At 37.8% G+C, this 144,179-nt stretch overlaps 1 protein-coding gene, 1 non-coding gene and 1 pseudogene across 7 annotated transcripts; all 3 read left to right on the forward strand.

Moving 5' to 3' along the window:
• The first annotated feature begins 2,778 nt into the window (after window positions 1–2,778).
• On the forward strand, window positions 2,779–48,590 carry IL33 (interleukin 33). 6 transcript variants are annotated; one of them, XM_037156758.2, is made up of 11 exons: window positions 2,780–2,822; window positions 3,427–3,542; window positions 18,369–18,521; window positions 33,089–33,192; window positions 33,416–33,522; window positions 39,352–39,462; window positions 40,207–40,317; window positions 41,620–41,727; window positions 42,480–42,530; window positions 43,398–43,495; window positions 44,881–48,590. In XM_037156758.2, the coding sequence occupies exons 5-11, from the start codon at window positions 33,438–33,440 to the stop codon at window positions 45,082–45,084; spliced, it is 768 nt and encodes a 255-aa protein (XP_037012653.1). In that variant the 5' UTR covers window positions 2,780–2,822; window positions 3,427–3,542; window positions 18,369–18,521; window positions 33,089–33,192; window positions 33,416–33,437; the 3' UTR covers window positions 45,085–48,590. The 6 variants fall into 6 exon arrangements, with proteins under 6 accessions (XP_053512508.1, XP_037012653.1, XP_053512507.1 ...); XM_053656532.1 differs by lacking the exon at window positions 33,089–33,192 and adding an exon at window positions 12,734–12,870 and having other exon boundaries at window positions 2,781–2,822; window positions 44,881–48,589; XM_037156756.2 differs by lacking the exon at window positions 33,089–33,192 and having other exon boundaries at window positions 2,781–2,822; window positions 44,881–48,589.
• Window positions 48,591–50,144: 1,554 nt separating this feature from the next.
• On the forward strand, window positions 50,145–50,271 carry LOC119057851 (small nucleolar RNA SNORA25). The gene has a single exon (XR_005084151.2). It is a non-coding gene; the product is annotated as a small nucleolar RNA SNORA25 (small nucleolar RNA).
• Window positions 50,272–82,544: 32,273 nt separating this feature from the next.
• Window positions 82,545–83,446, forward strand: LOC119057842 (aurora kinase C-like; annotated as a pseudogene).
• Window positions 83,447–144,179: the final 60,733 nt, after the last annotated feature.

Below are 144,179 nucleotides of genomic sequence, written 5' to 3' on the forward strand. Positions count from 1 at the left end.
GGACCTCTCTTAAGGCACTCATCTTCATCATCACCCCTGAGACTCAACCATTTGGCTGAACTAAGTGATTGGGTTAGTGAAGGGTTGGGGCTGTCTGTGGGCTTCACTTTAAAACTGACTTTCCCTTTTTTATCTTGATGGCTTGTACAGAAAGGGCCCAGAAATCTGAAAGGAAGGAAATCCTAAAATATTCCCCTCAGCTCAAAGAAAGTATAGTGGGCCACAAGGGTTTTGGATAGGTGCAGCATGCCTTATACACCTTCCTCCAGATAAACCATTCTTTACTTAAGTCCCTGCCTTCATCATTTAGTGGTCATGATTTAATTGTGTCTTCCAACTCTCTTGCCAAATCAGTCACCTCCAGAATATGACAAAGTTGCCAACTGTCCAGTAATGTCAGCTTTTGGACATCAAGCCTGCAACTTCCTAGCAGCAGTCAACTGACCTGGATTCTGGAAGGTCCTTCCCCTTACAGTAAGGACACCCACTATGCTGCCTGCCCAACTCTTTCAGGGAGCCCCTGACTGAAAGGTAAGTAGGATGACAGCCATGTCCAGCCTGAAGTAGATACAAAAAGATGAGACCTTTGCCCATTGTCTTTTATATTATTATAAAGGGGTTGTGTATTGGAAAGGGGAGATTTGTGCAGCCAGCGCTGCACCCCTGCAACAAAGAGGGATTTGTAATGGGGTCCAGAACTCAGGGTGTTCAGGAAATATTAAAAATATAGGATGTCCTCACTCCCATAAGTCTGAACTGGGGGATGGGACACATGGAGTAGGGCCATTGAGTTATTTCATATTCAACAGTTTTGTAAATAATCTTAAGAATAGTCATTTAACATATCTATAACTTTTGCCTAGTTTCATGGATATGTTAAGAAGCTGTGCTTGTGCTTTGAGCCAGGGAGATGACAGTGACTTCTACCCAGGATGTAGCTGGGAGGCAACTCCCCCTGGTTACAGTGCCTATGTGAAAGCTTGAAAATCGTTCTCTCTATGCCCAGAAAGGCTGGAAAAATATGGGAATACTGGTGAGTGGAACTGATTATGGGAGGAGTTGGAGATGAGGGTGCAGAGAAAGATTTGCACTGGGATTTAAACCCAGGTGCAGCAACCATACAGGTCAGAATCATGTGGCTATCTCGAGGTTTAAAACCACGTGGCTTTGGGGCTCCCTCTGCTACATGGCTTAGGAAGCAGGAGAGACCTTGCAGGGAAGGAAAGGGGTGAAAAGACTTGTTGGTAGGCCAGGAGAAGGTGCCATGTGGTTTTGGATTAAGAACTGGAGATTGCAGCAGTGACATAGCCAATGGTGCTGGGAACTGTGGGAGGCCTGCCAGCCAAGTACAGATTACTGGGAGGAACTAGGGGCCACTTCAGCCACAGACTTCTATCTCTTTTCCTGAGATACAGTACTCCAGACTGGGCAAAGGGGGGAAGGAAGGACTGTGTGCATTTGTGGGTGTTTTAAGGGACTTAGGGATTTTAACAAAGACATTAAGTCACTACTCTAAGTCTGTGTAACTTCTGAATAAATAGTTCCTTTCCTTTTCACCAATCTCTGGTACTGAGAGCTATAATTCCCTGGTGGCAGGCAAGGTGAACCTAGTACAGGGGTACCCCAGGAGAAGGGGTGGTCCATTTGATAATAGTATCTTGTCCCCCCCCCCATGGGTCTGTTCTGTATCAAAGCCACACTATTATTTTTTGTAATCTCAGGATTTATAAGAATTCTCGGAGTAGAGTAAGCTGACATTCCCTTGGTTGTTAATCATTACCTTTCCCTCCCATTTACCTCACCATTCAATTCTCTATCAACACTAGTCATCTTGACCTCCTGCCTGCTTTCCTTCTATCTTCATTGCTCTGTCCCCAGTGTAGACACAGCCCTCTTCCTTCATTTCTTGGAAACACTTAGGGGTTGAAACAGGATTGAAAGTAATGGAGGAAGTTGAGAAATGGGAGCTGCCACTCCTGGCCAGGGTCTATAGAAAGTTAAAGAAGCAGAGATGGCAACTAACTTTGGGGAATTTGCCTGAGCTTCAGTGGTAAGAAGTTCTAATCCATGGATGAATTAAATCATTTTAAGAAAATACTGCAGGGGTGGGAGGATGTGGCTGGGAGGCTGGTGCAGGGGTGTAGGAGAGTGGGATTTGCCAGCAGTATCAGGGGAAGAAAAAATATACATCAGGGAAATGTTATGCTAGTAAATCTGATATCATGAGGTCTTTTTTGAAGAGAAAAGTGTGACTGTGTCAAACACAACACTGTGGTGTGTAGGAGATAATTTCTCAGGTTTGGGGTTTCAGAAGAACATGACTACACAGAACAGGAAACAGCTGTAAACTGAATAAAAGACTGCAGTGTTCTTCAGTTCCTCAGTTAATTTTCCCACAGGGTATTCTGCCACAGTCTCCCAATTCCTGCCCGGTTACTTGTTGCTATCAAATCTTCACTTTTCCATGGATTCCAGAAGCCTAAGTTTCTATTTCTTGGTATGCCAGGAGTCAAACTAAAAGATTCCTGTTATTTAACTTTACAGAACATTTTTTCTACCCCTTTGTTTTAAGTCCACCCTTTTAAATGTGTGGGTTGGACGGTTGTGGGGGCTTGCTAAGCCTATGTGTATTTAACAAACAGCCCCATTACAATATCTACCTAAGTACAAGAGCAATCTTCCTTCTGATGTGTGATTTTATGATGCAGAAACAGCTCAAGTTTTTTAAAAAACATCTTTTCACCCCTTTGTTTTCTGCTATGGTTATATTACAGATGCCAAAAGAGGGAGAGAGGGCATGTAGGAGCAAAATTTCTCACAAGGTAAGAAGAGCTGGAATCTATAGTTTAGAATTTGCTTTGGCAACAAAAAGCAGTATCTCCTGTGATATTTTTGGGATAAGTGGAAGAATGGGGGGGACAATGGGGAGCAGAGAGGCAGGTCAGGTGTACTGAAATGCATGGAGTGTCTGAGAACTTTTATTTGCAAATGAGCTGCATATTTCTGATTTGTAGTTGAGGCTGATTCTGTATAAAGGTGTTTGAAAGAATAAACTGACCTCTTAGTGAAGGTTGTAAATACAGAAGCTGATTGCCAAAAGTGAAAATACAAATGACAAAGAGTTTCAAAGTAAACATCCTGAATATGATGTTGTGAAGTTTAACTCTGAAGCGAGCCAAGTTGAAATGTGGGAATGTGGGGGGAAAGAGGAAGGTTGTGAATTGGAGATGGGGTGTGGGTTACATGTGAGATGATTTTGATGTGAGCTGAAAGAAAAAATATCCCACAGAATATAAAATCCATTATTTGCTGGAGTAATTTTAAGATGAAGGTGGGGAGAAAGCCGGGCTTCTCAGTTGTTGACAGAATTGTCCATTCTATTGCCTCTTTACATGTAATTCAAAACCAAAAATCTCGCCCACTCAGATATCCTCTTTGCAGCCGTTTGGTTCTCATCCAAATGTTGAGTAATAAATAGAAGATGCAAGCCCTGAATACAGAGCTGCAACTTTTCAGGGGAAAAATCAAAACGAGATTACAAGGTAAGAATAAAATCACTATTCTAACAGACTTTTGTCAGGTTTTGCAAAATAAGACCTTGGAAATCATGAAGAACTGTTTTTTATTTGATAGAATAAATTAAGCTGATTTGATATTATTATTGCAAATCACAGTATAAATTGTTGATGATAGTTACTACTAACTTACACTTTTATTTTAGTTTTCTCTAGATGGTTTGGAAAATAAACTAGTTGCTAAAGTAGAGTCTAATAGTTTTTATAGTAAATGTCTCTCCCCTGCATCATAAAACTTCACAAAGGAAGTTGATAATTCTATTTCATACTCCTAAATCTCATCTAAGACAAACTTACAACTGTTTCGGTGCTATTCCCTCAAAACCATCTGCTAAAAAATAAACCATTTGTGGAAAAAAAATAAGCAATTGAAATCCAAAATGGGTAAATGTAAAAATTCATTACTTTTGCTGCTTTTCTTAAAGATTTTCTTTTAAAGTTCTTATAGCCCGCTTTATTTCTTGCTATCTCATAGCATTCTTTTTCTTCTTGACATTTTCTCTGCCTTATCTTTCCATGCATGAATATATGCCTCCAGACTATTTTAATAAAGAAGATGGCACAAAATCCCAAAGTGTGGTGGCTGCACACAAAGACCTGCAGAAGGTCTTTGGAGACTTGAGAGTGGAATGTTGAGGAGGAGAACCAGATGAATCTTTCTGACTCCCTCCTCAGCACTGTGCTTCCACTTGAATCATACCTGTACGCCACCATGGATGCTGTTCCCAACATCCTAGCCTATTGCTTTTCACTTCATCTTTCAAACACTTGATGTTTCTTTTTAATTTCAAACCTGAAAAGGCACAGCTCTGTGTTCAGAAAAATTCAGAATTCTCTGCTTCCAAAAGTTTGAGGTGCTAGAACTGAATCACATATTTTGGTAGAATACTTTAAATAATGAAGAACTCTGCACATGTATCACTCTCTGCTGCTCAAATTTTACGTTTTGTGTGTTTTTTGAAAGAGTCCTGGATTTTTTACTAATCCTTGACTGGTGGCTGAATAATTCATTTTCTCAGCAATGCATTGACCTAGTTATTTCTCTCTTTCCCATCATTAACTCACAATATCGACAGCAGAATGTATCAATTTCCCTTTCCCATTTATACCCAGGGAAGAATTCTGAGGGAAACTTTCACTTAGGGGTTGAAATAGGATTGAAAGTAATGGAGGAAGTTGAGAAATGGGAGCTGCCACTCCTGGCCAGGGTCTATAGAAAGTTAAAGAAGCAGAGATGGCAACTAACTTCAGGGAATCTGCCTGAGCTTCAGTGGTAAGAAGTTCTGATCCATGGATGAATTAAATCATTTTAAGAAAATACTGCAGGGGTGGGAGGATGTGGCTGGGAGGCTGGTGCAGGGGTGTAGGAGAGTGGGATTTGCCAGCAGCATCAGGGGAAGAAAAAATACACATCAGGGAAATGTTATGCTAGTAAATCTGATATCATGAGGTCTTTTTTGAAGAGAAAAGTGTGACTATGTCAATATCAATGTATCTCGCATTTAACAAGTTGAAATTTTGGCACACACAGTGGAAACTGAGAATGTTAGTCATTATTTACCTTTATTATATCAGTTAGCAGTAGGGGCATTTAGAAACATTAAGACCAAAAATAATCTTGAACAACAGAAAGAAACCTTAATTCTGTCCAAAACTAAAAGGATGCTTGGTTCAAGAACTTTAGCAAATCATGGAGCCTGTATCCTCTTTTTGGTTTCCTTCTGGGTCCTCTGGTGCTGGCATTTACATGCAAGAGGAACCTTTAAAGGGACATGCATGGCCTTAGAGGACAGGCAAAGTTCATTGGGGGGTGGGTAATGGGAAGTAAGGAGGTTGGGGTACTTCCTCTCTGTAGCAGACTCCTGACAAGATTCATATAATGGCCTTGTTGTTTTTGATAGATCATGCTATATCTGTGAAGGGTTTTGTTTTGTTGTTGCTTTAAGTGAAGAGTGCAATGTAGCATAACAGTAAAAGCACAAATTTTTAGAGTCAGACAGTCCTCAAATCCATCATCTATCATTGCCTAGCTAGATCATTTCAGTTTTACTTAACTTTCCTGAGCCTGAAGTTTTTTCTCTGGTGCTAAATGTAGAACAAATAAAACAATAACAAACCACCTGCACTAGGGGGTGCTGTGATGATTATGAAGGTAAAGCAAGTCAGAAGCAGTCATTAATAGTAACTGTTATTAATCACTGAACAGGTACTAAATGTGAGATACATTTCCCACATTATCCCATTTAATTTTTACAGAACCTCAGTGAGATAAATATTGTTTTCTCCATTTATAAAATTAAACAGTGAAATTTGGAAAGATTGTACTAACCCAAGATGATATAATCAATTAATTGTAGACCAGAGAGTAAAACCCAGATTCTAGTTCCATGAAGGAAAAAGAACCATAAAGAGGGAAGATCCAAGATGTGGTGGAGTAGGCAGAAGCTACAATAACTTCTTTGCAGGACCAAATTAGAATTACAAGTAAATTAAAGAAAAATCATATGGGATGACCATTTGAACACTAGCTGGAGAGAAGCCTTGTAACCAAGGATGTATGGAAGAAACCACATCACCACAACAAGACTAGTAGGAAGTACAGAGGTACAAATAGGTTAGCTGGGCTCCCACCGGTGGCAGCTGAAGTTCCAGAGGAATATTTCAGTGGCCAAGTGTGGGGGGTTCCCCCTAAAATGTGTGGGTTCTACACCCCAAGCTAGGCTCCACAGACTAGAGCACTAGAACAGAGAAAGGAACCTAAATAACATCCAGCTTTAAAAAGTAGCAGACTTTTTGTCTGCCAGGGAGAGATGGCTAGGGACACAGAGAGCCTCTTAAAGGGCCAACATACACAATTTTGTTTGTAGACACCTAGCCTGGGCTCTAGCAGAGGGAGGGCAGAGCAGACTAGAGCCATGTGAGGAGAGTGGGATTGGTGGCTTTGGGGAGAGAGCTAACAGGACAGCCATGATGATTCCTATGCTCAGTCATTCCCCATGCTGCAAGTCATCTTTCTCAGGCAGAGCACTCCCCTCCACAGAGAATCAGCTGTGGGGTGGGGAGCACTAGCACTTGCAAACTATAGAAATCTCTCTTTGGAGAGGTGTCTATTCATATTGTTTGTTCATTTTTTAATTAGATTGTTTGTTTTATTGTTGTTGAGTTTTATAAGCTCATTATAGATTTTGAATATCAACCCCTTCTCAGGTGTTTTGGCAAATATAATCTCCCACTCTGTGGCTTGTCTTTTTATTGTTGATGATTTCCTTTGCTGTGCAAAAACTTTTTTCTATGATGAAGTCCCATTTGTTTATTTTTTCTTTTGTTTCCCTTGCCTGGGGAGATATATCTGGTAAAATATTGCTGTGAGCAATGTCTGAGATTTTACTGGTTGTTTTCTTCTAGGATTTATATGGTTTTTGATATAATATTTGTCTTTAATCTATTTCGAGTTTAACAGCACAAGTGTCCATCAATAGATGAGTGGAGAAAACAACTATGTGTACTCTGAGACCAAAGCATTCAAAATGACTGAGCCAGTAGAGCAACAAATCTACATCAAATATTGCATTAAGCTGGAACAGTCCTCCATGAAAATTATTTGGAAGACTCAGAAGGCTGTAGCTCTGGGCAACTGGTGACTGGCAGCTTCATCATAACAATGTACCTGATCATGCACCATGTCTCATGCAGAGTTTTGTGGTGAAACATGAAATCACCCAAATGACTCAGCACCTCTACAGCTCAAATTTGGCAACCTGCAACTTCTGGCTGTTCCCAAAACTAAAATCACCTTTGAAAGGGAAGAGGGATTAGACTGCCAGTGAGATGCAGGATAATAAGACAGGGCACATGCTAGCAATTGGGAGAACTGTGGGAGATCCCATGGTGTCTTCTTGGAAGGAGACTGAGGAATCATTGTTCTATGCACAATATTTCTTGTATTTTATATTTTTTCAATAAATGCTTATTTTTCATATTAAAAAAAAAAAAAGAAATCTCTCTTGCCCTACACTGTGGAGCTTAACTCCAGCTGCTAAGGATTACACCTAGACACTTTCAGTGATAAAGCCTAGCAAAAAGCCTGCAGGTGGAGGCAGATCTGTGGGAGCTCTGAGACTTTAGCTAATCTTCCCCCAGGCCTAAAGTTGGTAAAAGCCAGCCATGATGCACGGCCCTACTCTTTCTGAACATACCCAGGCCCAGCAGAGAGAGCCACAAGCTGTGGAACACAGATAGCTCTAAAAGGTTATCCAGGGCCAGTCACAGGCAGCATCTGAAATAGGACTGCCCCAGAGTCTTTGCAGATCTACTTAATAAATAGAAACAAAACCAAAGAGGCAGCCAAAGCAATTTATCAGATAGAGTTTAAAGTAATGATTTTAAGGATGCTCAACAGCAAGAAAAGAGACAGAAATCATTAAAAAATGATCAGTCACAAATAAAGAATGAAATATCTGAAATAAATAATACACTAGAAGAAATAAACAGTGGGTTAGATGAAGTAGAGGATCAAACCAGTGATTTGGCAGACAAGGTAAAAAAAAAAAAAAGCACTCAAGCAGAGCAGCAAAAAGAAAAAAGAATTTTGAGAAATGAAAAGAGTTTAAGGAAACTTTGGGAAAACATAAAGCAAAATAACATCTCCATCATAAGAATACTAGAGGGAGAAAGAGTGAACAAGGGATTGGTACCTATTTGAAAAAATAATGACTGAAAACTTCCTTAGCCTAGTGAAGGAAAAAGACACACAAGTTCAGGGAATATAGAGAATTCCAAACAAGATGGATCCAAAGAAGCCCACACCAAGACACAGCATATTAAAATGGCAAAGCTTAAAGAAGAGAGAGTCTTAAAAGCTTCATGAGAAAAGTAGTTACCTACAAGGTAGTTCCCATTTAGACTGTCATCTGACTTCTCAACAGAAACATTTCAGGCCAGAAGGGAGTGGCATGAAATATTCAAAGTGATGAAAAGCGAGGACCTGCAACCAAGAAATAACTGTCAACAAAAAAAAATACAAAGGATTGTAAGAAAATATTATGAACAACTATATGCCAACAAATTGAACAACCTGGATGAAATGGATAAATTCCTAGAAACATACATCTTCCAAAACGAAAGCAGAAATTGTAATGAAATCTGAATGCAGATTACACCTATTTGTAAAAAAGTCTGTACTCAGAAAATTATGATACTGAAGAAATTGAAGAAGATACAAATAGGTGGAAGCATATAACATGTCCATAGATAGGAGGAATTAATATTACTAAAATATCCATACTACCCAAAGTAATCTATAGATTCAATGCAATTCCTACCAAAGGTGTATCTCAGAGAACTAGAACAAATATTTAAAAAATTTATAGAGAACCACAAAAGACACTGAATAGCAATAGCAATCTTAAGAACAAAGTTGGAGGCCTCATGCTACTTGATATCAAACTACACTATAAGACCATAGTAGTCAAAACAACATGGTACACGTATAAAAACAGACACACAGATCAATGAAACAGAATAGAGAGCTTGCAAAAGAAAACATCAGCAAAATAAAAAGACAACCAACTAAATAGGGGAATGTACTTGCTGATAAATCTAATATGGGGTTAATACTGAAAATTTATAAAGAACTTATAAAACTCAACACCCCCCAAAAAATCCAATTAAAAAAATGGGCAAAGGACCTGAATAAACACTTATTCAAAGTAGACATACAGATGACTAATAGACATATAAAATGATGCTCAACCTCACTAATCAGCAGAGAAATGCAAATTAAAACCACAATGAGATAATATCTCACACCTGTCTGAATGACTATAATCAGTAAATCAGAAAACATCAAGTACTGGGGAGGGTTTGGAGAAAGAGAAACCTTTTTGCACTGTTGGGAATGCAGACTGATGCAGCTACTGTGGAAAGTACTGTGGAAAGCACTATGGAGCTCCCTCAAAAAATCAGATATGGAACTGCCTTATGACTCAGAGATTCCACTTCTGGGAATATATATAAAGAAACCTGAGACACTAAGTTGAAAGAATATAAGCAACCTTAAGTTCATTGCAGCACTATTTACAAATGCCAAGATATGGAAGCAACTCAAGTATCCATCAGTAGATGAGTGGATAAAACAACTATGTTACATTTACACAGCAAAATACTACTTGGCTGTAAAAAAAAAAAAAAGAGAGAAGAAAATTTTATCCTTTGTAACAGCATGGATGAACCTGGAAAACATTATGCTAAGCGAAATAAGCCATTCAGAGAAAGACAAATACCATATAATTTCCCTAATATGCTCGATTTAATGAACAAACTGAACTACCAAGGGAAGGGGAGACAGACTCATAGACTTATGGAAAGAGAACAGGCTGATAACTTTTGGAGGAGCAGGATTGGGGGTGGAGGGATTGAGCAAAAAAGAAAAAGAACTCATGGACATGGACAACAGTGGTGATTATGGGGGGAGAGGGGTGGGTGAAGTTGGAAGAGGGTATAGGGTAGGGGTGTCAAACTCATTTTCACTGGGGGCCACGTCAGCCTTGCAGTTGCCTTCAAAGGACCGAAATAATTTTAGAACTGTATAAATGTAACTACCCCTTAACTGTTAAGGAGTTGTAATTACATTCAGCCCTTTGAAGGCAACCGCAAGGCTAATGTGGTCCCCAGTGAAAATGAGTTTGACACCTCTGGTATAGGGGATAAAGAGTAATAGGAAAAAATAAAATAAAAATGGTTAAACTAAAAATAAATAAATAAATAAATAAATAAATAAATAAATAAATAAATATTTAATAAACTCAAAGAAGAGAACCATGAAGAGAGATAAATTCCAAACAACTTCATTTGGTGCATCTTTGATCCTCTTTGAGAAGCTATTTTCCATTCAAAGTTTTCATTATTCTTAAATATAAAAATATTAGTGAGATGACATTAAAACAAGATACCTATTTTCTTTAGGGCTACATTCATTGCCATTTGAGGGAAACTGTGCCCTGCCAGCCCATTTTCATGAGTAACTTTAATTTGCCATTTCCACTGATATTGCCAGAACCAAAGGGAGTGCACCCATGAAATTGGCTGGATGCTTCACTTTAATTAGCATACTAGTTTACATCTAACATCTAATTCCCCTTCACTTTCAACACCTGATAAATTGGATAATCATCACAATTTCCCTAGCAGCTCCAGTGTATCTGAGACCTTTTGCAATTATAAGAACATTTTGCTCATTACTTCTCTTGGATTTCCTAGCAAAGACTCAATACTTTCTTAAAGAGTTTGACTGAACTTTATAGTTTTGCATATCTGCTATGTTCAAATCTAAACCAATCTAACTTCTTAGCCTGCTAGCTCTATCAATGGCAGTTAAGAAATGCTATTTTACCTCCTGAAATGAGGCTCCCCAGATTAACTGAACTGACTTATTCTCAGGACTGAATGAAATATGGAGCTGTCTACCAATTTATCTTCTGAAATGTAAAACTTATTTATAATTTCAAAGGTAGGACTGAAGGAAACCAAAATTTTGCCACACTGAAGCTGCTCTTTGATATTGATCTTAATATCCCAAGTCAGGGCACATGCTTGGGTGGTGGGCCAGGTCCCCAGTTGGGGGCATGCAGGAGGCAACTGATGAATGTTTTTCTTCCTCTCCTCCCCCTTCTCTTCTCTCTAAAAATAAATAAATAAAATCCTAAATTAACTGTAACAGAGTGCAGCCAAGAGGTGGGCCCCAAAAAGGGATTTGAAATGGGGTCCAGAACTCAAGTTATTCAGGAAATATTAGGATGTCCTCACCCCTTCCCCCCACAGGTGTGAATTGGGGGAAGGAACAAATGGAGCAGAGCCATTGAGAGCTGTTTTGTACAGCAACAGCTTTGCAGCTAACCTCTGGCATGGTCATTTAATAACCTTTAACTGGTTGCATAGATATGTTAAATAGCTGTGGCCATACTTTGAGCCAGGGGGATGGAAGTGACTTCCACCTAAGATGTCACTGGGAGGTAGGCCCCTGAGTTACAGTGCCAGCATGAGAGCTTGGAAATGATTGGCTCCATGACATGGGGCAATGCCTGCCCAGACTCACAATGGCAGCCCAATAAAGCTAGAAGCATATGGGAATGCTGGCAAGTGTAGCTGATTGTGGGAGGAGTTGGAAATGGGGCTGAAAAGGAAGATTGGCGTGGGGATTTAAACCGAGACTCAGCAGGCATTTGAAGGGGAACCACACGGCTGTGGGAGTAAGGAGAACCATGCAGCTTTGGCAGAATGGGGGCTCTCACAGCCATGTGAGAGAGAATCACCATGAGGCTTTAGCAGAGAAGCACAACTCTGCTTGGGCAGAGTGGTGACTGCCCCACCTCCCCACAGCTTTGGTGGAGAGAAAAGAGAGCCATGCAGTTTGGCCAGAGTGCAGACCCCCGAGGCTTTGGTGGAGAGAAGAACCATGCAGTTTTGGCCAGAGTAGGGACTCCTCCAGCTTTGGTAGAAGAAGACCACATGGCTTTGGGGTACTCCCTTTGGCCAAGTGGCCTGGGAAGCAGGAGAGACTTTGCCTGGAAGAAGGGTGAAAGAACACTTGCCAGTAGGCCATGAGAAGGTGCCACATGACTTTGGAGTAATTAGAGATCCTGCCTGGATGGCAACACAGCTGACGGTGCCAGTGGCCTGAAACATGGATGTCTGCTTCTTTTCTGGAGTTACAGTACCCCAGATTAGGGCAGGGGGAGAAGGAAGTACTGTGGGCATCTATGGGTATCCAAAAGGACTCTGATATTTTAATGAAGACATTAAGTCACTACTTTAAGTCTGTATAGCTTTAAATAAACATTTCCTTTCCTTTTCACAAATCTCTGGCATTGAGAGACCTTTTTTTCCCTAACGCAGCAGACTAATGAACCTGGTAGGGGGTCCTTTTGGTAATAGTATATGGTCACCTGCCTCGGTGCCTGTGTTCTGTAACATAACTATGAAGTTACCTTGGAATACCAAAATTTTAATTAAAAAAAAAAAAGAATGCCCAAGCTTGTAGAAAATTTTTTTTAATTGATTGATTTTAGAGAGAGAGGGGAAAGTAGAGAGAAACGTTGTTTGTTATTCCACTTATTTATGCATTCATTGGTTGATTATTGTATGTGCCCTGACCCCTGCAGAAAATATAAGAATTTACTTCAGTCAAACACAACAATCTCGAAGAGAAGCAAGATCTCAAATGCTCTGAAGAATTAGTTTTGCAGTTTCCTTTATACCTTTGGAATTAAGGAGGGAACATAAGGAAGATTACATAAAGGTGAAAGAAAGCAGGTGGGGATTAAAGTACAGGATAGTTTAAAAGATTATGTACTCTCTCTCCAAGGGGTAATACCCCTTGAGAGGGGTATTACTTCTGGCATTTCAAAGGTGTGTTAATCTTGATGCACAAGAATAATGTACAGGGCTGGCTTAAAGCCTTTTGGAAAAGAAGTTATAGGCCCCGGGTGAGATTACCCACTTTAACTTGATGGTTAGGAATGTATTATCACCTCACCCTGTGAGATTACTTTCGGTTAGCTTTCTTACAGCTCCTGGTTTTTTTTTGTCCATACCCCTGCATTCTTTCACTTAGGAGCTTATTATACCCAAACATGAATTTCCCTCTAACCTGAATATATTAGTTCCACAATTTTGCCTCCTGAGGTTTTCTCTTTTTTCCATTATCTTTTGTACATAAATTATGTATTACTTGTCCACATTCTTTAACAATCTTGTTTAAACAATATCACAGTAAAAGATTAAAGGTCAGCAAGCCTATTACCATATTTTGCCATGTATAATGCCCACATTTTTGAGGGAAAAATCTGTTCTTGTGTTTTGTAATTATTTGTTACATAAAATTTCTTGTACCATAATATGTTCAAAAATAAGTGCTAAAATTTCTTTATAATACAAAAATAAGTTTTTAAATATAAATAAATAATTGAATTAAAAATTAAAATGAGAGATTTTTTTCCCTCCAAGTTTGGGCTAAAAATGTGGGTGTGCATTATACATGGCAAAATATGGGTCGTATGTAAGCCAAGTTTATTAGTGATACATTTTCATAGAAGAGAACAGGCCTACCTGAGGTGAGTGAGAAAGGCATAGGCACTTGGTCTCTTTGTCCTGAGGATTTACATAATTTATGGGGTGGGGTAAGGGAATTACATATCAATTTGGTGAGAGAAGGTGGTGCATACTTCTCTAAGGGAGGGCATGACCTCCTAAATGTAAGCATGAGTGGAGGTCTATTAATTCAGTTTTTTATCTTGCTCCAGACCACCTCTTGTTATTCTGTTATAAGCAGATACCTGGCTGGAGGCAGTTAATCAAAATTATTTATAAGCTTTTTCTCATAATAATTTCTCATAAATTAGCTTATTTATGCAAGTACTATGGACCCCCTTCCATCCCTCTTCGTTCTCCAAAACTTCTGTCTAACAATATCATAGTGGACAAATTTCCAGACCTCTGAGCTCTCTTTTCTGTTCAATGTGCCACAATTTATTTATTATAATGTAGATAGACATTTGTATTGTTTCCAGTTTAGAAGTACATAACTAAAACTTCTATAAACATTCCCTTACATGTCTTTTGGTGACATATTAATGCCTTTCTATAGAGCATATACCTTCAAGTAGAATTGCTGGGCCAAAGACAGCTTTAGTGGATACAACCAAATTATTTTCCAAAGTGGTTGTAGCAATTTACACTCTCATCAGCCATGTATACAAATTCTAGGTGTCCTGAATCCTTGCAAATCCTTCTTTTTTTCCTGTTTTCCTCATTTTAGCCATTCTGACAGGTGTGCCTTGTATAGGCATTGTGGTTCTCTTCAACTTTAATGTATACATTTTCTTTACCCTTTTCTAGAAATATATTTTGTCAGACTGGGGCAACTAGTATTTTTCCCCAGACTTGAATTAGCTAGCAAATACACTTTATAAAATTTTTTCCCTAGGATTGTAATTTTGGAGCTGAGGCCCTCCTCTGGCAAGCCCCAGTTGAAGGCGACATTAATTATAGAAGAAAACAAGCCATTATATTGTATTTGGGTTTCAAAATAATAGTCAGGAATCACTTTTTTAAAAATGTTATACAGTCTTGGCTGGTGTGGCTCATGGATTGAGCACCAGCCTGTGAACCAAAAGGTGACTGGTTCAGTTCCTAATCAGGGCACATGCCTAGGTTTTGGCCAGGTCCCCAGTTGGAGGCATTAAGCAACAAATTAATATTTCTTTCCCTCTCTTTCTCCCTCCCTTCTCCTCTCATTAAAAATAAATAAATAGAATTTTAAAAATTAAAAAAATGTTATACTATAGTAGAACAAAAAGGATTATTTTCTTAACTCATGGTCACAAATTGACTTTTTATACAATTTTAATGCAACATACTTTAAGAAAATTTAGTCAAGTTATTGTTGAATCATTATGAGCTAATAATAATCCATCCTCATTAATTTTCTTAAATAAAACACTGTTCAAATAACATACTTAACAAAGTATACACTTTGTGAGATGTATCACAAGCATTTGATTAACTTGATCATCTAGAGGTTCTACATGTGACATCAAAGTACTGAATGCTGATTGGTTGACTATTTTTTTAAAGCACAAAGATAATTCTTTTTATTTATTTATTTTATTAATTTTTGTGTTCAGTTATAGTTGTTCTCATTTTTCCCCCATTGCTCTCCCCTGTTCTGCCCATCCCTGCTCTCCCATATTCAATATACCCCCACCTCGTAGTCCTTGACCCTACTTCTTCTTTCCCTGATTATTCCCCCCCCTCCTCCCTGTCACTGTCAATTTGTTCTTTATTTCCATATCTCTGGTTGTATTTTGCTCGCTTGTTTGTTTTGTTGATTAGGTTCCACTTATAGGTGAGATCATATGGTATTTGTCTTTCACTGTCTGGCTTATTTCACTTAGCATAATAATCTTCAGTTCTATCCACACTTTCCTGAAAGGTAGGACTTCTTTCTTTCTGCTGCATAGTATTTCATTGTGTAAATGTACCATCGTTTTTTGATCCACTCATTTACTGATGGGCACTTAGGCTGTTTCCACACTTGGCTATTGTATTAAGCACAAAGATGATTCTTATCTTCTGGCTGAGTGTCTGAAGCCTCTAAATAGAAAGTCCAGGCAAAGCAAAGTGCATTTTTGAAACTTATTTTTAGTCTTCATAGTATAGCTAAGCAATTTACAAACCCAAAGCAGTTGACTCCCATTCTTATGGAGAAAAGTTTTTTTTAATGTTGTTTTTAAAGCTGGTACATTTATCTTATACCTAAATTGATACTATGGTCTCCCTTTTCTTGGTACTAGATTTTAGAGACTAAGAGTCCATCTTTTCCATTTCCATAAACATCTTTCTCATTCTTTTAGAAATTCTTCTTGTTATTTCCTGGTTTTTTAAAGCTGCCTTCAAATGAAATCTACTAGTTCCCAGGATGAATCCAGAAGTATCTAGTGACATCCCTACGTACTGGGAATGAAAATTGATATACTTTCACTGGCTTTAAAATATATGTGTGAAATCTGGAATTAATTTCTTTGTATCAGTGTTTCAGGTGGTTGATAAATATACCCAAGTCAGCCTTCCTCTTTACAAATGAGCTAATTTAAAGTTATATGTATCACTCTACCTTGAAGATAATCTTCCACATCTAAAGATCAGTCTGAAATCTCTTATTTCTCTTAAAAAATGAACAGTAAATCACCTGATAGAATTTAGGATAGGCATTTTGTTAGGATTTGGAATTGTGCCAGTATCAAACCATTTTAGGCTTTGGAATGTGGGCACCGTTCCCAGAGTCAAAGCTGACATTAATGGGCAAGTTCTGATCCTCAGTTAAGCAATCTGGTTTGATGGATTGTATTGCTGCCAATAGCAGATGCCCTCACATTTGTTGGCCTATATTTGCTGAAAATTAGAAAAAATCCAGAAGTAATTCTTATATACATACAGATACCCACCTACCTACAAATATACATATACACACATGGATGCAATTTCTATCTGTTCATGAATAAACAGAGATGATACATTTGGATATATCAGTGTTGCCTGCCCTGGCATGTTGTCTTCTTTTGTGGATCTAGGTATAAACATTTTAGGTAGCAAAGCATCCAAGTCTAAAGCAGTAAATTAAGTTAAAACTGTAGATTTTATCTCCAGTTTTGCTGATTTATGACCTATGACTCAGATGTATATATACATGCTCTGGCTTGGCACCTGCTTTTTCCTGGTCTATTTTTCAGCAAAGCTTTTACCCAAGGTGAGAATTTCCCTCCAAGCTTTGTTCTGCTGCCTCCTTCTACTGTGGCAGAATGCTGTGCCAGAACTATTTGCTGGGACTCAGTTTTAATCCCATCTTCTAAAACCTTTCTACCTTCATGTTATCTGACAAGATAGAAGGAACGAATCAAGTCTATACTCCTTACCCCATGCCCCAAAGTGAGCAGTTTCATTGATTCCTAGAGATGGGACACTGTACTATATAACAATGTATTCAAACAGTTATTAAATTCTATACATGGGACATAAAGACAATACCAAAAAATTCCCCGATAAACTGAAACTGTTCCCTGTATTTTCTTCACATTTTGTTTCTCTTTGCTGTTGTATAATATTTTAAAGAAAAGTAGCACGATACAGGTTAAAAAGCAGTCACAGCTACCACCCTGGAATTTGGGAGACTTGAGTTCTGGTCCTGGCTTTACCCTGTACCCCCTCACTATGTGATTTGAGTAAGATCTCCTCTGAGTGTTACTTCCCTCATCTGTAAAATAAGGAGTTTTAAGCCGCTACACAGTTTTTAATGGTACTCAGTGGACTACCAAGGGGCTTTACTAGTTTTGCAAATAGCTGATGTTCATTTCACAGGTTCTGGGGCTCCTATAACACTTAAATATCCATCCATATGCCCAGTAAAGCTTTCCTTTTTGCTTATCCAAATAGTTTTATTGTCCTCAGTGACCGATGTTACAATCTTCTCTCTCTTTTTAAAATGTTCTGCAATTTCATACTTAATATATCAAGATGTGGGTTTCTTTCTTTCTTTTTTAAACCTGATTGAAATTTAGTGGGTTTCTTGGATCTGAGGGTGGGGTCTTCAATAATTCTGAAAAGTTCTCAGCCTTTATATTTTCAAATATTGTTTTTTATTCTACCATGTCCTTCTAAAATTCTGAATAGATACATATTAGACTGTCTTATTCTGTTCTCCATATCTCTCATTCCCTTTTACATATTTGCCATCTATATGTGTCTCTGGATTGTATTCCAAACAGTGCCTTCAGATATATTTTCTAGCTCACTGACTCTTTGTCTATGTGTGATCTGCTGTTTAGTCAATCCATATGGAGCTTTAATTTCAATAATGTATTTTCACTTCTAGATAGTTTATTTGAATTTTTTTAAATCCACTTGTTCTTTGTTGATATTTTAAATCTTCTTAGAACCCTAACCAAACATATTAAAATCAGTTAATTTATATGTTCTTTCTGATTGTTCTAACATAGGAAGCCTTTGCAGATTAGCTTCTACTATCTGTTTCCTCTGTGGGCTCTCATTATGGAACTTAGTATTCTTGTTTGCTTTATGAATTGTGACTGAAAAGTAACTGCTCATTTGGCCTGGAAATTTTATTGTGTAAATACTTTGTGAGTTGGTCTGCACCTCAAGGTAAGATTTGTGTTTGTCCTTCTCATTTGTCTTGGAACTCTACCAAACTATAATCACTTTATATTAAATTCTCTATTTCAGGCTTTTGAAAGCACACTGGTAGTGTGATTTCAGACTGCAGCCCCGCGTGGGAGCTGACTTTTCAAGAGAATATCAAGTCTCAGAGGAATAGTCTTCTTTCTACCTAGTGCCAGAGTTAAGACAAACAAACTTCCTAGCAGTCCCCTCCTGCAGGTGGGTTGATTTATGTCAATCACTCTCACATTGTGAGTTTAGTCCTTTGGGTATCCAGGTTTATGCAGCAGTTTCCTATTAAAATCCCCATCTTAGCCATAACCTGGGGCTTACCTCCTGGCCCCTGCACTTCACGTGCTTGTCTGCCCTGTCTCTAGCACTTAGCAGACAACTTTAGGGAAAAGCCCAAAGTGCTTGCCTCCCAGTGTTTTAGACACTGCATTCTTTTTTAAAAAAAATAATTTTATTTAGTTATTTTTCAAGTACAGTTTTTTTGTCTATTTCTTCCATCCCAGCCCCCCAACCCTATGCTCCCCACCTCCCTCCCATTTCCACCCCCCTTAGTTCTTGTCCCTGTGTCCTTCATACTTGTTTTTCCAAATCCCTCCCCCTTTTTCCCCTTAAATTCCCTTCCCTCTCCCCTCTGGTCACTGCCCACTTGTTCTCTATTTCAGTGTCTTTGTTTTTATTCTGCTTGCTTATTTGTTTTGTTGTTTAGCTGCCTGTTAAAATGAGATCATATTGTATTTGTCTTTCAATACCTGGCCTATTTCACTCAGCATAATGCTTTCCAGTTCCATCCATGTTGTTGCAAAGGGTAGTAGCTCCTTCTTTCTCTCTGCTGCATAGAATTCCATTGTGTATATATACCACAATTTTTTGATCCATTCATTTACTAATGGGCACCTAGGTTGCTTCCAACTCTTGGCTATTGTAAATTGTGCTGCTATGAACATTGGGGTGCATAGGTTCTTTGAAATTGATGTTTTAGGATTCTTAGGATATAATCCTAGCAGTGAAATTGCTGGGTCAAAAAGCAGGTCGATTTTTATTTTTCTGAGAAAATTCCATACTGTTTTCCATAATGATTGTATCAGTCTGCAATCCCACCAACAGTGAACTAAGGACCCCTTTTCCCCACAACCTCTCCAACATTTGTTGTTTGTTGCTTTATTTATGATAGCCATCCTGACCAGTGTAAAGTGGTATCTCATTGTGGTTTTAATTTGCATCTCTCTGATAGCTAACGATATTGAGCATCTCTTCATGTGTCTCTGGATATTCTGTATGTCCTCCTTGGAGAAGTGTCTGTTCAAGTCCTTTTTCCATTTTTTAATTGGGTTAGATATCTTCTTAGAGTGGAGTCGTGTAAGTTCTTTGTATATTTTGGAGATTAAACCTTTTAGACACTGCATTCTTCACTTTCATGCCAGTTCAACAGTAAGTTTGAAAGGATGTTTTTAAAATATTTTTCTCAGCATTTTAGTTATTTTTGTCAGGAGGGTTGGTATGGTAACTAACATACTATTATGCTTAAAACAGAATTTTTTGGTTAATAAAGTTTATAATGAACAAATGTTAAAATGTTTAAAATTAAACCATACTATCAATTAATAATTTTTCTATCTCTTAGGGTTTTATGTAACATTTGTTTTCAGAAAAGGATTCAACTTCTTTAAAGTTTAAAAAATTTCTTCTACCAACAAGAAAGTATAATGATTTTGGCTTATAATGCTACTAAATCTACTCAGGAGCTAGAAGCCACCACTGATGGTATCTGAACTGGGCCTCTGTCTCACTCTCCCTAACAGTGTCATATAATCCGGGAGGCATGGGCCCATGACATGTTTTCAAATATTTAATTTTGCTTTCTTAGTAGCAAAATCTTTCTGTCCTCTAAAAGTTTAAGCAGAAGCCTGCCATGGATAAAGAAGTACTTCTCTGGGTGTTGGTGTAGAAAGGAAAGTCTGAAGCCCAGTAGGTTTGGATTCCTTCACCCCTTTTCAGGAGCACCTCATGAATTTAAAAAATGTTTGCTTGAGATTTTAGCTATGGGAACTTGGGCAAATTACTTGATCTCTCTGTGCCTCAGTTTCCTCATTTGTAAAACAAGGAACATAAGAGTGCCCCCTACAAAGTTGTTATGACAATTGAATGAGTTAAATATATTTAGAACTAAGTACAGTACTTGGCACAGAGTTAATACTATATAATGGTTAATTTTTAAAAACCACAAAACTTTTAACTCAGCGCACTCCTATTGATTTTTTCACACTCTTCTAATTTTTTTTGCAAAATTCATCATTTGAATATTGTCTAGTCTTAATTAAAAAGAATTTTAAAAATTCACCCTGGCCAGTATGGCTCACTTGGTTGGAGTGTCATCGAAAGGTCAAAGGTTCAATTTCTGGTTAGGGCACATGCCTGCACTGCTGGTTCAGTGCACAGTCAGGGCACATACTAGAGGCAATTGATCAATGTTTCCCTCCCTCTTCTTTCTCTTCTCTTCCCCCTCTCTAAAATCAATAAGCATGTCCTCAGGTAGGGATTTTTTTTAAAGCACAACTAGCAACAACTGAATCTAAAAAACCAAACTAAGCAAACAAGCAGAGCAATTTCAGAACCATAGATATGAAGATCATTTGGAGGGTTATCAGCTGGGAAGGGGAAGGAGGAGAATGAGATAAAAGGTGCAGGGATTAAGAAGTACAAACTGGTAGGTACAAAAATAGACAGGGGGAGGTTAAGAACAGTATAGGAAATGGAGAAGTCAAAGAACTTATATGCATGATCCATGGGCATGAACTAAGGGAGGGATTACTGGAGAAAATGGGGGTACCCAGTGGAGGGTGGGTGACAAAGGGAAAAAATTGGACAACTGTAATAGCAAAATCAATAAATATATTTTAAAAAAGAAAAATTTATCTCAACTTTAAATTTTAGACTTAAACTAAAGCCAAAGACCTATGTGTTCCATGTTATTTCTTTCCTACACATTGTTTTCATCTAGCACTTACATCTTTCTGAACACACACACACACACACACACACACACACACACACACACTCATCCATAGGATTTCCTTGTCCCTGTAGTTTTTCTTAAGGCAAAATGCAGCCAAGTCCTTGGTTTATCTAGATTTCAGATCCTCCTCCTAAAACATGACTACGGGTTATTTAATTCTACCTTTATTCACCTGTTGTAAGATTAGTGAAATAAGAGGAGGAGACCACAGGACTGAGGCAAAGCTCATACATTTCTTTAAGGGTGGCATCTTTTGAGCTGGCGAGCAGCTGGTGCAGCTGCTTGTATTGAAGTGCTCCCAGGGAGCAGGGATGGGCTTAACTGGGAGCCCATATAGTAGCACAAGGAAGAGAGTCAAAGAAATAAGGAGACTCTGTCTTTCATGCTTCCAGTTCATTTTTGGAATAAGGAGACTGAGACCTGCAGAGATCCTGGTCCAAGCTTAGGAATGGAGGGTCAGTTACTGTACCTCTGCTTCTTTGACATCACTAAAGACTTGGTCCAAAACACAGTTGAGTCTCCAAAGTATGTGAGGCATGAGAAGGGGCACTGGAAGGGAATAAAACAACACATTGAAATGAATAATTCAAAATGTTTAGTTGCTTTAGACTAAAACTACAGGTCCATAGGCCAAACAGAAAATCAGCTTCTTTAAATGTTTTAAAAACAGCATTGACTCAAGAATGAGAAGACCTGGATTCAACTAGGCTGATTTACATAAAATCACCATTTTTGTAGTTAAAATGAAGTAATGACAATTATAAAGTCCAGCTCCATCAATCTGTACATCTTTGTGATTTGGACAGGGTGTCCACATCTGTCCAGTGATACTAGCCTTATCCAGTTTTCAGGGCTTTGGAAAGAACTGATCTAAATCACACAACTTCTACAGAGTGCCTGTTATGAATAATTGCTTGGGAAACAAAGAAGATGAAGGTACAACCCTTGTTCCCAAGTTGCTAGCAGTCCAGCAGAGGAGACAGAGAACCAAGCAGAATTGGATATGATAAGCAACTATGATAGGAAGCAATAAATCCTGCTTGATTTTAGTTGTTGAGGAGACAAAGGCATTTGAATTGTGCTATAAGGGTTGACTGGCAGCTTTTCAAGCAAAGGACAAGAGTTATCTATAGCAAGAGGAGCAGCCTGAACAAAGTTATGGAGATGTGAACGTGTGTGATGAGTTGATGAATAGTAAGCATTCCAGTGGCTCTAAAATGTACAGAGTATGGAAGGAGTGGTGTGTGGAGGTAGAGAGGTATGAAGGGTCAGGTAGTGCCATTCTATAAAAATGACTGGGTAAGACTGCTTCCAGAAAAATAGAAAAGCATAGAAGTGCTTTACAAATGCTAACTAAGTGTTTTTGACCCTGAAGATGTACAAGGAACTTTCTCTAAAAATTCATACCCTCCTCTCACAGGAGGGCTTGCATCATAGATCGATTTGCCAGATTTCTTTTTTCAGTGTTTCCTCTCCCTAGCAGAACGTTCTATCCTGGGTCTAGGTTAGTGACACATAGGAACTTCCAGAGTGCTGAAGAGTGGGGGGACAGGAAGTGATTCAGTTTGGGTAGGGAGAGTAGTATTTCATTGCTGCCCAAACTTCAACCTGCCCTTCTTCCATATCACTTATTCTGATCTCCCCCAAGGAAGAAGTGAAACCACTACACCCAAGGAAGCAGAGGATCAGTGTGAGCACCCTCTCCTCGCACCCTCACCTTTCTGCTTCCCTGAAAAATCTCCCAGAATGAAGTCATATAGTATTGCCAAGCTTAGCCACATATCTCATTTCCTCTCCCTCCTACCAGCCAAGACCAGTTTGGAGGTGCTGTCTTCTTCCAGTAAATTTTTAGTACCCACACAGTTTTGTACAATCCTATCATACCCTCATAGATCCTTTGCCCCTGCCAGAGCACACAACCTCAACAAGGCAGTGAATGAAATTTAAAGCCCAGGAATTCAATTCCATTTCATTCTTCTAATGGCACCATAAAGTAATTGAAAGAACCAGATAAGTGTTGAGTTCAGAGTCTAGCTTTGCTACTTATTAACTACGTGGCCTTTTGCAACACACTTCATCTCATCTCAAAAATAGAGATGATCATATGCAAATACCAAGGTCATGGTGACAGTTAGAGATAATGTATATAAAGCAAATAACCAACAAAAGAGGCCCAAGACACAGTCATTGCTATCACCATTATCATCACCACCAACACCATTATTTAGAATGTGAATTAATGTGGATTCCTTGATGGTTTTATTTCTTCCCTCTTACCACCCTTCATGTATTCCTCACATGGCAGCCAGAGTACTCTCTTAAAAACCTCCTATATTACTTAAAACCCTTCTTTGGATTCCCATTGCATTTTCAGTAAAATCCAAGCTCCTTCTCCTAGCCTCCAGGAAGCAGCCTCCCCCACCTCCCCTTTCATCTCTACCTTCATTACATTATACTCTCCCCATTGCCCACTCTGCTCCAGCCACACTGGCCCTTTTAGTTCCCTAAACACTAAGTTCTGTCAGGACCTTTCTCCTCCGCCCTGAGGTTTTCTCTGCCCAGGAGCCACTCTCTGTCCCTTCCCTTCTGTATGTTCTTTGAGTACAGCTTAAAATGCTACCTTTGGGTACAGCTTAAATGCCACGCTACCTTAGTATGCTCTACTATATCTTTTTTTTTTACCAGCCTAATACTTATTTATCATTCACTGTTCATAAATGATTTATTTGTATGATTATTTACTCAATATCTATATCTATCTCCCCCAAAGAGAATAAACTCTAGGAGGGCAGGAAACAATTAGCTATGTAACTTCAACCTCTAGCCCAGCATGAGACATGTTTTGGTGTATTATTGTGGTTATTGTAGGACAGTACTCTGTGCTGGGGTACAAGCAAGTACAAATCCAGTATCATTTGTGACTGCAGGATCTCAGGGAGGTTAGGTTTTCCTTACAATGGTATGAGTCATGTTTCTTTCCTAAGCACTAAACTACTTATGAGGGTGGTGATTTTCCACCTTTTTCATCTCATGACACGCATAAGCTAATGACTAAAATTCTGCAGAACACCAAAAAATATTTGTTTCCTGAGCTGACAAAAAACAGGTATGATTTTGATGAATTCACACTGGAAGGCTATTGCTGTATTGGCTGTTATCATTTCTTTACTTCACAATCCAAGAGAAAAGAGGTTAGTGCCCCTGACTCAGTAGTCAGGTACTGCATGTTTTGAAAATCTTTGTGGCACACGGGGTGAAAATCTCTGTACTGGGGCATCAAAGGTTGAACTTCCAATTTTCCATATTATCCAAAATGTCCATAAGAAGATGTATTTTTAATAAAAATATCTTATAAAGTATGTATTAACCAGACTCTTCACAGGAAACCAATCTGATTAATTAAATGAATTTGTTTTAAAATTCACTAAAATTCACAGTAAGGAAAGAAAGACCAACAACCAACTTAACATTCTTATGGGTATCACTATTTTAAAAGAGACATTATCTCAATATAAGAGAAGGTCAGTGATTCAATAAATTATTTTCCAGTTGGTCAAATGTATGTAAAAACATACACAAAGTGAAGTGAAAATTTTCATACAGTGTCTCCTGAGTTAATGCTGATGGAATACCTAGTCCCTGGCAAATAATGAGTACTCAATATTTGTTCAACATAAGTTCCCTGAAGCATTTTCCAGCCACAAAGGCAACCACATATACTGCAACTTATAGTCCTTTGGAAAGGACCATACATTTTTCTTGTTGTTACACAGAGGCGCATTGCCAATCACTGAATTTCTATTTAAAATGCTAGTTCTTGATCGATTAAAACCTTCTTTCAGGTTTAAAAATAATAATTTAAATGTATGTCATTTCCTCTGCAATGTTTCCCTCCACACACATGCACACTTCTTACCCTATCCTTTTTTTTTTCTTAAAAAGCTATTTCCTTTTATTATCTAAAATGCATCTTTCTCCTGGTGACACCACTATTCTCAAAATCCTCACTTTCCTTGTGTGCTCAGAAACCAGGGCCAATAGAGAAAATGACACATTTCTCATTTTCCATTACCCTTTTTAATCCCAGGGCCTAGCCTTGGGCCCAATTACCTATGTTAATTTCTTGACATTCTGGTCACCAGGGATCTTGATGTTCTTTTCTATTCCATGGTGTTTCTGCTGCCACCAGCCTTCATCACTTGAGTGTCTATTTTGATGATTCTTTTATACTTTCCAGCTCACTCACAAAAGCTCATCCTAACTACCATTATCATCAGAACATCTCCATCTCTAGGATAAGGAACATTGGAATGTCCAGTTTATAAACAACTCCACTGCCCTTCATATCTTTGTACTTCTCTCACTCCCATTTCTAAAAATCCTTTTAGAAATATATTTCAAAATTATAGTAAAATAAAAGTTAAGATTTATCATATTAACCATCTTTGAATGTACAGTGCAGTGACAGAAAGTACTTCATATTGTTGACCAACCACCTCTAAAACTTTTTTCATCTAATTAAACTGAAACTCAATATCCATGAACAGTAGCCCCCCATTTCTTAGTTATTTTTCTAATCCTCACCCAAAGATATATTTTAATTGGTTTTTAGAGAGAGAAGGTAGAGGCAGGGAGAGAGAGAGAAACATTGATGTGAGAGAGAAAAATCAATAGGTTGCCTTGAACCTGCAACCTAAATATGTGCCCTGACCTGGAATCAAACTTTCAACCTTTTGGTGTATAGGATAATGCTCCAACCAACTGAGCCACCGAGCCAGGGCCCTTACTTTTTTTAATACATTCTCCAAGAAGCTACTTTAGGCCTTTCCCACTTATTCTCAAAAAGTCAAACTCATGTGTATTTCTCTTAATCTCTAATATTTTTCTCACTATCTATATTATGAAGAAGATTCAGGCATCCTATAAGACCCTCAAGTTCATGTTCCTAGACCTTGAAATTTCACCTCTCTCATTCTTTCTCTTTTCTTCATCTCCTACAAAAAGATGTATGCCTCTTCCTTTTCTTTTTTTTTTAATTTTTAAAGATTTTATTCATTTATTTGTAGAGAGAGGTGAAAAGAGGGAGAAAAACATCCAACATGAAAAATATCATTTGGATGACTCTCCTACGCACCCCGAATCCAAAACCCATGCACATGTCCTGACTAGAAATCATATCAGCAACCCTTTGTTTTCCGGGAGAATGCCCAATCAATTGAGCCATGTCGGTCAGGGCTGCTTCCTCCTTTTCAAAGCTGACTCTTCCACTACAGTTATTTCCCCTCTCTCTTTGTCTCCTATACAACTTCATTATATAAATATCAGTTTTCTCCTTTTCATTGGTTCCTTTCTCTTTGCATTAAAACATTCACAAGAGTCCCAGATCACAATGAAAAAAAACACAATATTAACAATAATAATAAAAACTTGTATTAAATACCTACTTCGTGTCAGCTACTGGGCTAAGTGCTTAAAATATACCTTCTCATATAATTCTAACAAACCCAACAAGTTCAAACTATGAGGAAAATTATCATTATGGAGAAACTGAGGCTTCAGAGACTAATTTGCCCAAGATCATCTAGCTAGTAAGCAGCATCTTCTCTTCTACATATACTCTGTTGATATACCACTTCACTACTATAATTCTTTTAAAAAGCTTTACGTCCTTCTTCTTCACACTGTGCAGTCCACTGCAACTTCTTGGAGAGCCCACCATGCTTAAAGGACTCTCTCCAAGGTCTCTAATCTCCAGCTGGGTCTCTGTGGTGCTCACCACCAAATACTCTTTGAGATCTTCTCCCCTAGCCTTCATAATATGAGATTTTTTTTCCTGATCTTCTTTACTAACTCTTTTCTTGCTCCTTATGTAAGAATCCTCATAGTTCCATGTTGACAAAGCTTCCTCTTCCTGCACCACTCCCAGTGGTGACAATCTTATTATTTATTCCCACATCAACACCTACGCTTTCAGAAATGAAGATTAAATCTTCATGGCTAATTTTGGCCTCCCCCGACCATAACACAGTTCTAGCTTCCTGCTGAAATTTCCATATAATTGTGCTTTATGAACTTCAAACACCACCTGCCTGACATCACACTCATTAACTATCCCTGCCAAGGAACAGGACACTGGAGTTTCCTACACTGAACTGCTGTCACTACTTTCACTTCCCTTCATCTCTCATCTCTCCCAGTCCAGAGCTGATTCACCCACACCCAAAAGGAGTTGTGGAGGCTCTCTGGCAGACACCACCCTGCACTGGGAGTGAAAGTTTGGTTCTAACCTTACCTAGCCACTGGGAACTCTGCGACTCAGTGGAGCTGCAACAGACATTATTGAGACCCTTTCTCATGCTAATTTCTAGTGCAACAGGCTAATAAGCCAAAACAAGGGGAATATGGAAACTGAGGCAGATAGTTAAATGGCTAAGCTATTTACAGCCACCTAGTAAATCCCAAAATTCTATCTTTTCTTACCAACGACACCAGAATAAATGATTTACTCTTGTCAACCAGAGAATAAATAACTTAAGTCACCTTATTCAGGGAGATAGATAACAAAAATCCAATTATTGCCATCTGTGCCAGCTATATCCAAGGATGGATGAAATTAAGGGAATAAATCTCATTTTGGTTCATTAGCATAAAGCTGATGAATATTGTATTGAAATCCTCCCTTAAGATCTCCCCGAAACTCCCAGGCTTTAAAGCCATCAAGATGAAGGACCCACAGTATACTGTGTCCCTCAGAAGTACAACTGTGCCTTTCCTTTTCCCATTTTCTTCTCCCACAGACTTGTACCTCGTAAACTCTAACAGACCCCATGAAACTTGAAACCAGGGGAGCAATGGGCAGCGACAGCTTTTTCTGGACTAACCTCCTAAACCTGTTTCCAAGGCCCCTTTTCTCTGACTTTCCTTTGAGCTGACTGACAGCAGCCCCGCCTTGGCTTACTTCTTTCACTGTGACTTTTATTTCTCAGTGAACCAAAATAGCCCTGCCAAGGTTCTCTCTTGTTTCTTCCTCTGTCGTAAGCCCTTTCTTATTTCACTGTCCTTGGCTTTAATGAACACACTCATAAAATCAATTGGACCCATGTTGTGAATTTTTTCTGCATGAAGTCAAGAACCTACGTACTACCAGCCTGCCAGAGGCAGACCAGCTTTGGCCTGATACTTTTCTGGTAAGACTAGGGCTATATGAAATGCCTGCAGCACTCATTACCTTCAACATCTCCTTACTAGTCTCACTAACTTGCTTTAGATCTGTCCTCTCTGATTTTGGCCAGGCTGTTTTAATTGGCCTCCTAACTAGCCTTCTTTCCTCTTTCCTTTCTTTTCTTCCTTCAGATGGTCCTTCACACAGCTATAAAACTACATTCACAATACGCAAACTTGCTTTACAAACTTTCAAAAGGTTCCCGCTAGCTATTGAATAAAATTCAAACTTCTTACTTTTGCACTAACAACCCTTTGCGTGGTGGTCCCTATATAAATTTGGTTACATATGTGGTTGGTATAAGCACTTGGTGGAAAAAAATCTCTTACTTATTCTTTATACTAAAGGTAATTGTGAATCAAACATTTAGGTATTAATAACTATAAATGTTTTAGAAAATGGCATAATAAACTGTTTTTGTAATCTTGGAGGGAGTTCTTTTGAAGCAGGACACAAAACCCAGAAGCTCTACAACACTGATTAAATTTAAGCACATAATATTTGAAAATGTATGTATGAAAAAGAAATGCCATTAACAAATTCTAAAGATAAGAGGTAGTGGGGAAAATTTTTCAACACATCATAGGCTGGGGTTTTATTTCTTAATTTACAAAGAGTGCACATACATCAATAATTTACAGAAATTGACAACAGACATGTTTTTAAAAAGATGCTCAACTCACTAAGTAGTAAGAAGAATAAAATTTGAAGCTGTGAGATATTTCTGCTAAGGCAATAGAGAAAAGGCATGAACCTTGATTGTTGAAACAATTATAAATTAATACAAACTAATAGAAGTCAATTGGGTAATATCTATTAAAATAGAAGATGCACATACTGTTTGATTCAGCAATTCCACAGCTAGGAATTTATACTACCAACAAATTTTAAAGATTTACCAAGAATCACAATGCACACACACACACAGCTGTCAGTTGCAACACTGGTAATACTAGAAAAAGAAAAGAAAGGAAAAACTGGACATGGCTAAAGTGCTAATCAATAAAAGATTAGTTATGTATATCTATATGATTGAATACTATTAATATAATAATGCTTCCTATAAAAGAATATTTCTGACATGTTAAGTATTCATGATGTAGTGTTCACTGAAAATTAGAGAAGGCAGTTTACAAGATATTTGCAGCATAATTCCACTTTTTCATAAAAAGTAGATATGCATAGTATTTCTACATCGAAAAAATGTCAGGCTCTATAACATATATGCTTCCCGGTCATTTACATATTTTATGAGTACATGTACATCATTTTTATAAATAGAAAAAATACTTTAAAAGTTATCAACTTTGTAGAAAAGAGAAAGGCAATTAAATAATCTATGCCTTTATATACTCTATATTAAGTTAAAATACTAACTAGAGTCCATTTCATGAAGGTTTGATAAAACTTAATAATTAACTAAGAACTCATTGAAAGTACTCCAACTTAAATAATGTAAAAGCTCTGTTTAGAATTTGCCTGTGGGAACAAGATATGCTCCCACTCTTCTAACTGCCTCAACTGGCTCTATTTGCATCACCTCATTCACCAAATGCTGTCATTCAGTGTTGCCTAATTCAAGTGTGTGTGTATAAATATAGTTAAAATATAACTACATCAACTACTACCAAGTGGTAACAGCAGGAAACCTCATCACTTGAAACCAGTCCTTGATGTTTATAACTTAGGTGAGTATCATGCCAGTGTACAAGAATATTTGCTATTTGTTATGGAAAAAGCAGTGCAAAAGAACCAACAATCTTTATATTGCTAGATAGTCTGAAATATTTTTATTTTAAAGTAGGAGAGTAAAGAGTAAATTTTTAATTCTGAAAAACTATTGAAAGGAGTGATCATATTTTTTAAGGTAAGAGATTTGTAGATTGTTTACAGAAAATGCTTTGTTTTACAATAGGATTTGGAAATATTTCCTGACTATGTTTTTGAATTGTCACGTGATTCTTAAAAAACAGCCAACATTCTGTGTCAATGACTATCAAAAATGTGGTACTTTGGTTTTTTATCTACCTTGTTTAACTCTGCAAGCTAATGTTTGAGACCGGAGTTCCTCCGAGTATGTTCTCTTAAACTAGTCCTTGAGGGTTTTAATAGAAAGGGTGGGGGAGTTTACAAGATCAAATAATTACTGGAAATAATTAGTTCAAGGTATCCATGACTCTTGAGTGATGGACACTCAACACCTTTACTATGCAAATGTTAAGTACTGACTTCCTGAGAGATGGGATATAAATTGAAACATTTCCCACATTTATTTGAAAAAGCAACTTTATCTCTCAAGTCCTCACCCTAGAACATATTTTTACAGAGAGGACAGAGAGAGGAAGAGAGAGAAAGAAATACCCACCACCTAGTATGTGTCCTGACTGGGAATCAAACCCGCAACATTTTGGTGTACGGGACAAGGCTCCCACCAACTGAGCCACGCAGCCAGGGCTTTTTTTCCCTTTAATGTCTATCCAGGAAAGTTTTTTTCTAGGATAAAAGGATCCTTGGATAAAAGTCAAAACAAAAAATCCAGCAGTGCAATTTTCATGGTATCACTAAAGTGTAATCTAAATACCTACTATGTGCAGGGTAGTAGGTACCTTCTTTGACTTATTTTTTATACAATTTAAAATTCAACTACAATAAGGTACAACCCATGGACATAAACTAGGGGGAACTAAGGAGGGGAGAATGCTGGAATGTTGGGGGGTACAGGGCAGAGGGGGGATAAAGGGGGAAAAGTGGGGAAAACTGTAATAGCATAATCAATAAAGTATACTTAAAAAAAAAGAACCAGACCTTCTAACTCACATATCACAAATAATTAAATCTAGATTTTCAAACATGAAGCATATTCAAATATATTGCTCTTAATAAAAATAATGATTATTAGTTTTAAAAATTAACTACAATAAATTTACCAACCTGCACTATTACACATTAGGCTTAAAAAATATCTATCATATTCAGAAACTTATTATTTTAAAGAAGTTGGACAACCAGCTAAGCATTTCCAGTTAAATTCCTAGTTCTGATTACTTTTCTTCCTACGTTTGGGTGGGGGGAAGAGGAGACAGGGTGGTGATGCTCTGGCATAACAAATAGAAGTCAGGAGACTTGATTCTGGTTCCAGTTCTCCTTTTGAAGACTGAGCAAGGCACTTAAGCTTTCAGTCTTACTTAACCCACTCATCAATAAAGTTAGGAGTTCAGTAAAATGATGTCTAAGGTTCTCTACTTCTAAATGTTCTTGATCAGTAAAGGTGAGAGAATCAGAGGAAGAAGATAAGGATTTATGTGAAGCCCTCAAGCTCTGTGAGGATAACATTCACTCCCATGGGCAGAAGAGGGAGTCCTCAACTGCCCTACTGTTGAAGGGTTTTGCTCATGAGACTGGCTATATGTAGGATGGCTGCATGGAAGACTCTAGTTTCATCTAGACAAGAAAATTTCAGCCTATTTGGGGTTGTCCAGGGACAAACATAAAGATGCATAAAGTTTATCTTCCAGTGAGTCTTTTGGCCCAGGAACTAAATGTTGCTTCCTCACTCAGCTAGAAGAGCTGGGCAATATGAAGTTTATAAGAGATTTAAATGGTAACCACTCCTGGAATAATTTGATTTTATTTTATAGAAAAAAAGAGGATAATACTCAATAAAAGAAACAATAAATACTAGTAGAATTCAGCAATATCAGGGAGATTTTAAGACTAGAGAAGAAGTCCCCCTCGCCCCCACAAACCACCACATCACTACCTTACCTTGATGATGAAGCCAGGTTGCAGTACTAACAAAATAATGGAAAAATATGGAATTTTCTACAGTTTATGACAGAAAACTCCATAATCTTTCAGTAGGTTAGACAACCCAGCTTGATTGTCAAGGTCTACCATTCACTGATGATCCTTGCCTGAATCAAGTATTAAATGGGGGACTGTGAGATGGTTATTTTTCTAATTTTATCATTCCCTCTGTAATAAATGAATTCCTCATCCATTCTTTCTTGAGAAATGCTATGGACTTGTGGGTTTCTTTTTTCATCAAATGCGTTATAGTCAATTGCCATTATTATTCTTTTTGATGCTCAAATTGTGCCAAATTTGCCCAGCAGGAGACCCTTCATATGTTCTTTTGATACAACCTCACTAATTTTTAAATGACTCACTGCTGCCCTGGCTGGTGTTGTTCAGTGGATTGAGTGCTGGCCTGAAAACAAGTCACCAGTTCAGTTCCCAATCAGGGCATGTGCCTGGGTTGCAGGCCAGGTCCCTGTTTGGGCACATGTGAAAGGCAATGTTTCTTTGTAGAAATTTTTTTAAAAAGCTTTAAATAACTCACTGCTTTCCAGCACCACAGGATATTCCATGCTCACTTCTATTTTCCCAGTTCGTATCTAGTCCCAGTTCCCTTTAGCACAAAAAAGTACTTAAAAACTAAGATATGAGCATGCCAATGTTACTGATTCAAATTTAACATCCCAGGAATTTGCCCTTAGCCTTTTTAAATTTTATATTTGTATCTCCCTTTCCCTACAGCGAAAATCCTATGATATTAATGCATCTACTTATTTGCTGTATCCTGTAGTAAAGGAAACAGTGTCAGAATGCCAATACCAATATTACCATTAATAACAAAACCAGTAAGTAAAGCTTAAGATTTCTTTGCGATCCTTTTTGTTCTATGACTATATTCTAGCAGATATATATTCAGAATACTGTGTTCAAATATTACTGAAATAATTATTTCTCTTGGTGTTATCACCAATGAGAAATGTTATCAATTTTATATTGAGTTAGCCATAGTTGTTTCTGTCTGTTTTCAAGTTGAGACAATTGAACTAATACTATATTTTAACCCAACAGAAGCCTGAAAAAAAAGCCTGAAATGAAGCATTCAAGCACCAGAATTTCCCCAGCAAAGGTGAACAACTTAGCAGGAAAAGCCTTGGTAAAATCTCCCAGGTTGAGAAGTAAGGACTTAAGCATTTCTGATTGTTTTACACACTATTTTTTAAAAATCTATTCTCAAACCTTTATTATCCAATGTTTATATGTGTTATCTTACCAAAATTACTAAGAACACAAGAGCTGAAATTGAAAGGAAGACTCCTAAGTGTGCAATCTGGCAGCATTCGGTTTTAAACAAACGACATACAGCCAACTTTTACTTATTTGATGCATCTCAAGACAGGAATGGCTCAGCTAATTTAAACCTGCTAATAATAATAAACATAAGTATAGCCCTTTATATCAAATTCTTCTTTCCACCCACACCTCCTGCCACCAAATCCCAATTTCTTTCCCAGATTAATTAACAAAATATAAACTGATCCATTTTCATTCAACAAACATTTATTAAGACCTTTGGTGTATCAAACTTATGGTCTTAACTTGCAATTTCTGATAAAGGAGAGAATGCATATAAAGATGTTTGAATAATCCAGGCCCCAAATAAAGCAGAATTCACCAAATGATGCTGAAGTCTGTCCAGTTACAAACTCAAAGGGTTTGGAATAAGCTGAAGGGTAAAAAGAATCAGGTAGTAGTCATAGCTTTAAGATAAATGGGCAATATACCTCTCTGATCTTTGTATTATCTATCCTGGACAATAATTATACAAATCTATACTCAGATTTTTCATACAGGAACAGTTACACAGACCCCTGGTAGACTAGAGCAAAAACAGGATGAGGAATGATGATGGGGACTACATATCCTTGTCCTTTGGGTTCCTTTCCATTTTCCTGAACATCTTTAAGGCTAGAAGAGAAAGCATTGTTAAAGTGTACCATTTCTGTCCTCCTTAAGGCCCAAGCCCACCCACAGTGTTCTTTGGTCACCAGGGAACACATTGATTTGAGTGCAATTTCTAAATGGCCAGGAAATCACAGTCGTTAGTTTTCTTATCTGAGTCTGAGTCAAAATGCCCTGTACAGAAGCAGTGACTCAGTGAAGTGCCTCTGCATCCCCAAATACCCTCCTAATAGTGAATGTATTATCTTTGTACCTCAGGAAATGTGGGCTGTTTTTTTTTTATCCTCACCCAAAGATACAGCTCTACCTTATTTTATCTTACCTTATTTTATCTTAAGAGAAGACATTAATATGAAAGAGAAACAATGATCTGTTGCCTTCCCTACACACCCAGACCAGTGATCAAATATACAACCTAGGTATGTGCTCTGACAAGGAATGGAACCTTCAACTTTTGGGTGTATAGAATGACATTCCAACCAACTGAGCCACCCAGCCAGGGATATGATGTGGGTTCTCTAAGATACTGGAATAAGGAAGCAGACTGGAGTTTACATCAGAGTTACTGGCATTGATGCAAAAATTAAAATGTAACTTCGCCTTTAATGGTGCAGTGCCTAATTTGCACCATTTAGAAAAACAGTAATAAAGATAACCCCAAATCTCTTATATGACTTTGAAATGCATCACATTATTTTTATTGCCCTTTAACAGATCTTCCTTTCCAAAAGTATTGGCTCAGTTTAATACCAAATTGTCATTATTTAAACACTCCTGGTCAAAAAATTTAATAGATGGATGTGAAGTGTGTGACAGGTATGAACCACTTCTCAAAACTCAAGTTGCACTCTGGCCAGGTAACTCATCCCAGAATGTCATCCCAATACACCAAGGATTAGTTTGATCCCTGGTCAGGGCACATACAAGAATCAAACAATGAATGCATAAATAAATGTAACAAAAAATTGATGTCTATCCCCCTTCCTTCCTCTCTCTAAAATAAATAAATTTTTAAAAAATTTTAAACTCAAGGTGCAAGAAATGTCATCTATCTTTAAAAGAAAATGCTCTGAGCTCCCAAGAAAGAAAACAAGAAAGCTCATTTTAATTCCTTTTCCTCCCTCAGGCTAGCAGAATCTAACGCAATCCACAGCTCACAAAGCCACAAAACTCATTACTCACTGCTACAGGTATCCACACAGTCAGGCCATTTGTGGTGCCACCAGAGTATAGGAGGACTTCATGAGCAGGAGGAAAGCCTTTCCTGAAAATCATCCCATTCCCAGTTTCCAGAAAGTCTATTCTTTTCTGCTACTTCTTCTTCCCCACATCCATCAATTTTTTTCCTTCCCTGACAATTTAGCTTTCTTATGTATGTAGGCAGAAGTCACAACATGGGAACCTTGAGACATATCCACCCAACAGAACTATTTTATTTGTCCTGAACACTATTAGTGATGGTATTTTTTAATTGAGGCCACAATTCAAAAATAGGAAATTTTGCATAAAATTCTGAATGTGTGGTTTGAAAAAATCTAAAGATCTCGTAACACTGGCTTATATTCTTATATGGCAACATTTGGGGATAGAACTGAGAAGAGATCATACTCTTTAATTTGGGTCTGTCCATGGAAAAATCTTCTGTTACAGTGAAGGAGGTTGTGGACAGTAGGGGACTACTGAAAATGTATAATTGGGGAAATTATAAGATTTTTTTTAGAGAAGTCACATTGAGGATAGAACTGAGTAGAGATTACACCCTTTAGTTTGGGTCTGTCCATGGAAAATCTTCTGTTACGGTGAAGGAGGTTGTGGACAGTAGGGAATCACTAAAAACGTATAATTGGAGAAATTACAAAATATTTTTACTTTAGAGAGGTCACACTGAGGATGGTGTGAAGAGAGAGCTAGGGGGGAAGAGTAGAAACTAAAACTGGTCAGAATTCTACTAAAAACATTCATCTAGGGGACTGATAATGAGAGCATGACCTAAAATAACAGAAAGGAAAGGAAGCACTAAATTTCTCATACATTTAGGAAATGAAATCATGAGGATTTAATGACAGATTGAATAAATTGAGGGATGGGAGAAGGAAAAATTGATGATTCTCAACTTTCTGATTTAAGAATTGGATAGACAACGGTAGATAGTGGCACTATCTTTCAAGACAGGAAATTCTGGAAGATTATTTTTGGTAAGGAAAGGTTAATTTTTTAAATGAGTACATTTGAATTTGAAGGAGGTGTAGGTCATCCAGGTAGAGATGTCCAGAACTCAGGAGTCTCTACATAGATAGAGATAGAGATGCTTTAATGTAGCTGAAGTCAAAATGCCCTGTGGAGGAGGAGCAACAGATACACAGCCCAGGAGAGAGACTAAAGGAAGAGTTTCAGCTTGAGAAGTCACCAGCATCCAGAAAGATGACTGAAGTCAGTGGAATAAGCAAGACTGCTCAGAAAGGGTGTCCGACCTGCGGCCTGCAAATTCAGCCCAACACAAAATCATAAATTTACCTAAAACTTTGAGATTTTTTTTGTGATTTCATGTCACAGTGTATTTAATGTGTGGCCCAAGACAACTCTTCTTCTTCCAGTATGGCACTGATATTCAAAAAGGTTGGGCACCCCTGGTAGAGTGAGGAAAAAAAACCCCAGAGGACAAAATCCTGAGGACATCAACATTTTAGGAGCAGGTAAAGGAGGAAGGGCTAACAGAGAGTGAGACAGAGATGAGCTGATCAGAGAGAAATAAGGAGACTGGTGACATGACAGTAAAGGAATAAGGGTTCAAAGAAGAATGTGGTCCCCAAAGTCAAATGCCGTAGACAGGTAAAAGCTGGTAAGCCATGAGAAGACACTTGGTGAAATAAGTGTTTGGGGAAGAAGTGAAAGATGAAGTGATTTACTTCTGTAGTTCATGTCAGCCACAGACTGGCTTTCCAAGTGGCAAAACTACAGGTAGCTTTCTAGCCCCCTTCCCAGGAATGCCTGGGAATGCCAGAACTCACCAGAAATGCCTGAGGGAATTTCATTGTGCTATTGCTATAATGAAATTAGTTATTTACTTAAAAGCCATAGTTAGATACTGCCCTCGGACAGCAAACATAATGGAGACTGGGGAAGTGGCAACAGTCTTATGTAGGCTTGGGCTAGCCCTTGAGCCCCAGTGAAGCACTCTCTCCAACAATCTCCATGGCTCTGCCAGATTTGTGCTTTCCTTCTGAGAACACAACCCTCACATCACATTTCCAGCTGCCCTGACTACCAAAGTATACCTTCTTTCAAATACTCCCAATGTAAAGTATCTTTAGTCCTTCAACTGAAAGCACCAAAGGAATTATAGCCAGGGTTTGTCCCACCAGATACTAGCCTGCACATCCACATCTTTAGCTCATCTCTCCTTTTACATCCACAATTCTTCCTCAGTATTATGACCCTCACTTCTAACTACCCAAGGCCCATAGCCCAGTCTCCACAGAGTCCACTCTTAATATTAGACATACCTGTCTTGTCCCCATGGGGACTGATAAACATATAAGGAATGAGTATGCTTACAGTATCATATTACAGCATTTAGCTTTGAAGAGAGAGTGTGATATAATAAATAAAGTGTTGTATTATATTAGTTTTCAGGAGACAAAGTCCCATGCTGGCTCTAGCACAGCTTTGTAAATTATCCTTCTAACTCTAAAAACGCAGTATAAGCATGAGACACCATAGTTGGTATTTCTGAATTATTAAGCAGTGTTAAGGATTCCAAGATGAATGTGAGCATAATTAAGTGGCCTTGTCCCTTAATTGCCCCATTCAGACAGTTGAAGATACTTAAAGGTAGACACCCATCTAAATTAGAGGCAAGATATAAATAATTCAAAATAGTAGCTTATAGATGTTCATCCCACTTAACTTTGAAAAGCATACTAGGAAGGCAAATCTTCTAGAAAGAAAAACAATTGAATGGATCCTAAAGTCACAAGGAATTATTTTTATTTTCTGAATTACTGCAAATAATGGAAATTTGGCTATATTATAAAAATTATTTGAAAGCTTACTTACTATAATGTTGAAAGTTGAGATCCTATGACTCAAGTGTTACAACTTTCTTTTCTAGTTGACTCTGATAATCTCTTTATGATTTCCAGGTAGCAAATTTAATTTTTTTATTTGAGACTTTAATTTTTCTTTGGCTAATTAAATTAAATTTTAATGAAATTAGAATTATTGAACAATTATTTTTTTACTTCATCTGATTTATGAGTTGGTATTTTGTCAGCCCCTAATATTGCAGTGCAGTACTTTCCCATATGGAGGTAGATGGAAGGAGTAGCTTTGATATTAGACACATGAGTCAGAACTTCTCACCAGACCTGAAACCTTGGGCAAGTGTCATGACTGCTAGATCATCATCTGTAAAGTGAGGAGAATAATACCTTTCTTGCTATATTGTTGCAAAGGATTAAATGACATAGTATGTAAAATTATTAGCACAGTGGTTGGTCCACTGTAGACATTTAGTAAATGACGGCTATTTCTAAAATCAATAACCTTTATAGACTACAGCTATGGCTCCAAAATTACTAAAAGTATATTCTAAATAAGAAAAAAATATTATAGGCTTCATATGACTATAAGAGTTTCCCTCAGGCGAAGACTGATGTATGTTAGATATAGACCCCCAATCATTTCATAGCAAAATATGACCTGAGCTCACCGGACAGTTAAAACCTGACCTGAACCACCATGAGGACTTTATTCCACTTTATACAAAATTTCCTATGTTTCACTATAACATTATTAATTTTTGAATTTTATTAATTTTTGAACTGCCCTAGTTCCTGCTGGGATCACTAAATATATACCATGTATCTTCTACATGACAATACTAAAATCTAAAAAACTCTGAATCTTGAAACACAACTGACTCTAGAATTTCTGATAAAGTACTATAGATCTGTGGTTGCTTTCTTGATCTGCTACACTCAGGGTTTGTAAAAGGATAAAAATGGTTGGAATGAAACAGTATCATAAATTTTTTATTTGTTTAGCACCCCAACAGAAGGTCGAAGAAGTTCGCCAGATGTATTTTATGAGGCTACGCTCTGGCCATATCATAGAATACAGGGGAAAAACCATCAAAAGGCATCCACCAAAAACAGGTAAGTGGAAACTACATTTCCTGGTAATTCTTCAATATACTGATGAGCATCTATTTGTCTTCAGTTACTACATCTAGATATATAATTTTTTCCCCTCACCCAAGTTTTTCTTCTGGAAAAAAATAAAGATGATAAACTATTTTAAGCCATTTTTAAAAAGGTATATATGCATTTTTAATATAATGGAGAAAATGGTTATTTCATAACATTAAATAAAACAGAGGATATAAAATTATATATACAGGCATACCTCAGAGACAAGTGAGTTAGGTTCCAGACCACCACAACAAAGTGAGTATCACACTCAAGTGAGTCTCAATCTTTTGCTGGTAGAAGGTCTTGCCCTTGATTTGTAATAACATTTGTAAAAAACACAATTAAGCAAAGTGCAATAAGGTGAGGTATGTCTATATATTTATAATAGCTTTTAAGTGATTTTTTCATTTAAAAGAAGTAAACTAAAATGTTAATCATGGTTTCCTTTTGGATGTTGAGACATGGGTGACTAGTTTTCTTCCACCTAGAATCCAACAGGCTTGTTCTTCTGGGGTATAAGTGTATCGGGAAGCATTGATCTCTTCAGACTATGGAGCAGCTGAAGCCCCAAGGCCAGCCACCACTTTGCAAGCAGAAGTCAGCAAGCAGCTTTGACTGGGACTCCAAAGCAGGGGTTAGGGGGTGGACAGGGGATCTAGGCAGAATGGGGACTGATAGTCCACTCCTAACCCCACCCCTGTCCTACAGCTGGAAAGTACAACAAGCAACATCTGGTATTCACTCCCTGTCAGCAGCCCCTTGAAAGGTCTTCAAAGAACATTGCCTTTGATGTACGGCCACGTAACAGAAGTTCTTCAGGTACCCGAGTGTGACTGGTCACAGGGGAGGCGTGAGAGTGAGGAGGGAGATAAGATGCAGGACCCTGGCAATTGCTACTCCAGGAAGCAGTCCCAAGTCTATGTCTTCTTGTATATTAGACACTCCTGTCCATTTTCTATTGACATGCTCATTTGTGGTATCTAAAACAGGTGCAAGGTAGCTGCTCTAACAATGCATGCACATTTTATAGTAAACACTCCATCATAATTTTGAAATATTTGCTATGGATTGGAATCCCATATACATTATTCCTGGGGAAAATACATTATCCTTTTCAGAAAAAAAAATACATGATCCTCCCAAATTTCAACATTTTGACAATGAAAGAAAAGGAGGTGCTATTATATTTCTTAAGAATAATTTCAACTCAGACATTTTAAATAGTTGTTAAAATGTTTTTAAATTGTATCACCTACTTGAGCAAATAATGTCCAAGTTGATGGTTACTACCAAGAAGTGGAGAGATCATTAAGAAACTTAATTAGGACTTGCATGTTGCCATTGCAAGCATTATTTCTGACACAAATGTCTTAAGTTCCCAAGAGCACACTGAAACATTTTACTTCAGAAGTTCACATACAGATTCAATTATTTAACATCTCCTTAATGTTTATATATTTTCTTAGCATAAGCCTATAATGTAAAGAAAATGTAATAATTTTTTCTCTAGGATCCCTATAGGTAATTCCTAAATCTGCTTCAGTTTACCCCAGCATGCCGTTTTGAAATATTATCATTTTCTATGTGTTTTGGAACATTTTTAAAAAATTGGGAGTACTACTCTAAGTGTCTCCATTATTTAGCCAGAGGACAGAATAGAGCTCACACCTGTATTTTCCAGGACTATTGGAAGTCCTGGAGTAACTCCACACCTTACAGATGCTTATTTACTTATCTCATGTCTATTCAAATACTGCCCCTTCTTGCCCACAATCCCATAGTCCATGGGGAGCCAAGAAGCAGAGGTTTCCTCAGGCACTGTCACTTTCCAGCTTCTTTCTTCCCACCAAAACTTCCCATAAACATAAAAGCATGGCCTCCCATGGCCTTCATGCAGTAAATTAGCATCTTTAATCCCATTCAGTTGGTGACTTCAGCCTTCGAGCTAAGCTTAACTTACACAGAAGGCTTTCATCTGTCCAACAATAATGGACAAAGTACAGCTCAAATTGAAAAACAAACAAACAAAACTTTGAGGAGGCATTTTTTTAAAAATTGCTAAAAGATCATTTATGAAAACAAGTTTTGAATTCTTAATGATGAGATTTTTACTTATTACAGAGGATTCTTATTCCCTGAGCACCTACAATGATCAATGTGTTACCTTTGCTTTTGCGGATGGAAGTTATGAGATCTACGTTGAAGATCTTGGAAAAAAACAAGAAAAAGGTAGAATATTTCCTTTTGTCTGTAATGATATAATGACAACTAATAAGTAAACAATCAATTAACCAAACCATAAACCATGGATTAACTCAGACAGGGCAAATAGATTTCTTGCTGTGTGCTAACTTTAATATATTGATAATGGATGCCTGAATATCACTGTGTTGAGGATACAGAAGCTTAGTTAGAGTTTATCAGGAAAGAACACTAATATTTGGAAGTGGTATTAGTTGTGAAAGATGGAAGGAAGACCATACTTATATATTTGACATCCTAACTTACCTACTAGGTCTTTCCAACCTTATCAATACCACTAAAGTAAAAACTCCAGGAGTCCTGGCTAGTGTGACTCAGTTGGTTGGAGTATCGTCCTATGAACCAAAAGATCATGGGTTTGATTCCTGGTCAGTGCATGTGCCTAGGTTTTGGGTTCAGTCCCGATTTGGGGCATGACTGAGAGGCAACTGATGGATGTTTCCCTCTCTCTCTCTTCCTTCATTCTACTCTCTCTAAAATTGGTAAGTGTGTCTTCAGGTGAGGATTAAAAAAAGAGTATACCAGTGTTGTGAACAATTATTTTAAATATTTTATGGAGAATTCATCAGAGCATACATTTTGAGATCTTCCTCAAAGCCATAAAAGTTTAGCTTTTGCTAATATAAAATAAAAGAGGAGCATATTTTCTGACATTATGTATATGTTGGAACTGAAACCTTTTGATAATCACCAAAGGAATTTTATGCATTCTCTTTCAGACAAGGTGTTATTCCGTTACCACGGCTCACAATCACCTATAAGTCCAAGAGGTAATTTGGAGTAGCTGTAAGCTTGAATTTTTAAATTTGGGTAAAGTCAATTTTAAAAATGCTCCATATGGGAAATGGTTCTCTCCAGCCCAAGCTCCTAGTAAAATCTTAGATTCTTAGAGCATTTACTCCATCCCAACTATTTTGAAGTTTAATAGAATGTTTGGCCATATTTAATAGAGACCTATAATAATAGTGGCTTAAGCTACAAAAACCCTATTTCTGTCTTAGCCAGGGCTGGAATGGCAGCTCTGTTGAACAGGTTGTCCAGGGACCCAGCTCTTTCTCTCTTTGTGGTTCTGCCAATATCTGCATATTTCAAGATTACTTGCCACCATGACAAAGTCCAATTAACAAAACAGAAGAACATGGGTACATAAATTCTCTTTCCCATTAAGGATATAACCTGGAAGTTGTATCTGATACTTCTACTTGGCTCACATTAGTCAGAACTTAGTCACATTTCTACACTTAGCTACAAAAAATAAATAAATAATTTTTTTAAAACCCCACAGGCTGGAAAATATCCTGCTATAATACAAGAATAGAAGTTAAATATTGGGGGACAATTATGTATGGCTTTACGTGCAGACAGAGAAGCTGACAGCCAGAGAAATACTCATTAGAGTCCTAATTCTACAATTCAAAAGCATGTGAGAAAACTAATCTCTCTTTTTCAAGGGGTTCAGGATTATCCCTTACTTGTCCAATGACACTTTAGTTTCATTTGGGTACAAATATTTGTAAGAGACATGTTGCTGAATGAAGTAGATATTTTATGACATCTTAGACTCATTTTCTGGATGTTAAATTCATTTCAATTAAAACGAGTCACAACTTTATAATGTATGTATTTGTAATTGCAAGGTGATGATGTTGATGGTGAGAGATTAATGGTAAGCCTGAGTCCTTCAAAAGACAAAGACTTCTTGCTGCATGCCAACAACCAGGAGCACTCTGTGGAGGTAACGGAAATATGCACTTAACTGTCTTGATTGATACCACTCATTTGTGCAGATTTGGATATTTGAGGTATTTTGAAGGAGAAATTTTGTTTGTGCTATTGTATTGTACAGAAAACATAATCAGTTACTACCAATAACTTGCTTCTGGAGTAGGAAAGGGAGGGAAATGGTATGTATAGCCTTGCTACTAAAATTCTGGTCTCTGCCAGCAGTACTGCATCACCTGGAAGCATATTATTATAAAAATACAGAATTTCAGGCTCCCTCACAACTGAAATAAAATCAGCATTTTAATGAATCTCCAGGAGATTCATATGCACATTAAAGTTGGAGAAGCGCCACTATATGGGATGATCTCAAATTCTTCTTATTTGGCTTTAGAAACTACCATGCTCTTCCAAGAAGGGTTTCTTTGTAACATACAGTTTTCTTAGGAAAATGCAAAAAAAAAAACAAAAAAAACCCCTATATATTCTAAGCCTTTTAAAAGGAAGGTCATAAACATTTCCATATGCCAAGATTTAGAGATAGCATATCAATCTACATTCTAATCATAGGATTCACTGCATAGTCTTTTTCAGTTAGTAAATTAGAGAATTATATTGGTCGTGATCAAGAATTATAAACACCTTAGAGAACAAAGAAGCCAAAGGAAGAGAAAGAAAGAAAATATGAGAGTGTAATATAGAAGATAAATTATATAAATACACAAAATTATTAAGCTAATTCATTCAGCCATGCAAGGTATTAGCATAAACACTAGATAGTAACCAGCATCTCTTAACAATACTGTGTTTGACATATATAAGTACTCAATAATAAGAGATGACCAATACTGAGCTCTATTAAATACCAAGCACTAAATATTTTACAACTACTATCTCATTTAATTCTCATAGTAACTCTATAATAGAGTTATTGTGTTGGTCAGGTATTGCTGTGTAACAAACCCCCCCCCCAACACTTAGTGACTTAAAATAATAATCATTTATATCACTCACATGTCTGTGGGTAAGTTAGGGTGACTGATTTAAAAAATTGGTTAGACAAAAAACCTGAGGCTTAAGAAGTAAAGCAATATGCTCAGGTCTCAGGGAAAATATGTGGCAAAAGAGGGGTAAAAATCCAGAACTGTTGCATCTAGATCCAGTCATTCTAAGCCACATGTCTCTCAAAGTATACAATCAGTGAATCAAATCAAATCCTCCCACTTTGACCCTCTACTTCTTTCCCCTTCTGTCCTCTTCCATCCCCTACTCAGTAAGCAGCTTTGCTAAAAATACCAAATTATAAATAACTATTCCCCTTTCGTTTCTAACAGAGGGATATGAAGCTGTCTCTGGAATTCCTATTCATGTATTGGTTGCTCTCTCTCGTTTCCTCAGCTACAAAAATGTGAAAATCCATTGCCGGACCAGACCTTCTTTTTCCTTCATACGGAGCCTGGGCCCTCTTCATGTGTTTCGTTTGAATGTAAGAGCAATCCTGGAGTGTTTATAGGAGTAAAGGATAATCAACTCGCTCTAATTCAATTAAAGGACCAAAGTGAGCATTCAAGAAGAGAGAATATCAAATTTAAGCTCTCTTAAAGTTAATGTGATGAAAAGCTATGAATCCTGGGTTGGGTAGCCCAAATAGCTACCATTGAAGAGATTGTCAAGAAAAAAAGAAAGAGAAGGGGAGAGAGAGAGAGAATTTAAAGGAAATACTGCTTAGCATGCTGTGGAATGTTTCTCTTATTATGTTAAAAATGCATACTTTTTGTAATCCTCAGTTCTGTTTTTATTCCCCTGTGTATCACTGCATATTTAATACAAGTCTTGGTATATTAAGTAGGGTATTGGTGAAGGGACCTGAAAATATTCTGGAGACATATAGACCTTCACTTTTCTCTACATTCAGCCCAGAGAGAACTTCATATTATAACTGAGACCTCTGGGGAGAAACAAGAGCCTTAGTCCAAGTCTCATTTTAGACAGAGATCCATTTTAAAGAGCTACATATGGACAAAATTTTCTCTGGTTCCAAACAATGGGCTCGATTACTATGCTAGTAAAAACCTAGACTGACTATTTCACAAACACCAGATTTGTAGATGCCCAAAACTTCAGATGCCTACATGGCTAAGGAGATAATATAAATATGGTAAAAAGGAAAAGATAATTTACAAATTAAGAAAAATAAATGCAGTATTTGTAAAGTGAATAATTTCGCCTCTAATTATTTCATTTTTTAAATTCTAATTTTTATAGATCAAGTTAATTTAAGTAAGGCATTCTTATATTAGGAAGTGAAATAAATTTTAGCACAAATATAGAATTGGAATCATTAAAAATATCTAACAAACTTAAAACTCTTTTTTTTTTTTTTTCCAGAAAAAGCATTGAGCCACAACATAGATTAGGGCATCCAAGTATCATGGTGGGGGTCAGAAATCTAAGATGGGATACAAGATTAATATTACAATTTCAATAACTGGTTATCCCTTATGTTTGTGACATACCATGTCCTTCTGACCTGGGCTTCCAGAGATCAGTGATTTTGCATATACTAGTCACCTTGGACACAATTTTTCTAATCCTTTCTTCCTACATGCACAAGTCTTTTTGTTGTCCAGCATGTCAATGATCCTGTTTACTATGAAATATTCATTTGATTTATTTTCTGCCTTCATTTCTTTTGACCGTGTTCTTGATACACTTTTGGCATCCCTGAGCTTCACTCCCAAATCACCTGACATCTTAATGCTAACACCTTTATTCTGCTTTGTCTACCTGGTGTTATAAAATTTTACATAAATCTATTGATAACAATATTTTTATTAAATATCTTTGTGTTTTACTACTAAGGTAGTAAAATAATTTATACTCAACCATAATGATAACATTTTCAACTACTAATGAAATAGTTTTTACTTATCTTAAGGCCTTAGCAATTTCTACTGCAATTTTTCATAGCTTAACACTGACAATAAATGATAAACATAATAGAATAATTATGAAATATAACTTTTTCTGAAATTGTAGGCTTTTTGATTTCTAATTTGTTAAGCTCCATTGGATATAATTGCTGGTGAACATAAGATAAACAAAGCTGAGAATAACCATATAGACGCAAACAAGTATAGAGCAATATATCTTTGTTTCATTACTTTGTCAATAATTTTACTATAAAGACAAAAATAAAAACAGAATTTATATCATCCCTTCTGAGAAACACTAGATGTTAATCATGTGCATCTGTATGAAATACTTAAAATGATTATTATTAGCCAAATATATATTATATTGCTTGTATTCTGGAATAAACTGTATTTCTCAAGACTATATAAGGCCATAATGATTTTATCATAAATGGCTCAATATTATGAAATTCTTAAGTGAAGGTAAGCATATCTCAACCAATATTAGTATCTGGACTAGGTCATTTGTCTGAGACTTTTGGTGATTCAAAACTAAGTAAGATTTGCTCTGCTTCCGCCAAGATGGAGGCATAGGTGGAAATACCTTGTGTCTGCACACAACCAAATCTAAAAACAAAGTTTTAACAACAATAAACACAACCAAACCACACAGAAAATCGACAATATGGAGTCCAAAGACAACGAAATGCTCAGCTAAACCGGTAAAAGGAGCGAAGCCAGCAGCAGAGCGGGTTGGCAAAAAAGATCCCCAACGGGGTGGTGCTCAAGCAGCAAAAGGCGCTGATCCCAGGTGTGGGCTAGCTACAGGTGGACATAGGGAAGAGGCGTGGCTGGCTGGCTGTCTGCGAGATCAGTTGAGCATTTGCGTGCAGATAAACCAGTGAAGAGGCTAGCATTGAGACCACACGGCACAGGGTGGCTGGCTCGCACATTTCTGCTCAGATAAACAGGCAGGCGCAAGCGGTGGGACAAACTGGGCGAGTGGTGGGATAGACTGGGCGAGCAGAGGACCGCCATTGCTCCCTCTCCGACCCCACCCCCACATACAGCATCACAAACCAGCCACCTGGGTGGCCCCGCCCTGGTAAACAACTAAGGCTCTGCTCCTCATACTTAAATGGGCACAAACAGGCCAAAAATGGCTCAAGAACAACTCAGAGCCCCAGAGATGATAAATCTAAGTGATGAGGAAATAGCTAAACTTTCAGATGCACAGTTCAAAACACAGGTGATCAGGATGCTCACGGAACTGGTTGATTTTAGTCACAAATTAGAGAAACATATCAAAGCTAAACTAATTGAAATGAATGGTAATGCACAGGAAACCAACAGTAATGGAAAGGACACTGGGACTCAAATCAAAGGAGAGGACCAGAAGGAAGGAAAAAATGACCAAACAGAAAAGAATGAAGAAACAAGAATTCAAAAAAATGAGGAGAAGCTTAGGAACCTCCAGGACATCTTTAAACATTCCAACATCCGAATTATAGGGGTACCATAAGGGGAAGAGGAACAGTCACGAGTGGAAACCTTATTTGAACAAATAATAAAAGAGAACTTCCCTATTCTGGCAAAGGAAATAGACTTCCAGGAAATCCAGGAAGCTCAGAGAGTCCCAAAGAAGTTGGACCCAAGAAGGAACACACCAAGGCACATCATCATTACATTAGCCAAGATTAAAATGAAGGAGAGAATTCTAGAAGCAGCAAGAGATAAGGGGACAGTCACCTACAAAGGAGTTCCCATCAGACTGTCAGCTGATTTCTCAAAAGAGACCTTACAGGCAAGAAGGGGCTGGAAAGAGGTATTCCAAGTCATGAAAATCAAAGACCTACAACCAAGATTGCTCTATCCAGCAAAGTTTTCATTTAGAATGGAAGGACAGATAAAGTGCTTCTCAGATAAGACCAAGTTCAAGGAGTTCATCATCACCAAGCCCTTATTATATGAAATGTTAAAGGGACTTACCTAAGAAAAAGAAGATAAAAGAAGATGAATAGTGAAAGGACAGCAAACTCACAGTTATCAACAACCACACCTAAAACAAAAGCAAATTAAGAGGACAGCTAGATCAGGAGTGAACCATAGAAATGAAGATCTCATGGAGGTTAGCAACAGGGGAGTGGGAGGAGGAGAAGGGGGGAGAAGGTACAGAAAATAAGTAGTATAGACAGTAGATAGAAAATAGATAGGGGGAGGGTAAGAATAGTAGGGGAAATACAGAATCTAAAGAACTTGAGACATGTGGTCATGAACTAAAGGGGGGGATGGTGGGAGAGGGGTGTGAAGGGTGGAGGGGAAAGGAGGGGGGGGAATAGAACAAATGTAATGGCATAATCAATAAAAAATGTTAAAAAAAAAACTAAGTAAGATTTTTCAGACTTCTAGTCAAGATGGTGGCATAGATAAACATGGTACTTACCTCCTCACACAACCACTAAAAAATTACAGCTAAATTATAGAACAATCATCATTCAGAACTGTCAGAAATGGAGATGAATGGAAGTCCTACAACTACAAAATTAAAGAAGAAACTACATCACAACTGGCAGGAGGGGCAGAATGGGCTGGTCCCATACCCTATGTGGTAGATAAAAATAGGGAGAGATATCTAAGGAGCAACGGATCCCAGCCCCATACTAGGCCCCTCAGCCCAGGGTTTTAGTGGCAGGAAGACAAGTCCCCATAACTTCTGGCCATAAAAACCATGCGGTATTAAGACTGTGGTGGAATACAGAAACTGCTAGATTCCCTAGCAGTTCCTCTTAAAAAGCCCATGCACGGACTTACTCAGACTCACTCCCTCCGAGCTCTAGCACCAGGGCAGCAGCTCGAAAGGCATTGCGGACATTTGGGAAGGAACTGTCCAGCATCAGGGTGAAAGCTGGGTGACAGTTTTCTCCTAAAAAGAAGTGCTGACAGAGGCAACTGTTTCATTTCTGAGCCCTCCCCCAACAGAGCCACAGAGCCAGCAGGCGGGTGCCATATCTGAGACTCCATCAACCTGCCTCACACTGTCAGCCTACTCTGGTAGTTCCCTGAGGTTCTTCCCCACCCAATTTTCAGGCCCACCCAAGCTAATTCCAGGGGCTTTTCCACATGAATAGCTAGTCTTGGCTCATGCTTCAGATTTTCCTAACTTATCTCAAACAAGCAGCATCTGCGTTCAGCAAGCACTGTACCTCTTGCTAAGTTGCCCCAGGCCTGGCACTAGCAGCAGCCACCCTTGGTTCACAGATTGGCCTTGCCTGGGTACCTCCAAACCCAGCACAAGTAGCAGCCTTTTGCAGATCATTTTGTAGCTTATGCTGTGTGACCCTGGAGAGAACACAGGTGGTAGCTGACCTTGGATGTGTCAATAGCAATCAAGGCTTAATTACAACAAGAGGGAGTGCCAGCCCACACAGTGGGTACACCTCAAGTATCTAGCTAGCTTGGGTGATAGGGGAGGCTGTGCCAGTGGACCCCATAGGATACCTACATTAGGCCACTCTATCAAGCTTGGGAGATGTAGCAGCTGTACTTAATACATAGAAACAAACACAGGGAGGCTGTCATAATGAGGTGACAAAGAAACATCTCAGAAAGAACAGAACAAAACTCCAGAAAAAGAACTAAACAAAATGGAGACAAGCAAGCCACTAGATGCAGAGTACCAAACACTGGTCATAAAGATGCTCAGTGAACTTAGTGAGAACTTCAACAGCATAAAAAAAGATCATGGATAGGTCATTTCAAAGAGAGCTTATGTGAGCAAAACCAGGAGCTCTTAACGCTGTGACCTAAGATTGAAGTTCTCCATAAGATGTGATAGACACTTAATAGTGCTATACTTTCTTATGGCAATATAAAATTAAGCTAACAAAAAAAAAGCATGGAAACCATAAAAAAGAACCAGTCAGAAATGAAGGATACACTAATTAAAATAAAGAACAATTTACAGGGAATCAACAGTATAGTGGATGAAGCTGAGAATCAAATTAGTGATTTGAAATATAAGAAAGTGAAAATTACCCAATCAAAACAGAAAAGAAGAATACAAAAATAACAAGGACAGTGTAAGGAGCCTCTGGGACAACTTCAAGTATACTAACATTTGCATCACAGAGGTGCTAGAAGGTGGAGAGAAAGGGCGAGAAATTGGAAACCTATCTGAAAAACATAATGACAGAAAACTTCCCTAACTTGGTGAAGTAAACAGACATACAAGTCCATGAAATGCAGAGAGTTCCAAACAAGATGAACGCAAACAGGCCCATCCCAACACACATCATAATTAAAATGCCAAAGGTTAAAGACAAAGAATCTTAAAAGCAAAAAGAGAAAAGAATTTAGTTACCTAACAGGGAGCTCCCATAAGACTTTCAGGTGATTTCTCAAAAGAAACTTTTCAGGCAAGAAATATTCAAAGTAATGAAAAGCAGGGACCTACAATGAAGATTGTACTCTACCTAGCAAAGCTATCATTTAGAGCTGAAGGACAGATAAAGAGCTTCCTAGAAAAGAAAAAAAACTAAAGGAGAATATCACCACCAAACCAGCATTATATGAAATGTTAAAGGGTCTTCTGTAAGAAAAGGAAGAAGATGAAAAATATGAATAATAAAATGGTGACAATATCTGTCAACAATTGAATAATAAACAAACAAGCAGAAAAGAAACACAATCACAAATACAGAGAACATTTTGATGGTTGTCAGATAGGAAGGGCGTAGGGAAATAGATGAAAAAAGTGAAGGGATTAAGAACTACAAATTGGTAGTTACAGAATAGTCATGGGGATGTAAAGTACAGCATAGGAATTAGAGTATTCAAAGAACACATATGCGTGACCTATGGACATGGACAATGGTGTGGGGATTGCTTGAGGGAGTGGGTAGAGGCTGGGTGGAGGGGGACAAGAGGGGAAATTTGGGACAACTGTAATAGCATAATAAAATATAATTAAAAAATAAAAGATAAAAATTTGGGTTAAAAAAACTAAAGATTTTTCCTAGTGGGGATTGTGCTTTTTTTCACCTTTGTACTTTCAGTGCCCATCATGGTGACTAACACATAGGAGGTATTCAGTGACTTTAATCCAAAATTAAATGCCCAACATGTACCTGCAATAGAACCTTAACCTGAGACTTCTGACCCCATATTTAGATACCTTTCAACCTGGCTACCTTATTTTCAATGTTTCATTTTTCTGTCATGTTTTAAAATAATTTCTATCACCACTATGGTCAGTATTATTTGATTAAAATGTCAAATGTATGGTGGCCTTTGTCACTTACCTGAATGTGTTCTGATGGTTCATAATACATTACCGGAATGGGTCTGTCCATTGTATTATACCAGAAATGACAATTATGTCCAAACTTATTTTCCCTCATTGTATTCTTACTATTTGAATTTTCATGTATTTATTGAATATGTTGAAATAGTGTCAAGAGAATTTTATTTGAATGAGTAAAGTTACTTGGAATTGGAAAAGAAAACAGAGTTGAGATTTGAGGGATTTAGAAAGAAAATTGCTAATTTAATTAAGATACAACAGTTTTATTAAAGTCTTAAGAGATTGATTCATATCCTCCACATCTGCAGCACAAAACAAGTGAAAAAAATTACAATGTCAACTTTGTACCTAACGCTGCAAAATTTTACAGTAGATAGAGAAATCTCAAGCTGCAGTACTCCAATTGGAGTTGGGAAAGACTTTTCCCGAAATTCATTTTCTTCTCATACTATCACCTATATAGTCCAGAAATCTCATCGTCTATCAGTTAAGTACATGCCATGTTTGCTAGACTCTGCTACACCCTGTGAAGCACACACACACACACACACAAAAACCCCTAGCTATGCTTCTTGTCCATGTGGAACTTAAAACACATACAATATTAAAACTCTAAATCTGCAGTACACAGTTACACAAAAATGAGAGAGATCAGTATCAGTTTCTCAAAAGGGAAAGAAATAGGACTGAATTCTCTATCCACGTAACCTAGTATCCACCTCTGATCTATTCATATATTAACTTGAAGATCATATTAAAGAGGTTCCTTCTGCAGATCTCAGACAAAAGGGAGTAAATTCAGTTGTTCCAAATCTTAACAGGCAGTCTTTAGGTTAGGGGGCCTAGGAATCTGAGGAATGAATTCAAGAAATGAGATGAAAGCCATTTGGTAGAGACAAAACCAATGAGCTATTTATTGTTTAGGTGCCAACATGATGAAATACTTGTCCAAGTCCAATTACAGTCCCTAGCTCAGATGACACTCCCATAAAGAGAATGCATGAAACACTGCCCAGCATATTACACAAGCTTGATTTACAACTTACAGTCTGCACAGCTTGAGCAAATTATGTAAACTCTCTCGATCTCTGTTTATCCTCTGTAAAATGAGTAGGTACCAAATGTCGTAGTAGCTTACCTAATATCCATTGTTGGGAACTGCCCTGCCTGGTTTGAGAAGATGTAATCCTCTGTGGCTAAGGCAGAGTAAAAAAAATTTGGGATCATAAGCCACTTGGGAGACAAAGCTTATCTTCCTTATAGGGGTGCCACTTCTGGCTTGGCTTGGCCTCACCTCACCTGGCTTGGCACTGGTGGATGACTGGTTAGCTAATGACAGCTAAGATTCCTCAAAGGATGGACAACCTAAGACAGGCATGGTCACAAATGGGGCCCTCAGGGAAGGAGTTGGGGAGCAATAGCAAAAGCAGGTGATGGACCCTTGCCCCATGGCTTGACATAGCCCGAGTCCTCATTCTATCTGAAAGAAGTCTCCTAATCTCTTGGCTGCCTTACTTCCCCTATCTGACTTAAGCCTGAAATAATGCTGGAGGTAGGTGCGGCCCTGTGCTGAAAAAGGCGGGTTCCCTAGGGCAATCAGGCCTAAGAAAGAATGCATAAAATCCTATACATTTTGCTAATGTATAGGATTAGCAAAAGTATAGGATTAGCCTACTTTTCTAATACCCTCAATTTAAATAAGGGCCCAAGCATGAAAAGAGCTTGTTCTCTAAAGTTTTATGGCCCTTTAACTATCTGACCCTGACTCAGAATAAGCCCTCAGAGTTCTTTGAATGTTATCTATTGTTTAATCATTTCTGCCGGACAATGATTGATGAGCTTTACATATACACCCTGTATTTCTGCACAAATTGAACTCAATAAAAGCCTGTCAAGGCAAGGATCTGGCTCCCTCTTCTTGAAAGAGTGGCTGTGCCATCCCTTTTCCTCCACAGGACTTCAGTTGTCTGCGTGAATTTGTCTCGTCTCATCCATAACACCATGGACACTGCAGGCAGGTGTCCACAACAATCCATTGCCACTAACCCCACTTTCTTACCAACAGATCCTCATTTTTGTCCTGGGAAGCAATATGCCCAACTGAAAATACACTCTTTCCCAGGCTCCCATGAAGAAACCATTTGACATTGTTCTGGACAATAAAATGTAGGCAAGATAATGGTTTAAGGAAAACTTTTTAAAAGGAGACATATTCAACAGGCATGCTTGTTTTTTTTTTCAGTCTTTCACTTTCTCCCCTTCTTCCTAGACCATAGATATTGGGTTGAACATAGAACAGCCAACTTCTTCTGACCATGAGGCAATAAGCATGGGGACAAAGCTTACACATTAAAAAATGGCAGGAGGAAAAAATGGAAGAAAACTCTGGTGTAGTGAACAATATTGGTATTCTGTTCAAGTACCTTTTGATGCTTTTATAGTAGATTCTTTGATAATATTTATATGTATATCCCATATCCACACCACCACTGCTGCCACCACCACCATCTTCTATGTGCTTTTGATATCCATTACTTGAAGCTCTTCTTACAAGGGTTGCTCTTATATACTGATGCTGCTTTGCCCTCTTACATAGAAAAGTGAAGGTTTCTGTGAGTCTGCAGTTTTCCCTCAGCCTCACAAGGTTTTTGAAAGCTCAGTTCCTTTGTTTCAGGTGAATAAACTCCTAAATTTTACTCAGAAATTTCCCTCCAGGATCCATGCTGCAGCTACTCTTTGCTAGACTTCAGTATAAGATCACATTCTTATCTTGGTCCTGTCCATTTGTGCCCTATCCCACTTCCTTAGCAGTCCTTCTTGGGAAAGTTCCTTTGTAAATCATATACTGATAAATCCCTAACTCAGGGTCTAATTCTAGGGAATCTAATGTAAGACACTATATCATATATGATACTGTTTTGCTGCTGTACTAGTCTTGCAGTATTAATTCCAGACTTTCTTGTTGAGAAACAAAAATTAAGCCCAGGTGTGTTTATGTTAGTGTTGGGTTTTCTGTTGAAAGTGCCTTATAGCAAACTTCACCCATAGAAGACAGAATGGTAATAACTGCTTATTAGGCACTGATAAGAATTGCCTTGCACATAGCAAGTACTCAGTGAAGGTGAACTTAGAAGTACAGGCAAACAAGATTGGCATTAAATCAGAACAATTTTTCTTAAGTACGATTAGAACATAGAAAGACACAAGCAAATTCCTCTATGACTTTATGAGAAGTTACCTTGTAGAAGATAAAGTGAGGGAAAAGTCAGGATAGATGAAATCTAACAGGTATAAAAGTAACACACCAAGTTAATGGGTGTTTATTTGATTATATTTTAAGCTATAAATAAATTATATATATGTATCAAGTCTTTTATATGTATCAAACATTACATTATAAATACAAAAAGATTTAATAGTAAGAACAGAAAAATGACAAATAGTCCTTCAAAAGATCATTGGACATATGAAAATAGTCATTGGGATGTAAAGTTCATCATAGAGAATATAGTCAATAATATTGTAATAACTCAGTATGGTGTCAGATGGGTACTGGACTTATTAGGGTGATTACTATGTCTAATCACTATATTGTACACCTGAAACTAATATAATATTGTATGCCAACTGTAATTGAAAAACAAATTTAAGATTTTTTTAAAGATTATTGGATAAAAGTAAAGCTGTTCCAAAATATACAAATGGGATAACTAAAAAAATATGTAATAATTTATTATTATTCAATAGGTCAGAAAAACAATAGAGAAACAGTGAAACCAAAAGATGAGTATTGGAGAAAGCTCATTAAAATTGACACACCTTTAGCCAGACTTATCAAGAAAAAAAGTCTGTTGAATGTGCCAATATTAATAATAAGAGTTATCAATATTAGCAATAAGAGAGTGGGAACCACCATAGATCCTAAAAATATTAAAAGGATAAAAAGAGACTATTCTGGACAATATTTTAGCAATTTTAATGAAAATAAGACAAACCCCTAGAAAGACACAAATGATCAAGAACTCATTCAGGAATAGACAATATAAAAAAGAATAGAAAATATGAATAGCCTTATATTCATTTTTAATGTAAATTTGTCATTTAAAATCTTAAAAAACTCTAGTCTTATTGGTGAATTCTTTTAAACATTTAAGGAAAAAAATGATATAAATTCTAAACAAACTATCAAAACTCTGAAGAGGAGTAAATTCTATTGAACTCATTCTATGAGGCAAGCATTACACTGATATCAAAACTAGACATTACAAGAAAACTACAAACCAATATTTTTCACAAACATAGATACAAGAATTCTAAAACCTTTAGCAAATGAAACCCAACAATATAGAAAAGGATATATAATATTTATAAAGAATATGTATGTTTAAATGATATAAAAATACATCATGACCAAGTGGGGTTTGTCCCAAGAACACAAGGTTGATCTAATATTCAAATATCAATCAAAGTAATTTACTATTTTAACAACATTATTTTCTCATATAGGTGTAGAAAGGTGATTGACAAAAATCTAACATCTATTCCTGATAGAAATACTCAATAAACTAAGATTAGAAGGGAACTTTCTCAACCTGATAAAGGGCATAGGCCAAAGCAAACTGATAGCTAACATCATAAGTAATAATGAAAGTCTAACTAGGAAAAGACTGAATAGATCAAGAACAATAAAAGAATCTCTACTCTCACTACTTCTATCTAGTATTTTACTGGAAGGTCTAGTCATTGATACAAGGCAAGACAAAAAAGTAAATAATCCAGATTGGAAAATAAGAAGTAAAATTTGGGTGGAGACTTCTGGCCAAGATGGATGCGTAGCCAGACACACTGTGCCTCCTCACACAACCAAAAGGACAACAACAATTTAAAAACAAAAACAACCAGAATGAACAGAAAACCAAACTGTGTGGAAGTCTGACAACTAAGGAGATAAAGAAGAAATATTCACCCAGACGGGTAGAAGGGGCAGAGACAGGCTGGGTGGAGAGGACTCACGGCAATGTGGTGGCTGGAGAACCAGGGTGGGTGAGGTGGCGGTGGGCGGACCCAGTGAGGTGGTGGATTGTGGAGCAGGGTGTGCAAGGCAGCAGCTGGCAGACCTGACCAGGCAGCGGACTATGGACTGGGCAGCCTGGCCCCACATTTGAGTGAAGACAAACCAGGAGAAATAATGGGGCAGCAAAACAGACTGTGCAACCCAGGGCTCCAGTGTGGGGAAATAAAGCCTCAAACCAATGATTGAAAACACCTGTGGGGGCTGAGGCAGTGTGAGAAACTCCCAGCCTCACAGGAGAATTTGTTGGATAGACCCACAAGGTCCTAGAACATATGGAAGCCCACCCACACTGGAATCAACACCAGAAGGGCCCGACTTGCTTGTGGGAAGTGGGGGAAGTGAATGAAATCCAGCAGAGAGCAGAGCAAGTGTCATTGTTCCCTCTTGCACCCCTCCTCACTTACAGCATCACAACATTGCAACATGGGTTACCCCGCCCTGGTGAACACCTAAGGCTCCGCCACTTACTATGTAATAGGCACATCTGTAGCAGACCCTGTCCAGCAGAGTCCACCTGTTGTGGCTTATGATGAGAATCAATGCACAGGTGACAGCAATCCTGTGTGGAAAAAGGGAACAGGCACATACTGTCTCAAGGGGAGAGTGCCTATGGGTGACTCAGCCACTCCCTCAAGAGGGGAGTGCCTTGACCCTTGCCTAAATAGGCTTTTATTATTTTCCTGGGGTCTTACATCAAAGAAAGATTTATTATCTATCACATAGAATATTATTATTTACATTCTAGTTACAATCAAGGAAATGAAAATAACATGCAGAGGGGGATGGCAATGAGCTGATTAGCTCTGTCCTTAGGACAGCTCACACAGGCCTTAGAAATGATCTTGGAGATAGACAATACACATCTGTTGCTTTAGACCAGGGTGAGGGAGTTTCAGCAAGAGCAAGTTATAACAATCTGTAAGCATTTTCAAGGCCTGATTCCCACAGGAAAACTCGGTTTGAAGATCTGGCTCCTGCCCACCACTTAACATCTGTAGGTTTTCCATACAGAGCTGACTCACATTTGCCAGGCCAAGACAAACTGGTCCCCTACACACATCAAGACAAAAAAAATGGCCCAAATGCAAGAAGAGATCACAGCTTCAGAAAAAATACAACTCAGCTATAAAAAGATAGCCAACCTATCAGATTCACAGTTCAAAACACTAGTAATCAGGATTCTCATAGAATTGGTTGAATCTGGTCACAAATTAGATGAAAAAATGAAGGCTACACTAAGTGAAATAAAGTAAAATGTACAGGGAACCCATAGTGATGGGAAGGAAACTGGGGCTCAAATCAATGGAGTGGACCAGAAAAAAGAAAGAAACATCTGATCAGAAAAGAATGAAGAAGTAAGAATTCAAAAAAATGAGGAGAGGTTTAGGAACCTCTAGGACATCTTTAAACATTCCAACATCTGATAGGAGTACCAGAAAAAGACAAAGAAGAGCAACAAGTGGAAAAGTTATTTGAACAACTAATAAAGGAAAACTTCCCCAATCTGGCAAAGGAAATAGACTTCCAGGAACTCCAGGAAGCTCAGAGAGTCCCAAAAAAGGTGGACCCAAGGAGGAACACATCAAGGCATATCATAATTACATTACCCAAGATTAAAAATAAGAAGAGAATCCTAGAAGCAGCAAGAGAACAGCCACCTACAAAGGAGTTCCCATCAGACTGTCAGCGGATTTCTCAAAAGAGACCTTACAGGCAAGAAGGGACTGGAATGAAGTGTTCCAAGTCATGAAAGGCAAGGACCTATATCCAAGATTGTTTTATCCAGCAAAGCTTTCATTTAGAATGGAAGGGCAGACAAAGTGTTTCTCAGATAAGATCAAGTGCAAGGAGTTCATCATCACCAAGCCCTTATCATATGAAATGTTAAAGGGACTTATCTAAGAAAAAGAAGATAAAAAATATGAACAGTAAAATGGTAATGAGCTCACAATTAATAACAACCACACCTAAACCAAAACCAAAAGCAAACTAAGCAAACAAATACAACAGAAACAGAAATACAGAAATAGAGATCACATGGAGGGTTAACAACAAGGGAGTGGGTGGGGAAGAGAAGGTGAAATGGTACAGACAATAAGTAGCATAGATGGTGGGTAGAAAATAGAAAGGGGGAGGGAGAATAGTATAGGAAATGTAGAAGCCAAAGAACTTATATGTATGACCCATGGTCATGAACTAAAGGGCGGGGGAATATGTGGATGGGAGGGGATGTGCAGGGCAGAGGGGAGTGAAGAAGGAAAAATGGGACACCTGTAATAGCAGAATCAATAAGATATATATTTTTTAAAAGAAGTAAATTTGCTTTTATTTCAAAACAGCATGAAGATCATGTTGAAAATTCAGTGGAATCTACAAAGAAGAGGATAGAATTAATAAGTGTGCTGGAAAGCAGGATGCTACAAGATTAATGCACAAAAACAATTATATTTCTATATAATAACAAAAGACAATTGGAAATTAAAAACATTAAATACCATTTATAATACACCTATTTTTTTAATATTTAGCAAGAAATCTGACAAAAACATACAAGACCTATACATTGAAAGCTACTCAACACAACTCACAGAAATTAAAGGAGAACCAAAAAAATTGGAGAAACATAACTTGTTTACAGATCAGAAGATCCAATATGGTTAAGATGTCTGTATTCCCCATTAGACATCTCCAGCCCCTTCTTGCCTATAAGGTCTCTTTTGAGAAATCCGCTGACAGTCTGATGGGGACTCCTTTGTAGGTGACTGTCCCCTTATCTCTTGCTGCTTCTAGAATTCTCTCCTTCATTTTAATCTTGGCTAATATAATTATGATGTGCCTTGATGTGTTCCTTCCTGGGTCCAACTTCTTTGGGACTCTCTGAGCTTCCTGGAGTTCCTGGAAGTCTATTTCCTTTGCCAGATTGGGGAAGTTCTCCTTTATTAGTTGTTCAAATAACTTTTCCACTCATGGCTGTTCCTCTTCCCCTTCTGGTATCCCTATAATTCGGATGTTGGAGTGTTTAAAGATATCCTGGAGGTTCCTAAGCCTCTCCTCATTTTTTTGAATTCTTGTTTCTTCATTCTTTTCTGTTTGGTCATTTTTTTCTTCCTTCTGGTCCACTCCCTTAATTTGAGTCCCAGTTTCTTTTCCATTACTATTGGTTTCCTGTGCGTTTCCCTTTATTTCAATTAGTTTAGCCTTCATATGTTCCTCCAATTTGTGACTAAAATCAACCAGTTCTGTGAGCATCCTGATCACCAGTGTTTTGAACTGTGCATCTGAAAGTCTGACTATTTTATCATCGCTTAGAGTTATTGGCTCTGGGACTTTGAGCTGTTCTTCTTGAGCCATAATGTTTTGCCCTGTTTGCACCTGTTAGGTATGAGGAGCAGAGCCTTAGGTGTTCACCAGGGCGGGGCCACCCAGGTGGCTGGTTTGTAATGCTGTATGTGGGGGCGGGGTCAGAGAGGGACAATAACGGTCCCCTCTGCTACTTCCTGCCACTGGGGCCTGCGAGGTCTGTCTCAGTCTCACTGCACGCTCCTTTTCCAGTTATCTACACAAGAATGTGTGACCACGGTAAGCCCTCAGTGAGTCCGCCTGTTCCTACTCCACACCTGGAATCTGCCCATGGCTGCCAGCATGCCTGGGTTGCATGCCTGGGTCAGTCTGCTGGATCTTTCCTGCCTGGCCCCGCTCTGCTGCTGGCTCTGCCCCTCTTACCCATTTGGCTGAAGGGTTCATTGTTGTCAGACTTCCATATAGTTCAATTTTCTATGGTTTGGCTGTGTTTTTGTTGCTAAAATTTTGTTGTTTTTAAACTTGGTTGTGAGAGAGGGCAGAGTGTTTCCACCTACACCTCCATCTTGGTGGAAGTCTCTCTTACATTCCAAAACAATTTTTTAAAAGAACAACACTAGCAGTCTCTAGTACTTGTTTTCAAGATTTAGTAAAAAGCTACATATATGTAGACAGTGTGGTATTTCCAGGAAGATAGACAAATACAGGAGTAGAACAGCTTAGAGAGTTCAGAAAGAGACTCAATAATATACAATAAATGATTACTTACAAAGGTGTAAAGGCAATTCAATAAAAAGAATAGTCTTTTCAACAAATGGTGATGAAACAATTAGATATCTGCATGAAAAAAGAAACTCAAAGCAAACAAAAAACTGAACTTCAATTCTTATCTTGCTTCCCATATAAATAATAACTCAAGTTGTATCACAGACCTAAAAAGTAAAAGCTAAAACTATATATCTTCTAAGTGAAAACAGGAGAAAATCTTTGCGACATTGGGTTGGGCAAAGATTTTTTACATATGACATCAAAAACATGATCCATTAAAAAAAAATCAATAAATAGGAATTCATCAAAATTAAAAACTTCTCCTTTTAGAAAGGCCTGTTAAAAGAGTAAAAAGACAATCCACAGACTGTGAGAAAATACAGGAGTGGGCAAAAATAGGTTTATAGTTGTTCATATGGAAAATAATACAATCATTAATAAATAATACAATAAAAACTCTAAGTTTCACGTACTCAAAACTGTAAATCTACTTTTTCATAGCTCTGTATGTGCAAAATATATATCTGATGAAAGACCTGGTATGTATCCAGAAAGATTTTATGTATCTAAAACACATAAAGAACCCTCAAAAGTTATTAGTAAAAAAACTGACTTTTTTCACATTGTTTTTTATTGCTGTTCAAGTACAGTTCAATTTTCCCAACATCATTTAGAGAATAAACTATCTTCAGCTCACTGTATGTGCTTGCTTCTTCCTTCAAATATTAACTGAGTATAAAGGTATAAGTTTATTTCTGGGCTCTCTATTCTGTTCCATTGACTCTGTGTCTGTTTTTATGCCATTAACTAAAACAGAACATGCTGTTTTAATTACTATGTATTTATAGTATCATGTCATATTAGGTAGCACAATTCCTCCAACTTTGTTCTTTCTCAGGATCCCTGTTGCTATGCAGGGCTTTTAATGGTTCCATGTAAATTTTTGAAATATTTTTTCTAGTTCTGTGAAATATATCATTGTAATCTTGAAAAAATTTTGTTGAATCTACATATTGCTTTGGGTAGTAGAAACATTATAATGATATTAATACTTCCTATCCATGAGCATGGTATGTGCTTCCACTTATTTGTGTCTTCGTCAATTTCTTTCTTCAGTGTCTCATAATTTTCTGAGTATAGGTTTTTTTACATTCTTGATTAAACTTATTCCTAGGTATTTTATTCTTTTGAAGCAATTGTGAATGAGAATGTTCTCTTAATCTTCCTTTCTGATGGTAATCATTGACATATGAAAATGCAACTAATTTCTAGATATTAATTTTGTATCCTGCTACTTTACTGAATTTATCAATTCTGATAGTTTCTTGGTAGAATCTTAAGAGTCCTCTATAAACAGTATTATGTCATCTGCTAATAATGACAGTTTTACACCTTCCTTTCCAATTTGGATGATTTTTACTTCTTCTTGTGTGATTGCTATAGCTAGGACTTCCAGTAGTATGTTGAATAAAAGAGGTGAAAAGGGACATCCCTGTCTTGTTTCTGACCTTAATTGGAATGCTTATAGTTTTTGCGCATTGAGTATGATGCTGGCAGAGGGTTTGTCATATATAATTTATATTATGTTTTGATATGTTCCCTCTATTCCCACTTTGCTGAGCATTTTGATCATGAATGGGTGCTAGATTTATCAAAAGCTTTTTCTGGAGCTATTGATATGATCATGTGGTTTTTATCTTTCATTTTGGTTTTGTGGTGAATCACACTCTGATTTGCAAATGTTGTACCAACCTTGCATTCCTAGAATAAATCCCACTTGATCACAGTGTATGACATTTTTGATGCATTACTGTATCCATTTTGCTAATATTTTGTTGAGGATTTTAGCATCTATGTTCATCAGGAATAGTGACCTACAATTTCTTTCTTTTTAGTGTTTTTATCTGGTTTTAGAATTAGGATAATGCTGGCCTTATAAAATGAGCTTGGGAGTCCTACGTTGTCTTGAATTTTTTGAAATAGTTTGAGAAGGAGGGTGTTAGTTCCTTTTTTTCATCAAAAATGATACCAGTTTTATTGAGATACAGTTGTCAAAATAATAAAGTCATTTGTAATACAATGATAAATGTGCTTTTTTGCAGCTTATGGACCTTTATTTTATTTTACTTTATTGTATTTTTAGAGTTTTGGTTAATTTGGGGGAGGGAGAAAGTGGTGGTGAGCAAGTGGAGACAACTGTACTTGCACAACAATAAAAATTTTTTAAAAAGAAAAAAGAGAGGAGTTAGTCCTTCTTAGAATGTTTGGTAAAATTCACCTGTGAAGCCTTCTGGTCTAGGGTTCTTGTTTGTGGAGAGTTTTTTGTTACTGTTTCAATATCATTGGGAATAATTTGTCTACTCAGATTCTCTGATTCTTCCTGATTTAGTTTTGGAAGACTGAAGGTTTGTAGAAACTTATCCAGTTTGTCCAGGTTGCCCAATTTGTTGGCATATAGTTGCTCATAATGTGCCACGTCCACTGCCGCGTCCACTGTTGGATCCCTCTCTCCGTGACAAGGTCCTGAGAGGGGGTGTAAGACTACAAGGAAGCAGTTTCCAACCTGGTGGACGTGGCATGGAAGGCCTTGCAATACCTATTGTGATTGTGCTTGCTTTGGGGATCATGACCCTTTTTGCTTTAATCATTATGAATACCCTGGCAGTGATTCAGATAGTGTGCCTGGACCTTTCCCGGCTCAATGAACAGAATAATAATATCATACTAGAACGTCAGGGAATATAGGCACAAGGAAACAACCAGAACAATCTGAGAATTCAAGCTTAATCAATAACAGATCATTGGAAAAACACCCAAGATAAGATAGAATACTCTAGGAAATCAGGAGATGATCTCACTACTTTCTTAGAGGGTATCAAAGTACAAAACATGTCTATAAAAGAACTCCTAGAGAAACTTAAAAGAAGTACCCTTAAAAGCCCCCTGCAACATAGGAATAGCCCCTCCTTTACCTTGAATAAGAATATATATCAACTAGACAGGCAAAGAAATAACAAAAGCTAGTTAGTTATTACAAACTAAACAGTCACTAGGGAGTCAGAATTTATAGTACACAGAAAAACATTTTAAGCAAAAAAAAAGGTAGATAGCTAAGTTAGACATCACAAGGGCCTTATAATAAATCTCCTATTTTCTCTACTCAATTTAGCGTATCCTTATGCCCTATACCAAATTCTGAGAAACTTTAATATACAATAAGATATTTCTAATTGTCTGATTAATGGCTCTCCTAGTTAAAATAATCTTTAACTAAATCTATGGGAACTTTTGTACTTTTACTGATTACCTTTGTATTGATTTTTCTGCTTAAATGATCATGTTATACTGCAAATATTAATCACTACCTGAAATGAAAATATAAAAACCTGCTTGTACTTGCAATAAACGGAACAGAGCTTCACTGTCCTTTGAGGCGTGTTGTCGTCTGTTACCCAGCGCCGACGCCTACCCTCACCTGTGGGACCCCTTGACCCGCTGCAGCCGGACCGCGGCAATAATGTTTTCTTACAATCCTTTGTATGTCTTCAGTGTCAGTTGTTATTTCTCCTCTCTCAGTTCTGAATTTATATATTTGGGTCCTTTATCTTTTTTCTTGATGAATCTGGTTAAATATTTGCCAATCTTGTTTATCTTTTCAAAGAACCAGTTCTAGGATTCACTGATCTTTAGTATCATTTTTTTACTGTTTTTCATTTATTTCCCCTCTGATCTTTATTATTTCCCTCCTTCTACTCATTTGGGGTTTTGTTTGTTGTTCTTTTTTGAAGTTTCCTTAAATGTAAAGTTAGATAGTTTATTTCAGCACTTTCTTTTGACATACACCTGTCATACTGTGAATTTCCCTCTTAGAATTGCTTTCCCTGTGTCCCACAGATTTGGGATTGTTGTGTACTAATTTTCATTTGTTCAAGGTATCTTTTAATTTCTTCCCTGACCTCATTGTTGACCCATTCATTGTTTAATAATATGTTATTTACCTGCTATGTCTTTGTGTGTTTTTCAGTGTTCTTCTTGTGACTGATGTCTAGTTTCATCACATCATGGTCAGAGAAGAAACTTGATATTATTTCGATCTCCTTAAATTTTTGAGACTTATTTTATGTTATAATATGTGGTCTGTCCTAAAAAACATTCCATGTGCACTTGAAAAGTATGTATGTTTTGCTGTTTTGTGGTGAAATGCTCTGAAAATATCAATTAAATCCATTTGATCTAGTGTGTCATTCAAGGCTGCTGTCTTCTTGTTGACTTTCTTCCTGGAATATCTATTCATTGAAGTCAATGGGGTGTTAAAATCCCCAACTATGACTGTATTTCTGTCAATCTCTTCTTTCATGTCCATCAAGATTTGCTTTATATATTTAGATGCTTCTATGTCTGGTGCGTGAATGTTTACTAAGATTATATGCTCTTGTTGGAGTGTTCCCTTTATCATTATGTAGTTTTCTTTGTCTCTTACTATAGCCTCGGTTTTAAAGTCTATTTTGTTGAATATGAGTACTGCTATCCCAGATTAATTTTCTTTCCCATTTGCATGAAATATCTTTCTCCAACTCTTTACATTTAGTCTGTGTGTATCTTTCGATCTGAGGTGGGTAATTTAGAGGAAGCATATATATGGGTCTTGTTTTCTGATCCATTTATCTACCCTCTGTCTTTTGGTTGGAGTATTGAAGCCATTCATTTAAAGGTGATTTTTTAAATTTAATTATATTTTATTGATTTTGCTATTACAATTGTCCTGATTTTTCCCCCTATCTCCCCCTTACACAGCACTCCCTACCCCCTCAGAAAATCACACCACCATTGTTCATGTCCATGGATCATGTGTATAAGTTCTTTGGCTACTCCATTTCCTATACTGTTCTTTACATCCCCCATGGCTACTCTGTAACTATTTATTTGTACTTCTTAATCTCTTCACCTATTCAACCATTCTCCCCCTCCCTTTTTCCATCTGGCAACTATCTGGCAACTATTCTCTTGCTGCTTTTAAGAGTCTTCTTTATCTTTAACCTCTGGCCTTTTAATTATGATGTGTCTTGGAATAGACCTCTTTGCATCATGATGGGGACTCTCCGTGCTTTCTGGACTTGCATGTCTATTTTCTTCAAAAATTAGAGGAGGTTTCTTTCACTATTTTTTCAAATAGATTTCCAATTTCTTGCTCTTTTTCTTCTCTTTCTAACACCCCTATAATGTGAATGTTGGACTTCTTGAAATTGTCCAAGAGGCTATTTGTATCATCATTTTTTTGGATTCTTTTTTTCTTCTTGTTGTTCTGATTGGTTGTTTTTTGCTTCCTTATGTTCCAAATAATTGATTCTCAGCTCCTTCCACTTTATCTTTTCCCTGTAAATAGTTCTTTATTTCAATTAGTGTATACTTTGTTTCTGAGGGTCTTTTTTAGACTGCTGGGGTCCTCTCTAAAGTCCTTGGACATTCTTATAACCAGTGTTTTGAACTCTGTATCTAATAGATTGCTTATCTCCATTTCATTAGGTCTTTTTCTGGAGTTTTGATCTGTTCTTTCATTTGGGCCATGTTTCTTTATCTCCTCCTTTTGGCAGCCTCTTGTGTTTGTTTCTATGTATTAGGTAGAGCTGCTCCCCCTTCATGTGGGCTGAGTACACCCTCTCCTTATAGTTGAGTCTTGGTTGCTGTTGGCAAATCAATGGGAGGAAATTAGCCAGGCAGGTCAGCTGCAAGGACTGGCTGTGACCACTGACCACCATCCGTGTAGGATCAGCTTTGTAGGGGTAGGGTGGTGGTGCTCCAATGTGGTCTGTAGCCATCCACTGGATGTGCTGGCCCTGGGGTTTCCCCAGGGTTGTGCAGGCCAAGGCAAGCCCCCACCTGTGTTTTGCCCAAGGCACCCTGCCTAAGCTATAAAGCTATCTGAGGTGGCTGCTACTTGTGCTGGGCTTAGAAATTCCCAAGGGAAGCCAAGCTGTGAATATAATCTGGCTGCTGCTAGGGCTCACTGAGAGCCAGCTGTTACTTGTTTATAGGATTTAGGAGTCAAGAGCCACAATTCTTCTAGAAAAGCAGCTTGGGTATGCATGTAAATTGGGTAGGGTAGAGCTTCTGGTGATCTCCAAGGCAGGTCAAACAGTGTTATTCAGGTTGATGGACTCTCAGATATCAGCCTGCCAACCCTGTGAGGGGAGGGTTTAGCAAAGGGGTAATGGCCTCTGCTCACCTTGATGCCAGACACTTTAGTTTCTCCCTGCATACCACTATTGCCTTTCAAGATGCTACCCCAGTGCTGGAGCTCAGAGGAAATGAGTCTGAGTGGGTGAATCTTTGTGTGTATTCTTTTTTTTTAAATTTTATTTATTTATCTTTAGAGGGGAAGGGAAGGAGAGAGGGAGAGAAACATCAATGTATGGATGCCTTTTGTGCATCCCCTGCTGGGAACTGGCCTGCAGGGAACCGGCCTGCAACCCTGGTATGTGCCCTGACTGGGATTCGAACTGCGATTGTCTGGTTCGCAGGCCCGCGCTCAATCCACTGAGCTACAACAGCCAGGCTTTGTGTGTATTCTTTAAGAGGAACTGCTTAGGACTCCAGAAGTTTCTTCCACTGACTCAATCTCTGTGGGTTTTTGCAGCCAGAAGTTGTGGGGACTTATCTTCCTGGTACTGGCACCCTGGGCTGGGGGCCTGGTATAGGTGTGGGACTCCCTGTTCTGGAGAAATGCCTCCTGAATTTTTATCCACATCAGTATGGGACCAGACTGTTCCAGTCTGCACCCTTCTTACCAGCCTGGAAGGATATAGGGTCTTTTTTATCCTTTTTTAAAAATTAATGTTCAAATACAGTTGTCTCCATTTTCCCACCACCACTTTTCTGAGCAAGATGTGGTTTCTTTAATTCTGTAATTGTCAGACTTCCATTCCACTCAACCTTTCATGCTCCCGAGTAATGGTTGTTCTATATTTTAGTTGCAGTTTTGTGCAAAGAGGCAATCCATGTCTGCCTATGCTGCCATCTCTAAGGTGATTATTGATAGATATGTATTTAGTGCCATTTTACTTTTAGACTATTTCTCTCTCTCTTTTTTCCTTTCTCTTCTTCTTCTAAAAGCAAGCCCTTTAACATTTGTTGCAGTATTGACTTGGTGTCAACAAACTCCTTTAGCTTTTTCTTGTCTGGGAAGATCCTTATTTCTCCTTCCATTTTTAAATGGCAGCCTTGCTCGGTAGAGTAGATCCAGCCAAGAGCTTTGTAGGTCCTTGCTTTTCATCACCTTGAATATTTCACACCACTCCCTTCTGTCCTGAAATGTTTCTGGTGAGTAATCAGATGACAGTCTAATTGGTGCTCCCTTGTAGGTAATTACCTGCTTTTCTCTTGCCATTTATAGGATTCTCTTCTTGTCCCTAAGCCTTAAATTTTAATTATGATGTGTCTGGGTATAGGCCTCTTTGGGTCCACCTTGCTTGGGACTCTCTGAACTTCTTGGACTTGTGTGACTTTTCCTTTCAACAGATTAGGAAAGTTTTCAGTCATTATTTCTTCAAATAGGTTCTCAATTCCTTGCTCACTTTCTCCTCCTTCTGGTATTCCCATGACCCATATGTTGCAATGCTTCATGTTGTCCAATATGTTTCTTAAGCTCTCCTCATTTTTTTAAATTCTTTTTTTCTTTCTACTGCACTGCTTGGGTGTCTTTTTCTACTTTGTCTTCCAAATCACTGATTTGATCCTCTGCTTCATCTAACCCACTGTTTATTCCTTCTAGTGTATTATTTATTTCAGATATTGTATTGTTTATTTTTTACTGGTCCTTTTTTATGGTTTCTACGTCTTTTTTCCATGCTGTTAAGTATCCTAATAACCATTACTCTAAACTCTCTATCTGCTGAATTGCTTGCTTCCATTTTATCTAATTCTTCTTCTGGAGAATACTCTTGTTCTTTTATTTGGGGTCTGTTTCTTTGTCTTCCCATTTTGGCTGCTTCTTTGTATTTGTTTGTATGTACTAGGTAGATCTGCAAGATTCTGGTGCATGCCTAAGTCAAACCATGCCTGTGACTGACCCTAGGCAACCTGCTTGAAGCTATCAGTGATCTACAGTGTATACCTCCTTCTGCTGGGCCTGGATGTATGGAGAAAGAACCAGGGGTACACACCAAGGCTGGCTTTTTCCAGCACCAGGCCCTGGGGAGAGTCAGCTGAAGCCTCAGATCTCCCAGTGATCTGCCTCTGCCTTTAGGGTTTCTATAGTGTTAAAGAGTGAAAGTCTTCCAGTTGTACTCCTTAGTAGGACTACAGGGTGGGGCAAAGTAATGCCTTCAGATGGGAATATTGCTTCCCCTCAGCCTGATGCCACTTGGAGGGGATTGCTGTGCCTGAGAGATGGCTCTTGCAGTATGGGGAATGACTTAGCACAGGAATCCTGGCAGGTGTTCCTTCAGCTCTCTCCCCAGGTCCACCAGCCCCAGACTCTTCTTAAGCATCTCTAGTCCACTCTGCCCTCCTTCTGCCAGAGCTCAGGGTAAGTGACTTTCAAACTGAAGTTTGTGAGTTGGCCCTTTAAGAGGCTTTCTGAGTTTTCAGCAGTCTTTCCCTGGCAGACAAAAACCTTGCTGCTTTCCATAGCTTTATGTTATTTGGGTTCCTTTCCTGGTTCTGTTGTTGTTGGCTGGGGAGTTCAGCTTGTGGTTTAGACCCCACACTTCTCAGGAGGGACCCCTGGCCACTGAGACATCCCTCCAAGACTTCAGCTGCCACCCATGGGATCCCAACCAGCCCTCTTGCAACTCCTCCACACTCCATACAGTCATGTTGTGGTGATATGGCTTCTTCCATCTGTCCATGGCTATAAAGCTTCTCTCCAGTGTTCAGTTGGTTATTCAGGATGATTTTTCTGTAATTCAATTGTAATTCCAGCTTGGTCCTGGGAAAAGGTTAGTGTAGCTTCCACTTATTTCTCTGCCATCTTGGGTCTCTCATGTACAACTACTTTGGAAAATAGTTTGGCACTCTCCTTAAAAACTCTCTTAAGACCTTGGCTCAGTTGGTGAGAGCATCATCCAGATATGCCAAGTTCAGTCAGGGCACATATAAGAAACAACCAATGAATGCATAAATAAGTGAAACAACAAATTTATATCTCTCTGTCTCTGCCTCTCTCTCCCTCTCTCTCCCAAATTAATCAATAAATTTTTTAAATGTTTCTTAAAAAGTTAAAAATAAATTCACCTTATAACCCAACATTTCTACTCCTAAGAATCTTTCCAAGAGAAATTAAATATATATAGCACCATAAAGACTCTTACACATGTGTTTATAGAGGCATTATTCATAATATCCAACTACTGGAAATCCAAATTCTCATCAACTGATGAATGCATAAACCAAATGTGGTATATCCATATAATGAAATATCATTCAACAAAGAAAAGGAATGAAGGACCAATACATACCTCAACATGCATGGTGAGTATAATATAATATAATGAATCTCAAAAACATTATATAAAATGAAAGAAGCCAGATGCAAAACATTACATATTATATGATTCCATTTACATGAAATATCCAGAAAGATTAGTATCAAAAATTAGTGTTTGCCTGGAACTAAGGGTAGGAGCAAGGAGTGACTGCAAATAAAGACAAGGGTCTTTTTGAGGTGTGACCAAATTTCCAAAATTGGATTACAGTTACAAAATTCTGTAAATTAACTAAAATTCATTGAATTGTACACTAAAAATAGATGAGTTTTAAGGTATATAAACTATTTCTCAATCAAGCTGTTTTTAAAAAAAGTTTAAAAAATAACCTATCCCACTCTTAGGTTATTTACCCAAGTGAAATGAGCATAGCTGTGTACAAAGACTTGTACATCAATGTTTGTACCTGTTTTGTTTGTAATAGACAAAAACTGGAAACAACTCCAATGTTCATCTGCTGGTGAATGGATAAGCAAATTATATTATATCTATACAATGGAATTATTCCTCACCAACAGAAAAGAAAAAATTATCAATATCTACTACAACATGGATGACTCCCAAAATAATTAAGCTGAGTGAAAGAAGCCAATTTGAAAAGAGTACATACTGAATGATTCTATTTATTAAAACTTTAGAACATGCAAACTAATTTTTAGTAATAAAAAGTATATCAGACCCTGGCCAGGTGGCTCAATTGGTTGGAATGTTGTCTCATATACCAAAAGGTTGCACATTTGATTCCCAGTCAGGGTACATACCTAAGTTACGGGTTTGTTCCCTGGTTGGGGAGCATATGGGAGGCAACCAATCAACGTTTCTCTCTCACACTGACATTTCTTTCTCTCTCTAAAATCGATGAATCATATCTGCAGGTGATGATTATTTTAAGAAGCACAACAGTAGTCATTTGGGGATGGGGTGTGTAGGAGTGGGGAAGAAGGGAGTAATTACAAAGTGGCATGAGAAAACTTCTGGGCATGACTGATTTGTTCATTGTCTTGACTATGTAATGGTTTCACAGTTCACATTTCGAAACCTATAAAATGGTCCACCTTAAGTATGTGCAGTTTACTGACTGTCCATTATTCTTCAACAAAACAGAACTTTTAAAGATATTTAGAGGTCTACAGTATCAATATTTAGTAACCATATTTTTGGAATGTGTTTTCTCTCATTCAGTTTCATCTTGTATTGTCCTTATAGTTATTCACCACTAATTGCTTTAAGTATGTGATTAATTAAATTAATAAAAAACCGTAATAGAATAAAGAAGTAACTAAGCAAATGATGTTGCATTGTTGACATTTTAAAAAATTGAACAGTTTTTTAATTGCCAGACCTGGGTTGGCAAATCATGACTTTAAATTTATTAGTAGGTTACTTTTTAACATACTCCACTTCAGTCTGTGCAGTTAGTAATGATAATGAGACTATCCTCAAAGAGCTGTTTTGAATTAAATAAGGTAATACAGTGAAGGTGTCTTAATACCATGCTTGGCATCCCCTAGAAGCTCAGTCTATGGTTATTCCTTTCCTGATTTCCAAGGTATCATCTAGATGACAGAAGCATTTGACTAAATAAAACTGTTTGTAAGCAATTATCTGAACATTTCATGAGAGATGAGAAGGGTGGGCATTTTCCAAGAATTAGGCAGTATTTACCTGGAACTCTGTCAAACAAGAATTTCAGTCCTCACAGAGATATACAGGGTCTGGCAGAAGTAATGCCTGCTTGAGCACAGTTGGCAGGGTAATAATGTCAATGTAATAATTTGTAGTTTTAATTTGAACATTTCACCTAAAATGTCATATGGTATGTTTGAGTGTGATATGGTTATGTTACAGAATTACATGCTTATGATTTTGTAATTGAGAAGGGGTATTATTTGTTCTGACCCTGTATATTCAACAGTGGAGTTTTTGCAAGGCCTAGATGAAATACTTGCCAAAAGTTAACAGTAGCCATCACCAGGTAGATGAAGTTATGGACCATTTTCATTTTCAAGAGCTGCTTGCATTACCTGAATGCATTACAATGAGCAAAGATATAAAAAGAATAGTTATTCCATTTTGGAAATGAAATTATTTGAAAATAATATTAATTTTAAAAAGTACAATGAGATACTACTTCATATCTACTAGAAAGACTATAATTTTTTAAAGAAAAATAACAGGTGTTGGCAAAAATGTAGAGAAATGAAGACCTTCATACAATGCTCATGAGAATGTAAAATTCTACAAAGAATGTAAAAAAGAGTTTGTTGGTTCCTCAAAAAATTAAATATGGGGTTATATTTGACCCCAAAATTCTACTCTTATTTATTACAGCATCTTTTTTATCCCTTTTTAAAATTTAAATTGTCGTTCAAGTGTAATTTTCTCTCTTATCCCAGCCCACCCACTCAGCCCTCCCCACCTCCCTCCCATTCCCACCCATTCCTAGTTTTTGTCCATGTGTCTTTTATACTTGTTCCTATAAACCATTCCCCTTTTCCCATGACATTCCCTCCCCTCTCCCCTCTGGACGCTGTCCACCTGATTTCTATTTCAGTGTCTTTGGTTACATTTTGCTTGCTTCTTTGTTTTGTTGTTTAGGTTCCTGTCAAAGGTGAGATCATATGGTATTTGTCTATCACTGCCTAGCTTATTTCACTCAGCATAATGCTTTCCAGTTCCATCCATGATGTTGCAAAGGGTAGGAGCTCCTTCTTTCTGCTGCACAGAACTCCATTGTGTAAACGTACCATAGTTTTTGGATCCATTCATTTACTGATGGACACGTAGGTTGCTTCCAGCACTTGGCTATTGTAAATTGTGCTGCTATGAACATTGGGATGCATAGGTTCTTTTGGATTGGTATTTCAGGGTTCTTAGGGTATAATACTAGTAGTGGAATTGCCGAGTCAAAAGGCAGATCCACTTTTAGTTTTCTGAGAAAATTCCATACTGTTTTCTTTTTTTAAAATATATTTTATTAATTATGCCATTACAGTTGTTCTATTCCCCCCCTTATTCCCCTCCACCCTGCACACCCCTCCCCCACCATTCCCCCTCTTTAGTTTCTGACCATGTGTTTCAAGTTCTTTAGATTCTATATTTCCCATACTATTCTTGCCCTCCCCCTATCTATTTTCTACCTACTATCTACCATACTTATTTTCTGTACCTTCTCCCCCCTTCTCCTTCTCCCATTCCCTTGTTGCTAACCCTCCATGTGATCTTCATTTCTATGGTTTTGCTCCTTATTTAGCTGTCCTCTTAGTTTGCTTTTGTTTTAGGTGTGGTTGTTAATAACTGTGAGTTTGCTGTCCTTTCACTATTCATCTTTTTTATCTTCTTTTTCTTAGGTAAGTCCCTTTAACATTTCATATAATAAGGGCTTGGTGATAATGAACTCCTTTAACTTGATCTTATCTGGGAAACACTTTGTCTGCCCTTCCATTCTAAATGAAAACTTTGCTGGATAGAGCAATCTTGGTTGTAGGTCTTTGAATTTCATGACTTGGAATACTTCTTTCCAGCCCCTTCTTGCCTGTAAGGTCTCTTTTGAGAAATCCGCTGACAGTCTGATGGGGGCTCCTTTGTAGGTGACTGTCCCCTTATCTCTTGCTGCTTCTAGAATTCTCTCCTTCATTTTAATCTTGGCTAATGTAATGATGATGTGCCTTGGTGTGTTCCTCCTTGTGTCCAACTTCTTTGGGACTCTCTGAGCTTCCTGGAGTTCCTGGAATTCTATTTCCTTTGCCAGATTGGGGAAGTTCTCCTTAATTATTTGTTCAAATAAGTTTTCCACTCATGGCTGTTCCTCTTCCCCTTTTGGTACCCCTATAATTCTGATGTGGGAACATTTAAAGATGTCCTGGAGGTTCCTAAGCCTCTCCTCATTTTTTAAATTCTGTTTCTTCATTCTTTTCTGTTTGGTCATTTTTTTCTTCCTTTTGGTCCGCTCCCTTGATTTGAGTCCCAGTTTCCTTTCCATCACTATTGGTTTCCTGTGTGTTTCCCTTCATTTCAATTAGTTTAGCCTTCATATGTTCCTCTAATTTGTGGCTAAAATCAACCAGTTCTGTGAGGATTCTGATCAGTGTTTTGAACTGTGCCACTGATAGGTTGGCAATTTCTTGTTCGCTTAGATTTATCAGCTCTGGGACTCTGCATTTTTCTTGGGCCATGTTTTTCTCTGTTTGCACCTGTTACATTTGAGGAGAGGCGCCTCAGGTGTTCGCCAGGGCGGGGCCACCCAGATGGCTGGTTTGTGATGCTGTTTGTGGGGGCGGGGTCAGAGAGGGACAATGGCAGTTCCCTCTGCAGCTTCCTGCCACTGGGGCCTGTGTGGCCGTCTCACCACTCACTCTTTCACCAGTTTATGTGCTCACAAATGTGTGACCGAGGTCATCCCTCAGTGGGTCCACTGCCTTGTGCCCTCAGTGGGTCCGATCGCTTCTCCACACCTGGGATCCACCCACAGCTGCTGGCGCACCTGGGTTGCCCGGGTTGGTCCAGTGGATCTTTTCTGCCCGACTCTGCTCTGCTGCTGGCTCTGCTTCTCTTACTGGTTTGGCTGAAGGGTTCGTTGTTGTCAGACTTCCATGTAGTTCAATTTTCTATGGTTTAGCTGCGTTTCTGTTGCTAAAACTTTGTTGTCTTTAAACTTGGTTGTGCAAGAAGGCACAGTGCTTCCACCTACGCCTCCATCTTGGTGGAAGTCCCATACTGTTTTCCATAGTGGTTGTAACAGTCTATAATCCCACCAACAGTGCACTAGAGTTCCCTTTTCTCCACAACCTCTCCAACACTTGTTGTTTGTTGCTTTGCTTATGATGGCCATTCTTACCTGTGTGAAGTGGCATCTCATTGTGGTTTTAATTTGCATTTCTCCAATGGCTAGTGATGTTGAATATCCTTTCATATGCCGATGGGCCCTATGTATGTCCTTTTTGGAGAAGTGTCTGTTCAAGTCCTTTGCCCATTTTTTAATTGGGTTGCTTGTCTTCTTAGAGTGGAGTCATGTAAGTTCCTTTTATATTTTGGAGATTAAACCCTTGTCTGAGGTATTATTGGCCAATATGTTTTCCCATACAGTTGGTTCTCTTTTTATTTTAATACTGTTTTATTTAGCCATGCAGAAGCTTTTTATTTTGATGAGATCCCATTGGGGATGTGTTCCTGGTGTTCACAGCTTCCACCTACTCTTTTTTGTGATCATTTGGAGGAGTAAGGCAAAATGGTTTAAGACAGCAAGAGAGTATTCTATGCTATTTACAGTAGCAGCCAGTAGAGAAGAGATAGGAGATCCTTTGGCTATGTATAGTGTTAACCGTGATCTTCTGCCCAACCAGCCACCTTTTAGAAATAATGGAAAAAAGGTAAGACTCTTGTTGGGGAGGGAAGGATTGTGAGTTGGATCTAGAAAGCAGTGAGGTGTAGGAGGTCAGATTCTGAGGTAAGGTGAGAGTAAAGGATAGTAAATAGGTGTAGTGTGTAAGAGAATAGAGTTAACCACTACAGTAATAGAGTTCAGGAAACCGTGAAGTGAGCTAAGATCTAGGAGGGGTGTTGTGTAATATTTACAATTGTATGGGACAACTATTATTTACAATAATATTAGAGCAAAAATCATATGACAGAATCTATGAGATCTAGATAATAAGAATAGGGAGTATAGGACCTTGAGTAGTGTACTAATGGAACACAAGAGAAGCGAAGGACAGTAAATTAGCAATACGCTATGAATGAGAGAACAGGGGAAACCTGTCAAATGATATAATATAACCAGCCAAGCAAAGAAGACTAAACAAAAAGAAGAGGAATACAAAATACTATTCAAATAAGATGTAAGAATAATGAAAAAATAATATTACTAATATGCAATAACTTGCAGGTTCTCTGTAATAGCAAAGTGAAATTTGTCTCTGTGTCTCAGCTGTTGGTTTGTTCCCTCTTTGGGTCCAACTCTGGACTTTTCACAGTTCTGGGTTTTTGTCTCACTTGTGGGTATTTTTTAAAAAAGGCAGAAGAAGGAAGGAAGATGAGATAAAATTGGAAAGAAAGGAAAGAGGAATAAAACAAGAAAGAAGGAAAGAGAAGCAAAAGGAAGTGAGAGATAAAAAATAATTTAAAAAATTTTTAATTACTTTAAAAAAAACAAAGAAACCTATTACTGGTTTCAAACTGGCCAAACTGGTTTTTGCTGGCTGCAGCCGGCTGAGGGGTGACTGGTATCACTTTTCTCCCTTCTTGTTTAGCACTCAGTCAGCCTTGCATGCACTCTCCCCAGAGCTAGCCCAGGGCCCCTCCAGAAAGTCCTGGGTGTGGGCTCCAGGTCTCCTGAGGAGCACGTGCTCTCTCCAGGTTTACAAGTGTGAGCTCTGGGCCTTTCACAAAGCTCTCTCTCCCCTCGTTGTGGGCGAGCACACCTGGCCAGGATGCCTGCCATTGCACAGGCTTGGGCACACACTCTTCCCAGGGCTATGCATGGGTGCTCACAGCCCCCATGTGTTTGCCATTTAGTTCTTACTCCCCTATCTGTGACTTCAAGCAACCAGATTTCTCCGGGTGCTGCTTGAACCCTGTTTGGTGGGGGAAGGAGTGCCAACCCAGCTCTCTCCCTAGAGCCTTGTTGCTGACCCCGCAGGTGTCAGGCCTGGGGCTACAGCCTCCCTGGTCCCCACACTGATCCCTGGGCCCTTATTGTTCTGAAGCGCTCTCCTTACCACCTTGTTTTTCAATGTCCGCTACAATTTTTGATCTCCTGTTTTCATATATGCTGTGGTACTGGAGGCTGTTTGCTCTGTTCCTCCATAGATTGGCCAGGTTTCTCTCCCGTGTGTAGGGGGAAGTGGAATCTTCTCCCTCTTACCTAGTTGCCATCTTTTCCTCTACATCACTCTTTATAATAGCCAAAAATAAAACAACCTAAATGTCCTTCAACTGATAATATCCATACAATAGAATATTATTAAGCTTTAAAAAAGAATGAAGTAGCCCTGGTTGGTGTAGCTCAGTGGATTGAGTTCAGGCCTGTGCACTTAAGGATCACAGTTCGATTCCCAGTCAGGGCACTTGCCTGGGTTGCAGGCCAGTTCCCAGCAGGGGACTCATGAGAGGCAACCATACATTGATATTTTTCTCCCTCTCTCCTTCCCTTCCCCTTTAAAAATAAATAAATAAAATATTTTTAAAAAATGAATGGAGTAATGACATGCTACAATGTAGCAAACCTTGAAATTATTGTGCTAAGTGAAAAAAATCTAGACACAATAGACCACATGTGATAGAAGGAGACTTGACTTGGGGTGGTGAACACACAGTACAATATACAGGTGGGGTATTCCAGAACTGTACCCTTGAAATGTATATAATTTTATCTAACCAATCTCACACAATACACTCAATTAAAAAATTGAAAGCTAAAAAAAGGGCCACATATTATGTGATTTCATTTACATTAAAAAGCCAGAATACATAAACCATAGATACAGAAAGTAGATTAGTGGTTTCCAGTGATGGACAGAAGAGAATGAGAAATGATTGCTAACAGGTATAAAGTTTCTTTCCGGAGTGATAAAAATGTTCTGGAGTTAGATAATGTTGATGGTTGCATGACCTTGTGAATATGATTAAAAAAGCCCCCATCTGTGTTTTGCCCAAGGCCACCTTGCTTTTATAGAGAGCTATAGAGCAGTCTGTGATGGCTGCTACTTATGCTGGGTTTGGAGATTCCCAAGTCAAACCAACTCTGAATCTCCTGCCACCTTTCTTATTTCTACTGGCCAATCAACTTTGCTACAGTTTTTGAGCTTTCTTACTTTCCTCTCCATGCCTACACTCAAGTCCCTATGCCACCTCTGTTCAGTCCTGAATCAAGCCTAACAATTTCAAACGCTGAAGTCCAAAGACATGTCAGTATTGTGGAATGCCACATGTATCAAAGACCAAAATATCCAGGTTTTGCTTAAAGTAGACTGTATAATCAAAGCTTTCCTAAGACAATGAATCTAAAGAGAAAGATGACATTTTAGGGACTCGGCTGCCAAAGTAGGTTTATAGTTGGTCATATGGAAAATAATATAATAATTAATAAATAATAATATAAGAATAAACTGTGATTCACATACAACTGTAAACCTACTTTTGCCTCACTCTGTATTTACAAGACCATTACAGACACTACAGAACTAACCAATAAAAATAGCCATAGACTGTATGTTACTTTTGTGTCAGACTTCCATATTAATGGAATCATGACAGACAGCAAAGAGAATGAGTTTTGGTACTTGAGAGACTCTGGGTCTAATATTAATTTATGCTGGGTACAGAACCTCATACTGCTCTGTACCTCAGTCTCACTGCCTGTAAAATGGGGCTAACATTATCTCCCAGTTTGGGCTCTAGAGAAGGCAGAGTAAGGAAATGATTGTAGACACCTAGCACAATGCTAGACTTATATTAGGATCAACCAAAGTTAATCCTATTTCTCTCCCTCTACAGGCATTTGTAATTTAATACCAAATAGGACTTTTTTTTCCCTCACCAAAGGCCTACTGCTCAAAGAACCACACTCAAGGAAAATAGAAAAAATGGCTAATTTAGTGTTGCTTGGATTCAAAAGAATTGGCAGATGCTCTCTCAAATCAAAACATTTCAGCTAAATGGAATCTTCAAACAGAAGGATTTTGCTGAGTTAAACACAGGGAGAGAAAAACAAATTTTAGTGCTGATAACATGCTATACTTTCCTTGTACAACATCAGCTTTTGCTTTTATTTAAAGGGCAATTGCTCTGCAATGTTTTGTAAGTAAACACTTAGGAATTTTTCAGCAAGTCTCAGCTGACACACCACCTCTTGGCCTAAAAAGTCTTTTCTCAGTGAGAAGTCTTATGTAATTATAGTAAAGAATGTGAAGTAGGACAGTATAAACTGATTTAGTAATTTAGTTCCATGCAAGTACAACTTATTTGACAGGATTTTCCAAGAATTTTCAGCCAGTTCCCATTGCTGGAAACAAAAACAGTAATTATTCAAAATTTGAAATACAGCTATATGAATAAGCCATCTCATTCACAACATGCCTCTCCTCTTCAATGCAAAAGAGGACTAGAAGGTGATGGGAAAGTCATCTTTTTGAGGAATGCTGAATTTATGAAAGGGGATCCAAGACACTAGAATTTATTTATTAAAAATTGTGTATTCTTACGTTTAAACTTCTGTCACCTTCAAGGTACTCTCCATTTTGATGCAATACACCTATGGAGATTTTTTCCACTGCTCACAACAGTTTTTGAATTCATCAGTTTTAACACCTTTTCGTGCTTCTGCCATTTTTGTTTCACCTTTTCCACATCAGCAAAACGTTTCTCTTTGAGGTCTTTTTTCATCTGGGGAAACAAAAAAAGTTGGATGGGAGGAGACTGGGTGAATAGGAAGGGTAGGGTATGGGGGTCATGGCATTTTGGGTCAAAAAAACTGCTGAACACTCAGCATGGTATGGGCAGGTGTGCTTGTAAATCACCCACCATGAAATGGACATACGCATTGAAAGAGTCTTCAAAAAAAGTTCACTAAAGCAGAATTCAGCCTCTCAGAACAATGCCAGCTGGTACACTGATGCAGGTGGGTTCCTGGAGCACTCACCTGGTGGAGCAAGCCTGTACTACAAGGGGCCACCTTCCAGAAAATAATTCTGGTGTGCGTGTGTTTTAGGGTTCCCCTAGAAACAACCTTCTTCTTTTATCTCTTAGAAACCAAAAGCGAACATTTCCCATAAAATCACCAAGCAGAAGAAGATATAACAAAGGGGAGAAATTTTGGAAGCCAGCCAGAGAAGAAGACACATTTGATTGCTTGGCCTACTCTACTATGGCCCCTGCCTTGGTGCTACTAAGCTAGGGAAGCACACAGGAAAGAAGGGTGGCCACGATCACAGTTGGAAACTTTAAGTGGACTATTTGCAGAATACTCCACCCCCAAATAGGAGAATATACCTCATCTTCAAGACATATAGAACATTCACTAATAAGGAAATAAAAAAGAATTGAAATTATGCTAAGTATGTTCTCTAATCACATTGGAATTAAAATCAGCAAGAGAGAAATAACTGGAAAATCCCCATATATTTGAACATTAATTATATACTTTTAAATAACTATGAGTCAAATAAGAAATCAATTAGAAAATATTTTATTTGAATAAAAATAGAAACATAACATATCAAAATTAGTGGGACATGGCCAAAACAATGCTTAGAAAAAAATTATACAACATTATATACTTATTTTTAAAAAGTCTCAAATCAATGCTCTAAGTCTCTATTTTAAAAACAAATTAAACAAGAGAAAATTAAACCCAAAGCAAACAGAAGAAGATATACTAAAGGGGAGAAATCAGTGAAACAGAAAACAGAAAAAAAATTAAAAAACCTAAAAACTGGTACTTTGAATAGCTCAGTAAAACTGATAAACTTGTTACCAGACTGATCAAGAAAAGAAAATACAAATTGTCAATCCTGGAAGTGAAAAAAGGAATATCTCTATAGATCCTATAAGCTAAGAGAAAACTTTTGTCACTTTTATGAACATATAGAACATCTGATAGCTTAGACAAAATGGACACATTCTTTAAAATAATTTAATTACCAAAACTCACTCAAAAAATAAACTGAATCACCATATATTTATTAAAGAAAGAAAAATTGAATTTACAGTCAAAAACATTGCCACAAAAAAATTCCTGGCCCAGATGACTTCACTAATGAATTCTAACAAACAAGAAAGAAATGACATCAATTTTACACAAATTCTTCCAGAGGAGGTAATACCTACCAATTCATTTTGTGATAACAGCATTACCCCAGCAGCAAAACCAGGCAAAGTCATTATTAGAAAAAAATATACACCAAACCAATATTCCTCCTGGACCTCAACTTAGAAATCTTTAATAAAATATTGGTAAATTGAAATCAGTAATATATTTAAAAAATTACTTCAGGAAGTGGGATTTATCCTAGGTTTCCAATGTTGCTTCTACATTCAAAAATCAATCATTATGACTTACCATATGAACAGAATAAAACATAAATCATATAATAATCTCAAAAGATACAGAGAAGCATTTGCAAAATTCAACCTCCACTCAGGATTTAAAACTCTCAGCAAACTAGACATAGATGGGAACTTTCTCAACCTGATAAAAATTATTTGTATAAAACATATATTTAACCTCACCTTTAATTCTGAAAAACCAGGAATAAGATCAGCAGGTATGTCTGTTCTCACCACCTCTATTTAACACTGCACCGAAGATACTAGCAAGCAAAATAAGGCAAGAAAAATGGTGCTTGAACCATTGGGTAGTCATATGCTAAGGAAGGAAGGATGGAAGGAAGGAAGGACTTTTGTCCTTAACTCACACCATATACAAAAATTAATTTGAAAAGACCATAGACCTAAGTGTAAGAGCTAAAATTATAAAACTTCTCTAAAGAAAACATAGAAAAATTTGTGACTTTGGTTTAGGCAATAATTACTTAGAATGTAAAAGGTGCAAGCCATAAAAGAAAAATTATTTCATATTACAAAACTCAAGCACCACTGTTCCTTAAAAGACTCTAAGAAAATGAAAAAAATAGGCCTCAGACCAGGAGCAAATATTTATAAAACATCTATCTGACAACGGGCTTTCAGTCAGAATAATATATAAAAAATTCTTATAACACAGCAATAATATAGATAACCTAATAAATATGGACAAAAGATTTGGACAGATATATGGAAGACATATGGATAGCAACAAGCACATGAAGAAAATGCCCAATATCATCAGGGAAATGCAAATTAAAACCATACTAATATACAACTATTCAACTACTGTAACAGATAAAATTTAAAACACTAACAATATAAAATGCTGTCAAGGATGAAGATCAACTAACTAGAACTCTGTTGCATTGCCAGAAGGAGTACAAAATTGTTCAGCCACTTTGAAAAACAGTTTGGGTTTCCTGAACCACTGGATCACCTGGACCGGCACACCAGTTCCACCAGGGTCAGGAATGTGTCCTCTCATCACCATCTCTTCTCTTCATGAGGGTTTCACAATCCATGGTGAAATTCAGCAATGCTCAGCCAGCAGCTCAAAGCGCCCAAGGCTGCCCAGCATGCCCAAAGTATGAAGACCTTTGGCTTTGTGTCTGGAAGAGGAAGGGACATGGGACCAAGGGATGAAGAGCAAACTCCAGAGCCTCACCATTGGTAACTTGAAAATCAGACATCCACTGGGCAAGAGAAACTTTGGGAATGTGTACCTCGCTGGGCCCAAGGAAAGCCATTTAACTGTGACTCTGAAAGTCCTCTTCAGGTTCCAACTTGAGAAGATAGGAATGAAACACCAGCTGCCCAGAAAATTGAAATCCAGGTACATCTACAACATCCCAATATCCTATGCCAGTACAACTACTTCCACGATGCATGTCTCTGTGCCTTGTTCTGAAATATGCTCCAAGGCATGAGCTCTACAAGGAGTTGCAAAAGACCCACTCACTGGGTGAGTAGCATACAGCCATGATAATGGAGAAATTGATAGATGCTCTGACTTACTGCCATGAGAATAAGGTGATTCGCAGGGATATTAAGCTGAAAAACCTGATGCTGGGGTTAAGGGGTAAGGAGAAGATTGCAGACTTTGGCTGGTCTATGCACACTCCCTCACTGAGGAGAAAGACAATATGTGGGGCTTTGGACTATTTGCCCTTAGAAACGATTGAGCAGAGAACATACAATGAGAAGGTGGATCTGTGGTGCATTGGGGTGCTCTGCTACAAGCTGCTGGTGGGAAATTCACCTTTTAAGAACACCCTCTATTCTGAGACATACAGACACATCCTCAGTTTCTTTGGGGGTCCAGGACTTGATCATCAAGCTTCTCAGATACCAGCCCTTGGAGCTGCTGCCTTTGGCCCAGATCCTGTCCCACCACTGGGTCAGGTCAACTTCTGAGGGTGATACCTCCATTGGTTCAAATGGCTTCCTGAACCCTGCTTTCCCCTGTCCCTCTGTTCATTCAGGGAGTTCCCCTGGCTCCACAATCTCATCTCCCTTTTGTTTCTTCTCTTTTAAAATATAAGTTGTTAGTTAATAAAAGGTTAATCATTTTCTACCAGGTCAAAGAAATTTGAAAAGAAAAACAGTTTGGCAGATTCTTATAAAATTAAATATATACTTATATAACCCAGAAACTCTAATCCTAAGTATTTACCTAAAATAAATCTAGTCCCATACAAAGACTAGTGTGTAAATGCCTGTAATAGCTTTATTGATAATAACCAAAAACTGGAAACAATCAAAAAGTCTATTAACTGGCAAATGGATAAACAAAATGTGATATATCCATACAATAGAATACTACTCCGCAATAAAATGGAACAAATTACTAATTCATGGAACAACATGGATAAATCTCAACATTATGTTAAATTTAAAAACCAATGCATATATGAGTAAACTCTGTATGATTCTATTTATATTACATTCTGAAAAATCAAACACAATATAGACCTGAGATTTGTCATTGCTCAGGGTGGAGACAGATTATAAAGGACCATGGGGGAAATTTTTGCAGTGATGGAAATGTTCATATTTTGATTGAGCTGCTGATCATACATCTTTCTACTTTGTCAAGACTCATCAACTTATATACTTAATAAGGGTGAGTTTTACTATGAAAATTATCCCTCAATGAATCTGACTAAAATAAATCAAGGGTCTTAGAAGGGAAAACAACAGACAGGTGGTACACAGCAGATTTTTAGAGCAAGGAATCTATTCTGTATGATACTGTAATAGCCTGCAATGGGCAGTGGTCTCACTCATTTCAGTGTCCTGATAGAGTCCTTATCTAAGTGTCCAGATTTGCAGTTTGGGACATTCCAGGCCCACCCCAAGGGCATTGACATTACATCCAATTACCTTAGTCTCAGGCATATTGCTTCTTGACATAACTGTCATGACTGGCAGTGACTCCACATTGGATTATCAAAAAGTATCCAAAAAATCTGCTCTGCTTTTGCTCTAAACACATACATTTGTAAAAACCCATTGTTCTGTGTAACATAAAGAGTGAACTCTAATGCCAAACATGGATTTATAGTTCAATATTTGTTTATCAATTATAACAAATGTAATTATCAATGCAAGATGCTAATAATAGGGGATACTGTGGGAAACTAGGTGGAGGGAGTGTATGGGGACTCTGTACTTTCCACTTATTTTTTTTTCTTGATTATTCTTCCCCCTAAATTCCCCCCATAGGTGTCATTCTGGTCTCTAGCTATGAGTCTGTCTCTATCAATTTTTCTATGAATCTAAAACTTCTCTAATAAATAAAGCATATTAATTATTTTTTTAAAGAAAGAAAACATGGATGACAGACACACACTATCTGACTTCAAGTCTTGGCTCTGTCCCTTACTTAGTACCTGTGTGAATTAACCTAATGATTTATTCTCAGCTTTCTTGTCTATAAACTGGGGAGACTGTAAAAACAATTTCATAGGATTGTTTTGAGGATAAAATAAGTTGATACACATCATTCCCTTAGAAACTTGCTAATCAAAGTATGGTTCTTAGACCTGCAACATCCACATTCACCTGGGAGCAAGGTAGAAATGGAGAATTTTATATCTCATCTTTAGAGTCTGAATCTGCATTTTCATAAGATGCCCTGATTACTTATACATGTGTCCATACAATGTTGTATGTTCTCTCTAGGGTCATATAACACGGGGGTCTCTGAGGAAAGCTTGATAAAATTTGGATTTCATTCTACATCCCCAGACATCTTCAATCTCTACTTTCCCCAAGAAACTTTTGTTCTTGGATTTAGAAGATAGGTCAGAGGGCAAGCCAGGAAAGGCAACTACCCTGCTTACCCCTTCCTCTCCTCTCTATAGCATGTCTTTTTTCTATCTGCCCCAACCTGGACCTTAGTTAACAGCTACTTTACCAAAAATGTCAAACTATCCAGTGAAATGACTGAACATGGTCATTAAAAAAACAAAACAAAACAAAACCTTTTCTCTGATAAGGGGTTAACATCCAAAATTTATAAAGAACTTATAAAACTCAACACCAAAAAACCAAACAATCCAATTAAAAAATAGGCAAAAGACCTGAATAGACACTTTTCCAAACTGGACATACAGATGACCAATAAACATATGAAAACATGCTCAACATCATTAATCATCAGAGAAACGCAAATTAAAACCACAATGTGATATCAACTCACATCTGTGGGAATAGCCATCATTAATAAATCAACAAACAACAAGTGCTGGTGAGGATGTGGAGAAAGGGGAACCCTTTTGCACTGTTGGTGTGAATGCAGATTGGTGCAGCCACTGTGGAAAGCAGTATGGAGATACCTCAAAAAATTAAAAATGGAGCTGCCTCTTGACCCAGAAATCCCACTTCTGGGAATATATCTGAAGGAACCAAAAACACTAATCCAAAAGAACATAAGCACCCCTATGTTCACTGCAGCATCATTTACAATCTCCAAGATATGGAAGCAACTCAAATGTCCATCAGTAGATGAATGGAGAAAACAACTATGGGACATTTACACAATGGAATACTACTCAGCTGTAAAAACAAACAAACAAACAAAAAGGAAATCTTATCTTTTGCAACAGCATAGATGGACCTGAAGTATTATGCTAAGTGAGATAAGCCAGTCAGAGAAAGACAAATACCATATTATTTCACTTATATATGGATTATAATAAACAAAATAAATTAAAATAACAAAATAGAAACAGATTAATCAGATACAGAAAACAGACTAACAGCTGTTAGAGGGGAAGGAGTGGGGAGAGCTGGGTAAAAAAGGTGAAGGCATTAAGCAAAAAAAAACCCCATAGACACAGACAACAGCATGATGATAAATGGGAAAAGAGGGTTTGGAGGAGCTTGAAAAGGGTAAAGAGGGAATAAATAGTGATGGAATGAGACTTTGGGTGGTGAACAGACAATACAATATGCAGATGAAGTATTATAGAATTGTACATCTGAAACCTATGTAACTTTATTAACAAATGTCATCCCAATAAATTTAATAAAAATTTAAAAATAAATTAAGTTTGGAATCCATGCACATTTAGCATTAGTCTCTTTGTCCACATTGAGGAGCCTCAGCTGGTGTTGACTCACTTTGTGAGTCAACTTGTTCAAACTTGCTATTTTTATAAATAATTTCAGGATCTTAACACATGGTTTCAAACATAGTTAAACCCAAACAGCATCCAAGACAAATTTTCAGGGGGGACATATTTTTTGCTGTAGTTGACCCTATATATACATATACACAAATGACATATAAAGGGCACATGCCTCATAACATTTACATAGGCAAAAACTATTTCTTTTAGGACATAGTTTTGATATCCTGGGGAACGTTGCTTTGTCCGTGAATGAGTTCCTTTAAGCCACTAGCTAAAAAATATTAAATAAAAGCACTTTGGAAAATTTTTTACTATATATTTGACTTTCAATATGAACCTGAACACCAAATCATGTTCCAAGCTTTCTCTAAGTAGTGTTCTATAGGCCCTTTGATATAGACAATAGGCCTCTGAAGGCAGACAATAGTAGGGTTCATCTTCTAAAGATGGCCACCCCAATATTTCTCATGCCACGTGTTCTTTGTATAATGTGCCATTGATATATTCTACTATGAAGTGGCAGGATCTTTCTCCTTTTTCCTTGAGGCTGGGAAGACCTCTGAGACTGACTGGACAAAAAGAGTATAATGCAGAAATGCTAGACGACTTCCAAGGCTAAATCATTCAAACATTGTGCATGTTTGTCTTTCTCTTTTGGCATGCTTGCACTTGGAGCACAGTTACAATACTATAAAGAAACTAAGCATCTATGATGAAAGACCAAGTGTGGGTGGTCCAGCCTATAATGACAAGTAAGGTCCTAGCCAGCAGCCAGCATCAATTCTCAAACATGTTAGTGAGTGAGCTCCCAGCCATCAAGTTGCCCCTAGCCTTCAAGCCGTCCCTAAAGGAACTCACAGAATTCCTCAGCTATCTCAATCCAAACCACAGGTTTTGAGAAAAAGAAATGACTACTGTAATTTTAAACCATTAAATTTGAAAGAGATGTTGAGCAATTTGCTTATGGTCATACTGATAGTAAGGGGTTAAACTGGGCTCTGAAGCAAGAGTATGAGCTCTGAACCACTACACTATACTGCATCTCATGCTTCCAGCAGTCTCACTGGAAAATCAATCTAAAGCTTATTTATGTTTGACTGTTTGAAGTTGAGAAGTAGATTCAGTTTGCAGAACAAATCTTTTAAACTAATTGATTAGCAGTATGCCCTGTTCTCTCTTTTCTAATACAAATTTTTAAGGAAGTTGACTTTCTGCAAAACTTATCAACTTACTGATGATGGTCCCCAACAGGAAACAAATTAAACTTTTCAACCAGACATTTATTGTGTACTTTCCACATAATTATTTGAAATTTGCAGAAATTCCCAGGAAAAAAGGAAGCTGAATAAATCATTCTATTTGTATATATTACATATATACATTTATCTTTTATATATTACAAAACAATTTAACTACTTAAAAACTACATCCTTTGAAAAAGACAATTTGACTTTTTAAAACTTCCATGCTATCACTGATGTCTGGATTGTTTATGCTTCAGGGAGATTTAGTCACAGAAGTATCTGTGAAGGAAGGAAGTGAGAGAGAGAGCAAAAGGTAGGGTGGAAGGAAGGGGAGCTCCCAATCACTTTAGTTCTCACATCTGGCATTTATGCGGTTGTTCTGTGTCTCTTTTGAGATGTTGTAGCCATTACAATGCATGGTGCATGGCCTTTGGGATAGTATATTGAATTCATCCAAAAGGCCTCTCTGACTACAGCAGACTGAGGAATTACCTCACCAGGGAAGAGTCTACTTTCTGGGTGTTAGTTCACTGCTCTGAGCCCATTATCCCAGAAGCAGACTCAGAACTCTTTTTGCCCCAATGGGATCCCTTTAGGATCATACCTATAACCTCAAACTAATCCAAACCACCGCCTCTTACATTCATATTATTATGATAAGTTTTGATCTATCATTAACCATACAGTGAACATCAATTTGTGAAAGGTCCACTTCTAGTCCCTGAAAAAAGACTAGAAATAGAAGGAAAGGAGAATAGCAAAGCCACTCTCCTAAGGGCTCTATTGTTAATGCCATGGATATGGAACATATAAATAAAACAACAAATGGAATCAGAGAACAAGCCCTGCAGTGCTAAAAAGATAGGCTAATAGTAAGTGCTGTTGGGGTAAGATCTGGTGACATCAAGTTAGAACAGGACAATGAGGGATTAAAAAAAATCTCGGTGACTGGAGAAGAGAGGGAGAGGATTTCATGTGGGATGCAAAAGGTAAAAGAGAAGCATAAAACCAAGAGGAATGTTTGGAGAGGAACTCATCCCACATGCATATTTTGAATAGTAACCACTACTAGGCAGGAGGCAGAATGATTAGACTAACTCAACTTGTAGGGCACTGTCAACCTGGATGAGTCTGTCTCTTTACCTTCCACCTATCTCTGTTCCCATCATCCACAATAACCCTTTTAAACTACTGATTTTGTCAAGTCACTGCCATGATTCTGCCCTATTTACAGACATTCTGTAATTTAGAACTCTGTGACCAAGAGGCTTGTGGAAAGGTGCAGGGTCCTGAGGGTAGGCTAGATTCAGAATGTTCAAAATCTGTGTTACCAAGTTAGGGCTAATGACCAGTTGTGATGGAGAAGGGCAACCAAAAATCAGAGCCAAGGAAGCAATACTGTACATCATGTTGTTGATGAAAAACTGTAGACAAAATAACGTAAGGAACAGCAGCCAAAAATGTTACTTGCAGACTGTGAGATGACTGGGGCAGATGATTCAGAATGGAAGAAATGGGCAATAGTGTCTGATTACATATGGCCCCAGGTTCATGGAAACAGGGCAAGAATAACAGATCGCAAAGGCCACATAGACAGACTTGAATATCCTCTGCTCAAAATCTATGCTGCTTTACTGGGAAAGCAGATGCAGAAATGAATAGTCAGTTAGAGAACAGTATGTTGATAATAGAATGACAGGGGCTGTGGCCCAGAGAGGTGCTTCTGTACCACCGGACAGGGTAGAGTTGCCAGAGGGCAGTGTCCTCATCTGAAAGATAAAGATTATTATAAAACTTGCCTCAAATATTACTATCAGGCCATATACAAAAACCAAAGGGCAGACTCCAAAAAAATATCATGTTGCAAAAACATTAGGTAGGTGTAGGAGACTGGTTTGTTTTAGTCTGGCAAATGTGACTGACCTCTGTATGGAAAACCTACAGAAGCGAAGTGGTGGGCAGAAGCCAGACCTTCAAACCGAGTTTTCCCATGGGAATCAGGCCTAGAAAATGCATATAGCTGTTATGGCTTGCTCTTGCTAAAACTCCATCACCTTGGTCTGAAACAACAAATGTGTATTGTCTATCTTCAAGGTAATGTCCAAAGCCTGTGTGAATTTTCCCAAGGACAGAGCTAATCAGCTCGCTGCCATTCCCCTCTGCATGTTATTTTCATTTCCTTGATTATACCTAAAATGTAGACAATAATATTCTGTGTAATAGATAATAAATCCTTCTTTGATGTAAGACCCGAGAAAAACAATAAAAGCTTGTCTAGGCAAGGGTCAAGGCGCTCTCCTCTTGAGAGAGTGGCGGAAGCATTCATAGGCATTCTCCCCTTGAGAGAGTAGCCCTGACGTTCCCTTTTTCTCCACAGGATTGCTGTTGCCTGTGCATTTATTCTCATTGTCAGTCACAACAGGCAGACTCTGCTGGCTGGAGTTCACCACAGGTAGGTAGTAGAGTTTTTGGCAATTTTAATTTTCTTTATATGTGTTCTCTAAATATCTGATAATAAGTCTGTGAAACTCTAGAAAATAAAACTTAATTATTAAAAATGAGAAAAGAGTACATTTTTTAAAGATGCAGGATGTTATATAACAGAATGATTGAAAGACAAACCCATCAGTTTTTTTGAACTGGGGTCCTCACTGTTGGTCTAGTCTTGACCTCCAGCCCTCACACTGCCAACACAACCACCAAATAACCTTTCTACCCCGTTCTAGTTTCATTCATCTTTAGCCCATAAAAGGATGCCATTCCTAGGTGCTTGAGAAGTTCTTTGTTTTTTTCCTACCTTTAGTGAAAATAGTTCAGGTTTTTGTATTCATGCTTGGTTAAATAATTCAGATACTCATGGCTTCATTTTCACCCAGGAGAGTCCCAAACACTGCTCAGCTCATGTACAGAACGTGGAGAGATTGTCTGTCTGTGGCTAAGGTTCACACAGTGGCCCTATCTCCCTTTTTAGGTCTGTTTGATTCTTGGCCTCTTACACCACATCAGTCACCAAGACCAACATCCTGATCAGTGATACCCACTCTACTCCTCACACAGCTTCCATCATTGAAGCAAAATGATCAGGTCTTGCTGAGGACAAATTTCAGTCCCTTTTCCTTGCTCTACATAAAAACCACAACTTTTAGAGTAATCCTCTAGATTCCTTTCCAGTAATTCTAAAAGAAAAAAATTTAAATGCTTTGTCTTCCTCTCAGACTCAGAGTAAAGCCTAGTTTTTCTAAGGGGGTCTTCCTTATAGCTATTTTCAAAAGGCTTCATGCCTTTAAGGAGAGTATTATGTTTCCTAGAGAAAAAGTAAACAGATGCTTCATTATATCCAATTCAAAGAAGAAATATGACACTGTATTGTGATTTTTTTTTAACTTTTCTTTCCATTGTATGAACTTGTTCTAACAGTATGAGAAAGGGGGGAGAATAAGAGGAACTAGTAATGGCTACTGAAAAACAATTCATTATGTCTCTAAAATAACAGAGTCAAAGATACAGAAGTTTTGAAAACAACTTTTAAGATAATTAGAAAATGAGCAGATTCCAAGGTTTTATGAAAAATACTCTATTATATGAATTTAAATTTTCCATTTTTAGTTATGAAAACCTCTAAGAAAAAAATGTCTATTCATTGTTACATTAGATACTTTCTGAAAAGTACGTGTGGTTAAAGAAATGTCACTAGACTCTTTGCTGACAGTTACTAGATGAGTGAGTAACTAGCTTCCCGAAACAAGTTTTCATTGCATTAAAGTTTTATCAGAAAACTGACCAAGAATGCTAGTAATGTTTATTTCTTTCCAGAAAGAGGCTGTGAATTATGTCATGCAGCTAAATTCTGTTCCAGATTTGGAACAATTTTAATTTTTTTAATTAATAAATTCTATCTTTTAGAACAGTTTTAGATTTACATGCAAAAAATGAGAGGATAGATAGTACACAGAGTTGTTGTTTTTTTTTTAAAGATTTTATTTATTTATCTTTAGAGGGGAAGGGAAGGAGAGAGGGAGAGAAACATCAATGTATGGTTGCCTTTCGTGCGTCCCCTGCTGGGAACTGGCCTGCAGGGAACCTGCCTGCAACCCTGGCATGTGCCCTGACTGGGAATCGAACCGCGATTGTCTGGTTCGCAGGCCCGTGCTCAATCCACTGAGCTACACCAGCCAGGGCTACACAGAGTTTTTTATAACCCAGACCCAGTTTCCAAGGTCTTTATACATTATATTAGTATGGTATATTTGTTACAGTTAATAAATCAATATTGATAAAGCATTATCATCAAAACCCATACCATTCAGATTTCCTTCATTTTTTTACCTAATGTTATTTTTATGTTTCAGAATTTCATCCAGGATACTATATTACATTTGGTTGTCATATCTCCTCAGGCTCTTCTTGGCTATAATAGTTCCTCAGACTTTCCTTGTTTTTTATAACCTTGACTGTTTTGAGGAGTACTAGTCAAGTATATTGTAGGATGTCCCTCTGCTGGAATTTGTCTGATGTTTTTCTTGTGAATACAATAGGATTATGAATTTCTAGAGAAAAGATCATGGAGGTTAAGTGCTAGTTTCTTAATTTCATATCATACTATTAACACAAGGTATGGCTTTGATTACTTGCCTGAAGAAGTGTTTGTCAAGTTTCTCCATGGTGGAGTCACTGTTTATTTCCCCCTTTTCCATCCTGTACTCATCAAAAGGAAGTCAATGGGTGCAGGTGGCACCTAAGGAACAGGGAATTATGCTCCACCTCTTTTTTTTTATGCTCCACCTCTTTTAAGGTGAAATATCTGCCTGCATAATTTATTTGGAATACTTCTACATAAAAGAATTTATTTATTCTCCCCCTACTTATTAATTTATTCACTCATTTTATCAGTACAGACTCATGGATGTTTACTTATGCTTTTAGTTATAACTCAATACTGCTTTATTTTGTTGCTTACATTTTTCTAGTTTTGGCCATTGGAATCCCTTTAACTAGGCTACTATGTCTCTTTGATATACCCCTATTGTTGTGAAAATTTTGGGTTTTGGGGTGGTTTTTTTCACACTTTCTTACTTCCCTGTATGACAAGATATTTCAAGATCATCGTGTATACTTCTGAGGTAGTCATAAAATCAGACAATTCCCCATGGAGCCCTGTTTCCTTTTGCTGGAGAGTGGAGTTAAAAACCAAGATCTGGGTATGCTTGTTGTTACTAGAATGTCATTTCTTTTAACCATGTTAATTTTTCAAAAGGAAACCTAAAGGATCATGGCTGGGTGGTTCAGTTGGTTGAGCATCATACTATGCACCAAAGAACCCTTGTTCAAAATCCTTGTCAGGGCACGTACCTAGGTTGCAGGTTTGATTCCCAATCAGGGCACATATGGAAGGCAACCAAAGGATGTTTCTCTCTCACATCGACGTTTCTCTCTCTCTCCCTCCCTCCCTTCCTCTCTCTCTAAAGTCAGTGAGCATGTCCTTGGGTGAGGATTTAAAATTTAAAAAAGAATGCTAAAGGTAACTTTTCAAGGAAACCTGGATATTAACATTCTCCCAATGGAATTCTACAACATCTGACCACTCACCCGGACAGAGTGGATGAGTTTTAAGGAAACATAACTAGATTTAGCTAGAGAGTATATGAAACCCAAATTTCTCCCCTGAAACCCATTGCTCACCTCCACTACCTCACTGTCATTCTAAACTTGAATGTTAGTTTATGGTAAATTTTTTCAATGAATATTCAAGATCAACCCTGCACTTCCTGGTATTCTCTCCATTTCCTATGCCCCAGAATTTGATGGGAGTGAGGATTTGATGGGACAGTTGTGCCAAGTCAGTAGTTCCTCTTTGGTCCATCCATCCCCCTCTCTAAACCACATTATAGAAATTGGTGGCTTCCCTCAAGTCAGTGACTTCCCTTGTCTCTGGAGTGTTTAGTTTAACTCCTAATTCAGGACAACAATCCTCCCTCTGATCATCTTTCTCCAATACTAGTCAGCTTGGTGCTCATAAACCTGGGTTCTACTCCATATGTGTGGGGGTGGGGTTGATATGATAATGCTTTGCAGAACAATGACACCTCAAGACTAGGCCCCCATTCCTGATTCCTTCTGGATGGATGCATAAAACCCCAATCTTCCTCTTTTGCTCCTGCTTCCCAAGGACTCAGGCATTCACTCACTGGCCTGTGGGGTGACGTGTTGGGTCACAACAAAAGTGAATTTTGCTAGACACCAAAAAAGACTCAGTGGAAGGAAGGAGTAAGCCTCTATTGCACAGGAAACATCAGGGAAGTAGAATGTGTATCCATTCTGCTTCCCCCTATCCCTGTAAAGAGGAGTAAAGCCCAAGCTCAGGAAGGTGTGAAAACTCTGAACACTGCTGCCCAACCCACTCCACTATGGAATGGTTTTTCTATTTGGGTATTAAACACTGGTTGTAGGATTCTCTCCTTCATTTTAATCTTGGCTAATGTAATGATGATGTGCCTTGGTGTGTTCCCTCTTGGGTCCAACTTCTTTGGGACTCTCTGAGCTTCCTGGATTTCCTGGACATCTATTTCCTTTGCCAGATTGGGGAAGTTCTCCTTTATTATTTGTTCAGATAAGTTTTCCACTCGTGGCTGTTCCTCTTCCCCTTCTGGTACCCCTATAATTCGGATGTTGGAGTGTTTAAAGATGTCCTGGAGGTTCCTAAGCCTCTCCTCATTTTTTTGAATTCTTGTTTCTTCATCCCCTTCTGTTTGGTCATTTTTTTCCTACTTCTGGTCCACTTCTTTGATTTGAGTCCCAGTTTCCTTTCCATTACTATTGGTTTCCTGTGCATTTCCCAGCAAGAGATAAGGGGACAGTCACCTACAAAGGAGCCCCCATCAGACTGTCAGCGGATTTCTCAAAAGAGACCTTACAGGCAAGAAGGGGCTGGAAAGAAGTATTCCAAGTCATGAAATCCAAAGACCTACAACCAAGATTGCTCTATCCAGCAAAGTTTTCATTTAGAATGGAAGGGCAGACAAAGTGTTTCTCAGATAAGATCAAGTTCAAGGAGTTCATCATCACCAAGTCCTTATTATATGAAATGTTAAAGGGACTTACCTAAGAAAAAGAAGATAAAAAAGATGAACAGTGAAAGGACAGCAAACTCACGGTTATTAATAACCACACCTAAAACAAAAGCAAACTAAGAGGACAGCTAGATCAGGAGCAAAACCATAGAAATGAAGATCACATGGAGGGTTAGCAACAGGGGAGTGGGAGAAGGAGAAAGAGGGAGAAGGTACAGAAAATAAGTAGCATAGATGGTAGGTAGAAAGTAGATGGGGGGAGGGCAAGAATAGTATGGTAAATATAGAATCTAAAGAACTTGAGACAAGTGGTCATAAACTAAAGGGGGGATGGTGGGGGAGGGGTGTGCAGGGTGGCGGGGAATGAAGGGGGAAATATAACAACTGTAATGGCATAATTAATAAAATATATTAAAATAATAATAAAAAATAAATAAACACTGGAACTTGAGGCTCCTCCACCAGGCAGCCCTTCCTCTTATTCTTCTACTGTCTTACTGAGAAAAATCAAACTCACTCTTAAGTACTGATATCAGTTTACCCTTTAGAATGGGGGGTTAACTACTGGGAAGTAAGAAGCACTTTTAGCAATCTTTAGGGTTTGTTTTTTGGTAAACACTTTTAGCAATCTTTGAATCCACCAACACTAGCCCCTTCCTTTATGGGTTTGCTCATATAGAAAAGCAATTGTGATATCATTACATAAAAATAATTAAAATAAATATTTTGGTGTATTTTTAAAATTTTCTAGGCATTAATTCACTACACAAGGGTATGTATGCCCTGAGGGCATGAGTTCTACTTGTTTGTTTGTTTGTTTTATCTTCCTGCTGAGACACACAGTAATCTTAGCTAGGACAAGTTGACCTTTATTCTATTTTTAGTTGTAGATTCATCCCAGGATTACAATAAATTTTTGTCAAAACACATCTTCCAGAGAATATGTCAAATCTCGATATTCTTGGTCCTGTTATCCTACTCTTAAACAGCTATTATGGCTTCATTAATGCTTAAGATCTGGGTAAGTCTTTTCAAGCATACCACATTTCTTTTGTGTGTGTGTGTGTGTGTGTGTGTTTGTGTGGTTTGATTTATTTATTTATTTATTTATTTATTACAACTTTTAATTAATTTTATTTAGTTATTTTTCAAGTACAGTTTTTTTTTGTCTATTTCTCCCATCCCAGCCTCCCCTGCCCCTTGCTCCCCACCTCCCTCCCATTTCCACCCCCCTTAGTTCTCGTCCCTGTGTCCTTCCTATTTGTTCCTCCAAATCCCTCCCTCTTTTTCCCCTTAACTTCCCTTCCGTCTCCCCTCTGGTCACTGTCCCCTTGTTCTCTATTTCAGTGTCTTTGGTGGGTTTTTTTTTTCCTGCTTGCTTGTTTGTTTTGTTGTTTAGCTTCCTGTTAAAGGTGAGATCATATGGTATTTGTCTTTCAGCACTTGGCCAATTTCACTCAGCATAATGCTTTCCAGTTCCATCCATGTTGTTGCAAAAGGTAGTAGCTCCTTCTTTCTCTCTGCTGCATAGAATTCCATTGTGTATATGTACCACAATTTTTTGATCCATTCATTTACTGATGGGCACCTAGGTTGCTTCCAACTCTTGGCTATTGTAAATTGTGCTGCTATGAACATTGTGGTGCATAGGTTCTTTGAAATTGATGTTTTAGGATTCTTAGGATATAATCCTAGCAGTGGAATTGTTGGGTCAAAAGGCAGGTCGATTTTTATTTTTCTGAGAAAATTCCATACTGTTTTCCATAATGGTTGTACCAGTCTGCAATCCCACCAACAGTGAACTAAGGACCCCTTTTCCCCACAGCCTCTCCAACATTTGTTGTTTGTTGCTTTGTTTATAGCCATCCTGACCGGTGTAAAGTGGTATCTCATTGTGGTTTTAATCTGCATCTCTCTGATAGCTAATGATATTGAGCATCTCTTCATGTGTCTCTGGATGTTCTGTATGTCCTCCTTGGAGAAGTGTCTGTTCAAGTCCTTTTCCCATTTTTTAATTGGGTTGGGTGTCTTCTTAGAGTAGAGTTGTGTCAAGCATACCACATTTCTGATGCTGAATTTTCACACTGGGCAAACTGAGTTCCCATATTAATCTAATGGAGTATGTAAGAGAGAAAATATTGATGGATAAAGCTGAAAAGCTAGGCATGGGACATATCATTTAGGGCTTTATAAATCACATTAAAGACTGAATTTATCCAATGTGCAAAGGGAATTCACCAAAGCTTTTGGTTCCAAAACAGGAACATGATAAATCCAACAAATTGGAAGGGAAATAAAAATGTAGAAGTGGATAGATTAGTTGGAGAACTATTGCAGTAATCCAGGTTTAAAAAAATGATGATTTGGATTAGGGTGATGGTAACAGAGATGGGGTTAATGTTATAGTAGGTAGGTAGTTAGATATCAGTGAAAGGAAGGGAACCAGTCATTTAGTTAAGCTGGATTAACTAGAAAACTACAGCTTCACAGACTATCCAGGGGAGAGCGGCATCTTACACAAAAGTGATGTTAATTACTGAGGAGGAAGGAAAGACTGGCTTTCCAATGTCCACAGGGAATAACCAGCCCATTTGCCTAGATTGGGGAGTAGGGGTATAAAGAGGAAAGGAGAAATCCTTTGTTTAGTGCATGTGCAGTAGAAGCCAAGATGGTGCAGAAAGAGGTCCTTTTACTAAGGCACGCACAGTAGAAGCCAGGTGACAAAGCAGAATTTTGATGCACTTGTAGTAGAAGTCACAATGGCAACCATGAAGAGAGGCATCTATCCTGGATAATTTGGGGAAAGAATCAAATAAAGGCAGGAACTGAAGATCTAGAAAACGGATTGGTTGGGAAGGCCCAGCAGAAGCCCACAAAGAATTAGAAAGAAGATTGGTTAGTTTGGAAGAAAGCTTACCCCTTCCCAAGCCTAAGGAGATATCATCAAAGGCACCAGGTACCTTCTCTCTTTATAGCAGCTGTGTGGGCCTGGGTGTGGCAGCCAAGCAGTGGGAAGCACAGTGCTGAAAATGGACAAGAGGGGAATAGAGACTAAGATAGACTACTGAAGTTTCAGATGCCGATGCCAGGGTAATGACACAATATCCGTGGGCCTTAGCCCCCCCTCCTGGGCTTGGTGAGAACAAGTTTGGGCCTGCAGCTTCAGAAGCTGAACTTTTTTTGCAGCAACACAGAGCTGAGCCACCTAGTGTGGATGAAGCAGTGCAGTAGCCTCTTTAGGGGCACCTATGCTCTGTGCACCCTTCCAATAAACCTTGCCACTACATCTCAAATCCTCCTATGCCTGCATCCTTGAAGTGCATTTCCTGTGATAGTGTGAAAGAATTCTATTTCCTCTGGCAACAAATAGACTGAAGATATAGTTGAAGATTTAAATAGCTCTTAAATGAACTGAATTAAGAAGTGAACAATGGCGGGACTTGGGAATGACTAAAGTTTCTGGCTTGAGCAGCTGGATGCACAAAGCCACTATTCACTGAGATGGAGAAGTCTGAAGAGAAACAGGTTCATGGATGGATGAGCAAGTGTTCCATTTGGGATAAGATGAGTTTGAGATCCCTGACATATGCACATGCAGATGTCAAGCAGGTCCCTTTATATAGTACTCTGGAGTTCAGAGGCATTATATACAGATAGAAAATCTGTACCATAATTGTTTTTGCTGTTACTTAATTCCATTTTCAGTGAGAAACCAATCTCCTCATTGTACCTTCCAAAGCTAATCCCCACCAAGTTGCAGCTGAAATTCTAGCATAAACATGGTAGTATGAAGACTCTTTTAAAATATTCTGTTTAAAAAAACACACTTTCAAAGCAACCTTTGATAAATGAAATGGATTGCTGAACTCAGGACTCAGGGATCCCCAACCTAAGGTTTATTGTGTACCTACCATGTACTAGGCTGCAAGCTTTACATGCATTATCATATTCTCATAACAATCTTGCCTAGTTCACAAATGAAGAAAACAAGGCTTAGAAAGATTAAGCAGCTTTCTCAATGTTACACAGCATCAGAGCCTAGTTAGTAAGTGACAGACCCAGGACTAGAAGCCAAGTGTGTCTGACTCTTTCAATCTTTCACTGTTTTCTTGTGGTTATTGTTTTGCATAACATGACAACAGTATTTTCTTTCCCTAGAATATGAAATACAGCTCCCCTCTGCTGCCCCAATTCTCCTTTGTCCCTCTGGGGTTTTCTTTATTTTTTTTCTTTCTCTTGGAAAAAACACACAAACAAAACAAAAAAGAGAAAAGTAGTTCCTACCTGAATGATGGATGAGAAAAGCTGGGTAAGATTCAAATATCCAATGACACTGGTAAAAGTAGGCTTTTTAAAGGCACTGTTAAGTATGCTCATAACTATGAGCTACAGAGGAAAAATATTTTGCCCTGGCACTGCTTGCTGCCTTCACTAAAAAACCATAATGATTTGATGGATGGGGGAATGAACTACTTTTGCAACACTGCTGTTTTCATTAATTACTCCTGCAGGCTTAGCTATGAGGAAAAGGCAGTCTAATCAGACATTTAATCTATTACTATTGCAAAAACAACTGACCACACCCTTTCCATGGCCTTTGCAGTCTCATTTTATTGAGTGTAAGTCAGCTTCGTAATTAATATAAAGTAGGTGTTCAACTTAGGGACTGCCAAATAGATTCCAAAGTTGGGCTTGAAATTGTTTTTAAAAGTCTTTTCTTGTATACACCCACTCTCGACTTTCCAGAATGCAGAAGTTCAATTCAGCTAATTACATCTCTCTTTAGCCAATTGTTGACACCATACTTTTTTTTTTTTGGTTATTTCTCCCATTAGGTTTATTTTTAAAAATATATTTTATTGATTATACCATTACAGTTGTCCCATTCCCCCCCACCCTGCACACCCCTCCCCCCACATTCCCCCCCTTAGTTCATGTCCATGTGTCATAAACTCTTTAGCTTCTACATTTCCTACACTACTCTTGCCCTCCCCGTCTATTTTCTCTACACCTTCTGTCTATGCTACTTATTTTCTGTACCTTCTCCCTCTTTCTCCTTCTCCCACTCCCCTGTTGCTAACCCTCCATGTGATCTTCATTTCTATGGTTCTGCTCCTGATCTAGCTGTCCTCTTAGTTTGCTTTTGTTTTAGGTGTGGTTCTTAATAACTGTGAGTTTGCTGTCCTTTCACTGTTCATCTTTTTTATCTTCTTTTTCTTAGGTAAGTCCCTTTAATATTCCATATAATAAGGGCTTGGTGATGATGAACTACTTGAACTTGACCTTATCTGAGAAGAAGCACTTTATCTGCCCTTCCATTCTAAATGAAAGCTTTGCTGGATAGAGTAATCTTGGATGTAGGTCTTTGGATCTGTAGATGTCTTAGGAAAAGTGAATTCTTTAAAGTAATATGTCTTCTAAATAAAGAATATGCTATATTTCTCTATTTAGGTCTTTTCTAAAGATCTATATAAAGTTTTTTTGTTTTTGTTTGTTTGGTTTTTTATTATTTTATTGTTGTTCAATCACAGTTGTCTGCATTTTCCCCCAACCCCAGCCAAAACCATCTTAAATAAAGTTTTATAACTTCTGCCATAAAGTATTTGGACACTACTTGTTCGATTTCTTCCTAGAACTTAATATTTCTTAACACTATTGTAAATTTTATTAAATTATACTACCTGTTGCTATTGTATAGAAAAATATTGACTTTTCAGTATATTTACATTGTGCCCAATAGGCATGCTAAACTTTATTAATTCAATTAATTTTAATTAAAAAAATTAAATTTTAATTTAATCTTTATTGTATTTTTTCATCACTATTTAGTCCCCTTATACCCTCCTACCCCCAGCTATCACCACACTGTTTTCTGTGTCCATAAATCCTTTTACCTTTTTGCTCAATCTCTCTACTCTCTAATCCACCCCCCACTACATTTCATCTGTTCTCCATCTCTGATTCTGTCTCTGCTTGTTTGTTCAGTTTGTTCATTAAATTCCACATATGAATGAAATCATATGGTTTTTATCTTTCTCTGACTGGCTTATTTCACTTAGCATAATATTCTCAGATCCATCCATATTGTTACAAGGGGGAAAATATTCTTTTTTCATAGCCAAATAGAATTCCATTGTGTAAATGTCCCATACTTGTTTTATCCATTCATCTACTGATGGACATTTGAGTTGCTTCCATATCTTGGTGGTTGTAATTAATTCTGCAGTGAACATAGGGGTGCTTACATTCTTTCAAATTAGTGTTTTCAGTTCCTTTGGATATTTTCCCAGAAGTGGGATTGCTGGGTCAAAAGACAGCTCCATTTTTAATTTTTTGAGGTATCTCCATACTGCTTTTCAATTTGCATTCCCACCAACAGTGGCTACCCAAGTCCGCATTTCCACCAACAATTCAGAAGGGTTCCCCTTCCTCTACATCCTCCCCAGCACTTGTTGTTTCTTGATTTATTGATGATAGCCATTCTCTCAGGTGTGAGATGGTATCTCACTGTGATTCTAATTTGCATTTTTCTGATGATTAGTAAGGTTAAGCATCTTTTCATATGTCTATTGGCCATCTGTATGTCCACTTTGGAGAAGTGTCTATTCAGGTCATTTGGCCATTTTTAAATTTTTTTTGGTGTTGAGTTTTATAAGTACTTTATAAATTTTGCATATTAATCCAGAAACAAATGTATTGGCAAATATGTATTCCCATTCTGTAAATTGTCTTTTTATTTTATTTTGTTTGTTGATGATTTCCTTTGCCGTGCAAAATATGGTTTGATGTAGTCCCATTTGTTTATTTTTTACTTTTGTTTCCCTTACCATGGAACATATATATCCAATAAAAATTTCTAAGAGCAAAAAAATAAAACTTGACCACTAACTTACACCATATACAAAAATAAACTCAAGATGAATAAGACTTAAATATAAGTCATGATCCATAAAAGTCCTAGAAGAGAAGATAGGCAGGAATATATCAGATATTCCACACAGCAATATTTTCACTGATATGGCCCCTAAAGCAAGGGACATAAAGGAAAAAAATAAACAAAATAAAAACCTTCTGCATGGCTAAAGAAAACATTAGCAAAATGAAAAAGGAACCAACTGTACGGGAAAATATACTTGCCAATGATACTTCAGACAAGGATTTGATCTCCAAAATATATAAAGAACTCACACAACTCCACACCAGGAAGACAAACAATCCAATTAAAAAATGAGCAAAGTACCTGAATAGACACTTGTCCAAGGAGGACAAACAGAGGGCCCAAAGACATATGAAAGGATGCTCAGCATCACTAGCCATCAGAGAAATGCAAATTAAAACCACAGTGAGATACCACTTCACACAGGTCAGAATGGCTATCATAAACAAATCAACAAACAATAAGTGCTGGCAGGGTTGAGAGAAGAGAACCCTAGTGCACAGTTGGTGGGAATGCAAACTGGTACAGCCTCTGTGAAAAACTGTATGGAATTTCCTCAAGAAACTAAAAATGGAATTGCCTTTTGACTCAGCAACTCCACTGCTGGGTTTATACCCTAAGAATCCTGAAACACTAATTCAAAAGAACCCATGCACCCAATGTTCATAGCAGCACAATTTATAATAGCCAAGTGCCAGAAGCAGTCTAGGTGCCCATCAGTAAATGAGTGGATAAAAAAAATCTATGGTACATTTACACAATGGAATACTACATAGCAGAAAGAAAGGACCTCCTACCTTTTGTGACAACATGGATGGAACTGGAAAGTACTATGCTAAGTGAAGTAAGCCAGGAGGTAAAAGACAAATACTGTTGGGAACTTCCCTGCCTGGTTTGAGAAGCTGTATTGGTTAGCCAGTAATGGGTAAGATTCCTCAAAGGAGGGACGACCTAAGACAGGCATGTTCATAAATGGGGTGCTCAGGGAAGAATTTGGGGGGCTATAAAAAAAGAGGGTGGTTCTCAGCCTTAACGCCATCTTCTTAGAATCCTCTGCACCATGAGAGCCAAGTGGAGGGAGAAGCGAATGCACAGGCTGAAGTGCAAAAGAAGAAAGATGAGGCAGAGGTCCAAGTAAACTGCTAGTTTGTGTACCCATGGAAGCCATGGGAGCAGAAATAAAGGAAACCAGAGGCCAGGGACACTGGTACAAATTGTTCAACTGCATGCCTGCTATTGAGAACTTGTCGATGAACATGGAACATACAGTCTGATCTCCGAGACCACCTTTTGAGAGAGATCCATGCTGCTCTTACAACAGTCCCTTTTGGTCCTTTTCCCTGGACCTGTGACATTCTGGACTGGTTCTGTTAACATTTGTGGCTGAATGTGTACAATAAATCATCTCTTAGTTGAAGAAAAAAAAAGGGGGGTGATGTACTCTCGCCCCTTGGCTTTAACATAACCTGAGTCCTCATTCTGTCTGCAAGAAGTCTCCTAATCTCTTGGCTGCCTTCCTTTTCCCACCCTACTTAAGCCTGAAACAATGCTGGAGGGCAGTGCAGCACTGGGCAGGAATGGGCGGGTTCCCCAGGGCAATAGGGCTTAAGAAAGAGTGCACAAAATCCTGTGAAACCTGCTTTGCTAAGAATGCTCTCAATTAAATGATAAGGGTCCAAGCATGAAATGAGTTTGTTTCCCAAAGTTCTATAGCCCTTTAGCTAACTGACCCTGACTCAGAATAAGCCTTCATAGTTCTTTGTGTGTTATCTATTGTTTGATCCTTACTGCCTGACAATGATTGATGAGCTCTACCTGTATTCCTGTACAAATTGAACCCAGTAAAAGTCCACTGAGGAAAAGGCTCCTGGCCCTTCTCCTTTGAGAAATCAGCCACCTTTCCTCCCCAAGCAGATCATGTCTTGGTAGACTTATTCTCATCTGTGGCAGTCAGGCATGCCCTGTGGGCAGAGGCCCCCTACTTCTGGCACTGGAACAGGGACCTGAGGATTTAGGCCTGCTTCTACCAGAGGTTATGAGCCATTGTCATGCACAGCACACCTAAGAGGATGGAAATTAGTGGTTTCATCCCCCCCAGGGACAAGGGCATCTCTCAGTAAGGCCTCCAGGCATGCTACAGATAAGAGGAAAGGTTTCTGTGGTGCCACCCCTCGAGCCCGCCTCTTGAATGGTTTTCATCTTTCTTTCCCTGAACCCTCTTTCATGAATAGCATCTTGCTTTCTCTCTCCCAAGCTTTTGCTGCATTTTGCGGGCATGGGTTGAGCATTTAAAAGCCACAAGTGCATTCACTGCTAGAAGGCACTCATGAGAGGATAAGCTGGAAAGTGGACCGAGTGAAAACACTAGGTTTTCTGCCAACTGCAAGCAAAAGTCCATGCAAGGAGAGGCACACTATAAAAGCATTCCCAGTCCTATCCTCTGCAGCAAAATCCCCACCTAGATTTAGGCTTGGGAGGAGAAAGCAAAGACTTTCCCTTTAATCGGCTTTAAAAACAGTGACTAGTTACAGGGCTATTTATAAGCATCGCAGCAAATTCTTTCAAGCAGCCTCTTGCAGTCCTTTTGATTTTGCCTTTTCCCTCCACCTGCCTACATAATGAGAAGCAGATAGTGAAAAACTAGTTTTGTAATTGCCGCACTTGTGGTGGGAGGAATTTCAGAAAAGGTTCTTTTATTTGTTAAGGAATTTCTTTAAAGGTTTCTACAATCCTCAAACATGAGGAACCAGCTCTCTAAGGAAGACGAGCAATGTTTTATGCTAATTCAGCAGCAGCTTTTTAAGGCTGCTGGATGTGTCCCTGATAAGGGATTTTTAGACTTGGAAATATGGGGGAAAGTAGGGCAAAGAAGCTCTCAGAATCAGGAAAACTTAGCCAAAAAGAGAAGGGACCTATGGGTGCCAGCCAGGCCCTTTCCAGCTGTGACAGGGGTCACTACTGTGCCTGGTGAGCACCAGCTCAAGTGAGCTTGCAGGGCAGTGGGCCTGATCATTCCAACAGGGATAGGTGGCTGTGGCAGAAGGCAGTTGGTCGCCCTCATATCCCTTCCTTCCCATGTGTGTGGGTGCAAAGTTCCCTGTGCCCAAAATCAGGTGTTAGTCCTGGCCTGCAGGGTTAACCCCTGGGCTGTGGTTCCATGCAGCACCTTTCCTTGGCCAGCACATAGCAGCAAATTTAGAACTGGTGCAGACAGCACATCACAAAGGTGAGTTCCAGCCAGGTCATCTCTGAGGTAAGGCACAGCAGTCCCCTGAGCTTTGGGGGGCTGCCACCATGCTTAATTTTGAGAAAGGGATTTCTATTTTGTTTACATTTCTATAACTGGAATGGGGGACACTTCTCAGCCCCACATTTAAGAGTCCCACAAAAGTGTGTGGACTCTTAAATGTTTTGGTCCAGTCGAGTTGAACAAATTCAGCCTTATGTCCTTCCCACTCCCTTTTTCTATAGCACTCCAAAGTCCTTCCCTGAGGCCCCCTTCATGACGGTGCCTGTCTTAGGTCATCCCTCCTGTGAGGAATCTTACCCGTCATTGGCTAACCGGTCATCTGCTCAGAGCCAACCAGGGTGAAGTAAAGGGGGAAGAGGCAGTGCCCCTGTCAGAGAAGATAAGCTTTGTCTCCTTAATGGTTTATGGTCCCAAGGTCTTTTTACTCAGCCTTAGCCAAGGGGGATTACAACTTCTGAAACCAGGCAGGGTGGTTCCCAACAGACTGTAAAGACATGGGTTTATTTCTGTGCTCTCTCTTCTGTTCCATTGATCTCTGTCTGTTTTCATGCCAATATCAGGCTATTTTGATTACTACGGCCTTGTAGTATAGTTTGATATTAGGTAGCATTATTCCTTCAACCTTGTCCTTCTTTTTCAGGATAGTTATTGCTATGCAGGACTTTGTGGTTCCATGACATTTTTGAAATATTTGTTATAGTTCTGTGAATTACCTCACTGGAATCTTGATAGAAATTGCATTGAATCTATAGATTACATTAGGTAGTATGGAAATTTTAATGATGTTAATTCTTCCTATCCATGCACATGATATGTGCTTCCATTTATTTGTATCTTTTTCAATTTTTTTCTTCAGTGTCTTACAATTTTCCATGTGCAGGTCTTTTACATCCTTGGTTAGGTTTATTCCTAGGTATTTTATTCTTTTTGCAGCAGTTCTGAATGGGATTGTTTTCTTAATTTCCTTTTCAACTAGTTCATTATTAGCACATAAAAATGCAACTAATTTCTCGATATTAACTTTGTATCCTGTTACTTTGCTGAATTGACGGATCATTTCTAGTAGTTTCTTGGTGGAATCTTTGGGGTTCTCTATGTGTAGTATCATGTCATCTGCAAATAAAGACAGTTTGACTTCTTCCTTTCCAATTTAGATGCCTTTTATTTCTTCTTCTTGTCTGATTGCTGTGGTTAGGACTTCCAGTACTATGTTGAATAATAGTAAAAGTGGACATCCCTCCTGTGTTTCCAATCTTAAGGGAAATGATTGTAGTTTTTGTCCATTGAGTATGATGATGGCAGTAGGTTTGTCATATATGGCCTGTATTATGTTTAGGTATGTTCCCTCTAATCCCACTTTGCTGAGCATTTTGATCATAAGTGGGTGCTGGATTTTATCAAAAGCTTTTTCAGCAGCTATTGATATGATCATGTGCTCTTTATCTTTCATTTTGTTTATGGGGTGAATCACATTTATTGATTTGCAAATGTTGTATCAACTTTGCATTCCTGGAATAAATCCCTCTCGATCATGGTGTATGATCTTTTTGATACATTGCTGTATTTGGTTTGCTAATATTTTTGTTGAGGATTTTAGCATTTATGTTCATCAGGATTATTGGCCTATAATTTTCTTTCTGTATAGTGTCTTTCTCTGGTTTTCAAATTGTATAGTACTGCCTTCATAAAATGAGTTTGGGAGACTTCCTTCCTCTTGAATTTCATGAAATAGTTTGAGATGGAGAGTGTTAGTTCTCAGAATGTTTGGTAAAATTCACTTTTGATGCCATCTAGTCCAAGGTATTTGTTTGTTGGAGTTTTTTTTATTACCGCTTCAATTTCATTAGGTGTGATCTGTCTATTCAGATTCCCTGATTCTTCCTGATTTAGTTTTGGAAGATTGTATGTTTCTAGAAATTTATCCATTTTGTCCAAGTTGCCCACTTTGTTGGCATATAGTTGGTCATAATATAGTCTTACTATCCTTTGTATTTCTTTGGTGTCAGTTACTGGTTTTCCTCTTTCATTTCTGAATTTATTTATTTGGGTCCTTTCTCTTTTTTTTCCTAATGAGTCTGGTTAAATGTTTATCTTTTCAAATAATCAGCCCTTGGATTCATTGATCTTTTATATCATGTTTTTAGGCCCTATTTCATTTATTTCTGCTCTCATCGTTGTTATTTCCTTCCTTCTGCTCATTTTGGGCTTTGTTTGTTGCTCTTTTTCAAGTTTCTTTAAGTGTGAAGACATTGTTTATTTGAGCTTTTTTTTTTTTTGAGCTAGGCTTGTAATGCTATAAATTTCCCTTTTATTGCTTTCCCAGTGTCCCACAGATTTTGGACTGTTGTGTCCTCATTTTCATTTGTTTTGAGGTATCTTTTTGTTGTTGTTGTTGTTGTGTTTTTATTTTTTAAATATATTTTATTAATTATGCTATTACAGTTGTTCCACTTTCCCCCTTCACTCCCCTTCAACCCTGCACATCCCCTCCCACCCATATTTCCCCCTTTCGTTTGTGTCCAGGGGTTGTACATATAAGTTCTTTGGTTTCTACATTTCCTATACTATTCTTACCCTCCCCTTTCCTATTTTTTACCTATCATGTATGCTACTTATTCTCTATACCTTTTCCCCTTCTCCCCCCTCCCACTCCCCTGTTGATAACCCTCCATGTGATCTCCATTTCTGTGGTTCTGTTCCTGCTGTATTTGTTTGCTTAGTTTGATTTTGTTTTTGTTTTAGGTGTGGTTGTTAATGATTGTGAGTTTTCTGTCCTTTCACTGTTCATATTTTTTATCTTCTTTTTCTTAGATAAGTCCCTTTAACATTCCATATAATAAGGGCTTGATGATGATGAGCTCCTTTAACTTGACTTTATCTGAGAAGCTCTTTATCTGCCCCTCCTTTCTACATGAAAGCTTTGCTGGATAGAGCAATCTTTGATGTAGGTCCTTGCCTTTCATGACTTGGAATAGTTCTTTCCAGCCCCTTCTTGCCTGTAAGATCTCTTTTGAGAAATCTGCTGACAGTCTGATGGAAACTCCTTTGTAGGCGACTGTCCCCTTATCTCTTGCTGCTTTTAGAATTCTCTCCTTCATTTTAATCTTAGTTAATGTAATTATGATGTGCCTTGGTGTGTTCCTCCTTGTGTCCACCTTCTTTAGGACTCTCTGGGCTTTCCTGGAAGTGTATTTCCTTTGCCAGATTGGGGAAGTTCTCCTTTACTATTTGTTCAAGTAAGTGTTCCACTTGTTGCTGTTCCTCTTCCTATTCTGGTACTCCTATAATTCGGATGTTGGAATGTTTAAAGATGTCCTGGAAGTTCCTAAGCCTCTCCTCATTTTGTTGAATTCTTGTTTCTTCATTCTTTTCTGGTTGGATGTTTCTTTCTTCCTTCTGGTTCACTCCCTTGATTTGAGTCCCAGTTTTCTTCCCATTACTATTGGTACCCTGTACACTTTCCTTTATTTCACTTAGCATAGCCTTCATTTTTTCATCTAATTTGTGACCAAATTCAATCAATTTTGTGAGCATCTCATTACCAGTGTTTTAAACTGTGCATCTGATTGGTTGGCTATCTCTTCATCTCTTAGTTGTATTTTTTCTGGAGCTTTGATCTGTTCTTTGGGTCATTTTTTTTTGTCTTGATGCATCTGTTATGTAGTGAGGGGTGGAGCCTTAGGTGTTCACCCAGGCAGGGCAACCCACATAGCTGCATTGTAATGCTGTATGTGGAGGAAGGGTCTGAGAGAGAACCATGGTGCTTGCTCCACTCTTCACCAGATTTCAGTCACTTCTCTGACTTCCCACAAACAAATTGGGGCCTCTGGTGCTGATTCCCTGTGGGTGGGCTAGTGCACATTCTAGTGCTTTGTGGGTGTCTCAGACAAACTCTCCTGTGGGCTGGGAGCTTCCCCTGCTGACTCAAACCCCACAGGTGTTTTCAATCAGTGGTTTGAGGCTTTATTTCCCAGCACTGGAGCCCTGAGTTGTGCAGTCCATCCACCTCCCAGGTTGTTTCTCCCAGTTTATCTGCACTCAAATGTGGAACCGCTTAGGCAAAATCCGTTGCCTCACAAGGCCCACCAGCAGCTGCCTGGAACACCCTGCTCCACAATCTGTGGCCTCTCTGGGTCCGCCAGCCACCGCCACAAGTCCTTTTCATTTGTGTGCCCATCTCTGCCCTTTTTACCAGTCTGGATGAATGTGTCTTCTTTAACTCCTTGGTTATCAGACTTCCATATAGTTTGGTCTCCTATCAGTTCTGCTTGTTTTTTGTTTTTAAATCATTGTTGTCCTTTTGGTTGTATAAGGAGGCACAGTGTGTCTACCTATACCTCCGTCTTGGCCGGAAGTCCTCAAGGTATCTTTTGATTTCTTCCTTGATCTCATTCTTGACCCATTCATTGTTTAATAACATGTCATTTGCCTTCCAAGGCAAAAAACACCTTTGCGTGTTTTTCAGTGGTCTTCTTATGATTGATTTAGTTTCATAGCATTAAGGTCAGAGAAGATGCTTGATATGATTTCAATCTTCTTAAATTTTTTGAGACTTATTTTGTGTCCTAATATGTGCTCTGTCCTGGAAAACGTTCCATGTGCACTTGAAAAGTATGTATATTCTGCTGCTTTGTGGTGAAATGCTCTGAAAATATCAATTAAGTCCATTTGATCTAGTGTGTCGTTTAAAGCTGCTGTCTTCTTGTTGACTTTCTTGCTGGAATATCTATTCATTGAAGTCAATGGAGTATAAAAATCCCCAACTATGACTGTACTTCTGTTGTTCTCTTCTTTCATGTCCATGAAGATTTGCTTTATATATTTAGGTGCTCCTATATCAGGTGTGTGAATGTTTACTAAGATTGTAGCCTCTTGTTGGAGTGTTCCCTTTATCATTATGTAGTGTCTTTCTTTGTCTCTTATTATAACCTTGGTTTTAAAATCTATTTTGTTGAATATGAATACTGCTATCCAAGATTATTTTCCTTTTCCATTTGCATGAAATATCTTTTCCAACTCTTTACTTTTAGTCTGTGTGTACCCTTTGAACTGAGATGGGTAACTTGGAGATGGCATATATATGGATATTATTTTCTGATCCATTTAGCTACCTTATGTTTTAGTTAGAGCATTTAAGCCATTTAAATTTAAGATGATTTTTGTGAGATATATATGTAGTGCAATTTTATTGTTAGACTATTTCCCTCTTTTTTTTAAAAAAATCTTTCTCTTTTTCCTTTTCTTCTTAAAGCAAGCCCTTTAACATTTGTTGCAGTACTGGTTTGGGGTTAACAGACTCTTAGCTTTTTCTTGTTTGGGAAGTTCCTTATTTCTCCTTGCATTTTAAGTGATAGCGTCGCTGAGTAAAGTAGCCTTAGATGTAGGTCCTTGCTTTTCATCACCTTCACATTTCACACCAGTCCCTTCTGTACTGAAATGTTTCTGTTGAGCCATCACATGACAGTCTAATTGGTGCTCCCTTATAGGTAATTGCCTGCTTTTTTATTGCAGCTTTTAGGATTCTCTCCTTTTCTTTAAGCCTTGTCAATTTAATTATGATGTGTCTTGGTGCAGCTCTTTTGGATCCAACTTGTGTGGGACTCTCTGAGCTTACTGGACTTTTTCTTTCACCAGATTAGGGAAGTTTTGAGTCATTATTTCTTCAAATAGGTTCTCAATCTCTTGTTCACTCTTTTTCCTTCTGGTAGTCCCACGAAGCATATGTCATAAGGTTTCATGTTGTCCAAAATGTTTCCTAAACTCTTCTCGTTTTTTCAAACTTTTTTCTTTTTGCTGCTCTGTCTGGGTAGTTTTTTTCTACCTTGTCTTGCAAAACACTGATTCTGTCCTATGCTTCATCTAAGCTACTGTTTTTATCCTTCCAGTGTATTATTTGATTAAGATATTGCATTACTTATTTTCGATTTGTCCTTTTAATGGTTTCTATGTCTTTTTCATTCTGTTGAGTATCCTTATAATCATTACTCTAAACTATCTGATAAATTGCTTGCTTCCATTTCATCTGGTTCTTCTGGAGAATTCTCTTGTTCTTTCATTTGAGGTCTGTTTCTTTGTCTTCCCATTTTGACTGTTTCTTTGTATTTTTTTGCTTTAAACTAATCTGTCATTAAACTTATCAGTTATTAATCTGATGAAGCTGTCATCAGCAGTCCAGCTTAAGCACCACAGGATGGAACAGAGTAATTACTGGAGGCAGGGCTATTGCTTCCCCTTAAGCTGCTCCCACTTGGAGAGGAGTGCTTTCCTGAGAAGGATGGGCTTCTGCAGTATGGGGAATTATTCAGCATAGGTATCCTGGTAGCTGTTCCTTCAGTTCTCTTTCCAGAGCCACCTCTCCCCCCAGACTCTCCTCAAGCACTCTAGCCTACTCTGTTTTCCCACCGCCTGAGCCCAGGGTAAGTGGTGGAAATGAAATTTTGTGTTGGCCCTTTAAGAGGCTCTCTGCATCTCTAGCCATTTCTCCTTGGCAGACAGAAACCCTACTGCTTTTTATAGATGGATGTTATTTGGGTTTCTTTCCGGCTCTGGTGCTGTAAGCTAGTGAGCCCAGCTTGGGTAAACCCAAGCACTTTGCAGAGGCAACCCCCCAGCCATTGAAATATCCCTCTGGAACTTCAGCTGCCACCCATGGGAGCCCAGCCAACCCTCTGATGCCTCCTCTGCACTTCATACCAGTCACATTGTGGTGGTTTCTTCCATCTGTCCATAGTTATAAGGCTTCTCTCTAGCTAGTGTTCAGTTAGTTATTCTGGATGATTTCTCTACACTTTAGTTATAATTCCAGATTGGTCCTAGGAGAAGGTTAGTGTAGATTCCACTTACTCCTCTGCCATCTTGGATCTGTATTGACTAATTTTTAAATATTTATATATCTATTCTTTTGTTCTTTCCATGTCACAGTGGATAGAACCTTCAGTACAATGTTGAAAAAAAAGCAGATAATAGGCTCTCTCCTCTTGTTCCTGATCTTAAAGGGAATACTTTCTACATTTCAAAATTGGGTTTGCAAATATTAAGTTGAAGAAACTGAGAAGTAAAGCAGTTATTCAAGATTATAAGGCCTGTAAGTGATAAACCCAGGATTCAGCATTGATCCAAGACCCATGTCCTTTTTTTAAAAGGTTTATTTATTTACTTATATATATTTTTTAATTTTATTTATTTATCTTTAGAAGGGAAAGGAAAGAGAGAAATATCAATGTGTGGGTGCTTCTGGTACATCCCCTGCTGGGAACTGGCACCTGCTGGGAACTGGCCTGCAACCCAGGCATGTGCCCTGACGGGGAATCAAACCACGATCTTTTGGTTTGCAGGCCCGTGCTCAAACCACTGAGCTACGCCAGCCAGGGCTCATGTTCTTTTTATCAATTTTTGTCAGTGGACAAAAATGTTAACTAGTGAGACTTAAAATAGGCAGAAGCAAGAGAGCATATTTGAATTTAAGACAATCTAAACTATAATAAAAATAAAAGCCTTTGAACTTTGCTAAAACTTCAGAAAATCCTGGGAACCATTCTGAGAGGAAGATGTGGACATGATCCTTCCTTGAAACTGATGGCTCTCTGCTGTTCACCAGGCTAAAGTCCCAATTCTCAGCAGGCTTCCTTTCCAGATTTATTCCTAGGCATCCTATCCCCAAATATGTTCAACCCTGCACTATTCATCATTCCCCAAACTCATCATATATTTTCATGCTACTGTGACAGTAAGCATTCAATCCTTCCACCAGTTGTACAATTAAGACTCCTAACCATTCAGTCAGTCAACCAACAAATACTTACCAAGAGCCTAGAATATGGCAAAAGTCATGGTAAGCACTGAAAATAGAATGTAACAGAAAACAAAATTGTGCATTTGTTTGTCAAGGATTGAGAGAAGAGGAAGGTTTGGGAGAGAAATAGAAGAAAGAACAGCAATGTTTGAATTGTCTCTGCATTTGCTTTAATTGACTTCTTAATTTGTAAACTGTGGTAACCATTCTGAAGTCCCCTATCTTACCTATTCCTTTACTTCTTATATTAGTCAGAGATTTCCAAAACACAACCAACATAAGGATGAATGGGTATGTATACACATATGTATGTATGTATGTATGTATGTATGTATACAGAGAAAGAGATTTATTTTAAGTAATTAATTCTTGGCTCATGTGATTGTGGAGGCTTGGCAAATCCAAAAATATGGGTATGCCAGCATGCTAGAGATGCAGGTAAGGGTTGCAGTTTGAGTCTAAAGGTGGTATGCTGGCAGAATTCCTTCTTATTTGGGGAAGAGTGAGGAAAAGTTGTCCATCTTTGTTCTACTATGGCTTTCAACTAATTGGATGAGGCCTGTCCGCCCACATTATGGAGGGTACCTTGCTTTACTTAGTCCACCAATTTAAATATTAATTTCATACAAAAAAATGCCCTAATAAAAATATTCACACTAATGTTTGATCACACAGCCCAGCCAAATTATTATAAAATTAACCATCACACTTCTTTTTCTTCCCTCTCTTTCCTACATCCTTAACTGATTTTTAGAAATTTTATTATTAATATTTTTTAGAGAGAGAGAAATATTGATTTGTTGCTTCACTTATTTATGCATTCTTCCTGTATGTGTCATGAATGGAGCTCAAACCCACAACCTTGGCATATCAGGATGATGGTCTAACCAACTGGGATACTCAGCCAGGGCTGTTATTGATTTTTTAAAAAAAGAACGTGAGCAGGGAAAAACATGGATAGAAAAAAATTAATGTCAAGGATAACCATCTGATTCCCTCTTTTTCTTCCAGCTTAAGTGTGAGGACAGTATGGTTGAGGACAAGCTCCATTATTCAGCCTATTAAACCTGAAACTCTAACACAGAGCAATGTGTTCACGCCGACCTACCTTAGAAGTTCCTAATACATGCATGGATCACTCTGCCAACTTTGGTGCAGCTCATGAAAAAAAACTCATGAAGCAGTATATTGACTTTACGGTCTTTTTGTTTATTTTTTAAGTCAAATTCTCACCTTCTTTTTGATTTTATGTTTTAGGAAATGATAAATATTAAGTTGTTTGGGGTTTCTGTTCACTTATTTCAAACTTGTAAGGGCTCACTAGACTTTCCACACTAAAAGAAATTTAGTTTTCAATCTGGATTAATAGGTATAACAGAAAATTATTAAAGTCCTATAAAATAAAAATATGGAAAAGAAAAACATATTACATACAAAGCAAGAGGGCCCTTTTGGGGACACTGGAAACACATGTGTGTGTTTTTCTAAATCTGTCTTCCACACAGATGGAAAAATATACTAAATAAAAAAAATATATCCTGCTTGTAAAATCACTTAAAACACTTTCTTCAGGGTGGGCATAAAACTCAATTTATCCATGGAGAACTACCAATCTATAAAGCATTATAAGATAAGGGTGCAGACAGTTCTGGCCAAGATGGAGGTGAAGATAGATACGCTTTGCCTCCTTGCACAACCAAAAAAAGAAACAACCAATTTAAAAACAAAAAACAACCAGAACTTCCAGAAAATTGAACTTCATGGAAGTCTGACAACCAAAGAGTTAAAGAGGAAACAATTCATCCAGACTAGTAGGAGAGGCAGAGAGGACAAGTGGCAAGGCAGTGGCTGGTGGACCAGGAGGTCCCACATTTGTGTGTGAGCAAACCAGGAGGAACAACTGGGGAGCAAGATAGACCAAGCAACCCAGGGTTCCAGTGTGGGGAAAATAAAGCCTCAGAACCTCTAGCTGTACAAACTGTGAGGTTGTGGTGGCAGGAGAATCTTCCAGTCTTTTGAAAGTAGGGCAAGAGCTGAGCAAGCAGCATTGTTCACTCTCTGACCCCTTCCCTACATACAGAGCCACAATGCAGCAACGAGGGTTGCTACTCCCTGGTGAAAACGTAAGGCTCCTCCCCTTAACTATGTAACAGGTATACTGAGACAAAGACTTATGGTCCAAATAAAAGAGCAGAACAGAGCAAAACTCCAGAAACAGAAGTAAGTGATGAGGAGACAGACAACCTATCAGATGCACAGTTCAAAACTAGTAATCAGGATACTCACAGAAATGACCGAGTACAGCTGTAAAATAAAGGAAGAAGTGAAGGCTATACAAAGTGAAATAAAGAAAAAAATACAGGGAACCAATGGTGAAGGGAAGAAAACTGGGACTCAAATCAATGATTTGAAACAAAAGGAAGAAATAAACATTCAATTGGAACAGAATGAAGAAACAAGAATTAAAAAAAAAAAAGGAGAAGCTTCGGAACCTTTGGGACAACTTTACATGTTTCAAAATCTGAATTTTATGTGTGCCAGAAGGAAAAGAGGAAGAGCAAGAAATTGCAAACTTAGTTGAACAAATAATGAAAGAAAACTTCCCCAATTTGGCAAAGGAAGTAGACTTGTAAGTCTAGGAAGCTCATACAGTCCCAAAGAAGTTGGACCCAAAGGGGAACACACCAAGCCACATCATAATTACACTACCCTAGATAAAAGATAAGGAAAGAATCTTAAAAGCAGCAAGAGAAAAGGAGGCAGTTACCTATGAAGGAGTCCTCATAAGACTGTCAAGTTGATTTCTCAAAAGATACCTTACAGGCCAGAAGGGGCAAGACAAGGACCTCCATTCAAGATTACTCTATCCAGCAAAGCTATCATTTAGAATGGAAGGGCAGATGAAGTGCCTTCCACACAAGGAAAAGTTAAAGGAGTTCATCATCACCAAGCCCTTATCATATGAAATATTGTGTTGTAACCGTTCAAAGCTGGACAGATTTACAAGATTCAGGCAGATGGAACAATATTCATGGATCCATTGGGAATGCTTGACATGCCTTTATGTAAGGGTGGGCAATCCACACATGCTGCAAGCTGCATGTCCCCATAAGTTCTGCATGTCTCTGCATGTTACCTGTCCCTGCATGGTACCTGTCCCCTCTCTCTTAATGGGAAGTCCCTAACTCCCTAATATATTAAATACAGACAAAGCCAACAGGGATCCAACAGATTATACAACAGAGATTCATTCTAAGCATGCGAACCCACTCAAGGCTATGGGAACAGTTTACCAGACCCAGACTCAAGGCTATGAGAACACAGCTTATCAGGCCCATTCTCAAAGTTATGGGAAACTGCTTCCCTTAATTGCCCAGACATTGGGTGAGGAAGCCAGACTACCTCTGTTTACCCTACAAATGTTAAAGGGATTTATCTAAGAAAAACAAGAAGATCAAAACTATGAAGAGAGAAATGACAAACTCATAACTATCAACAACTGAACCTAAAAACAAAAACAAAAACAAATACAAACTAAGGAAATGATTAGAACAAGAAACAGAATCACAGAAATGGAGATCACATGAAGTGTTATCAGTGGAGAGGAGGAGGGGTGAGGATGGGGGGAAATGTGCAGAAAATAAGAAGCGTAATTGGTAGGTACAAAATAGACAGGGGGAGGTTAAGAATAATATAGGAAACAGAGAAGCCAAAAAACTTATGTATGATACATGCACATGAACTGGGTGGAGGGAATCCTGGAGGCAATGGGGGTACTGGGCAGAGGTGGATAAAGAGGAGAAAGAAGAATGAGAAAACTGTCATAGCATAATCAATCAAATATACTTTAAAAAAATTTAAAGATGAGGGTGCAAATATACAAATCTGAATTTACCTTAGCTCAGTTGAATAGACTACCATCAGAAGAGTTTACACTACCATCTAGTGGTTCATTTAGGGAAAAGACATTTGTACCCTTCAAAATGTCTCGACTATTCAATAGATAGGCAATCCTGTAGATACAAATAGGTCATTTTGTCCTGAGAGAAAACAGGCTAAGAGCAATAAAACAAACACTTATATACAGTAGGCCATGGTGGACAGATTAGTGTGTTAAAAGTCTAAGATTTGAGTTCTACCTCTGAGTTCTACCCGGTGATTTGGGACATGTTTTACCTCTCCAAGTTTGTTTTTCTCATTTGTAAAATAAAGTAACTGCACTAGATTGGTGTTTTTCAAGTGGCAAGTTAAAACACAGTAGTTATACAATAGTTTTAATAGGTCATGACCAGAATTTTTTCAAATTTAAACATAACAAAAAAATATATGAGCACATCACAGGTGACTCGATAAAGTAAATAAATGTGTGTGTGTGTGTGTATATATATATATATATATATATATATTTGTTGCATGAGTGTGTCTCTGCATGCGTGTGTTTCTAACAACACAATATAAAATGCATCTGTTACTAATGGGTCATAGGCAAAAAAAGTTGGAAAGTCTCTAAAATTTGTATCAGCTCTAAATTCCATGTCCCTGTGAATTGTGGCCATTAGTCTTAACTCAGAATAGTGATACTGGGTTTGAGCCTTCTTAGTTTATGGTGAGGTATCTGAAAGACCCATCTGGAGACCAGAAGGACCTGTGTTTCTCTCTTATAGTAACTTAAAAGCCTGCAATTAAAACAGATAAAACATATTTGCCTCGTTTTGTTATGTTTTATTTTATTTATTCAAAGACTACTACCAATTTTTCTAATGCAGTGTTTCTCAAAATAATGTTCTTAGGATTACTTGTTTAAAATACAAATTTTTAATTCCCCTGTCCAACTGTTAGATCTACTGAATCAGAACCTTGGGGCAAAGAGTCCAGTAATTTGCATTGTTTTCGAGTAAACTGAGGTGTTTCTTATGTGTCTTAAAATACGAAAAATACTAGTTTGATTTTCAATGACATTTAAGAGAAGAAAGCTCTTAGCAGTTATTTTTGTTGGTCTCTGTCCATCCTAACATTCTCTGTGCTATCTCTGTCCTCCGCTTACCTCTTCTAAAAGGACATAATCCTTGCTCATTCCCATCTGAGGAGGACAGATCTCTAGTATCTACAGAGGATTAGGTCAATGGAAGCCTCAACAATTTCCAGACATAAAATCTATAATATCTAACATACTACCTGAGACCAAATATGGTTTTTAATATATTAGACTATACTGAACAGATATTAAGTCAGAATTGTTTACTTGGACATATTCATGCTTGATACTTTTGAACAAAGCCCTAATCCTTTATCTTCCTAGTTTCCAAATAGTTCTGAATATTTGTTGTTATATATATTCTTACCAGTCAAAGTGTGGTCCGTATACCAGCAACATCAGTATTGCCTAGGAGATTGATAGAAATAGACTCTAGAACCTTACCCCAACCTCTGTATCATCTGTATCTTAACAAAATTCCCCCCAGGCAAACGATATGCACACTAAAGTTTAAGAAGTGCTACTCTATAAATAGTGGACATGACATAGTCAATCACTAAATGCATTAGTCAATCACTAAAAATTCTGGTTGAAGCCAGAATTTTTGATGGAGGTCACAGGGGAGAAAAAGTATGGCTTCTATGCTTTGCTATGAACTGAATACTTTTGTCTCTTTCATATTCATATGTTGAAGCCCCAACCTCAAATGTGATGCTAATTACCTTGGGAGGTAATTAGGTTTAGAGGGGGTCTAAATGGTGAGGCCCCATGATAGGCTTAGAATCCTTATAAGAAAGAGAGATACAAGAGCTTTCTTTCTCCATCACGTTGGGGTACTGAGAGAAGGTAGCCATCTGCAAGCTAGGAAGAGACACAGCCCTGCAAGCCAGAAAGAGAATTCTCACCAGAATCAAATCTGTTGGCACCTTAATCCTGGACTTCCAAGCTTCCAAAACTGTGAGAAATAAATGGCTGTCATTTAAGCCAACTTATCTATGGTATTTTGTTATAGCAGCTCAAGCTAAATGTAATAAACAGCCTTTTTAAAGCTGGAATGTTCTCTTTCTTTTCTAACATCCCTCCTGCCTGTGTAGGAAAGCTCAGAGCAACACACTGCAGGAAGCAAGGGGGAGAAGAGAAAGAGAAAATTTTTTAGATAGGACCACAGATTTCCATGTAGTTATTTGAAGGTTCTGTACTAAGTGTTGCAGATGGAGAGACTGGAAAAATACCTGATATCAGTATGAAGTCTCTGACACAAGAAAATGAGCAAATCAACTCCAGGAGAATCTAACCCAGAAAAAAATCAAAGTCAACATAAACAAGTAAGATGCTAGAACAAGATTGTAAGAGCATTCCTTTCATTGACAATTGCAATAGATTCCATTACCTGCAGTCACCAAAACAGATATTGTTGTTGTCCAGAGACTTCATGTTACGTACACCTCATAATTGCTGTCACAATATTTTAGAAAAGCTGAGTCAACTTAGGGGAGCTCCCTAGACAGAAAGGGTACAATATTAAGAAATAAGGCCTAAAGACTTGATTTTTTTGGCCTGATGAAAATGATAATAAAACTATAATTGTAATATCCTTGACATTACAGCCACTTCTTTCTTAAGAAATAAGGATGAAATTAGCCAAATGAAAATCAAGTATCAACAAATACCCATTCAGACCATATGATCCACCTGGATTTGGAGCAAGAGAATCATCTCCTTTTTATTACTAGGTGGCATCTCTTGTATACTGATATATCCTATCCCGCTCAAATTATCTCCCAGGTCTAAATCTACTTTTGACTTTCTCTCTGGCCTTATTTTGTTTCTGTGTTTTCCTTTCACAGTTGATAACTTGGCTGGGTACAGAATTCCAGGGTGAATGCTTAAGGCATTGCTTTATTGCCTTCTAGATTCCAGTAGGTTCTTGAAAAATCTGTAGCTATTCTCATTCCTAGCCTATTGCACAATATTTGATCTCTCTCTCTCTCTCTCCCTCTCTCCATGTCCTCAAGTATCTAGGTGATATCCTCTCTCTTCTCTCTCATTCCTTCTCTCCCTCCTCCAGCCTCAGTTTATAAAATCTTCTCTTTGTTTCTTGAGTTCTGAAATTTCACAATGATGTGCCTTAAAAAATTAGATTGTAACTGATTCCTTTAGTTTTGGGGAATGCTCTTAAATTATATCACTGACAAATTTCCCATCTTCGTTTTTTGTTGTTGTTGTTTTTCTTCTTTGTTTTTTGGAAACTTTAACATTCAGTTGTTAGATCTGCTAGAATGACATTTGAATATTCTTTCTTTTCCCTCTTATTTTTTCTTTTCTTTATTTTTTTGGTTCTATATTCAGAGACATCTTTAATTTCATTGCCTGACCCTTCTGTTGAGTTTATTTTCTTGTTACTTTTAGTTTGTAAGTTCTTATTCCAAAATATTCCTTTTATAATGCTCTCTTCCTGCTTCCTGATTATAATATCTTCTCTTATCTGAGAATTTTATGATAATTTAATAACTTTTTTCTTCTTTCTACATTGTCTCTGTTTTCTCCAAGTTTATGTGTGTGTGATTGCATGCTTTGATATCTTTCTTTTGTGCATACAGCTTTCCTCAAGTGTCTGATAATCTCTGGTTGTCTTCTCATAGTTAAGAGAGAGGGCAAAAGCTCATTAGAAGCTCTGAGCACCTGGGTGGCACTTGTCCACTGTGAGCTTCATCATTGAATATTTTGAAAGGCCTGTTTAGTTGGCAACCTCCAATGCCAGTATGTAATATGGTATGCCAAAAGATGTTTGAGAACCAACCTGTTGGCTATTCCTCCCTCCATCCTCATTAACAGAACACCAATTTTTTAGGGTAACAAATTTGCCCAATCCAAAGTATAAAACATAGTCCTGTAGGAGAAGCTGGACAGTCTATAGTGAAGCATCCAAAAGGTACATTTATGCTTGGCCATGGGCAAAGAAAACAGCAGAGGTGGCAGTCATGTCCAAAGCCACATAGGTAGCTATATCACATTCCAGGATACATATGTCCATTTGCAACAACACCACAAAAAAGTGACTGCGGAGAAGGGACGCTCAAAGAAAGTAAAATGCACAAAAAGTATCAGGTACCAAGCATACTAAGGAGAGAAACTGAGGCAAAAGTCCACTTTACAAATAAAGCCAAGATTGAGGAGTGAAAGGGAAATCTACAGCTCAGGGGTTACCTAGACAGCCAGAGCTCTTGTTGGAAAGCAAGCACTAGGTTGCCAACATTATTAATCAGACTTTCACTATCTTCAAGACTGGCTCAGGAACTGGTGAGGGCCTGAGTCTAATAAATGGAATCCGTCATCTATAAAAAGTGGGAAAAGATACTAGGTAGAAGAAATAAGGCAATGACAGACAGCATAGGTAAAAACATGGGTTAAAATAACATCTAGAGCATTCTAGACAGGATAAACAATTCACACAAGGGCAACATATCAGTGCTGACAATTAGTTAAACATACCATTGTGGCCATACCTACCATATATTATGAAAATATATCCATACTAATTGGCAAACAGCAGCTGCACTAGGTCCTTAAGGTGTCCCCCTCCCTTCACCACTCCCCTTCCTAGACCTCCCCAGTGGCACCAATCACCTCGTGATCCAGCATACAAATGGTCCAGCAGAAGGCCTTTTGGACTCTATTCCAGCCACTGTTCATTCTGATCATCAGTGCTCATGTATCATTGGACATTAAATGTTTTGCTATGTTCCCAAGAGATTTAACCTGAACTGTGAACTTGTTCAAATATTGCAGACAAATGAAAAAGTTCACAAATGTTTTTACATGAGCAACCCATATTTAATATCTTTGTGAATGTGAGTGCAGAGATGTACTAAGAGGTCATGAAAAGAATTTTCATCAATAAAGGAGCCTTCCTCACACTGGCCTGAGGTAACTTCAAAGCTCTCTGTTGTAAAACACTATCCTGACTGAGTCTCTGAGACATCTGTAGTATTTACCAACCTAACAAGGCCCAGTAAGACAATATTAAGATAAAAATGCAACTTGGAGCATCCTGTTCAAACTCCACATTCTTCAGTAAACTCACTAAAATGACAATAGAGGGACTTTTTAGGCATAGTATATAAGGACAAAGAGATCAAGAGAAGAAATAACCACCACAAAAATGAGGAAGATGAAAAGCAGAAGGAAGAGTAATAGCTTAAGAAATGGGAGCAAAAGACAGAAAACTGTACTTGAACAATTAAAATAAATTTTTAAAAATTGTCACAAGAGAAAGAAATGTGAATCCTAATTAGGCAGTAGAGAAAGTCCAGGATCAAAGAAAATTGCATTGCACAGTCACTAAAAGGCTCAGGAATTAACAGCACCTGGTGTCTCCTGCAGTAGAAAGAGGAGGATGGTGGTAGTTCAAAACTCAGTTAGGCAGTTAGGCACTCTGATAACTCTCCCCAACTCTAGTCAAGCAATTGTGGCAAAGATCATCACAAAATATTGAAGGTTTACTCTCTGGAGGATGAAACAGAGGATCTATAAATTGAAGGGCACTAGGCACAAAGAGAGCAAGAATTTGTACTAAAACAGGGATATAATTTAACGAAACAACAAAGCCACAGATAGGCAATGAAGATATTTTTAAGTTCAACTAGTGATAAAAATATATATAAACTAAAACAGCAAGAAATAATATTTTTCCTATTAAATTGGCAAAGACTAATGTTAATGAGAAAGCAGGAAAACAAATGCACATTCTGCTGCTGATGGGTAAATTTTTCTGAAGGTTATATATGTATCAAAAATCTTAAAAGTGGGGTTCAGCTACTCTACTTCTTATGGAAATAGATATGCAAAGATTTAAATAAAAATGTTTATAAAAGCAAAAAGAAAATCTAGAAGCAAACTAAATGTTCAAAAACAGTTGATAGATTATAAACAATTACACATTTATACAATGAAATATCATTGAGGTAGGTATTTCGTTTTGCCCCTGCAGCTTCCACTTTCTCCACTTTTTTCCTCCCTACTTTGTGTCCTGAAAGGTTAGTCTTTGTAGCCTGCGTCAAACAAGTTCCCTTATGTTCTGGCTTCAGGTTATGTTTGACAGACAGAAAACATCAGTAATACCAAAGGTGGAAGGAGAGGTCAAGGTACTTACTCTTCCTGCTCCCTCCCTGCAGGACCAGTTTGGCAGTAGAAATTTGTCTCTACCATACGCCCAAGCTCTCAAGGGCTTTCTGTAACCATTCCCTCCTATACCCACTCAGGCTCAGGAATAGTAACTACTTCCCTGTTGCTAGCCCTGACTGCTGCACTATCCCTCAACCCAATTTAAACTCTATTTAATATTCATTTTAAGTAAAATCATTTATTTCCAATGAAGATTGTGACTCTGCTGCCACTGAAAATCATGCTATATTATAAGAGGTTGTATGGGTTTGCTACAATGTGTTCAACCAATAACCTACTGAAGAACATTTAAATTGTTTCTAATATAAGTGAGGAGTCTGACTCCTGGGGAAAGGGTATGTGTGATCTCTCAGGCCCAACCACAGGCAATTACAAAGGCTTTACCTAGCAGGTCTCCTGGGAAAAGCTGCCTTCCCACATGGGATGTGGTGTACAACTAGTACATTGCAGTCTCGTGACGGAGCTATAGGCCCCCAGCCAACCGTGCTCTTACACATATCTGCATTCCTAGCCCAGGCACATCCATTTGGAAGGTTCTTTATCTGGGACTTTCCCAGACATCTCTGCTAAGACCTCCTTATGACAGGGAGGGATAGGAACCTTGAAGACATTTCCTTCTACTCTGACTCAGGACTCAATGAACACTATTTTTTCATTCCTACCCCTTTTCTCAATTCCTCCTCCCAACACCTTGGTCCATAAAATGGCAGAAGCCTTGTGACCAGGGCTCCCATTTATATGGATCTACCTAACCCTCTCTGGGTATTGTTCCATGAAGAAGAATGGAACAATAAGGGAGCCTGCACTTTTTCTTGGTTAGTCTCTTGCTTTATACTAGAGCAGTGAGGAATGAAAGCCTTGACTATTACTTTCATTTTGGCAGCTCAGCTCTCTCCAGCTCAGCTCTTGAGTTTACTATAAATGTTGCTACAAAAAAAATAACCTTATATATGAGTATGTTAAATTTCTCACATGTGGGAGAATGTGATAAATTCCTAAAAGTATAATTATAATCAAAGAGTAAATGTAAAACTTTGATAGCTATTGCCTTATTCCTCTTCATAAAGATTTATATCAGTTTATGCCCCCACCCCAGCATTGCATAAGAGTGTCCTGGGTAAGTTATTTAAGTTCTCTGTGCATCAGTTTCCTCTTCTGTAATATGGGCATAAAAATAGAATTTATTTCACAGAGTTGCTGGGAGAATTAAATCACTTACTACAATTTAACTATTTGGAAGAGCATGTTATTATTATTATTATTATTATTATTATTTTCTATGCGCTTGACAATAAAGAATGCCATTTCATTTTTATCAATCAGATCAAAAATGGTCTCTAAGTATAGCTGTAATTTGTATTTTACTTAATGTGAATAAAGCAAGCATTTTTATGTGTTAAAGGACAAAGAATTTCTTTTTTTTTTGAGGCTTTCTTTTTTTTATTTAATTGTTTTTCAAGCACAGTTTTCTGTCTTTTACTCCCATCCAAGCCCACACCCCCAATGCTAACCAACTCCCTCCCATTTCCACCCCCATTAGTTTTTGTCCATGTGTCCTTTATACTACTTCCTGTAAATCCTTCCCCTTTTCCCCCGAAATTCCCTCCCCTCTCCCCTCTGGACACTGTTCACCTGATCTCTATTTCAGTGTCTTTGGTTACATTTTGCTTGCTTCTTTGTTTTGTTGTTTAGGTTCCTGTCAAAGGTGAGATCATATGGTATTTGTCTTTCACTGCCTAGCTTATTTCACTCAGCATAATGCTTTCCAGTTCCATCCATGCTGTTGCAAAGGGTAGGAGCTCCTACTTTCTTTCTGCTGCATAGAATTCCATTGTGTAAATGTACCATTGTTTTTTGGATCCATTCATTTACTGATGGGTACCTAGGTTGCTTCCAACTCTTGGCTATTGTAAATTGTGCTGCTATGAACATTGGGATGCATAGGTTCTTTTGGATTGGTGTTTCAGGGTTCTTAGGATATAATCCTAGCAGTGAAATTGCTGGGTCAAAAGGCAGATCCATATTTAATTTTCTTAGAAAATTCCATACTGTTTTCCATAGTGGTTGTACCAGTCTGCAATCCCACCAACAATGAACTAGGGTCCCCTTTTCTCCACAACCTCTCCAACACTTGTTGTTTGTTGCTTTGTTTATGATAGCCATTCTGACCAGTATAAAGTGGTATCTCATTGTGGTTTTAATTTGCATCTGTCTGATAGCTGGTGATATTGAGCATCTTTTCATGTGTCTCTGGATCCTCTGTATGTCCTCCTTGGAGAAATGTCTGTTCAAGTCCTTCGCCCACTTTTTAATTGGGTTGCTTGTCTTCTTAGAGTGGAGTCATGTAAGTTCCTTGTATATTTTGGAGATCAAACCCTTGTCTGAGGTATCATTGGCCAATATGTTTTCCCATACAATTGGTTCTCTTTTTATTTTAATACTGTTTTCTTTAGCCATGCAGAAGCTTTTTATTTTGATGAGATCCCAGTTGTTTATTCTTTCCTTTATGTCCCTTGCTCTAGAGGACATATCAGTAAAAATGTTGCTGCATGAAATAACTGAGATTTTCCTGCCAATGTTCTCCTCTAGGATTTTAATGGTGTCTTGGCTTATATTTAAGTCTTTTATCCACTTTGAATTTATTTTTGTGTATGGTGTAAGTTGGTGCTCGAGTTTCAATTTTTTTGCATGTAGCTGTCCAGTTCTCCCAACACCATTTGTTGAAGAGGCTATTTTACTCCATTTTATGTTGCTGCCCTCTTTGTCAAATATTAATCGCCCATAAAGACTTGGGTTTATTTCTGGGCTCTCTGTTCTGTTCCATTGGTCTATGTGTCTGTTTTTATGCCGGTACCAGGCTGTTTTGATTACAGTGGCCTTGTAATACAGTTTGATATCAGGTATTGTACTCCCTCCTACTTTATCCTTCTTTCTCAAAATTACAGCTGCTATTCGGGGTCATTTATGATTCCATATAAATTTTTGAAGTGTTTGTTCTATGTCTGTGAAATATGTCATTGATACTTTAATAGGTATTGCATTGAATCTATAAATTGCTTTGGGTAATATGGACATTTTGATGATGTTAATTCTTCGAGTCCATGAACACTTTTGTTTCCTCCTTTCCAATTTGTGTGCCTTTTATTTCCTTTTCTTGTCACTATGGCTAAAACTTCCAATACTATATTGAATAGAAGTGGTGAAAGTGGACAACCTTGTCTTGTTCCTGATCTTAGTGGAAAAGATTTTAGTTTTTGCCCATTGAGTATTACATTGGCTATAGGTCTCTCATATATGGCCTTTATTATATTGAGGAATGCTCCCTCTATTCCCACTTTGCTGAGTGTTTTTATCATAAATGGGTGTTGTACCTTATCAAAAGCTTTTCCCACATTTATTGATATGATGATGTGATTTTTGTCTTTGCTTTTGTTTATGTGATGTATTACATTTGTATTATGTGATGTATTACATTACTGATTTGTGAATATTGAACCATCCTTGCATCCCTGGGATGAATCCCACTTGGTCATGGTGTATGATCTTTTTAATGTATTGTTGGATGCAGTTTGCCAATATTTTGTTGAGGATTTTAGCGTCTATATTCATCAGCTATATTGGCCTAAAGTTTTCTTTCTTTGTTATGTCTTTATCTGGTTTTGGGATTAGAATGATGTTGGCTTCATATAAAGAGTTGGGGAGTCCTCCATCATTCTGGATTTTTTGGAATAGTCTGTGAAGAATAGGGGTTAGCTCTTACTTAAATGCTTTGTAGAATTCTCCTGTGAAACCATCTGGTCCAGGGCTTTTGTGTGATGGGAGTTTTTTGATTACTGCTTCAATTTCTTCTGCTGTTATTGGTCTGTTTAGGCTTTCTGCTTCTTCTACACTGAGTTTTGGAAGATTATATTTTTCTAGAAATTTGTCCATTTCACCTAGGTTTTCAAATTTCTTGGCATACAGTTCTTCATAGTAATTTCTTACAATCCTTTCTATTTCTGTGGTGTCAGTGTAATCTCTCCTCTTTCATTTCTGATTGTGTTTATTTGGGTCCTCTCTCTTTCTTTCTTGATGAGCCTGTTTAAAGGCTTGTTGATTTTGTTTATCTTTTTAAAAAAAACAGCTTTTGGATTCATTGATCCTTAGAATTGTGCTTTTTATCTCTATGTCATTTAGTTCTGTTCTGATCTTGGTTATTTCCTTCCTTCTACTTGCTCTGGCCTGTCTTTGTTGTTGTTCCTTGAGTTCTTGTAGGTGTAGGGTTAGGCTGTTTGTTTGAAATGTTTCTATCATTTTTAGGTAGGCCTCTATTGCTATGAGCTTCCCTCTCAGGACTGCCTTCACTGTGTCCCATAAGTTTTGAGTTGTTGTGAGTTCAATTTCATTTGTTTCCAGGAAATTTTTTATTTCTTCCCTAATTTCATTCTTGACCCATTCATTGTTTAATACCATGCTATTCAATCCCCATGATTTTGAGTGTTTTGGGTTTTTTCCTTTGGGGTTGGTTTCCAGTTTCAGTCCCTTGTGGTCAGAGAAAATGCTTGGCAAGATTTCAATTTTCTTGAATTTGTTGAGGCTTGTTTTGTGTCCTATCATGTGGTCTATCTTTGAAAATGTTCCATGTACATTTGAAAAGAATGTGTATTTAGCTTCTTTGGGATGAAGGGCTCTATATATATCAGTTAAGTCCATTTCATCTAGGGCACTGTTCAATGCCACAATATCTTTGTTGATATTTTGTTTGGAAGATGTGTCAATTTTTGACAGTGGGGTGTTAAAATCCCCTACTATAATTGTGTTGCTGTCAATATCTTTCTTGAAGTCTTCTAAGATTTTCTTTATATATTCGGGTGATCCTATGTTGGGTGCATATATATTTAAAATGATTTTGTCTTCTTGGTGGATTCTTCCCTCAAGTATTATGAAGTGACTTTCTGGAACTCTCTTTATGGCCCCTTTTTTAAGTCTATTTTGTCTGATATGAGAATTGCTACCCTGGCTTTCTTTTCCTTTCCATCTGCTTGGAAAATTTGTTTTCAGCCCTTCACTTTTAGTCTGTGTAGGTCTTTTGTCCTGAGGTGGGTCTCTTGTAGGCAGCATATGTGTGGGTCATGCTTTCTAATCCATTCAGCTATTCTATGTCTTTTGATTGGAGCATTTAATCCATTTATGTTTAAGGTTATTATTGATAGGTACTTATTCATTGTCACTTTTATACCTGTGCTTCTCATTGTCTTTCTCTTTTCCTTCCTTTCCCTAAAGCAGACCTTTTAGTATTTCTTGCAGGGCTGTTTTGGTGGAGGTGTATTCTTTTAGACTTCTTTTGTCTTGGAAGCCCTTTATTTGGCCTTCTATCTTGATTGAGAGCCTTGCTGGATAAAGTAACCTTGGTTGAAGGCCTCTGGTTCTCATTACTTAGAATATTTCTTGCCATTCTCTTCTTGCTTGAAGTGTTTCCATTGAGAAGTCAGCAGCTAACCTTATTGGGGCTTCCTTGTATGTTACTTCCTTTTTCTCCCTTGCTGCCTTTTAAATTCGCTTTCTGTCTTGAAATTTTGCCATTTTAATGATGATGTGTCTTGAAGTGGGCCTCTTTGGGTTCCTCTTGATTGGGACTCTCTGTGTTTCCTGGATTTGTGTGACTTTTTCTCTCATAAAATTAGGGAAGTTTTCCATCATTACTTTTTCAAATAGGTTTTCTACGCCTTGCTCTTCTTCTTCTCTTTCTGGTATCCCAATTATTAGGATATTATTACATTTCATATTGTCTTGCATTTCTCTTAATCTCTCTTCATTCTTTCCAAGTCTCTTTTCCTTTTCTTGCTCTTTCTGGATGTTTTTTTCTACTTTGTCCTCCAACTCGATGATCCGAGTTAGATCATCAATCCTGCTTCTGCTTCATCAATCCTGCTTTTGATTCCTTCCACTATGTTCTTCAGTTCAGAAATTGTATTCTTTATTTTCTCTTGGCCCTTGCTGATAGTTTCTATTTCCTTTTTCATGTTGATATAGTTTGCAGTGAGTTCATTGTAGTTCCCCTAAAGTTTCTGGTAGCTCAATGTGAGCTCTCTGAACTTCCTGATAACCAGTGCTTTGAATCCAATATCTGATAGCTGACTTGCCTCTATTTCATCTAGCATTCTTTCTGAGGCTTCCTCCTTTCCTTTCAATTGGGGATTGTTTCTTTGTCTTCCCACTGTTTGTGAGACTCTTCTTGTTAGCTTCAGATTTTTGAATTGATTTGTTCTGGCTTCCTGGGTTTATGGTGTGAACTTCTGTGGTGTAATACCTGTAAGATTCAGTGGTGTAAAGTCCTTGATCTCCCAAGCTCACTGGTCTCGGGCTGTCCTTTAAGTTGACTCTGTGTTTGTCTTTGGGTTTTGGTTGTTTTCGGTTCTTTCTTTTGTGGGTCCTTCCCACCAGCTGGATAACTGATGGTCTCTCTGTCCACCACCTGTTTTAATTTGTTGTGCTGGTGAGGGCAGGTTGTGTTGAAGCTAGTTCTTCCATGTGTACAGGTTTTGAGGATTCTCTTTTGCTCTTATTCAATTGTTTGCACTGGGTAGTTTCTCCACTGTTTAGTTGTATTTCTGGATGGGTCTTGGATTAAGGTTTGTGTGGTTTCCACTCCCTGCTTCACATTCTCCTGTTGTTATTTGTTGGTGGTTCCTTTGTTGTTCGGTTTCCTCTTCCAGTGGGTATCCTAGTGTTCACCACTTCCACCTACTCTTTTTTTTTTTTTGTGATCAGTTGAAGGGGAAGGCAAAATGGTTTATGACAGCAGGAGAGTATTCTATGATATTCACAGTAGCACCCGGTAGAGAAGAGATAGGAGATCCTTTGGCTATGTATAGTGTTAACTGTGATCTTCTACCCAATCAGCCACTTTTTAGAAAGAATGGAAAGGAGGTAAGAGTCTTGTTGGAGAGGGAAGGATTGTGAGTTGGATCTAGAAAGGAGTGAGGTTGAGGGGGGTCAGATTCTAAGGTAAGGTGAGAGTAAAGGATAGTAAAGAGGTGTAGTGTGTGAGAGAATAAAGTTAAACACTACAGTAATAGAGTTCAGGAAACCATGAAGTGAGCTAAGATCCGGGAGGGGTATTGTGAAGTATTTACAATGGTATGGAGCAGCTGTTATTTACAATAACATTAGAGCAATAATCATATGACAGAATCTATGTGATCTGGATAACAAGAATAGGGGTATAGGACTTTGAGTAGTGTGCTAAAGGAACACAAGTGAAGTGAAGGACAGTAAATTAGCCAAATTGGCAGGTAACATATTTATGTCAATTAAAAATGGAGTTGCAAATATAGAAAAATATTGATTATTTTCTCAGAAATCTTGACATCTGTTTTCAAATTCTTTTTTTATTGTTGTTTACGCATAGTTAGTTATCTCTATTTTCACTCCACTATGGCCCAAAGAAAACAGCAGTAAAATGAAAAGGGATTCAGCCATATGGGAAAATATATTTGCCAATGATACCTCAAACAAGGGTTTAATCTTCAAAATATATGAAAAACTCACACAACTCCACACCAGGAGAACAATTCAATTATAAAATGGCAAAGGACTTGAACAGATACTACTCTAAGGAGGACATACAGAGAGACCAGAGACATGTTTTCAAATTCTTGTATCAAATCAGTAAGCAAGGCTGCATTTTCACTGTTCACAGGACTGTGTTTAGCCAACATATCAAAATGCATAAAATTGTTTGCCTTAATTTGAACTTGCCATAATTTCAGTTTCATTTGGAATGCTGTTATGGTTTGAAACATGGTATTGGTAAATTGGTTTTCACCTTGAAGACGCATGTTTAACTCATTTAAATGAGTAGTTAAATCCACTAAAAATGCTAAATTTGTAAACTAGTTTTCATCATCAAGTTCTGGCACAAAGTTGTTTTTTGATACTGTAAATGACTTGATAACATGTTGCAAATCATGAAATATTTTCAACATTTAGCCTCAACTTAGCCACCTTACTTCTGAAACGTAAATGATGTCACCATAGTCAGCATCAACACTTCTAAGGAATTTCTGGAATTGGCAATGATTCAATCCCTTGATGATGATTTGCGTGACATTATTAATTTTTAAAGCTTTTGTGCATAAATTTTCTTGATGTACTACTATGCAATGATACTTCATCAAATGTGAGTTCTGAGCAGCAATTGTATTATCTTCTATTAATTGTACAAGTCTCTCTCTTTTACCTGCCATGACCGGGACACCATCAGTAACTATACCAATTATGTTGACAATGGACAAAGAAAATCGCTTTAACAGATTTTTTACTGCTACATATAAATCTCTTGACTTAGTTGTGTCTTTTAATGGCACTAAAGAAGCTATTTCTTCAGTGACATTATATTCATCATCAATACCTCTAATAAAAATGACAAGTTGAGCTTTTTCTGTAGCATCAGTGCTATCATTCATTGCCAAAGCATAAAATTTAAAATTAGCAAAAAAACTTTTGCTAATTTAAAAACTTTACTCTCCAAACTCCTTTCAGTACATTTTCCAGTGTTTTCAATTTGCTTGGCTATAGTCTGGTGAAACTGATTTTAGAAATATCCCCCCTTTTTTCAAGGCAAATTATATTTGCCACACTTTCTATATATTGCTTAATAAACTCGCCATCAGCAAATGGTTTCAATATTTTTGCAATTAAATATGCTACCACATAACTAGCTTTTACAATGGAATCCACTTGAGTTGTAATTTTCTGAAACAACTTTTGTTGAGAAGACATGCTTTTTTTCAGTTCTGCTATTTTTTCCTTATAACACAATCCTTCATAAGCATTGAATTTGGCAGCATGCTTTTGCATGTGATGCTTTTTCAAATAATAGTCTTTGAAAACTTGCATAAATTCCCTACAAATTAAGCAAACTGCCTTACTATTTGCCTCAACAAAAAAGTAGTCTTCTGCCCACTTTTCACTGAACAATCTTCCTTCATCCATAATTTTTCTTTTGGGGGATTCTCTTTTCTTTTAAGATGCTGTAGAAGCCATGAGGGGATTAAAGAAATAATAATAGATAAGGGACTTTATTTACTTTTATTATGAAAATTGATTGACAGAAAAAGAGAAAGCAAGGTTTGGGCCCTTCCACAGCCCTCTCTGCCGCTGATGCAGGGGGGAGGGGCAGAGAGCCAACTGTAAAGAGTGGTGGGTGATGTGTGAGGTGCCGCCAAGGTGTGGAAGTAAATAATCAAATAAGAAAGTCTATCTGACTTCTAAATAATATTAAACGCCTAATGTTGCAATAGTAGGTTGAAATATTATTGATAATCACTGCCTCACTAAGTCACCACAAGCACATGTAATGTCTAATGGTGTCAATTCTACTGTCTGTGCTTGGAAGATAACACACTGGAAGCCACATACCACCATAAAACTGAAGCTATGCATCTGTACAAATAGCGAGAGCATACGTACATTTATTTTATGTGACATTATGGCACATCACAAAAAAATCTCACAATGTTTTAAGTAAATTTACAATTTTGTGTTGGGCCAATTTCACAGCCATCCTGAGCCACACACAGCCTGTGGCATGGGTTGGACACCCTGCTTTACATATTCCCCCATTGTCACCAAAAAAACCACATAATTTTAAAATAAAATTGCTTTAAATTTTTTAATTGTAAAAATATATATTTAATAACATAGAAAATGTGATAACTGGTAAGAGAAAATAACAGGTTATAAAACAGAAATGTATATAAGTATAATTCAAATCCAGTAATCATATACGCATTAAAAAAAAAGCCTGGCAGATTATAATCAAAAGTGGTAATAATAATTATCTCTGGATAGTGGAGTTACTAGTCATTTTTATTTTTTTAATCTATTTCTTTTTTTTTCCAAATTCTCTGATTTAAAAAATACATGACTTTCATAGCTGGTAGGGAATGTAAGTCTTAAAAGGATAGTATGCATAGCAATAAAGAAGATATAACAAAACAAATACATAACAACATAAATTAATCTTAGACATAATTTTGAATTTAGAAAGCCACATTAAAAAAAGTGCTTATTATATGATTGCATTTATAGACTCTTCAAATACAGGAAAATTTATGTTCATAGAGGACAGATCAGCAACTAGTAGTGTGTGGGCAGGCAGAATCAGGGGAGAGGAAAAGACAGCTATGATTGGAAAGGGGCATGAGGTTAGAAATACTCTGTCTTGATCTGGGTGGGTGGTGTGTGGTTACATGGATGTGTACATATATACAAGTACCTTGACTTATACATGCAAGATTTCCACTTTACATACATATTTTTTAAATTAAGTCCAGAGGGATATATTTCCATAATATACAAATAAAGATATTATGAGAGTTATTTAGGCCATATCTCAAGAGAAAAAATAATAATGGGGATGTTCTAAGCCACATGCAATGGTAAAGAGAACGGAATTTAGAGTCAAGTAGACCTAGACCTAGGTTTGAATTCCAGCCCTGCTACATTAGCTCTGTGAATTTGGGAGAGTTACTTAACCTGTGTCTGTCTCAGTTTACTCATTTGTAAAAATGGGAACAATAATAGTAACAACCTCAGAGAATTATTGTCAGAATCAAATGAGTTAATGCATGTAAAGTGCTTAAAAGACTATGTGGGTCATAGTATGTGTTCTGTAAAAACTCTTTCTGCTGCTAAAGGTAAATGTGATTCTCTTTGTTGATCCAACACATGAGCATTCCCATTCAAGGGCACCCATTTGCACACATATGTACACACATATACAGACGCATACACACACAAATTCTCATTTGTAAATACCTCTATTCTACTGACCAAAAATACCAAGAAACAAAGCAAAAAGCAAGGAGACAAACAACTAGGGTGATATTGTTTCCATAAAAAAATACATTAGCCTAAAATATTTTAAAGCTAAATATGCATATTTAGGTTTGCAAAAAAACATTTTTTGAGGTTTCTATCAAATTTTTAGAAATCCCAACTGCAAAACAATGTTTTTTAATATTCAGAATCAATATTCAAAATTATCACAGAATTGCAAAAAGAAAACTGGCAAGAGCAGCAGAAAACTAACATACAGATTTGTAAATACAGTTGTCTTCCCTTTTTGTAGGTGTTAAAATCAATAATTAACTATGTAGTGAACAATATTAAATCTTCATTTGTAATACTAATAAATACTGAAACACACCCTGGGACTCTTTTGCTTAGGCTAAACAGAAGAAAACAGTAATAACTATTTTTATTCATTATCAAAATTGCACACCTGGCCTGGGGAACCAGAAATACACTAGTGGAAAATTGGTTAAAGAACCAGTACTCCAATGAGAATTTTGAAATTGTAAGTGAATATAGCACAAGTTTAATAACTGAATTATACAAACAAAATGATCATGAAAATTCCACAGAAGTCTCCTGCAAAAGATTCTCATTGGCAGACAATGCAAATTTTAAGGAAAAAAATTCAGGCATAATTCAAAACAAAGACGCAATAAGACAAAGATGTTTGTAGTCCTTTTTGTCACTGAACACCCATAGTTTAATTTTCTGAGATAAAGAGAAACAAGAAGACATATGTAATAAAAATACACAGATCTCATGTTAGCCAATAATGGTAATAATAGCCAAACTTACATCCTACTTCTTATGTGCCAGACACTGCTCTATGCTCTTTTCATGTTTTTTACTAATTTAGTGAGGCAGATGCTATTATTATCCTCACTTTACAGTTGAGGAAACTAAGAGATAGATTAAGTAACTTTTCCAAGTTGCACAATAAATAACAGGGTTACAATCTAAATTCAGTTTTCCAACTCTAGCATCTATGCTTTCACCACCCAGCCACCAAACTGATATTTTTTAAAGTATATAAACCCAGTGATAAGTCATGTTGATAGTATGTAGCGTTGGTATAATGTGATGGGAATGGCACTCTCTTATAGGTCATCCTTTCCCAAAGCCACAACTCCTATCTAATATGATAAAAACATCAAACAACCTCAGATTGATAGGCTTTCTACAAAATACATGATGAAAACTACTCAAAACTGTCCAGGTGATCAAAAACAAAGTAAGTCCATAAAACTGTCACAAACCAGAGGAAGCTAAGAAGACACTAGGACTAAATGTAATGTGGTATTATTGACTAGATTCTGAAATAGAAAAAGGACATTAGGGGAAAAAACAGGAAGTCCCAACTGTGAAATTTTGACAGAAAATACCAGATTTGTTTCCTAGATGTGACAAATGTAACATGATAATGTAAAAGGTTAATAAGAGGGAAAACTGGGTGAGAGGATAAAGGAACTCTCTATACTACCTTTGCAACTTTTATGTAAATCTAAAACAACAAAAAAGTTCAGACTTCCAATCAAGATAGTTGCATAGGTAAACATGATCCTCCCACAACCACATCAAAATTACAACTAAAACTACAGGAAAATCATCATTCATCACTGCCTGAAATATGGCAGAATGGAAATTCTACAACTAGAGATTTAAAGAAGCCACATCCAGACTGATAAGTGGGTCAGAGACACAGAACAGGCTGGTCCTACACCCATGTGTGGCAGGTAAAAATCGGGAAGTATCTCAGCTGCAGAGGTCCCCCCGGAGGAGCAAGGAGTTCCAGCCCAACACCAGACCTCCCAGCCCAGGTTTCCAGAGCCAGGAAAAGAAGTTCACATGACTTCTGGTTGAAAAACCAGCAGGGATTGTGGCTGAGTGAAACACAGTCTTCTGGAGTCTCAGGCAGTTCCTTTTAAAGGGACTGTGCACAGACTTACTCAGATTCACTCCTAAGCTCCAACACTCAGGCAGCAGCCTGAAAGGAACTAGGGACATACAGGGAGAGACTGAACTGTCTGGCATCAAGGCAAGAGCTGGGGGAATGGCAGGAGACAGCTTTCTGCCAAACAAAAGTGCTGGCAGAGACCATCATTGCTTTTCTGAGAGTCCTAAACCCCACAGAAGCAGCAGACAGGTGCCATCTACCTGGCTCTCACTGTTTGCCCCACCCTAGTGATTCCCTGAGAACTGGCCTTGCCCAAATGGTGGACCCACACAAGTGGTTTCCAGTAGCTATTCCATACAAATGGCCTCTCTTTCCTCATACTTCAGACTTTCCTCTCTAATGAGCAGCATCTGATCTTGGCATGCTCCCTCTTGCCTTATGCCTCAGGCCTCAAGCATTACACTAGCAGCCAACAGCCTTGGTTAGCAGCTTGGCCTCTCCTGGGCACCTCCAAGCCCAGCACAAGTAGCAGCCATCTGCAGATCACTCTGTAGTCCATGCCAGGTGGCCCCAGGCAGGGTACATGTGGTGGCTGACCTTGTACCTCCCAGGAGGCTCCAGTGCCAGTACACTCAGTGAACAGCTTCATACTATGCCACATTACAACCCTATCACCTCCACGAGTGACACAGTTAAGGGGCAGACTGTGAGAGCACCAAAGCCCCACTGAAGCAAGCCCTGCTCCATAGGGTAAGCTCCTGCACAACAGCTCCTCTGTTATACTCATGACTGGACCTTATGGCTGATTAGCCTGAGGGTCAATCCCTCCCAGTGACACCAACAACAATCAAGGATCAACTACAACAACATACTGTCTACAACCCACACAGAGGCATGGAGCACCTCATGGAGCACCCAGCTCGCATGATTGGGGAGGCTGTGCCACTGGGCTCTATAAGACACTTATTGCACAAGGCGAATCTACCAAGTCCAGGAGATGTAGTAGCTCTATCTATTGCATAGAAATATACATAGGAAAGAGCTAAAATGCAGAGATAAGAAAACAGTTCCTAAAGGAAAAGACAAGAGAAATATCTAGAAAAAGAACTAATTAAATGGAGGCAAGTAAACTACCAGATGTGGGATTTAAGAAAATGGTTATAAGGATGTTCCAGAAACTTAGTGAGAACTTCAAGAACTTAGAACTTCAATAGCATGATAAAGAACATAGAGCCCATAAAAAACAACCAGTCAGAAATGAAGGATACACTAACTAAAATAAAAAATAATTTACAGAGAACCAACAGTAGAGTAGATGAAGCTGAGAATCAAATTAGTGATTTGGAATATAAAGAAGCAAAAATATACACAATCAGAACAGCAAAGACAAAAAGGAATTTTTAAAAAGCGAAGATAGTGTAAGGAGCCTCTAGGACAACTTCAAGTGTACCAGCAATTGCATCATGGGGGTGCCAGAAGAAGAGAAAGCAAAGAATTGCAAACCTATTTGAAAAAAATTAACGAGAAAACTTCCTTAACCTGGTGAAGGAGCTAGACATACAAGTCCAGGAAGCACAGAGAGTCCCAAACGAGATGAACCCGAAGAGGCCTGCACCAAGACACGTCCTAATTAAAATGCAAAAAGGTTAAAGAAGATGAGAGAATATTAAAAGCAGTAAGAGAAAAGCAATTAGTTACCTACAAGGGAGCTCCCATAGGACTGATTTCACAACAGAAACTTTTCAGGCCTGAAGGGAGTGGCACAAAATATTCCGTAATAAAAAGCCAGGACCTACAATCAAGATTACTCTACACAGAAAAGCTGTCATTCAGAATAGAAGTACCAAATAGAAGTACGAAGAGCTTCTCATATAAGAAAAAGCTAAAGGGATTCATTACCACCAAACCAGAATTACAAAAAGCGTTAAAGGGTCTTCTTTAAGAACAATAAGGGGGGAAAAAGAGCAAAGATATGAACAATAACATGGCAATAATGTATATCTATCAACAATGGAATCTATAAAACTAAATAAACAAACAAGTAGGACAGAAACGAATTGTGCAGGACAGAAACTGTCAACATTTTGACAGTTGCCAGATGGAAAAGGGGGTTGAGGTGATGCGTGAAAAGGTGAAAGCATTAAGAAATATGAATTGGTTGTTACAGGATAGTCATGAGGATGTAGAGTACCACATAGAGAATATAGTCAATAATATTCTAAAAACTGTGGTGTCAGATAGGTGTAAGATTTATCAGGATGATTACTTACTAAGTTACATATTGTCTGATCACTGGGGTATACACCTGAAACTACTACAATATTGTATGTGAACTATAATTGAAAAATTAAAAATGATTTTAAAATAAAATAAATTTTTAATTTTTTAAAATAAAAATTATTATTTTTTAAAGTATTTAACAAAGTAACTTGATTTTTATTTCCAATCACCACCCATCCCTTGAGGTGTTTTTTTGGTGAGGTGTTGAATAGATAAACAGCCAATATCAGAAAAACACAATGAGAGGTTTTCTTTCCTATGCTAGAGAACTTACTCCAGGCAAAGAGAATAGATTTTATTTTTTTGCTCTTGCAAAGTTTTCTGGAATCTAGACAAAAGACAACAAATGAAAATAATATGTATTTATCCATCTCTTTTTTTACCAATAAGGATATAATTTTTGCCCCACCCCCATGCTAAGGACATTTTAAAAGTTACTAACAATTCTGAGTGGTATTTCCATGTTTCCTATTCATTACAGTTGCTACTATACAAGACTGACATTTTATACAGTCTTTCCAGGTACTAAGTGTGACATGGGATTATATTCAGTAATATATTAGAGTTTGCAAAACCAACTCTGACTAAACACTAAAATGATAGGAGGAAGCTCCCTCAGTTAGCTTAAGCAGAAGCCCCAAACTAGAATTTAGTGTAGGAAGGCTTATGTAACCAGACAACTGCTGATAGGTCAACAAGAGTTTGCCAGGAAATAAGCATACCAGGCAGAAAAAGCAATGTGGTCAAAGGCCTAAAGGTATGATAGCATGAAGAACTTGCATTTCTAAACCTGTAGTAATTTGATATGCCTGGAGTGTATTATGAGAAGTAGAAGAAATAACACTGAAGCAATAACTCCTCAAATGTTTCAGGATATATTCCAGGAAGATAAAAATTATTATGAATATAATATAAAGTCGCATGTGTAAGAAAACATTAAGTGTATGTGCAGGAATAGACTTCAGACAAGGCCTGAAGCCTGGGGTAGTACACAGAGAAAATGACCTTCAAATCACTAGTATCTCAGTAAATAGCTCTCATAAACAAAATATATAAATATGTTATGGTATAGACATACCATGACTACTATACAGCAATGAAAAGAAATAATGTATAACAACACCACCAAAATGAATGGATCCTAAAAACCACAGACAAGTCACAGAAGACTACATGAGGTCTGGGTCCATCTATACAAACTTCAAAAATTGTGACAAATGTGAACTAGACTTCTTATAGTCAATAAGTCTAGTCATATATATTATATATATTCCTCAATATATACAAACACCAAATCATTATGCTGTTAATCTAGAATTGTTATATGTCCACTATGCCTAAATTAAAATAAATAAACAAATAAGTTCAAAAGCAGGCATTACTAAAAAATACACTATTTATAGGTACATACATAAGTGTTAAAAACTTACAAAGAAAAAAAGAAGTGTGTCTCCAAAATCTGGAGTTGAGTTTAACTGGGAGGACAGAAGAGAATGAGAAGGACATGCCATGAGTTTCAAAAGCATTGGAAACATACTACTTCTCAGTTGAATGGTGAATACATAGTTATTTATAATTTTTAAAGGTATATATACTTTTGTGCACATATATTTCAGAATTTGTAAGAACTATCTAAAAATGAGTTTTTTAAAAAACCTAAGCAGCCCTAAATTTATAGATTAATATCCAAAATTGGCTACATGATAACTATGTGACTTCAGATAAGTTATTCTCTATTCATCTTGATTTCCTAATCTTCAAAACTGAGGAAACTGAGTCTCATAGAGAGTAAATGTATTTCTAATACCTACTTTTCAGGAATATGAGGATTAAATAAAATAACATGTTAAAGCACTCAGAATATTTCCTGGTATATAATAAGCAGTCAATAAACATTAGAAATATCCATTATTTTATTATTATAGCAGATATTTAATAAAAGCTAATTTCCTTCTGTCCTTTCATTCAGAAAGGGAAGAGGAAACAATGTAAGTGAAGGTCCATTCTGAATTCCAATAGAAGAAGCAAGCAATATCATTACTGTTTATAGCTTGCTGCATTGTTGTTGTATTTCTTCAACTCTAAATAGCATATTTTGTGGAATTTTAATGTTTCTAAAATTAGGATTGCACAACTTAAGATAGGTCTTCCTCCTAGATACCTTTTATTAAAAAGATGTGTCTTACGATTAATTGATTATGTCTTAGAATTAAGAAAATGAAGTGATTATGCTGTTGCCATAGCAGGTGTGACAGTTTTTGGACAAGAATAGTGATGCAGTCAAGGAGTAGAGATCAGGCCCTCAACATTTCGTTATAGCAAATCTACCACAATGGTCATAACCTTTGAAAAACTGAATTTTCTATAAATAGTCTGGTTTCCCCAGACCTCTGTAGCCTGTGGATACAAGTGAGTCTGATTACTTTGGCCCCTACAGATTACTGGTTCTAAACCCTCAGTATCAAGCTTTCAAACCTCACCACACACCTGCTGTAAGTTTCCCCACTTTCTCCCATGTGCTTCTACTCTGTACTCTCTGTAGATGTCTACTTTGTGCCTAGTCACTTCAGGGAAGGTGTATCTCCTAGTACTCAAAATCTAAACATTCTCCAGAAAAATTTTCCTGCTAAATTTTTCTGCTTGGTTAAGGGTCAAGTAATCTGAATCTCCCACAGACATTTTAGCTGCAGTCTACATCTTTGTTGGAATTGCATGTAATTTAGGAAGTGTGTTGGAGAGAAGCATGACAGAGAGAAGCAAGTGTCAATCTTGTCTTTTTGCAATCCCCTGTTCCCTTTTAAGGCATCCTCTGCATTTCTAGATCCTGAGTAGAGAAACAAGCCAGGCCCTTAGTTCCTTGACAGAACACAGACAACCTACATCCATCAACACATAACTGACCAAGCTTTTCTGGTTCATGTACCAGCTTTGTACACTTTCTTCTCTTAGATGACTCCCCACTGTTGCCCCTAGGATTTATCTTCCATTATGGCATTCCCCAAAATGTAAAAAGAAAACAAAGGTCAAAACTTCTGGGAAGGGAGAACATGTTCCCCTGACTTTCTTCACTTAAATAAAAAAAGGAACAAGAATATCTTCCACTGTGAAATTTCCCCTAAAGTCTTCCCATATTGTCCTAAATAGAGGGCAATGGGCTTTAATAAATATTGGATTGGCAAAAAAGTTTACTTGTTTTTTTCCATAAGATGGCTGTAGTAGCACTTAGTTGTCTTTAACTTCATTCAAAATAATTTGTTAGATTGTATTGTGACAGCTGTCATATCAGCATGTATTAAAAAAAAACAAAAAACTTATCATCCTGGCTGGTGTGGCTCAGTGGATTGAGCCCTGGCCTACAAACTGGAAGGTGGCTGGTTTGGCTCCTGGTCAATGCCCTCCTGTGTTGTGGGCAGGGTCCCTGGTTGGGGTTTGTGAGTGGCAACTGATCAATGTTTCTCTCTTTCTCCTTCCCTTCCCCTTTCTCTATAAATAAATAAATAGATAGATAGATAGATAGATAGATAAAATCTTTAAAAAAATAAAATAAACATCAAAATTAGTGAATTTTTGTGTTGTCATTTTAATAATGAAGATGGAAGAAAATAAGCAACATTTTTGGCCTATTATACTTTATTATCTCAAGAAAGGTAAAAACACAACTGATATACACACAAAAAAAATTTTGTTCAATGTATGGAGAAGGTGCTGAGACTTATCAAATGTGTCAAAAGTGGTTTGTGAAGTTTTGTGCTGGAGGTTTCTCACTGGACAATGTTCCATGGTTGGGTAGATTAGTTGCAGTTGATAGTGATCAAATTAAGCATTAGTTGAGAACAATGGACATTATACCATACGGGAGATAGCCAACATACTCAAAATATCCAAATGAATAAAGTTTTTGGTGAAAATGAAAAGTGTGCCTTTTATTTTTGGAAAAAAACATGGACTTTTTGGCCAACCCATTAGTTCATGGGCTTCCTTGTCCTTCATCTTCAGTATTAAGAGGGCAGCTTCTGGTTCAGGCTGGGAGAATTTTTGGAATCACAAATATTTCTGCAAGCAACAAAGGAAAAGTCCATTCTCTAGGGCAAAACACAATGTTTAAGGAGCCCTTGAAATATTTTTCAGGCTTTTATATGTATAGCCTTCATGTTTCCAACAGGAATCTTCATTTTTTAAAAAAGATTTTATTTACTTATTTTTAGAGAGAGGGGGAAGGGCGAGAGAAACATCAATGGGTGGTTGCCTCTAATGTGCCCCCTACTGAGGACCTGGCCCGCAACCCAACTGTGTGCCCTGACTGGGAGTCGAGCCAGTGACTCTTTGGTTTGCAGGCCAGTACTCAATCCACTGAGCCACACCAGCCAGGAAAATCTTCATTTTTAACTTAGGGAAGTTCCTACTTCTTTTGATCATTTTCCTTTTCTTCTTCTCCATCCCTTCATCTCCCTGTCTAGCCTCTTCTTCTACCTCTGAGGATCTATCCGTACACACAAAATTCTGCCTTACAAGCCCTTTTATCCTATATACATCAACTCATACAAATAGACAATTGCAGGGAGAGGGATGCTAGTTCTTCAGATTCAACAAGATTGTGATTTTAAATTGATTTTCCTGGTGACTTCTGCCACAATTATATATATTACCAAACAGAGTAAATAACAGTAATAAGTTCCAATTTAATATCCTAGTAAGATTTTTGAGCTTCAGAGAGAAAAATCCTATTCTTTATTATACCTAATTTAAAAAAAAAGAAAATGCTATTTAGTCCATGTAGGAGGAATGCTGCAAGGAAACGTCCCCCTGGTCCTAACTGAGATCAACTCAACTACTGAAAAATGAGGACTGCAAGAAATAACACTTGCAGCTGTGAACTATCGCAAATATTCCAGTTCAGGGTGGAGAATATCTATGGGGAGAATAACTCATTGCATATATTATTGATGGAGTTAGGCTATAATGTGAGATGACAGTGAAAATAATTTGCAAACAAATCAAAAGTAAAAATTTGGCTTTCCACAAGAAAATGTCAACTACCAATTTTCTCTTCCTACTCTTGAAACATTCTGACTGGATTAGGATTTCTACCAAATGACTTATTTTCAGGCTCAATTAAATATTTACACATTTTTTCTGGTATTCAGCTAAAATGAACAAAATGTTGATTGCAGTAGTGCTTTAATAATAGAAATAAAGCCTTAGAGAACACAATCTAGAAGTGCAAATGACCAGACTGCAGGGTAAATTGTCAGTCCTTTTTTGGGGGGCAGGGGAGAGAGACATCAATTTGTGGTTCCCTTATTTATGTATTCATTGGTTGGCTTTTGTATGTGTCCTTACCAGGGATCAAACCCACAACCTTGACATATCAGGATGCTGCTCTTACCAACAGAGCTACCCTGTCAGGGCTATTCACCCTTTAGAAACAACTAGAATCACCAATGTGGATGATTTTATACATCAATGTAATTAGGTAGCTCCACATGGATATTTTATAATAAGAGAAATCTACTGGTACAAATCCCTAATCATTTCTAAATCCAAGTATCAATTACTACAATCTCACTTCTTTCTTCTCTAAACAACCCAGGTCTATTGAAACATATAGCTTTGTTTTTTAAATTTAAGTTTCAATAATTTATAGGCTTCTAAAATTTTTTTTAAAAACTTAATTTTGTTGTACCAGTTTCCTTTATGTTTAGAAAAGATGAGTATGAACCCATCAACCTTACTAGAGAAATAATTCAAATTTCATTTTTTACTAAAAATGGGTCAATAATGTCTTCCTTGGAAACAAAAGATAACAAACCATTGTAGAATTCAAAACAATTCTTGAGCTTTTTCATTTTAGGTTACTAAATCCATTTTTTGGCTGTTTTTAGTGCCAAAATAACATCAGAAAGCTTTCCGTTTCAGATGACCCCTTTGTGAGCCTTCCTATGTAATATAGATTATTTCATTGTCTAATATAGAGATGTGACATTCTAAAACCATGGGGCAATGGTTTGATAGTTTACTATTTAATAAACTAAAAGGATAGTTTATTCAAAATATTGGTTAAAGTCACTGTAAATTAAATAAAATTTCATTAGATAGATCTATGTTTACAAAATGTAACTGTTCTTTTGTATGTGGTTATACATAAGCCTAATAAAATTGTTCTATTGTGTT

The sequence above is a fragment of the Artibeus jamaicensis genome, unplaced genomic scaffold, assembly GCF_021234435.1.
Source record: "Artibeus jamaicensis isolate MK-2021 breed Jamaican fruit bat unplaced genomic scaffold, CSHL_Jam_final scaffold_1964, whole genome shotgun sequence".
NCBI lineage: Eukaryota > Metazoa > Chordata > Mammalia > Chiroptera > Phyllostomidae > Artibeus > Artibeus jamaicensis.

Bases quoted from the DNA above. Each gene is read 5' to 3' on its own strand.
- IL33 (XM_053656533.1), top strand. From the start codon at position 33,438: ATGAAGCATTCAAGCACCAGAATTTCCCCAGCAAAGGTGAACAACTTA. The intron at 39,463-40,206 runs GTAAGTGGAAAC...CCTGTCCTACAG, and splicing joins AAGGCATCCACCAAAAACAG to CTGGAAAGTACAACAAGCAA. The intron at 42,531-43,397 runs GTAATTTGGAGT...TGTAATTGCAAG, and splicing joins ATCACCTATAAGTCCAAGAG to GTGATGATGTTGATGGTGAG.